This window comes from Saccostrea cucullata, unplaced genomic scaffold (assembly GCF_032062105.1).
Source record: "Saccostrea cucullata isolate Sc308-1 unplaced genomic scaffold, CSIRO_AGI_Scuc_v1 ctg99, whole genome shotgun sequence".
NCBI classification, from domain to species: Eukaryota; Metazoa; Mollusca; class Bivalvia; order Ostreida; family Ostreidae; genus Saccostrea; species Saccostrea cuccullata.
In genome coordinates this window covers 782,653-908,439 of record NW_026939269.1, presented here as the reverse complement: position 1 = coordinate 908,439, position 125,787 = coordinate 782,653, and the positions used below count along the sequence as shown (strand labels likewise).

At 33.9% G+C, this 125,787-nt stretch overlaps 5 protein-coding genes across 17 annotated transcripts; 4 read left to right on the top strand and 1 right to left on the bottom strand.

Annotated features, from left to right (window-relative positions):
• Positions 1 to 6,365: 6,365 nt before the first annotated feature.
• On the top strand, positions 6,366 to 38,028 carry LOC134252699 (uncharacterized). Of its 6 annotated transcripts, none has more exons than XM_062735199.1 (6): positions 6,366 to 6,509; positions 9,329 to 9,487; positions 10,829 to 11,940; positions 13,085 to 13,383; positions 23,684 to 23,773; positions 23,895 to 24,910. In XM_062735199.1, exons 2-6 carry the CDS (start codon positions 9,359 to 9,361, stop codon positions 24,854 to 24,856), a joined length of 2,592 nt encoding a protein of 863 aa, XP_062591183.1. In that variant the 5' UTR covers positions 6,366 to 6,509; positions 9,329 to 9,358; the 3' UTR covers positions 24,857 to 24,910. The 6 variants fall into 6 exon arrangements, with proteins under 6 accessions (XP_062591183.1, XP_062591189.1, XP_062591186.1 ...); XM_062735205.1 differs by lacking the exons at positions 23,684 to 23,773; positions 23,895 to 24,910 and adding exons at positions 15,081 to 15,606; positions 15,838 to 15,972; XM_062735202.1 differs by lacking the exons at positions 23,684 to 23,773; positions 23,895 to 24,910 and adding an exon at positions 37,131 to 38,028.
• An 11,117-nt stretch (positions 38,029 to 49,145) lies between these two features.
• LOC134252671 (PHD finger protein 21A-like) lies at positions 49,146 to 58,607 on the bottom strand. 2 transcript variants are annotated; one of them, XM_062735161.1, is made up of 14 exons: positions 58,426 to 58,607; positions 58,039 to 58,071; positions 57,366 to 57,431; positions 57,006 to 57,206; positions 54,971 to 55,102; positions 54,621 to 54,749; positions 54,251 to 54,302; positions 53,969 to 54,039; positions 53,678 to 53,744; positions 53,412 to 53,506; positions 53,091 to 53,237; positions 52,605 to 52,674; positions 51,119 to 51,222; positions 49,146 to 50,070 (listed from the first exon to the last, which is right to left on the bottom strand). In XM_062735161.1, exons 1-14 carry the CDS (start codon positions 58,489 to 58,491, stop codon positions 49,969 to 49,971), a joined length of 1,335 nt encoding a protein of 444 aa, XP_062591145.1. In that variant the 5' UTR covers positions 58,492 to 58,607; the 3' UTR covers positions 49,146 to 49,968. The 2 variants fall into 2 exon arrangements, with proteins under 2 accessions (XP_062591145.1, XP_062591146.1); XM_062735162.1 differs by lacking the exon at positions 58,426 to 58,607 and adding an exon at positions 58,311 to 58,353.
• A 636-nt stretch (positions 58,608 to 59,243) lies between these two features.
• On the top strand, positions 59,244 to 65,553 carry LOC134252674 (procathepsin L-like). The gene is made up of 5 exons (XM_062735165.1): positions 59,244 to 59,517; positions 62,881 to 63,049; positions 63,809 to 64,005; positions 64,955 to 65,186; positions 65,369 to 65,553. Exons 1-5 carry the CDS (start codon positions 59,296 to 59,298, stop codon positions 65,464 to 65,466), a joined length of 918 nt encoding a protein of 305 aa, XP_062591149.1. The 5' UTR covers positions 59,244 to 59,295; the 3' UTR covers positions 65,467 to 65,553.
• A 3,323-nt stretch (positions 65,554 to 68,876) lies between these two features.
• On the top strand, positions 68,877 to 117,393 carry LOC134252679 (liprin-beta-1-like). 7 transcript variants are annotated; one of them, XM_062735173.1, is made up of 23 exons: positions 68,877 to 69,004; positions 70,382 to 70,605; positions 78,682 to 78,864; positions 100,289 to 100,420; positions 101,228 to 101,336; positions 101,671 to 101,742; positions 103,804 to 103,865; positions 104,230 to 104,314; positions 105,704 to 105,798; positions 106,122 to 106,176; positions 106,378 to 106,496; positions 106,626 to 106,803; positions 107,947 to 108,052; positions 108,177 to 108,296; positions 109,196 to 109,340; positions 109,515 to 109,626; positions 111,430 to 111,518; positions 112,964 to 113,089; positions 113,361 to 113,492; positions 113,793 to 113,981; positions 114,608 to 114,721; positions 115,200 to 115,259; positions 115,692 to 117,393. In XM_062735173.1, exons 1-23 carry the CDS (start codon positions 68,932 to 68,934, stop codon positions 115,743 to 115,745), a joined length of 2,634 nt encoding a protein of 877 aa, XP_062591157.1. In that variant the 5' UTR covers positions 68,877 to 68,931; the 3' UTR covers positions 115,746 to 117,393. The 7 variants fall into 7 exon arrangements, with proteins under 7 accessions (XP_062591157.1, XP_062591159.1, XP_062591158.1 ...); XM_062735175.1 differs by lacking the exons at positions 68,877 to 69,004; positions 70,382 to 70,605 and adding an exon at positions 72,285 to 72,499; XM_062735174.1 differs by lacking the exons at positions 68,877 to 69,004; positions 70,382 to 70,605 and adding an exon at positions 75,277 to 75,759.
• A 5,530-nt stretch (positions 117,394 to 122,923) lies between these two features.
• Positions 122,924 to 125,358, top strand: LOC134252665 (toll-like receptor 4). The gene has a single exon (XM_062735149.1). The coding sequence runs from the start codon at positions 123,182 to 123,184 to the stop codon at positions 125,285 to 125,287; it is 2,106 nt and encodes a 701-aa protein (XP_062591133.1). The 5' UTR covers positions 122,924 to 123,181; the 3' UTR covers positions 125,288 to 125,358.
• Positions 125,359 to 125,787: the final 429 nt, after the last annotated feature.

The following is a 125,787-nucleotide window of genomic DNA, read 5'->3' as shown; positions in this document are numbered from 1 at the left end:
TTGTGTCAAAATAAGCAGCCATCGCGGCTTGTGAAGGACTAACATGACGTCGCTACCAAGTTTATGACGTCACAATGCATAGGTAAGCTCGCTGACTAGATAGTTTACAGAAAGATAAGTCCAACCTATTTTTGCACAGGGCCCCCTTACAGATGATGCAACAGGTATAAAAAAGATGATGCAACAGGTATCAAAAAGATGATGCAACAGATATAAAAAGATGATGCAACAGGTCGTAGTAGCAGCGTATATAGTATAATGTAAACACAGTGTAAACACACCCCCGTATTTAGGGGGATATATGTAATGAATTGACCCACTTATCTCCCAGGGGCTGTACTCTCTTGAACCCCCTATCCCCCTCAGCCCCAAAAGTGCACTCACTTGACCCACCTATCCCCCTCAGCCCCAAAAGTGCACTCAGTTGAACCCCCCATCCAGACGCCTTATACTACTCTTGCTAGTTTCATCCCTCAGTGCATTCCCTGTTACCCTTTACACTTGTTATGTCCATGAACAGAAAACCTCAGCATACATCTTTCCTTTAGGGCTGCTCCAAAGACATTCATGAATGTAATTTATCTGATATTGTGCAATCTTCCTTTGGTTGATTTCGTATATTTTGGGAATAAAAGGATCTCACAGTGGCTGAAATCTAGCGAATATTGCTGATGGAAAAGTTTTGTTTACTTTCTTTTCTTCAACATATTATTTCTTAAAGCTTATCTGCAGGTGCATTGTCAAGTCCAGGAAAATTTCCATGGGAACCGGAGTTTAGACTTTCTTTGCAGGAAATTTGTTTAACTTTTAATATTTCTGCATTTTGAACATAAAAGTACCATTGCTATAGTCCTTCATTTGGATGGGTGTACATGTTTTAGGGGACCTCTTGAAATATATGAAAACTAATAAAACATGTTTGGAGCCCTTGCTTCTCTTACCATAACAAGTAACAGATTTAATTAAATCAATCAATATCTGCATGAGGAGTGATAAACCTTTTGAGCAATACCCGGTACTTTTGCGGGTCTAAAATATGCCCTTACTTTATATTTTGAGAACATTGTGTAAATAAAATCTTGATTTTATTTAACTTGTAGAAGAACAAGCTCTACACTGCATACATCGTCGCAAACCACGGCCAAAATGTACGCTCCTCTCCCAGGAGAGAGCTATATATGCGGACTCCGGACCGTGGCTTGAGACGATGCACTGCATACTAAAGAGTTGTTTTTCTGTGGGGGTTTTCTGCAAGTGGAGTGATCTGCCCTTGGATCTAAATTAATTTCCAGCTACATTGTAACACCTAGTACATGTATAAAATCTGTTATCAAACATTTTAAAAGATGGATATAATTAAACACACATTTTGTTGGAGTTTGGAGTGTATTTTCTCCACTGAAGTAAACAGTAGTAATGTGTGTACATTATTTTTTTTTCTTAAAAGGGGGGGGGGGGATATTGCCACTGTCATATATTGAACATGAAATACATGTAAGTAATTGCAATATTTAGACCTTTGTGGAACGAAAAATCCAAGATTTTGCACTTGTTTCTTAATTACTGTGTGCGTCTGAACAGAGACATATAGGGTGAATTCACCATGCATCGGATACCCTTGTACTTCAACAAGTTCTAGCGATATCGCTACCGACGGAAAATTATCAAAATGGAGTTTAACATTTAGTTTGTGATTAAAATATCAATTTGGGACACAATTATATGCCCTTTATTTAGAAAATATCCTCAAAAATCGAGTTTTTAGGAATAACTCAAAATTCACCATGGATCGGACATTGTTTACCATGCATCGGACAGACGATATTTTGACTGGATAAATATCATACCTTTATTAAAGTGCTTTAAAATGCTTGATATGGATATATTTTTATCTTTTATCTAAGAATTAACCCTCAATTTAAATCTAATTGACGATATCGTTGCACAAATGTAGAACGATTCAAGAGACCTCACTCTGCCTTAAAAATGCTTTAAAATGCTTATAATGCGGTAATTCGCGCCTTTTTAGCTCACCTCAACGAAGTTGGGGGAGCTTATGTAATACCCTCGGCGTCGGCGTCGGTGTCGGCGTCGGCGTCGGCGTCCCGGGTTAAGGTTAAGTTTTTTGGAGCAGTTTTTTTTTAAGTACATCTATGTCCTATATTGATTAGACATGCATGGAAGATGGTTCTAGTGTGTTTCATTGTACCAGTCAAAGTTTCAGATGCTGCAATTTTAGCAAAGGAATGACCAGGTTAATGTTTTTGGAGCAGGTTAACATTTTTGGTGCAGTTTTTGGTGTAGGTTTCATTTCCAAGTAACTATAAGCCCTATGTTAACCAAACTTGCATGGATGATACATCTAAGGATGCATACTACCGGGCTTGCTTCGGATGCTGAATCTGACCTACTTTTTCCGGTTGAGTGAACAGGTTAAAGTTTTTTGGTGCAGGTTTCATTTCCAAGTATCTGTAAGTCCTATGTTGACCAAACTTGCATGGATGATACATCTAAGGATGGATACAACCAGGCTTGCTTCGGATGCTGAATCTGACCTACATTTTCCGGTTGAGTGAACAGGTTAAAGTTTTTGGTGCAGGTTTCATTTCCAAGTATCTTTAAGTCCTATGTTGACCAAACTTGCATGGATGATACATCTAAGGATGGATACTACCGGGTTGCTTCGGATGCTGAATCTGACCTACATTTTCCGGTTGAGTGAACAGGTTAAAGTTTTTGGTGCAGGTTTCATTTCCAAGTAACTATAAGCCCTATGTTGACCAAACTTGCATGGATGATACATCTAAGGATGGATACTACCGGGCTTGCTTCGGATGCTGAATCTGACCTACATTTTCCAGTTGAGTGAACAGGTTAAGTGTTTGGAGCAGGTTTCATTTGCAAGTATCTTTAAGCCCTATGTTGACCAAACTTGCATGGATGATAAATCTAAGGATGCACACTACCGGGCTTGCTTCGGATGCTGAATCTGACCTACATTTTCCGGTTGAGTGAACAAGTAAAAGTTTTTGGTGCAGGTTTCATTTCCAAGTAACTATGAGTTCTTTAATGACCAATCTTGCATGGATGATACATCTAAGGATGGATACTACCAGGCTTGCTTCGGATGCTGAATCTGACCTACATTTTGTGGATGAGTGAAAATGTTAGTTTTTGATGTATGTTTCATTTCCAATTAACTATGAGCCTTATAATGTGCAAACTTGCATGGACGATACATCTTAGGATGCACACTAATCGACTTGCTTCGGATGCTGAATTCGACATATATATTTTTCAGATAATAGACCAGGTTAAAGTTATGGTTGCAGGTCTATTACCAAAAAACTTTAAGGCTTTTATAACATTGTATAAACCAAACTTGCACAAATGTTGCATCAAGAGATGAAAACTCAAATTTGCTTTAGATGCTGAATTACATTTTCATGAAGAAGATTTTTATGTTGGTCTACTTCAAAGTATCAGATCAAAATTGCTTAGATATTTTCATTTTTGGAATGTACATTTTTTGTTGGTTAATTGTGTGACTTTTCCTTATTTAAAGACAACATTCGTTGAGGTGAGCTCTGTAATCTCTGATTACCTATGTTTTCATGGTTTATCATACTCTGGTTTGTAGAAATAAATTGAGTCAAATTCCAGACGTCATACATCGATAACCTGTATTTTGACTGAAAATATAGAGTTTTTATTTTCCTTTTCCGCAAAAAACAGCTATCAGCTGAGTTCTGTATGAAAATGGTAGTGCTTACCTTTGCATCGGAAAGTGTCCGATGCATGGTTAATTTGTGTCCGATGTACGGAGAAATGAACATACTAGTGAAAACCAGCTTTTAAAAGAATTATACGAACATTGAAGTGAAATTTCTTTAAAATTTATGTAAAATTATCAATCTTTGACTTTATTCACCAAAGTCTGCCTCGTTCCGTTGAAGTCGAATTTTAAGAACGATAACTCTAAAAATCGCAAAATCTTAAATTCCTGGTTGTTCCCCTTTGATGATGTAAAATATGACGTAACTTCAAGGCCATTCTCGTGGTATTTTTATCACAACATGATAATAACAATCGGTATCATTAAAAAATTTAAGTCTTCAGCTTCAAGACAGAAACAAATAAATACACGGAACTCTTAAGTTGAAAGAGAGTTTATTGTCTAAAGTTGTCCGATGCAAGGTATGTGTCCGATGCATGGTGAATTCACCCTAAATGATCATGCATCTGGGGACCCTAACTTGTTGAACTGCGTTGTTTATTATCATTGGACTACACTAGTTCATTTATGGAATAAACCAACCGCGGGATTGGGAAACAAATTAGAAAAAATAATTTCTTTAGTGTTGCATGTCCGTATACTGTATATCATACGATATGTTGTTTAAAAGAATGAGATAAAACATTAACTTGTAGATAGAATTCCTGAAACATTAAAAGTGCCCGGGGTTAAAAGGACAAACTTTATTTTAATTCCATGTATGTTAGCACACCCATTCATACAATGTAGAACAATCCAAGGAAAAGGCGCGAAATAGCAGTGACACTTGGCGCAAAAAGAGCTATTCACCCATTTCGTACAATATAAATGGACTGATCCAGTAGTATAGAAATGCAGAAAAAAGGATACACGGACATGTTTAAACGGTGAATCATATTGAATAAGCTGTTCCGTTCAAAAATAGTAAAGGAAATTAACACTGCAGTATTTTGCATCAGTAATATCATTCTTTTTTTCTGAATTTTTTTCTTTTAAATGCAGGTAAACATCTCCAATGTAAATCAGCTTGCAAAAAATCTAGCAGTCTAGGTATGATCTCATAGTTTCGAATCTTACACTCCTTGAAAATATTAATCCTCATGGCATCTTTTATTTTTTGATTCCATATTTTTATTAGGCCTATTGATCTTAATTTTTGGCTTTAAAAAATGCACCCACGTTTCAGGCAATTTTATCAAATCTATTTTGTTAAAACATTCGTGTCTTAAAAATATTTTTCAATGTAAATCTAACATTTTCAGATACCATGTGGCACACTAGCTGCAGATCAGTAGCTCGCTGGTCTGAAAAATAAATTAGGATGGATTACCAGAGACCTATACAGTGCAACCCACAGAAAAATCTGTATATTTATTGTGCACAAAAAGTTGCGCTCGAATTTGGATTATTTTCTCCTAATTTTTCAACTGTAAAAAAGGTATTTTACGAAATATCCCTTTGATCTCAATCAACTAATCTCACATTTGATGGCCCCAATGTCAGTTACACTTTTCTATGGCAATTTGAAAAACACGGCGAAATAAATCGAGAAACAAATAAATATAGTTTTTTCAATGGGTGGTACTGTAGCTCTCCGGTCTGTCAATTTAGTTTGGATTATTTAGTTAATTTTGTAGCTAGTGTTACACAATTAACATCGATATTCTGTGGTATGCCCACAGATTTGGCTGTTATATTTTGACTCCCCCTTTTTCCGTTTGAAGTATAGAATCCATCTAAAAACTTTACAGTGTTAACGATTATTTTTTCCACATATAAAGATCATTTCTTTAATATGAGTTCTTCGGCGATTTATGTTGAGAGGCACAGTTTTCACATACGTTCTCATTTTCGTCTTCTTGGCAGATATCATTTATGAACAGTTTTCAGCTCTGAGTAGCTTTTCAAGCTGTATTTGTGGGACTTGTTAATCAAATAATAATAATTTAAGAGTTATCCTTCCTTACTGAGGAACAGATATCCTTAAACAAATAATTTTCCTGCATCATGGAAAACTCTTGGAAAATTGATAGATATCATACAGACTTCTGACTGAGTCGGGAACAAAAACTCTTAAAATTATTAATTGATTTAAAAAAAAGTTACATTTGCAAGAATCTTAATCATTTTCATTTCATGCAGTCAAGCTAAATCGAAATCTCATAATCGATGAATGTGTAAATAGTTTTTATTTTTACCGCCAAAATGGATTTAGACTTTGCGTGAAATCAAATTTTCTTTAATGTAGCCTTAGATGTCAATAATTATATTATTTTGATATGAAATTTAAAAATATATAGATCTGTATAGTGATTTGTGATGTTTTTCAAGGAGATTTTTTATTTACACTACATAACTTTATTTACAGTAAAGTAAAGGTAATGCACAAAACGTTTGGCGAAATCTAAGCATAAATGAAATGTTAATAAAAATAAATAATAAAAAAGCTGTGTTGAAATATTTTTACATTCCACCAAGTTCAAACCTGTTAACCAAAATCGACAATGGACGAAATCACGTGATTATGACTTTTATCATATTTTCCCCACTGGAGCCCCAATATCCCAACTGCGCATAGGTTCTGCGCACATATCATAACAGGCCGGATTGTAGATCAATGGACGTTGAAAGATGTACAGAAACTTGGACAGTTATATGAAAAATAGCGGAAATTAACGTGACCATTGCATATCTTATATCTTAACATTGAAAGAAAAGAGACGATTTGTGAAAGGTAAACATTTATCATATCGTTTTGAAGCCACGTTTTCAGGATCAACATGAGGAGCGTACCTTGGTACGTGAACATCAGGCGGCCATTTTTATTTTCTTTGTTCACACGGAAGCCCAAGAGTGAACAAGTAGAAAGACATGCAACTCTTTTTAACCCAAATGTGTTTTGATGGGCCTTTTCTGCATACATAAGACCTAACAGAATTATCAGTAAACCACTTATGACGCAAAATTGACATCGCTTCTGATGCTTGCAAATGTGGGATAATCCGATAAAACATATTTTATGAACTGGAACAATTGTATGGTTTTAGTTTTTGATTATTACAATCAAAATTTTACATATATCTAGCTATTTTGACACGGTTTTGAGTATTTAGATTATGAGAGTAGTCGTCCACTCTTACTCCCTCGTCTATAGGTGATCTTGTGATGTTATGGTACATGATCTAGAAGATTGGGGAGGGGTTATTCCTCCTATCCATAATGTATATTCTGCCTCATGTAATTTTGCAACCACTGTTATAAGAATGTGCCTTGATCATATGAATATGGCAAAAAATATAAATTGTAAGTATCATTGCTGGTCAAAGGAAGGATATGGAGATAACGAACAGTATTCAATATCAAAGTCCATAAAAGAATACAAAATTGGAGCAGAGCAAACACAGACCTCCGAAACATCAGAGATGGGATCAGGTGCCATGGAGGAGTGAGCATCCCCTGCTGACCGGTCACACTTGCCGTGTGCTTCTTGTCATGATCGGGAAATAACAGAAAAAACCGTGGTCAATTCAGTGTATAAATAATGGACTATCAATAAGTATGAAACGTCAGTCAGTATTTGTCTCAATAATAAATTGTATTTGCTGACAAGGTCATTGTAGCGACCATAAAATTTACGAAATGATGACTTTAAACGAGACTGTTGATATTCTTGCAGTCTTCACTAAAACTCACTGGTCCGAAGACCGAGGCCAGTGAATTTTGAGGTCGGGTCAGTGAAAATCAAAATTCAAGAAGTCCGATGGGCTTGTTGATCATAAAAATCATACAGTCAAAATTTATTTCAATTGACTTACTTGCGCAAATTTCATTGATATATTAAATAAAAAGAAGCTCGTGTTGTTGAATCCTATAATTATAACCCTATATTATAACATGGATGTATTACGTAACAACCGGAAGTAGCTAGTAATTATTAACTAGTACGTAAAATGTGCAAAGTTCCTACGAACAACTTACCGAACCGCGACAAAGGCCGAAAAATGGCGGCATTTCAAAAGTTGAAGTACGTAAACATGTATAAATTTACAGTTATGGAAATGAATTTATTTTATTTTTTTATTAAAGGGACTAGTAAATATTTTGGTGGGCTAGTATATTTTGAAAGTTCACTGGTCCGACTGGCCAGTTAGTTTGAAAAGTTTTCGTGAAGACTGTTCTTGTTTCATCAACTTGTTTGTTAATAATTTAACCTCATTTTAGAAATTGTTCATACATAGAGCATGCTCTTGCGTATCGAATCAACTGAGATATATTGACTCCGTATGCAGGTGATGAAGGTATATTGCTGCATAAGTAAGGGAAGCTGACGATAGAAAAGTTAAAGTCATCACGTTTATCATATAGCTTGGTTGTTAGATTACCATTAGCGTCTTTTTTAAGTAAAATATCGAAGTATGAAACAGATGTGTCAGACTCTAGTATCTTTAATCATGTTAATCTCAAGCTCTTCAGGAAATATCGTATCGAAGTAGGAATGGAATTGACCATTGTTAAAATAACAATTATCCTGAGGAAATTAAGCCACATTTTAACGTAATCACATCTTCGCTAGCCTAGGGTTTCTGATACGCTACTCTCCTCATAATCCCTTGGCATACGGTGTTGACAGAAGTTGGGTTTTTTTTCTCGGGTTCTGATTGGGATTCGGTACACCCAGTCGACCAATCAGCAATTTTTTTTTGTAAATGATGATATTTGCGTTCGGGATACTTCTTGACTCTTTAATCTCGGGAATGAAAAACGCAAGTGAACAACGATCCGTAAGATAACATGCAATTCTATGAATAGCTATGATGTCATCCAATATATTCTAAATATGTGATTAAAAATCTATATTGAAGTTCTGATTTGTACTGTAAATAATGAATAAGCGTAACTCAATTTTTGCTTCTTAATTATTTTTGAAAAAAAAATTTGATTTAATCATGTTAATTTTTTTAAAACACGCGTCTTTATTTCCGTCAATGACGCAATCTGTGCGTACCTGTTAAATTCGAGATCACGTGACGAAAACAATCCTGTCTTTTGACTTCACCATATGCCAAGGGTTCATGAGGAGAGTAGCATATCAGAGACCTTTGGCTAGCGAAGATGACATAGTCCCAGATTCCTCTGACTCGAATCCCCTGCTTTTATATTGTGACGTACAGGGGAGAGTCAGAGAGGAAGCCATATTGAAAAATAGAATTCAGCGACACCGCTTGGTGCAGCAATTCTACCCTGTACAACTTTATTTCGCGGATCTAACTTCAAGACGCGAGAACTTGGTAAAGGGATGATTCTTTCTATAACCTTATCATCACTAATACATGTACAGTGTTGTCACCATTTAAACTGCCCTATCTCCAGCAAATAAAGCATCACTTTAATTAGGTTGCCTGTTTGACTTCTTTGAGCATCATGTCTGCACAACCAAGTCATTAAATCCAATCAGTGACAGTCTTAGTATGTGAAACATTTACATGATATATAGATTGAAATGGAAATAGATTACTCCTAGAAATAACTTTTTTTTCAATTTTTTGTATTCAGAAAGTCCTGCTACAATACAAAGAAGTCAGAATGAGTTGCTACCAGAAGTTCTACACTAACCAGATACATTCCAGTTCCTTGCTATGTCAGCTGGCCACGATGTGGAAGAGCCAGGTCCTCTGTGATGCCATAATAAGAACAGGCCCAGTCATAACAAAGGTAATAATAACAGTCACATATGTTATTCCATTAGGCGTAACAAAAAAATATGTTTGTTTACGGTTACCCGACCGACCCTAATTTTAATCGCCGACCCAAATTTTTTTTTCGTCATAAAAATCCGGAAGTTACTGGCCGGTCAGTTTAACTTTTACATTCATCTTTGAAATCGAAATTGAAAGTACAGAAACAAAACAAGTGAGTTCAATTTCTACATCAATGAGTTCGTTGCAATTTGCTTACCATTGCGTGGCAGTTGCAGGGGTGTGCAACTAGCATTGCCCAACAACCGGAGCTACCGTTTTTTGGGGGGGTAGTAAAAATAAAATTAAAATTATGCATGTATAATTATAAATACATGAGAAACACAAACGATATTTTCACTCATTGTTTTGCTATTTAATTTCCAACTAATGAAAATTTTCCAGGCAGCATGCTCCTACTGCTCTTAAATCACTTTAATCTCATCCATTTTGCAGTACTACCTGACTTATTTACTTTAAAAAACGATCGTTTTTTCCTAATCCGAATTTCCTCCATTCCTCTGTTAATGGTAAATACATGCAGATATCTCTTTCAATTATATACGATCCCCAAATCAAATGATAGCTAAGTGTTATGTGATTAAACTTTAATATATATCAATTATACTTAATGGTTTGAAATGAAAATAAAATGATTTTTGCTTCATTTTAGATAAGCTAGAGTAGTGCAATATGTTCAGAAAAGAAATTCAAAATATAATTTCTTAAAAGTTTTAAACTTCAACTTTAAAAGGAATGGCTTAGGACCCTAGCTTTCTCAACTATGAACTTTTTAAAATATTAGTATTTTTTGCCCCAATATTTGGACTGGTCACTTTTAACTTCGGACTAATAATAACTTTATTGTTGTTACAAGCCTGTGGGTTAGTACTTGATTTTCTTTTTAATTGCACACCCCTGAGTTGTAAGGCAGTTGGCAAGAAAGATTATATTGTCTACCACCCATATTACAAGCCCAAACAAAATTAAGGCATGGTACAATGGTAAAACTGTTTTGTAATTCAACCAATTCATGTGAATTTGTGTATTAAAAAAATTCAATAAAATAAAAAAAAAATCCTACCTACCGACCCTATTTTATTTCAGCATGTAACAGTAAACAAAGTTATTTTTTTGTTTGGCCTTATCACCTCCAAAACAGGATTTCATTCAGATGTGTTGAATGCAAAGACAAAGAACACTAACGAATATGTTTAATATTAGGCAGCAATACTTCACCAATACACTTAGAATGCCTGATAATCGATATTTTCTGCTATTGTGATTTTTGAATAAACAATGCTCTATCAATTTTTAGGCACACCGAGTTGTTTTAGTTGCTGCCTGCCCAATGCTACAGTCAATGGACAATGCCTCAATGGGATCACACCTGGAAGTCCGCCTGGCAGCCGACATCAAACAAGATTCCATTAATACGTTCCTACAATATTTGTATGAGGGATTCATGATGCTAACAGAAGAAAATTGCAGAGATGTTGAAAAAATTGCTCGCCTGTTGCAGGTGGACAGTGTCATTAAGTGCTGTGCTGACTTTCTAAAGTGTCTAAATGGTGCTACAGGTGCCCCAATGCCAATGGACAGCCAGTACAAGTACACGTCTTATGATATGCTCGAATTCCGCCATGTTAGGTCATCAGGTTTACAGAAAAGTGTGAACATGAAGAGAATGTCAAATTTCCCCCGTCCCACAAGTCCTGGCAGCAAGAGGCAAAGAATGGGTAGACCGTCTAGTCCACTTATTGATTCACATTCCTCTAGTCACAGAGCAGACGATACTTTATCCATGGCACATAGTTATCGTTCAAGCCAGCCAGATCCATGGGAAAGAGTTCCTCAACTAGGTGCAGGCACAAGGCTTCCTACACAACCAGGGGTCATTGATATTGTGGAAGACTGCCTAGAAATAATTCAGACTGAAGAGCCAGAAAAAGATGCTAGAGGCAACGTGAAACCTGATTCCAGACCAAAGCAGAAATCTGTCTCCATTGGGGTGTCCAGCCAAATGAATACTGCCACAGATGTTCATGTGGTGAATATTTCTGATCCAGGTGGTACGGGAGGGCCTTTAAAACAGACTACCACAAATGGATCTCGTGGTTCCATCACAGTCAATCCACTTACCATGTTCAATGATCCATCTTCTTCATCACAAGGATTACAGAGATCTGCAGATACTTCAAATGATGTCCAGTTTTCACCAAGGTCAGCAGAATCAGAAGCAACAAGGAAAGAAAACTTCCCTCATGCCATGACACCACCTCAACAGCCTGTGTTTCCAACTATGACCCCCATTTCCAGAGCAACAAATAAACCATTTGCTGCAGGAAGTGCCACGCAGGTCCACTCTTCAGAAAGTGGAGGGAAAAAACAGACTGAAAGTGAAGAAGGAGACCAAGCACAAGATCAGGTGTAAGTGTGAATAATGATCAGGAAATTCAGTTCAATTTTGAACAGATGGTTGAAAATTTGCTATAAAAAGATTTTCAGCTTCTAGGTGACATAAAATTAGTTTACTATAAGTATAACCATGAATTCACAATACTGTAAAACGAGAAAATTTGGCGCATACGTATTTTAGCGCAAACGCAAGTGGGAATGCATTGGCGCAAATAAATTTTAGCGCTTGCGCTTGTCAGTAAAATATATAAATGTGATATTTTGGTTTTTTTTTATCCACGACTTTTGTCTTTTTGGTTAGTCAAGCACGGAAACACATCAGTACTCCCGTATATCAGTAAACATTCGTTCACTTTACCGTGGTTCGTGTTGCTATCACATGGACGTGGTACAATGTTACAAAAATTTGTTATTTCTATTTTCAATTAAAAGAAATTGAGTATTTACTCATTTAAATAATATTAAAACAATGCATGCATCGACTGAAAATTACTTAGATAAAACGGTTATCCTAAACAGATTTTGTCTGCAAGCTCAATCGCCATGCTTGATTGCATTGTTTACCTCGAGGCGATTGATGAATGACACGCCGAGAAGCCAAACTTTGAAGGTGCTAATGATAATAATCAGGTAACAACTACCGGGGTAACATTAGTTTAATTAAATTATAATTTGGCAGAACTTTCTGTCTTCCGAACATGTGCAGTGCTGTATAAAATCCAATGGCCTTTGACATTACGTAATCGCGCATTCCGGTTTACATGTACTTATGTAAAAGCTTTGAAGACACACAAAAAAGAATATTTAGAAATCCTTTAGCGCACAATAAATTTTAGCGCTCAGGGGCTCTTGCGCCAAAGGCGCTAAAATTAGTAGTGCGCCAAATTTTCTCGTTTTACAGTATCTAAGTTCATTATATCCATAAAATTTTACAAAAAATTTGTTAAGAAGTTTGTTCGCAATTGCAAAAAAACTTCGTTTTATCTGTAAGCTTGCTAAGTAACTATAGGTCCTGTCAAACGGAAATTGCATAAATGTTGCATCTAGCATGTTTTGTAAGGGATTTTGTCATACTTAAAGATGACGGTCATAGAGGTGAGCTCTGTGATCTATGGTTACCTATGTTTAGTTATCTGTGTTTGCTTTGATTTTGTAGAAACAGGGTTGAATCTCAGGAACTATCTCCCAGTTCCTCCTCAGATAAAGCTCCGGATATCAGTATAGTGAAAGTGGAAGCTGCAGATGCACATACCGGAGGATTGGACATGTACGTGGACATACCTGAAGACGGAATAATGCGAATGAAAACTGGAATAGAAGACAGCATGGAAAACGAAGAGGAGAGTGACCCTGAACACGATCAATCCCAGGATGCTCTGAGAGATGACATCTCAAACGAAGCCAGTAATGTCAGCGGAGATCAGAACAATTCCTGGTACATCGGACAATTTAAGGGTTAGTACACATTGTTTATTTGTAGAACAGTAGTGTTCACAGAAAATAAATCCAAGGTTTTAGATGTGGCTATTTTGAGCACTTCATTAAAAATCTTGATTTGTTCATATTTCCTGCACTGAAATATTTGTCTTTTTTGTATAATAAATGATTTTTTTAGCAATCAATATGATCAATTATATACTTAAAAAAAGAATTTGGTGAAGAGGCTCAGATCTAGCAATGCACATTTTTTTCAGCTTGTACTACATCAAAGTTTTGAAATGTAAAATTAAAAAAAAAGTTCTAATAGCTATTGAAAAGCAAATCAATTATAATGAACTTTCAGCACATCATGAAGCATTTCTTCAAGAAGAAACATGAACATCAAGATAGCTAAATTTATAATTGTATGTACATGTAAACATTTTGGCAAAAAAAAAAAAAAAAAAAAACTGCATGGGTCAAAGCCAAGAGATGTTTCCTTTCCATCAACATATGGGGAACTTTTATCACAAAAGATGCATTAGTTAAACTTGGAAAAAAGTATTTTTAACTCCAAAGAGCTTTTCACTGAATGTTTGTGAAACATTTGAAAAAAAAAAAACTTTTGAGAAATAAATTCTATCGAATTTTAAGCCTTTCTGTGACTGATTTCCCAAGTCCATTTTGATTGGTCTCTATAGAATGATAACATAAACAAAACCAAAGCAGTATTTTCTCCAATATAATCAAAATTTTCAATTATAATGCCAAGAAACAAAGTTGTTGATGTGTTTGTCACAGGTAAGAAAACAAAAACAACCTTGGATTTATTTGTAGTAGAGTTGAGCTTTTGACTAATTCCTACGACACTTGTGTTTAGAGCACTTCAATTGAAGTATTTGTAAGATCTCCTTGTGTTAAGAGGTAAATATTTCAACTTCATCTTGTAAATTTTCATGTAGATAAAGCATTATTGAATATTAAAATCATATTAACTTCAGCTTCAACATTATAATGCCAACTGGTATAAATTAAGTTGATGGTTCTTTGAAACATAGAAATGAATTTATTGAAAAAAGTGTATCCATGTTTTTGAATTGATTTGAGTTTAAAATGAGGATATCTTACAAATAATGTGTTAGAGTTGTTTGTTTTCTTTGTGTTGTGACATATTTCCTACTAGTCTCCTGTGATGGGTATTCAATCTTAGTCAGCTTAATGCTTTTAGGCTGAAATATTTTAGATCCTCCTCCAAGGGTCTTCACCATTTTCTTGGATATGCATTTATTTGCATAGCTTGTCTAAGAAATGCTGTATTTGAAACCGTGGGAATGAAAATCTAAAGTTAATTTGAAGGAATTTTAAAGGAACACATAATGAGTTTGATTGCAGCATGAGGAATACATCTTGAAAGTTTGTGTTAAGTTGTCTATCTTGTTAGAGTTTGGATGGAATTTTTGAAGGATGGACATTTGTTTGGCAAATAAATAATGGTTCTCTTATACTGTTGAAAGTTAGTCTGGTATATCAGCTTGCTAATGCTATTGTTTTGTAGTAATTTCTCCCAGTTTTGAGACTTTTGTCTTTCCAGTAAGCCTTTTTAAAAGTCAATAATGATTATCTGGTTCTTTTCAATTTTAAAAACAAATGTAAATTTAAAGAAAATACTAATTTAAACTGAAAAAAAATAAAGATGGTCAATTTTCTGAAGCCTACTTTTCTGTATCTTTCAGGACAGGATAGTAGACCAAAGAAAATGGACCAAATGGAATTGGTAACACAGCACCAATTCCATTCAAATGTTAAAACTCAGATTCATGGAAATAACTCTGGTCATTCTGTGCAAATGTCCTACCAAACTGTGGATAGAACAAACTATGACCCTCTATCCTCTAATCCTCTTTCCATCCCCACACAATGCCGGTACAGTGAAAACAATCCTGTCTCCAACCCAGATGTTAAATCGGCTCAGTGTTTTAATATTCCAAAGCCAGCGGATAACATCCACAAACTAGTACGGCTTGGTGGAAAACAAAGACCTTGTGTTCTTTGCAAGCGCTACTGCAAGAAAACACCATGTGGGGACAATATCAGAACTTACTACAAATGTGAAAAATGTGATGTCCCATTATGTAAAGGACCCATAAGAACTTGCTACAAGGATTTCCATGAGAACTTTGGACAGAGAACTGATTATGTTGTGTTGGAAAACACAATGCAATAGTGATCTTTCACTCTATCTGTTTCTCTTAATAAGAAGTAAGAAAATGGATATAACTTATCTCCTAATTGAGAAGAGTATGATCTGTTGCTGTAGAAACAGTCACATAAAGGAAAAATATTGGCATGCATGAATTCAAACTCTTGGTTGAGATTTACTTTTTAAGCAGCTGAAGTTTTGTTCATGTATAAGATGAGTAAAAGCATGCTTTTTTCCATTCAAAAATTGTTTCCTGATGAGTGACTGAAAGCTTTTTCTTCTCTCTCCAGATGACAAACCAAACCACGAGTTAGGCTTTCAGTGCAACCACGAGTTAGGCTTTCAGTGCACCGTTTGTGGAAACTATTATAAACTCTTCTCCTCCCTGAAGAGACATATGAAGAAACATGCTGGTGAACCCCAACATGTGTGCCCCGTGTGTTATAAAACATTTTACAATAAATGGGAAATGACTCGTCACTGCAATAGAACCCATTACCACCAAGATGTTTGAACAGAACGCAGAATTTCAGGCAAATGTTTTCCGCCCTCTTGTGAAGTCTAGTTTCAAGTCATGGTTTTCTTCCCTGTGTTGTGGAGTTTTTAATGTTTTTTGGTGTTTGTTCCTTTTTTTCATGAATATTTCGTATATTTTTTGTTCCTCATTTTTGTTTCTCTAATTAATATGTAATTAAAATTCCAAATAAATGACAATGAAATTAAAAAGTATTTGGTGTTAGTGAACTTGCTGGATAAGGGAAATTTCCTGACATAGGATCAACACTTTTCCTTTTCTTTTTCGCAGAGGATTACAAGTGCACAGTGTGTGGGAAGTCATATCAGCTTAGATCATCCCTCACAAGACACTTAAAGACTCACAATCCGGTCCCAGATTTTGTGTGTCATATTTGTAAAAAAGGATATTACAATAAATGGGAGCTGGCTAGACATTTTCGACAGAGCCATGTTTGATTCACATTCTATCTTTCTAGTCTGTAGCATATAGTGGTAGATGTTTACAATCTCAGGAAATGATGTGTGAAGTTTTGCATTTGTTTTGAAGTTGAAAGTCATGTTGAACTTACTGTGCTAAAGATTGGCATTTTATATTATGAAGTTTTTGTTGAACAGTGTTCTAGTCAATCATTTTTAAAAATAAAATGTTAACAGCAGAATTTTTTGAATGTTCTTTGTGTTGATTGTGGTAATTTTGGAGTGAGATGTAACAGTTTAAGTAAACTGCATGGGAATAGACAGGAAAGGGAAACCTTGAATAACATGGGCGTCTTTCTCTTTCAGCACTCCCCTTCTGTGCCAGGACTGATAATGTGAAAACCCTTACAGCTCTGGACAGCCTAGGTGTCCCCAACTCTGCTGAACATTATCTTGTTAAGACAGAGAGGAATAGCAAAAAATTGTGTGAATTCTGCAAGCAGAATAGGAACAAATCCAAAGGGGGTTGGTGGGTCTATACACGCTACATGTGTAAGGATTGTAAAATTCCTCTGTGTAATGGAAAATCATGCTTGTTTTTCTTCCATAGAGATATTTTGTCAAAAATCTTCCAGTCATTCCCTAATGTTTCTCAAGGAGAGTTCTTGGATTTATGGAATGAGGCAATAATGAAAGCACAGAACAGTGGGAAAAGTAGAAGTGCAGTTTCTTGCTTGGATGCTAACCCATCCTTCCTTCGCATTTCATCATCTCAAATCTCAACTGATTTTTCTGTCGACCAGTTACCTCAATCAAATACAGAATCGCTGCATGGTTTGCAAGTTCCCTTGAATCGACAGTCTTTCCCAAATGTGGCACATGTATTCATTGACGATTGTGAAAGTGACAGTGACACATATTCTGAGTTTAAGTTGTCCAAAGACATTTAAAACCCTTCTAGCATCAGTATCAATATGGTAAAAATATTTTATAATTTATCAAATTTAGAGATCAAGGGTCATTAACATTGTATGTTTAATTCTATGTAGTGTTGGGTGAGGGTTCCATAACTTAGTAGTTGTCTTAGTGGGTTACTGCAGAAACTCGTGTAAGCTAGAATTCTATCTGTTAGACTCTTCAGTTATTTCTACATTCTATCATCTTCCTTTCTCCTTGCAGGACCCTCCAGACTTGCCCATCACACATCCTTCAAACTAGAAGAAAACTCAGAATCAGCCTCCACCAATACTGCTGTACATCGCATTGTTAGGAACATTGAAAATAAACCCAGAATATGTGTTCTATGCAAGTTAAATAGTATAAGGACTGTTAAGGGCTGGAAAGTTTACTCTCGATTTCACTGTGAAAAATGTGAAGTTCCACTGTGTACTGGGGAGCGAGATTGTTTTGAACAGTATCATCGTTATCTTGACCTTGACCCAGGCTTCTTGAACATGTTAAAAACAACTCCTAGAAGTACCTCTCGTCAAAAGTCTAGAGGTTCAAAACCTGATACTGACTCCGTTAATGTAGTCAATGATCAGGAACGAATTGTAGACCAGCCAGTATTTCCTTATCAGCAAATGTCATACTATTGCAGTTCTGATACAGATATTAACTGAGTTGACCTATAATCAAAATCATTTATCAGACATTAGCTATCTTTTGAAAGGAAGGTAGATAACTGAAGTTCTTTCTGCAAGGGAATGAATATTTTATCACAAGCACTTGTATTTGATGATAAATATGATCAACATGCATGTTTCATAAAGTTAATCAAATAAAAATTGCAGAAAGCATGCTTTGTACGGTATGTTGTACATTTTTGATATCATTTGAGATTTGTGTGAATGAATGGCCTGACAGTTTTAATTTTTGAGAACCCTATTATAAAATCTTTCTAAATTCAATACTGAGAAATTGACAGACAATTCTTTATGTTTTCAGGCCATTCATTTGTCATTAATTCATCAGTGACATCGCCAGCACCATTTTATAGTGTTGACGGTCATCAGCCGGTGCGAATTGATGTTGAGGAGTCATCGACTCGACGTAAAATGTGTGCTTTCTGCAATTTTCAGGGAAAAGTAACCAGGTCTGGCTTGAAAATCAGAACTCGATTTAAGTGTGCTGTCTGTGAAGTTCCTTTGTGTACAGGAGAAAATAGGTGTTTTGATAATTTTCATAAGTTGTATTATGAAGGAAAGGTTGCCATTGGTCCAGGGAAGAAACTTGCATTTTAACTTCTGTGCTTGTTGATTTTAAATAAACTGTGAATCTGGGAGAGGTGATGTATTTTGTGCATTAATGTAAATAATGAAATATATACATGTTGAATAATTGAAGCATGTAAAATACTTTGTTGAGACACTTGAAATCAAATGTTATACCAAATAAAAGTAACATAAAATTTTTTGTGGCTTCGTTTTCATATTTTGAGGATGTAACTTTAGGGATGGATATTTGCATGGAGTTGTGGTTTGATTAGTGCATTTGAGACATTCAAATGTTCTGACATTTGCATACAATGTTTGTACAAGTGAACATTACTTAAAACTGCATCTCCTCTTTGACCCCATCAGCAAATTTGTACCCTAAAAAAGCCATTGAGTGTAGTTTTGTTTCCTTTCAGACCATAACTTTGTGACACTTGAAACCAGACATCACCGCCCTATTCCTCTGACTGCTGCCGACACTCCCTCAAGGCGTAAACAATGCACAAACTGTCGTATCAGTAAAAACAAAACTAAGTCGGGATGGAAGGTCTTAACTCGAAGCAAATGCCTGGGTTGCAATTTGGCTCTTTGTGTTGACAACAGAGATTGTTTTTTAGTTCATCATCAAAATATTCTGTCAAGAAGATTTCATACCCCAAAGGAAAGCGAAACCAATCTTTGTGTGTACTGTTTATATAATGGCAACAATGTGACTACCAATCATATATGCCAGTGTTGCCAAATTCCATTATGTATTGATAAGGAATGTTTCAATGAATTTCACACCAACTTAGCCTTTGAAGTAGAAAGCATGACTAAGTATTAATTTGTAAGTGTAGAATTTTGTTTTACTGCATCCCCCATTGTTCAATCTTTTTGTTTGGATTGTACTAGTATTGGGAAAGGAATGATGGTTTGTCTTGTCTCTTTTCAGACAAACAATATATACCTACCTCACATCATCCCTATAAATATTACCAATACGCAGCCACAAAAAGCACCCTTGATTCTGTAATGCCAAATCAGGAACCTGTTGAATTCCATCCTCAGTTGGCAATGCAAATTGGTCGTCTTCGGAAGGATAACAGTGAATTGGTACGTCAGTCTATTGCGGCCAAAGGAATTCCTGTTGAGTCCACAGACCATAAGGCAGTACATACTGCAGCATATAAGCAGAAGCGATGCGTATTTTGTCAGATGAACAAAGTGAAAACAAGATCGGGTTGGAAAGTGTTGACTCAGTATATGTGTTCACTATGTCAGGTTCCACTCTGTACAGGGGAAAGAAATTGCTTCTTTAATTATCATAAACAGTTACTTAACATAGACACTGACTGCATTAAAGAACCAACATAAAGGTCTAATCCATGCTATATGGATACAGTGTATAGAGTGTGACTTTCTTTGCTAATGGATTTATTTTCTTGTACATGACTTGTTTGTAATATGTGTGTTTTTGGGTTATCACAGATTGAGGCATTGAGTTGTGGTTCTTTAAAATAATAATAGGAAGATCAGTTTAATGAGGTTAATCTGTTGATTTGCCCTTAAGTCATTATGCAGTTGAGATGTTTTTTTGAAGACTAAAATTTTCTTGCAAAACATTTGGATTAAAGTGCTTTCATGTATATATATTGAAATAAAATACTTATAGAGTACATGTATATTTGAAATTTTAAGGCACTTTTCAGTAATTAAGTCTTTCCCAACATTGCTGATGATAAGTTTGTCTTCCTTGCAGTGGTCCAATTTTGAATTTGTCCTCAACATGTCAAACAGGAAGAAAATAAAATGGCCACAAAAATTTCCCAGTATACAATAGCTTTGTAATTAATTAAAGATTTTTGGCTAATAACCTTTGAAGACTACCATCATTATCATTTCCTACATTGAAAATATTAAGTGGATTCCATTAATAATAATTTATTTCAAGTTCATAATGCCAGTGACACTGACCCTGACCCACATCTGACACTGAATAGCTAAAGGAAAGAACAAAATCTGATAGTCCTAGTTTTCAATTGATTGTTTTAATGTTTTAAACCAATAAGCTACAAAATTGTAAGGTATTTTTGTTTAAGATATTATTACTTGTAAAAATCACTATTATGTTGATTTCATCTTTATTGAAAAGACAACACAATCAAGGAAATGACCTTCATTATTTTTTTGATTTGAGATATTAGTAAGGGAAACTATGTCAGTTAGGATATTCATTACTGTAATTCAAATCTGAGATACATGTGTTTTATTTTAATTTTTTTTATGAGATACATAGACTAAAAGACAACACAATCAAGGAAATGACCTTCATTATTTTTTTGATTTGAGATATTAGTAAGGGAAACTATGTCAGTTAGGATATTCATTACTGTAATTCAAATCTGAGATACATGTGTTTTATTTTAATTTTTTTTATGAGATACATAGACTAAATAAAAAGAGTGTTAATAAAAATTTGTGAATCTTGTTATGTGTTTATTTCTGGAGAAGATAATAATTTTTGCAAAAACTGGAAAAAGGAAGTGAAACACATGCTTAATTAAATAAGCAATATTACCCAATTATCACAAAAAGAATATAACTACTCACCAAAACTGGTTCACTCTAATCAAAATCTCACAAACTAGAAAGTTAATGCTTCTTACTTCCATTTTCTGTTGAGTAACATGGTAACACAACACAAATAGGCTCTTGCTTGCTTAAAAAGTACACATCTTCTTGTAGATACATGTAGTTGCTTTGAAATCTTTGGTAACGTAGAATTTAGTAGTAAACGGTAATGGAGTAATGAAATTTTTGTTTTAAAATAATTACTATTTTAATTTTTTTTATCTGTCTGTAAAGTATGAATTATGTTTTATTTTCACATTAACTGTTCAAGACCAGACAAAAATGAAATGCTAAATCGGTTCTGAAATAATAAAGTTATGCATGTTCTATCCTTTATTATTTCAGAACCGTCTTCTTCCCGAAGAAAGAGCAAGAAAAGTGAGCCAAGACACATAATCAAGGACCAGGCACCATCCCCAGCAGAGTTACAGGCTCTCAATGATTTTTCTGATTATTCCCGCCGCCATAGCTGGCCCTACAGCCCCAGCCTCGCTTTCAATTCCTCCTCCACCACCCCTTACAATACCTCTACAAATAATGCAGATCTGGTCAAACTAGACCACAAAATTGTTCACACTGAGGGGTCCAAATATAAACCTTGTGTTTTGTGCCAAATTAATAAAGTCAAAACCAAGAGTGGCTGGTATGTGTACACGTACTACAAGTGTGATGTGTGCGATGTCCCGCTTTGTAAGGGAAGGGGCTGCTTCTACACATACCATCAAAATATAATACCTGTTAAAAATGCGCCATCTTAAAAATGACTCATGGTTGAGAGAACTTTGGGATCAGTGAAAGGAATATGGTACATAGATTTAGATGTAAAAACATATCACTTCATTGTAATTTCTCCCTGTTGACTTGGTTTACATTTAGCCTAACATCATTTGTTGGAGGGGCATTTTTCTACAAATTCTTTTTTTGATGGGTCATTAGTGTTTTGCATCAACAGCTTGACTTTACACCACATATGACTTATTAGTTGCTTCATTCACTACCCGTCCATCCTGTTTTGGTCATGTGACATTATCTTAAACTTGGTGTCTCTCAAATCTACTTATGAACTTGTTTTGTGAATTGAAGATCTATGTTATACTTAGAAAGTTATAATTTCACGTACATTCCATATAAATATTGAGGTAACAAGTAGCATTTTCTCTTCACTTCATGAAAGTGAACGTTTAACGAGTATTAAGATGTTGATGATTTATTGATTTACGTATTTAAAAGTTGTATAAAGGTTGAAGCAAACTTTAAGTCTGTATATATGTCTCACGAAAGTTCTTCAGTCTAGTTGTAGAATGTATTGTATAGAAATTTTGTTGTATTTGCCTTTATTTTGGTTGTAAACAGCAATATATGCTATGAACAAATGTAGTTTTACACATTGATTTTTTTTTTCTTTAATTTATACAAATTGAAAAGATCTGCTTTATCATATATTTACAAATACTTTTTTTGTGTTGACTAGTGTGACTTTTTACATTGTTGCTGCATTTACATTTGTGCTGGTTATACTGCTGTGGCAATTCTTCCATATGTTGAAGTACTTAGTGATATTTGTTGCATTGAAACATTACCATTTGTAACCAAAAAAAATATATGCATCATAGAACCAAATTTTTGTAGATTTTATAGTCTATTTTTATAGTGCATGTTGACTGTATATTACGCTTAATACAATGTACTAGTAAAGATTGTTTTGAAAAAATTACAAATCGTGTTTTTGCAATTGATATTTTGTAAATGTATATATGTTGGCTTTCCCACATTGTAAAAATTGTCATACCAGTATTAGAATCTAGTTGTCTAAGAGCATTGTTATATATTTTCTGTGATTTAATGCTTTTGCATGACTTTATTAGATATTTATTTGATATAATCTTTAGAGTTTACAATAGAAATGTTTGAATTTGTTTGACATGTAGATTTATTTTATATTAATAAAATATAATAGTTGAATATTGTTTTTATCCTTGAATTCCTATGTTTGGAAGATATTTGATAACTTCAACATGAAAAGTATTATATGTTTCACCTACTATTCTACATTTCTCTATTTTTTTAAGCAAAAAAATCTCAACAATTTATCTACTTATAAATCACTTTTGTTTTTTAAAAACCCTGAGCGTAAAGGCTGTAAATGCTGCATACAGGCCCAATATTTAACAAGAGGAAACCCTAAATGGACTATATAAAGCAAAATACCAGTACTTTAATACTGAGTTTAAGCATTTGTAAAAAAAAAAAAAAAAAAAATATGAAACTATAAGGACCATTTGTTTAAACCCTCCACCATTATATTATCTGTAACAACTATTACTAATGATATATAAAATAAAAAGCACATGACTGATAAATCGACCATTCACAGGACTGAGCAGTGGAACTCGGGAAGTTGAACTCGCCTCAAGGATAACGCCAGCGGCTCCTGGTGAGAACTTGGCTGTGAAACTATTTAGAGGTAAGAAATTTACAGGATATACTATTATTTCCTCATAATTTAATTGTCAGTTGATCAGAAAAATGTGGATTACTGGTAATGCCCACTGAATGTAAATAATATTTACAAAAACTTTTTTCAGAATGGCTGGCAGCATCAAATGTCTCGCAGAGTTTTGAAAACTTTCAAGGATCTGAACTAAATGATCTTCTCTATCGATTTTACATTGAATCTTGCAATAAGCACCTGGACGTTGATCGACTGAAGGAAGTACGAGATGGCATATTCTGGCATTTATCAGGATACAATTCAACATGGAACCATGCCTTTCAAGATGGATCTGCATTCCAGACGTCCAATGAGTGTTTAGAATCTTTGAATACAAACTCAACACCAAAAGTGAAACTGCCGCATAACAAAGTTCCCATGCTTCATGAAGACATTCAGATGCTTATGAACTCTGGTCTTCTTACCAACAGAAATCCGATAGGTTTATTTCGGAAAGTTTGGTTTGATCTTGCGATACATCTTGGTATTGGAGGTCAAGCAGGTATGCGTGGATTGACTGTTGATTCATTTGTTGCAGAAGTAGATGAAAAAGGACGAAAGTATTACAGATTAAATCGCAAGATAAATGTGGATAAATCCCGCTCCTGTATGGAGATGCAGTACTGGTGCTGGGAAGCCCGGATGTATGAAGTACCTGAAGACACAAACTGTCCAGTGAAAACTCTCGATCTTTACCTAGAAAAGAGAAATCCATTCAAAAAAGCATTTTTTCAAAGACCTAAATCTAATTTTAGTTCACATCATGGAGCTATTTGGTTTGATTCTCCAGTGGGTCATAGTTCATTGGCTTGTATGATGTCACGCATGAGTGAAGAAGCAGGACTGAAGAGAATTTACACCAATAGCAGTGTACGTTACACTTTGGCAGATCTGGTGGAGGAAAGCGGACGATCAGTTGAAGAAGTCTTGGGACAAAATCCACGCAACAAAACCAGTAAAAGTGTCATCATTTTCCCCCCATCTTCATCAACATCTGATGAACACAGAGTCAACAGCAATATTATTCATGAACTGTTTTATGGTAACCCAGAGTAGAAAAGAGAGAATCATTGTCCATAGTATGAGAGTTCACTTATAGTATTTCAGAAAAATTATTTATCAAAATTTTAACATGTAAATTCAAATTTTTAGATGTATGGTTTTTGAATATTTTTTGCTTGTATTATATTAAGCATAGTTTTTTTAAAAAGTGTTTTTCATGAAGATGGCCAGACTGTATCCCATTGAAAAGAGCTGAAATAGAGAAAAAGCATTGATTTTTTTGAGAGTGCTATGGATATATATGATAGGCATTTTCTTTAATACATTTATGTTAAAGTCTTTGGATCTGATTTAGTAGTATTTTCTATTTTTCAATTGACAGGGAATATTCATCCTGAGATCCCTGTAGTTTTAGTTCCAAAAGTTAAAGGTTTCAATTAAAAGCCTTATCTCAATCATCATTTCAGCTGTTAGATGTTTGCAGGTGACTCAGATGTTTTTATTTGATTTATAATTTTTGGAATAAGAATACATGTATATGTTTTGGGCATGCTTTAAATGTGTATTGCAGATATTTTTAATAGTGTTTAAATGGTTGTGAATATACGTCATTAAACTTTATACATGCAAATCATAAAAACACTTTTTTATTTTTTATTTTTTTAGGAAATAATGTTGTTATATGCTCATACTTGAAGATTTTGGGGTGTATAGTTTTGATTCTGCCTATCTCTCTGTCAAGCTGTTTGCTCTGAGAAATTGTGGCTCTGGCTTTTATATTTCATAGGTGTATTCCTAGTGACAAGATCTTTCTTTAGGTGTCTGTCAACATATTTGACCTCTTGATATTGACCTTGGAGTTCGTCCCTTTTCTTGAAAAAAAAACCTTGACCATAATTTTTTTTCAATCAGAACTAGGATTTCTATACTTCACATTTGTAATTTTGTATTCAATTTGACAAGACCTTTCAATGGGTCTAAAATTGACGTTAGAGTTTGACCTACTTTTTAAAAAATTTAACCTTGGTCTCATCTTTTTAACAGTTGATACTAGGGCTTGCATATTTCACAGATGTATTCCTTTTGACAAGATCTTCCTTTTAATACCAAGAAATTCAACCTTGGAGTTTGACCTACTTTTCAAAATTTTTGACCTTGGCCATAACTTTTGAGTTCTAGGGCTTTAATATTTCACTTATTTCTTTATACAAAATCTTCTACTGGATTCCAGAATATTTTTACTCTTTATTGACCTTGGACCTTTTAAAAAATTAATCCAGTACAGGTTGTATTTATTCCTTGACAAGTTCTTTGTTTGGGTGACAACATTTTTGATCTCCTGACCTCAACCTTGGGGTCAGACTTGCATTTGAAAAACTTCAACCTTCGCCATTAGTTTCCATACGGGGGCATTAATGTGTCGCAAACACAATTTGTTTAAAGTAAAAGGAAGTATATTGTTATTTAATATTTTTAATGTTTAACTGAGAGGTCCAAAAACTGTGAAGTTGTTCTGGGCGATAAGATGTGAAACCAGTCGATAAAAAAATGGATCGCTAATTTTGCGTCAAACATTATTCCTCAACACATGATTAGCTATATCTGAGTGAGTTGGATGCAATGACCTTCGATTGTTACAGAAATGATGGTATTTAAAACCGCAATACTGGAAAATGAAATTTACAATAAAATTTTGCCATCTTCATCACGAATAGTGAAAAGTTGAAAATCAGTACAAGATTCGATAAATTTGAAATAAAAGATGTTACGAAATGTTCATTGACTCGGTTTTAGAGCAACATGTGTGGGTTTTTTTAACCCTCAAACCAAAAACGTCTGTCCGTCTGTCTGTCTGTAAACAATTTTTCAAAATGCTACTCCTCCTACAGTTTTGGTCCGATTTCAGTATAACTTGGCACACAAGTAGACTACACTAAGATACATAATTCTGTGTATCGGTTTTCGAGCATAAACGGTGTTGCCGTGGTTACTAAAAATAGAAATTTCTGTAAAATTCTTTCAAAATGCTACTCCTCCTACAGTTTTGGTCTGATTTCAATATAACTTGGCACTCAAGTAGACTACACTAAGATACATAATTCTGTGTATCGGTTTTCGATTTCGATGAACGGTGTTGCAGTGGTTACTAAAAATGGAAATTTCTGTAAAATTCTTTCAAAATGCTACTCCTCGTACAGTTTTGGTCTGATTTCAATATAATTTGGCACACAAGTAGACTACACTAAGATACATAATTCTGTGTATCGGTTTTCGATTTCGATAAACGGTGTTGCCGTGGTTACTAAAAATAGAAATTTCTGTAAAATTCTTTCAAAATGCTACTCCTCCTACAGATTTGGTCTGATTTCAGTATAACTTGGCACACAAGTAGACTACACTAAGATACATAATTCTGTATATCGGTTTTCGATGAACGGTGTTGCCGTGGTTACTAAAAATAGAAATTTCTGTAAAATTCTTTCAAAATGCTACTCCTCCTACAGTTTTGGTGTGATTTCAGTATAACTTGGCACACAAGTAGACTGCACTAAGATACATAATTCTGTATATCGGTTTTCGATTTCGATGAACGGTGTTGCAGTGGTTACTAAAAATGGAAATTTCTGTAAAATTCTTTCAAAATGCTACTCCTCCTACAGTTTTGGTCTGATTTCAATATAATTTGGCACACAAGTAGACTACACTAAGATACATAATTCTGTGTATCGGTTTTCGATTTCGATAAACGGTGTTGCCGTGGTTACTAAAAATAGAAATTTCTGTAAAATTCTTTCAAAATGCTACTTTTCTCTTCCTTTGCTCTACTCCTCCTACAGATTTGGTCTGATTTCAGTATAACTTGGCACACAAGTAGACTACACTAAGATACATAATTCTGTATATCGGTTTTCGATGAACGGTGTTGCCGTGGTTACTAAAAATAGAAATTTCTGTAAAATTCTTTCAAAATGCTACTCCTCCTACAGTTTTGGTGTGATTTCAGTATAACTTGGCACACAAGTAGACTGCACTAAGATACATAATTCTGTATATCGGTTTTCAATATCGATGAAAGGTGTTGCAGTGGTTACTAAAAATAGAAATTTCTGTAAAATTGTTTCAAAATGCTACTCCTCCTACAGTTTTGGTGTGATTTCAGTATAACTTGGCACACAAGTAGACTACACTAAGATACATAATTCTATTTATTGGTTTTTGATTTCGATGAATGATGTTGCAGTGGTTCCTAAAAATAGAAATTTCTGTAAAATTGTTTCAAAATGCTACTCCTCCTACAGTTTTGGTGTGATTTCAGTATAACTTGGCACACAAGTAGACTACACTAAGATACATAATTCTATTTATTGGTTTTTAGCTCACCTCAACGAAGTTGGGGGAGCTTATGTAATACCCTCGGCGTCGGCGTCGGTGTCGGCGTCGGCGTCGGCGTCCGTGTCGGCGTCGGCATCCCAGGTTAAGGTTAAGTTTTTTGGAGCAGTTTTCTTTTTAAGTACTTCTATGTCCTATATTGATAAGACATGCATGGAAGATGGTTCTAGTGTGTTTCATTGTACCAGTCAAAGTTTCAGATGCTGCAGTTTCAGCAAAGGAATGAGCAAGTTAATGTTTTTGGAGCAGGTTAACATTTTTGGTGCAGTTTTTGGTGCAGGTTTCATTTCCAAGTAACTATAAGCCCTGTGTTGACCAAACTTGCATGGATGATACATCTAAGGATGCATACTACCGGGCTTGCTTCGGATGCTGAATCTGACCTACATTTTCCGGTTGAGTGAACAGGTTAAAGTTTTTGGTTCAGGTTTCATTTCCAAGTAACTACAAGTCCTATGTTGACCAAACTTGCATGGATGATACATCTAAGAATGCATACTACCGGGCTTGCTTCGGATGCTGAATCTGACCTACATTTTCTGGTTGAGTGAACAGGTTAAAGTTTTTGGTGCAGGTTTCATTTCCAAGTAACTATGAGTTCTTTAATGACCAGTCTTGCATGGATGATACATCTAAGGATGCATACTACCAGGCTTGCTTCGGATGCTGTATCTGACCTACTTTTTGTGGATGAGTGAAAATGTTAGTTTTTGATATATGTTTCATTTCCAATTAACTATGAGCCCTATAATGAGCAAACTTGCATGGACGATACATCTTAGGATGCACACTAATGGACTTGCTTCGGATGCTGAATTTGACATACATTTTTCAGATAATAGACCAGGTAAAAGTTATGGTTGCAGGTCTATTTCCAAAAAACTATAAGGCTAATATAACATAGTATAAATCAAACTTGCACAAATGTTGCATCAAGAGATGAAAACTCTCAAATTGCTTCAGATGCTGGATTTTGATTACATTTTCATTAAGAAGAACTAGTTTAAATTTTTTATGTAGGTCTATTTCAAAGTATCAGATCAAAATTGCTTAAATATTTTCATTTTTGGAATGTACACTTTTTTGTTGGTTAATTGTGTGACTTTGCCTTACTTAAAGACAACATTCGTTGAGGTGAGCTCTGTAATCTCTGATTACCTATGTTTGATTTCGATGAATGATGTTGCAGTGGTTCCTAAAAATAGAAATTTCTGTAAAATTGTTTCAAAATGCTACTCCTCCTACAGTTTTGGTGTGATTTCAGTATAACTTGGCACACAAGTAGACTACACTAAGAACATAAAGAGACTTTATCAAGGATCATTATTCTATTCATTGCTATTGTAAAGTTTCAATTCCCAACTGCTTAAGTACTTTTCTCTTCCTTTGCTCTAAGTACAAACCAGTAGAGCTTCAGTCTCGACAGAGACTTCTGGTTTCTCTTTTATCATGCCTCCATATCTGTGTCTTTGAACTCTGTTTTTCTCTCTTTTTCTGGTTATTGAAGAGAATTTTATGCCTGTATTTTTTAACATGCTTCATGGTCATTAGATGGCATGCCGTGCACCTTTCTGATTCATCTACGGTCCAGACATTTGAATGCAAAATGACCCACCTTTTATCATAAAAAAGAATGTAAAGTGTTTTCTTTTTTACCCAGTCTTTTCATAATTGGTTATTATAACCATGCTGGCGAATAATCATGAGCATGTATAATGATCCGAATTTACTTTCTCTTTTGAGACTTCTTAAATTTGTCCAGAAATTTGGCCGATGGGTGTCACCAATTAAGAGCAGATATGTGTTGCAAAACCTGCTCTACAACGTAAAAATAATTCAAAGGAGAATGTATACGTAATGTCCTTCGGAGGTGTTTTTAATTGAAAAGATGAGTATTGCAATTGAAAACAAGCACTGTTCAAATTGTTCATGATTCAATCCTTGTCCCCTTTCTTCTTAATCAGTATTTTTTGTCTTAAAAAGTAAAGGAATCATTTTCATTTCAGTTTAGGAGAGTATGTTGAAATTGTAATATTTGAGGAATTTTCTGTTGTTGCTTTATCAAGTTCATTTATAAAGTGGTTGAAACACAGGCTTTGGTATAATGATGCATCAGAAAAATTCAGTAGTCTTTAATACAAGAGGAATATAAATTGAAGGATAAAGTTAAAATAGCATATCCAAGATGTCGCTGCCCTTAGACATTTAGTACATGAATTGCATGATACTAGTAATGGATAGAATTGAATCAAGGAAATTCTAGGAAGTAAAATGTCCCTCTAAAAAGGAGAAAGACTTTTCATTGAATTTGGCAAGACAAATAGGTAGAGACCATAGATAGGCCCCACCGGACGTGTTCTTTAACAAAGAAATCTGACAGATCACCTCAATGAAACTCCTGTACTAGTAAATGGTATACTCTAGTTGTCGGCATTAGAGGTTAACGTTTGGGAATGGATCTCCCAATTAGGTATCATTCCTTTGACCAAACTTGCATGCATGGATGATCATTTAGGATTGCATCTTACCAGACATGCATTGGACACTGCAACGGTATTTCATTAGAGTTTGAAATCGGTCAATTCTACAGTAACTTTTACCCCTACCCAGACCAAACTTACATGGTTGATGCTTCTAAGGATGCAAACAGCCAGACCTGAATGAGGTTTTTCTTATGAATTGAATCGTCTTGATGAATGTACATGTCGGTGTATGCAGAAAGTCCATTCTGTAGTAACACAAGTAACTGAAACTGAAAGCGTTAACTGAGCAACACACCTGGATGATACCTTAGAAATGCACACTTCCAGAATATCCATCAGGTGCAAGGCTTTGCATTGTTATAACATTCATGTCTGTAAGCGCTTACTTGTTCATCGTCTTAAGTTCTTTTTCAGTAAAAATTTTAAACAGTGTGTCTTTTATTGAATTCGATTTGGTATTTTGTTCATTCAAACGGTTAAACGAAATAATTCATCGACCTTTCTCTCCTTGACATAGAAAGTACTAGTGAATTTTTGTTTCAGATAGTTTTCTAAGTGTTTTCCTTATTTGACTGGAATACAATCGGCTTGACAATCCCTTTCATGGAATATCCTTTCTGTCGTTTCAGAATGGCTTTTGCACAATGGTTACAATGCAGACTTTGAAATGATGGATGCATCAAAGTTAAATCGGATTCTGTGCCACTTTTACGGAGACGCCGTGTCAATTTCTACTCTTCCTTTAGCAATGTTTCCGACCATGCTGACGCTTCACCTGAGTTCAGCTCCGCTCTATCGCAATATCGATATTGAAAATGACGCAGAATTCAGGTCCTCTAATAGTATGATAACCCGTAACCCTGTATATCTTGACGATGCGGAAAGAGCAGAAGTAGGCTCAACAAACATATCCATTACTTTTACCGATTTGAAGAAAGTATATGCATCTTCAGTACTTGGACTACATGATCGTTATACATTGCAGAACAAAGTGTGGCTTGATATCAATTTATATTTTGGAGGGTTTACCCGCCAATTGCTGCGAAACATGTCCAAGAAGACATTTGTAAGCTGTAGGGACCTTAACACAGGACGAAAGTATTACAAAGTTCTTGATCCGAAGGTTTCTCTGCAGATTGCGGCTAGAATGTATGAACAACCAGGGAATCTTCACTGCCCTATTTACTCGTTTGAACTCTATCTCTCAAAACTTAATCCAGATTCTCAGGTTTTCTTCCAACAGCCAACAAGTTACGAGGAGTTTAATAAAACAGGTTGTTGGTATTCCTCCACTCCAATCGGCAAGAACAACCAGAGTCGAAAATTAACCAGTATCTGTCAAAGTGTAGGAATTAATCTGAATTTTCGCAACACCTCGATTCGTCACTTGTGTAGGGCTATCCGAGACAGATACCCCGAATACACGCCCTCCTATAGTGATAGACTTTTCCAAATCCTAACGACAGATGAATCAAACTCCGAGTATGAAAACATGATGTGATTGTAACACTCACGGACGAATAAATTCGTCCCATAGATATTTATATATTTATGTCTGCATAGCAAAGTTTATTATGACATTAAGCTCAAACAAAGTTTGAAGGTTTTTCTACTTTATATGTTCTGTATTCAGTTCGTGGTGTTGTTTCAAAGTAAAAAAAACGTTGTTTCATACCAAGATGTTTTAAGAAAACCTAGCATTGTACGTTGTATTTTTGAGCAGATTAGTCTTTCAAATAAAAGTAACATTTAAGATACATATATTTCATTTTTTAGCTCTACTGCTCAGAGACCAGAAGAGCTTATGCGATAGTAATGCGTCCGTCGTCCGTCCGTCTGTCTGTCTGTCTGTCTGTAAACAATTTTTCAAAATGCTACTCCTCCTACAGTTTTGATCCAATTTCAATATAACTTGGCACACAAGTAGACTACACTAAGATACATAATTCTGTGCATCGGTTTTTGATTTTGATGAACGGTGTTGCCGTTGTTTCTAAAAATATAAATTTCTGTGAAATTCTTTCAAAATGCTACTCCTCTTACAGTTTTGATCCAATTTCAATATAATTTGGCACACAAGTAGACTACACTAAGATACATAATTCTGTGCATCGGTTTTGGATTTCAATGAACGGTGTTGCCGTGGTTACTAAAAATAGAAATTTCTGTGAAATTCTTTCAAAATGCTACTCTTCCTACAGTTTAGTCTGATTTCAATATATCTTGACACACAAGTAGACCATACATAAGATACATAATTCTATATATCGGTTTTTGATTTCGATGAACGTTGTTGCCTTGGTTACTAAAAATAGAAATTTCTGTGAAATGCTTTCAAAATGCTAATTCTCCTACAGTTTTGATCCAATTTCAATATAACTTGGCACACAAGTAGACTACACTAAGATACATAATTCTGTGCATCGGTTTTTGATTTCGATGAACGGTGTTGCCATGGTTACTAAAAATAGAAATTTCTGAGAAATTCTTTCAAAATGCTACTCCTCCTACAGTTTTGGTCTGATTTCAATATAACTTGGCACAAGTAGACTACACTAAGATACATAATTCTGTGCATTTGTTTTTGATTTCGATGAACAGTGTTGCCGTGGTTACTAAAAATAGAAATTTCTGTAAAATTCTTTCAAAATGCTACTCCTCCTACAGTTTTGATCCAATTTCAATATAACTTGTCACACAAGTAGACTACACTAAGATACATAATTCTGTGCATCTGTTTTTCTTTTGATTAGCGGCAAGGATCATTTTCTTTTACTTATTGCTGTTTTAAAGTCTCAAGTCCCAACTGCTACTTTTCTCTTCCTTTGTTTTAAGTATAAACCAGTAGAGCTATAGTCTCGACAGAGACTTCTGGTTATCGCTAGAAATTGGGCATTGATCATTATTTTATGCTAGATATAGAAAACATAACACTTTAGTGAAATGCAACAAAAATCTTCGTGGAAAAGGTTGAATGTGGATAAATTGCACTGTTAATTTTGCAGTATTTTTTTCTGTGTATAAGATTGGTACTAAAGTATTTGGAGAGGTGCCATTACAACCTACTTAAAGTATGTTGACATAACAAGTGATCAGAACTCAAAATTGACATATACAATTGTGTGGACACTTCTACTCGAGCAGGGAGAGGATCAACATACAAATTCTATCTATAGTGTGTGAAATCTAATGTGATTTTTTAAAACTAAGATGCAAAATAATTCTAAACACTGATTTTCATTTCATTTTATGGATCGGTGACTAACTTTATGGCTTTATCCATCTTAAGGATGTACGCAAGGTACCTTACCTACTGTTCATTTTTCAAGATATTCTTAATTTAAGATTATAGTGCAAAAAATCAGCATACATTATCAGGGTTTTTGGAAGATATCAAATTAAGAAAAATTTTGCAGTATTCAAAGAAAAATGTAAAAAAAAAAAAATAATAATAAAAAAAAAATTACTAAGCATAAATTCTAGATTTTTTTCATTAAAATTTGTTTTAGAAGAGGTTTACAAATCCATATTTAGACTTTTAAGGTATTGCACATAGGTCCTTCGTTTAGTGGAACTTTTCAATTCCAGGGAAGAGCCCAAACTGCGTTGCGTATGACCTGAAAAATATTTGTTGCTTTAGATGTGTGAAAGGTATCCATTGCCAAAGCTTTTTGGAAAAGTGCATCAAATATTTTCAACAAGTGTTATGCCATACAGAGCAAGACAGTTTTATGAATAGCTTGTGCGTCCATTCTACTTTTTTAATCACGTAGGTTAGTTCTGAAATCACATGTGGTGATGAATGACATCTTTCATTTTAGTATTTTCATATTTTGTTTCAGAATGGCTTGCTCATCACGACGACAATGACGCTTTTGAAATGCTTTCTCCTAGCGGTTTAAATGAACTTTTGTGTCATTTCTACAGAGAGAAGTTGCCAAGCCATTCTTTCCCATTAGCCTTATTTCCAAATATCCTCACAAGCTACATCAACTCCCCACCTTTCAACCGAAACATAAATGTTGAAATAGATAAAGAATTTGATTCGTCCAATGAAATGTTGAAGCTGTCAATAACGTTCCTGGATTTGAAGAAGCTCTATGCCTCACCAGCCGTAGCACTGAATGATCGGTACACACTTCAGAACAAAGTCTGGCTCGATATTAACATGTACTTTGGAAGCTTTGCTCGCCATTTATTGCGAAAAATGTGTAAGAGTTCATTTGTCTCTGGCACGGATGATGAAGACGGCAGGAAATTCTACTGCATCAAAGATCCTAACATTTCACCACATTCTATTACACGAATGTATGAACAGCCAGGAAAATGGGCATGTCCCGTTCATTCTTTCGAGATATACTTGTCCAAACTGCGTCCTGACAGTAATGTATTTTTCGTGCAACCCACATCAGAGGAAGATTTTAATCGGACTGGATGTTGGTATTCAACCAGTGCAATTGGTGTCCACAATCACAGCACAAAACTTGCTCAAATATGCACCGTCATTGGATTTCAGTTGAATTTCAGAAATACGTCATTACGTCATTTATCCAAGCGGATTCAGGAAAAGTATCCAACGTACAAGTCTGCTTATAGCGACAAGATTTTTCGTATTTTGACGACCAATGAGAACGAGTGACGTAGAACTTCAGCATATTATGAATTCCTTTTCCGGTTGAACTTGGAAGAGAAATGCCCTTAATTAATTATTCCATGCTTTTTTGTGTGCAATTTTCCTTTTAAAAAATGAAGTATAAAAGGTTTTCTTTCAAGAATAAAAAAAATCAAATTCTGTAGAATAAACCATGTTTTTTTTTTTTTAATTTAATAAACTGGATTCAACATTATAGACGTGTATTTGTGCATGCATCAGGTTGTGTCGAAGGTTTTGGTTACTATTTACAATGTAAATTGTTCATTATAAACTAAACTGATTAACGGGAAATAGTAGTAGTGCCTTATTCTGATGCTAGTAGCACCGTAGGCTTCATGTGAAGAAAAAATGTCAAACAAAAAATTTAAAGAAAAAAAAAATCATGTTTGCTGGAGTTGAATTTATAAGATTCATTTGCAAACTCTTCTAATTGTTGTTACATTTATAGAGAAAAAAGGTTTTAAAAAAGTACATATATGTGACGTCAAAATAAGACGGCCATGGTCTTTAATCTTTTCTTCAGAATACTGTATATGGCGATTTGGTATCTTTTGGTATGTAATTTTAACGGAAGTTAATCATTTTGGAGAAAAAATTTAGCTTGTTTTAAATTAATGACAAAGTGTTATTATCATTAGTAATCTCTTTTTTTTCAAATGCAAATAATATAACTGACCGAAGAATAATATGAAAAATATAGATTTAGAGCTTGTGGTGTTAATTGTTAAGCAGCATTCCGAGAAAAAGCCCACCAATCCCTACCCCCACCCCCACCCCCCTTAAGGACACAATTTTAAAAAGAGGATATTTCACTCAAAATTTTAGGTCTTTTTATAGCGAGAAAGATATAGTTATGCATTTGGAAGGAAGTGGGGGCCTTATATAATTTATTTATTTAAAATTTAATTTCATTTGTATCAAGGAATTTCATTGGCTGAATCATTCAGAGGAACATATAATATTTTGTGTAACATAACTTGCCTACGTCACAATGAGTTACGTCCATCACCGTCTTCTAATTTGTTGTTTAAGCTTAGCTGGCAGAGGATAGATTCAAAGAAATTTGATAAAAAGAGGAAATCTAAGATGCATATTTCACTCAAAATTTTAGGTCTTTTTATAGCGAGAAAGATATAGTTAAGCATTTGGAAGGAAGTGGAGGCCTTATTTTTTTTATTAATTTACATTTATTACACCTTAATGTCACTACTACCATTCATAGAATATGGATTTGAAGTACGAAAAAAAATCACTTAAGATTTTTTCAGAAAAGTAGGTTGGGTTCATAGAATAAATTTGGAAGGAAAAAAAGTTGAGATTTCGTACTGTTCATTGGAATGTACAGGCATTAATTTCTTCCTTGTATGGGAGTGCAGGACATTGGCCTTGACGTTGGGGCTGTTGTATATCTGGAGAAATGAACTACATTTTCTGGGAAATATTATGTTTTGGCTTTAAATAAAGCGTAATATATTCTAATAAATACATCCTGACGAGTTTTTATATGAATATTGAGGATTGGAGAAAAATGTTTTTCTTTTCTTTTTTCTAACGGAAGCATCTAAAAATGCTAAGAAATTGTTATTGAGACCTGAAATATAATTGCATGCTTTATTGTACTCTATAAGACTTTATGACATTGAAATAAAAAAGGAAAGCTAAAAATAATATCTGTTTTGTTGTAGCTGTTGTTATTGTTTTGTTATATGTGTTTTTTCTTGTTTTTTTTGTTTTTTTTTTGTTTAATTGTAAAGAATATGAAGATTTTAAAATATGACACCTTTTCGTTGCTACATTTCAGAATGGCTTCTTCATCATGAATTCAAAATAGACTTCGAACAGTTGCCACCCACAAACATGAATGACCTTTTATGTCAGTTCTACTACGAAACGTTGCCAAGCCATACTTTCCCATTAGCCTTATTTCCAAATATCCTCTCAAGCTACCTCAATTCTCCACCCTTCAACCGAAACATCAATGTTGAAAGAGATAAAGAATTTGATTCGTCCAATGAAATGTTAAAGCTTTCAGTTACGTTTCTGGATATGAGAAAGATTTACGCGTCACGAGCTGTAGCGCTGCATGACAGGCACACTTTACAAAACAAGGTTTGGCTGGACATCAATCTATATTTCGGAAGTTTTACCCGCCAATTGCTAAGAAACATGTGCAAGAATTCATTTGTGTCCTTCGTTGACAATAAAGATGGAAGAAAGTATTACTGCATTACAGATCCGAACGTTTCACCAAATCTGAGTACACGTATGTATGAACAACCTGGAAAAATGGAATGCCCTGTCCATTCGTTCGAATTGTATTTGTCCAAACTAAATCCGAATGTCAATGTGTTTTTCGTGCAACCAACCTCGGATGAAGAATTCAATAGATCCGGATATTGGTATTCACCCAACGCTATCGGTGTTAATTCCCACAGTAAGAAACTGGCCCAAATATTCACTGTGATCGGTGTTCAACTTAATTTTAGGAACACTTCTTTACGTCATCTTTCCAAACGGATTCAAGAAGAGTTTCCGCCAGATACGCCTTCGTATAGTGATAAGATATTTCGTATCCTGACGAAGGAAAATTAAATAGTTCTGAAAACAATTAGCTGCAGCACTGAGTCTGCTGACGCAATTCCTGTTGTATGTTTCTTGACAAATAAATGGTGTTTTAGAATAAATGTGATTTACTTTTCTTTTTGCTGGGTTAAGTTGTTCTTTTTTTTCTTGGGTGTGGGGGTGGGTCTGTAAGCAATTTTTCGAACATTTACTTCTACTGATTTCAATTAAAACAAGATGTGTTTGAATTCCAAGGTCAAGGCATAAAAAATGATGTTATCCAAAAAAAGGAAGTGTTCTCAGTAGATAAAACCTTGAAATATGAAAGTCCATGCAAGCACTAACCATTAAAAAGTTACGACCAAAGTTAAGTTTTTTGACTGTGGGCCAAACTCCAAGATTTAAGTCAAAAAGTCAAATTAAAGGTACCCAGATGAAGGCATTGTCATAAAAAATACTGCAAGTAAATTGTTCAAAATTGTTGGCATCCAAAGGAAAGCCTTGTTATACGGAACACACTTTTGAAACATAAATGCCTTAATTTTTCAAAAATTAAATCCAAGGTTAAAATTTTTAAAAAGTCAAACTCAAAGGTCATAGTCAAAAATATTTATATTCCTGGAAAGATCTAACCACAATGAACAGACATGTGAAATATGAAAGCCCTAGCACCAACTTTCAAAAGTTATGGCCATGCAAGGTTAAAGTTGAAAAATTTGTCAAACTTTTCATATTTTCAACTTCTTCTCAAGAACCACTGTGCCAATTTTAACGGTATGAAATATGTGAAATTAACGAGCAGGATTGAAGCTCGAAAGTCCATTTAACATAAAATAGAAGCGGAGCAAGCATGGACCTCCAAAACATCAGAAGTGGGATCAGGTGCCATGGAGGAGTGTACACCTTTACGGACCGGTCACACCCGCTTTGTGCTCCTTGTCATCTTCGGGGGAAAACGAGAGAAAAAAAAACTGGTCAAGTCAGTGTGTAAATAATGGACTAACAACATCAGACAGCATTTGACTCAATGATAAATTGTATTTGCTGACAAGGTCATTATGTATCGACCATAGATCTAACGAAATGATGACTTTTAATCGAAACTGCAGACATCCTTGTTTCATCTACTTGTTTGTCAATAATTTACCTCGGTTTAGAAATTGTGCATCCTCGTATAGTGTAGATTCAAATTTGTTCAAACCATGATCCCCAGAGGTAGGTGTCGTTGAGGCCACAATAAGGGATCAGATTTTTACAAAGTAATACATATATATTCTCAAGAACAGCATTTGTTACATGTATATTGATATGGAGGCATCCTCAAGTATTGTAAACTTCAAGACCCCCTTTACCCATCCTCCAAGTAAACTTTCCAATACTGAACTGATCGGTGCTTTTTCCTAGCCAATGTGCTCAGATGAGCAATGTGGCCCATGGGCTGAAAGCTCAGAAAAGGGGAGATAGTCAAGAAAAGACAAAAATAGGGTATGATCATTAAAAAATCTTCATCTCAAGAACCATGAGCCAGAAAAGCTGAAACATATGTGGAAGCATCTTGGGGTATTGTAGATTCTATATTGTTCAAATCATGACCCCCGGGGATAGGGCGGGGCCATACTAGGGAATCCAAGTTTTACATTTAAATACGGAGGAAAAAATCTTTACAATATTCTCAAAAAACGACTGGGCCAGAAAAGCTGACACTTATTTGGGAGCATCCTTGGGTAATGTAGATTCTAAATTGTTAAAATCCTGACCTCCGGGGATAGGGCGGGGTCACGATAGGGAATCCAAGTTTTATATCGAAATATATAGGGAAAATCTTTAAAAATCTTCTCTTCACTAACCACTGGGCCAGAAATATGAAATTCATGTGGAAGTATCCTAGGATGTAAATTCTTATTTCTCCAAATTATGACCCCCTGGGGATAGGATGGGGTCTGTCACAATAGGCATTACAAGGATGGAGTCTGGTAAAGAGCAGCTTGGCTGAAGTTACTCAGGTTATTAAGCGACGTGGCCCATGGGCCTCTTGTTAGCTTATCTTATTTTCAAATTTTGATTGTTATCCGTCGGTCTATCCATCTATCTGTTAACTTGTTACATTTTCGACTTCTTCCCAAGAACCAATTAATAGGTCAATTTCAAACAAACTTGCAACAAAGCATCGTCGGGTGGAAGGGATTTGAAGAGCCGTTCGCTCTTTCAGAGGAAGATTCATGCGAGAGCATGCTCTACGTATGTACAATTTCTAAAAGGAGGAAAATTTTTGAAAAACTAGTAATGAAACAAGAATATCAGCAATCTTATTTTAAGTCATCATTTCGTTATAACTATGGTCGATACAATGACCTTGTCAGCAAATACAATTTTCATTGAGTTAAATGTTGTCTGACGTTTTTCGAACTACTAGTAATCATTGGGCCCATTATTTTTATACTGAGTTGTCCATGTTTTTTTTCCAGATTTCCCCCCGATCATGACAAGGAGCACGCGACGGATGCGACCCGTCGGCAGGGGATGCACACTCCTCCATGGCACCTGATCCCACCTCAAATGTTTTGGAAGTCCGTGTTTGCTCTGCTCCTATTTTGTTTTGTTTTATGGACTTTTGAGCTTGAATACTGTTCGTTCGTTATCTCCATATATTTCATGAATAATAACATTTTGGAGGCATCTTTTAAAAATCTTCTCAAGAACTTCTTAAGGAAAATAGTTCAAAATTATAGAAAACCATCTTTACATAACGTAGATACAAGTTTGTTCAAATGATGACCATGAGGGTAGGGTGTGGCCGCAATGGGTAGATAAAAGTTTTACATAGGAATTTATATTAGGGAAATATCTTTAGAAATCTTGTCTAGAACAGCAAGATCATGATAAGTCATATTGATAAGGAGGCATCCTCATGTTCTTGTAGTGTAGATTAAAAGTCGGTTCATGATGACCCAAAGGGTAGGGTGGGGGCACAGTGGGATACAAGTTTTACATACTAGGAATAAAAACGAAAATACTAAGTATCTTGAAAAAAAAAGCAAAGCAATGTTAAGTAATATTGATTTGGAAACATCCTCAGATAGTGTGGACTTAAATTTGTTCAAATGATGACCCCGAGGGTAGGTTATAGCCACAATGAACGTTTTTTTACATGGGAATACATAGGGGAAATCTTTCAAAATCTTCTTTTCAAGAACAGCAAAGCCATGATTAGACATTTTGGTATGGAAGCATCCTTAGGTAGTGTGAATTTTAATTTTGTTTTTTTAAATTTAGATAAGGGTCCCCAATGATAAAATTTGGCTTCAGTTGGGGTATCAAAGTTCTACTTAGGAAAATTATCTTTTAAAATCTTCTTTTGAAGAACAGCAAAGTCATGATTAGTCATATTGATATGGAAGCATCGTCAAGTAGTGTAGGTTCAAGTTTGTTCAAATTATGGTCCCCAGGAAAAGGGAGGGGCCAAATTTTTACGAAGGTACATATAGGGAAAAAATATTTTAAAACGTTCTGTTCAAGAACAGCGAAGCCATTAGTTATATTGATATGGGAGTATTCTCAGGTATAATTATGTTCCCCAAACGAAGTTGGGGAACATATTGTTTTTACTCTGTTTCTTATTATTAAACTTGCCACTCTGTTTCTTATTATTATTATTTTTCTTCTTCCTGGGTGAAGGTAAACTACACATCCGACTAAGGTGAAATGTTTTTAGGGTCAGTAGACATGTTATGTAGATTTGTGGAACGAAGGTCATTTTGCGCGCACGTGCTTGCAAGAGCGCGCACGTGCAACATGAGAAATGATCAATATAATGAATGTAAAATTTTTGATGAAATGCTTTCAAACTCATAACATTAGGATATATTAGTAGCAAACAATATGACATGGTCAGAATAGCAAGATCTCACGTGCATGCACGTGCGCTTCATTGGCTGAAATTAAAATCTCAATATCTTTCTTGTTTTTTGTCAAAATCCTTTGAAATTTTGAGCTTTGCAATGCATTAAGATATTTTACAACAGGATATATAGCAATTTTCATAAAAACATGTGCACGCACGTGCGCTGCGATCTGATTGGCTCAAACTTTAAATAGCTATAACTCACTTGGTTTTCAACCAAACGGGATTTTAACATAGAAATATATTCTACAAGAAGGTTTCACCATGCACATGCATACAAATGCGTTACTTGGGCTGCAATCTGATTGGGTGAAACTTAAAACAGCTATAACTTCCTTGGTTTTCAACATAATTGGGATTTAGAACATAGATATGTAATGAACTTCTACAATAAGGTATGGTCACCATGCTCATGTATGCCCGTACATGCACGTGAAATGAGTACATTAAAAAATACACTTGAATGAGCGTACTTTTAATACTTTTTGATTAAATACTTTAATATTTAGTATATTGAAATATATAGATTGTGTAGACTAGATGATATGATCATTACGCACATGCATTCACATGCGCACGCGTGCAATGTAAAAATTTGATTGAACTTGGTACACTTCTGAAATATATTAAAGTCTCAAATGCAGAGTTTGTCTTATTTAATTTCTTTAAAAAAGGGATCTTCTCGTTTGGGGAAGAACACAATTAGCACTAGTTATTATTATGTCGCCATAATTGATATTGATATTGTATGTTTTTTTATGTTTCTCGGAGATGGCTGGGACAATCTTCCTGAAACTTTCCTCAAAGGACGATCACTGGTTGTAGTTGTGCAGTGAGGTTTCAGTTCCAATATGTTTACCGTTGCCATGGAAACCTGTAAAAAGCGACAAATTTTGTCCAGGGTGTTCTCTCTGGTCCCTTAAACGTTCGTCATGAAACTTTTCTTATTTTAAGCATTAGTATCTGTAGTTCTGCAACTCGTATTTAAAATTTTCATATAATCGATTATTGCCATGGAAACCAGGTGAAAGTCTTTAATTTCGATTTTCTCAATAACTACTCAGGCAATCGTTTTGAAACTTTCAATGTTTATTCCTTGCAATATGTCAAAGTGATTTCTACTTTCAAAATAATTGTAATGAGTCGCTCACGGTTGCCATAGAAACGAAACAGAAAAAAAGATTCAGATGTACACATGTGTTCTCCAAGGTCTAGGTCAAAGGGTCAAAGTTTGTCGTATCCAATAAAAGTTCTTTTCACAAGGATTACATATTTGAAATACGAAAGCCCTAGTACTTACCGTTCAAACGTTATGGCTATTTACTATGTTCAAGACGACCCCCCCCCCTTTTTTTTGAAGCACACAGCCAAGTACAATACACAGATATAACATATACAACTTACAAGTAACTTTTTAAAATCTTCATTCATAAAATTCAGTTCCCGTCCTGTGATATTTTGCCATCATTCATTCTCCTTCTGTTTTGTCTCTTGAATTTATAAATATTTTATTTTATCTATATAAAAAAAAATAACGATTGTCAACTGCATTTATTATCATTTCGCGTTTTCTTGTATATCTATCACTTGTATATTATTCATTTCATTAGATAGTGCAAGTATAAATTAAAAAATTGGTACGTCATTTCCATAGTTTTTATTCATTCATAAATTCCGCCGAAATATGGCTGAAATATTGCCGACTCGGCGTAAAAAAGCAATAATCAATCAATCATTCATAAATTCTTTGATCCGCTCCTGATGGTTCGCAAAGCCTTGATCACCACTGTATACAAAACATTCATCTCGCCGAAAATGTTCATGATTCCGCTAAACTTTTCACACATGATTTATATATATAACACACATCAGCTCTCTGCAATGCAGAAATGCTCGAATTGATGGTGGCATGTCAGATCGTTTTTCCTCTAAAATGAAAGTGAAAGATTTCAAACTGGCGTTACAATACACAAAATAATTCGATCTTCTTCATAAATTACATTTCCCAAGCTTTTATGATAGGAAAGATACTGCCAATTAAGAAGTATGAGGCTCAGTTCAGTACATCTGCCAGATTTCGTTTATGCAAGTCTGCAAATTGAGGAACTTGTAATTTTCCTGCACTACTTTCTTCTCCTACCGATTCTAAAAATAATGAGAGGGATGAACCGAATTAAGGTCTTCCGTTTCCAATGGAAAGGACTGATATAACTCAAAGGTTTTCAAACTTAGCTTATGGACTTTTGTTTTAGTGATGATAAAAATTCTTTGTCTAATAAATATGCTATTGCTTGCAATAGCAGACTTTCTAGTTATTATTATTTTTCTTCTTCTTCTTCTTCCTGGAACTTTTTTGTCCGGGAATGATCTTGTAAACTGTTCGTCCGATGTAGGTAAAACCTTTTTAGGGTTAGTAGACATGTTATGTAGATTTGCGGAATCAAGGTCATTTTGCGCGCACATGCTTGCAAGAGCGTGCACGTGCAACACGTGAAATGACCAATATAGTAGATATAGCCACAACTGTTCTATTTTTAGATGAAATGCTTTGAAACTCATAATGTGAGGATATATTAGTAGTATAGACATGACGACATGGTGAAAATAGCAAGATCTCACGCGCATGCACTTGCACTTCGCTCTGATTGGCTGCAACTAAAGTCTCAATATCTTTCTTGTTGTTTGACGAAATCCTTTGAAATTTTGAACATAGCCATGCATTAGGATATCCTACAACATGAAATAAAGCAATTATCATGAAAACACGTGCATGCATGTGCGTTGCAATCTGATTGGCTGAAACTTTAAACAGCTATAACTCCCTTGGTTTTCAACCAAACAGGATGGGATTTGGAACATAGATAGATATAATGGACTTCTACAAGTAGGTATGGTCACCATGCACATGCATACACTTGCGTGTACATGTGCTGCAATCTGATTGGCTGAAAGTTTAAACAGCTATAACTCCCTCACCCAAACGGGAGAGAATGTATAGATAGATGTAATGGACTTCTACAAGAAGGTATGGTCACCATGCTCATGTATACACGTGCGTGCACGTGAAATGAGTAAAATCAAACATACACTTGAATGAGTGTATTTTTTAAATAATTTTGGATTAAATACTTTAATATTCAGTGTATTAAAAATATAGATTGTGTAGACAAGATGATATGGTCATGACGCAAATGCATTCACATGTGCACGCGTGCAATGCTAAAGTTTAAATGATTTTTGTACACTTCTTTGTAAATGTTGTTAAAATCTCAGATGCATAGAGTTATTTAATGAAGCTTACAGGGAATATGGCACCAAAAGGTAGTTGGGGAGCGTTTGGGGAACATCTGTAACGGTCCCCGTTACAATTAGCACTAGTTTAAAATAAAGTGTGTGTCCCCTCCTGAAAACTACATTTCCTAACCGTAAACGACGGATTTTTCCCGTTATTTCCAGTTCATGACAAGGAGCACATGGGGGTGTGACCGGTCAGCAGGGGATGCTCACTCCTCCATGGCACCTGATCCCACCTCTGATGTTTCGGAGGTCTGTGTTTGCTCTCCTCGTATTTTGTATTGTTTTATGGACTTTGATATTGGGTACTGTTCGTTATCTCCATATCATTTTTCCTAAGAATACTTCCATATACAAGTATTATATCTAATCATGGCTTTGCTGTTCTTGAAAAGAAGTCAAGATATTAATAATTTTTAGCTCACCTCAACGAAGTTGGGGGAGCTTATGTAATACCCTCGGCGTCGGTGTCGGCGTCCCAGGTTAAGGTTAAGTTTTTTGGAGCAGTTTTCTTTTTCAGTACTTCTATGTCCTATATTGATTCGACAATCATGGAAGATGCTTCTAGTGTGTTTCGTTGTACCAGTCAAAGTTTCAGATGCTGCAATTTCAGCAAAGGAATGACCAGGTTAATGTTTTTGGGGCAGGTTAACATTTTTGGTGCAGTTTTTGGTGTAGGTCTCATTTCCAAGGAATTATAAGCCCTATGTTGACCAAACTTCCACGAATGATACATTTAAGGATTCATATTACCAGGCTTGCTTCGGATGCTGAATCTGACCTACATTTTTTCGGTTGAGTGAACAGGCTAATGTTTTTGGTGCAGGTCTCATTTCCAAGTAACTATAAGCCCTATGTTGACCAAACTTGCATGGATGATACATCTAAGGATAAGGATATACACAACCAGACTTGCTTCGGATGCTGAATCTGACCTACATTTTCTGGTTGAGTGAACAGGTTAATGTTTTTGGTGCAGGTCTCATTTCTAAGTAACTATAAGATCTATGTTGACCAAACTTGCATAGATGATACATCTAAGGATGCACATTACCAACCTTGCTTCGGATGCTGAATATGACCTACATTTTCCGGTTGAGTGAACAGGTTAAAGTTTTTGGTGCAGGTTTCATTTTCAAGATACTATGAGCCCTATAATGACCAAACTTGCATGGATGGTACATCATACGATGCATACTACCAGGCTTGCTTCTGATGCTGAATCTGACCTATATTTTCCAGTTGAGTGAACAGGTTAAAGTTCTTGGTTCAGGTTTCATTTCCAAAATAATATGAGTCCTATAATGACCAAACTTGCATAGATGGTACATCATAAGATGCATACTACCAGACTTGCTTCGGATGCTGAATCTGACCTACATTTTCCGGATGAGTGAACAGGTTAAAGGTTTTGGTGCAGGTTTCATTTCCAAGTTACAATGAGCCCTATAATGACTAAACTTGCATGGATGATACATCTTAGGATGCATACTACCAGACTTGCTTCGGGTGCTGAATCTGACCTACATTTTCTGGATGAGTGAAGAGGTTAAATTTTTTATGCAGGTTTCATTTTTAAGTAACTATAAGCCCTATGTTGTGCAAACTTGCATGGATGATACATCTTAGGATGCACACTAATGGACTTGCTCCAGATGCTGAATTCGACATACATTTTCTAGATAATGGACCAGGTAAAAGTTTTTGGTGCAGGTCTATTACCAAGAAACTATAAGGCTTATATAAACCAAACTTGCACAAATGATGCATCAAGGGATGAAAACTCCCAAACTTGCTTCAGATGCTGGATTTTAATCACATTTTCGTGATGAAGAACTAGATTGAAGTTTTTATATAGGTCTATTCCAAAGTATTAGATCAAAATTGCATAAATTTTGCATTTTTGGATGTACACTATTTGTTGGTTAATTGGTGACTTTGCCTTACTTAAGGACGTTCGATCCTGATATTTTGAGCGTATTTCGCGCAGGTCCTTTATTCATAAAATTAAGCATCATTTTTAGGTTCGAACAATAAAACTGAATTCTACAATGCATATTAAACTATATCCATTGCAGAAACTGCAATTGAATTCCATTCAAATGGGATTAAGCTAGGGACTATTATTTTGTGGCGGAAGGTTTTTTAGACGAAAATGGTCAGTTTTTTCCATTTGAACTATAACAGTACTGTTAATTTTGGATGCCTATTTTTGCATGCTGGTTGCACACAAAGCTGTTTTTTGCGGTGCAATATGTTATGCAGGTTCTGAAATACCTATTAAATTATTTCTTATGAATTCTATCAGCAAAGTGTGACAAATATAGTAAGTATATTCTGAAAATCCGGGAAACAATTGAGCCAATTTTAATTCACACTTTTTTAGTAATATCTGAAAATGTACATCACATACCCCCATTTTTGATGTTCTTTTCTAAATATTCTAGATAACTTTGACCTATCTGCTTAAAATCAGAAAAAGTTTAAGACTTTAAAATAATTTTCTTGCTTATTATATTTTCAATGCCGGAAAAATAACATTTTATTAGTGCAGAAAGGTCAAATAATTGATTATGCGAAGCAATTTGAAACTTTTTCTTAGTCACAATTTTTCAGTGTTTTTTTTAAACAGACTTAGAGTTCATTTTGTTTCATGCTTTAATTGGATAAAAATATTGGAGGGAAAACGTCGAAGATGTAATTTTTAATTAAGACACAAATTTCAGTGCAGAAAGGTCATATTAAATGTACTGTAGCGCTAAAAGAAGCATATTGACCCCCATTTTCTGATGTGAATTTTAATTAAGCTATGTACATGTAAAAACTAAAAATATACTTGGCAAAAAAAGTTTAAGACTTTAAATATCAGGATCTAACGTCGTTAAAGACAACATTTGTTGAGGTGAGCTCTGTAATCTCTGATTACCTATGTTTGTCTATATAAAACTTTGATTACCCATTGCGGCCCCTCACTACCCCTTGGAGTAATCATTTGAAAAATTCTGAATCCCCACCATCTGAGAATACATATGACTAATCATGGCTTCTGTTTGTTCTGCTAAGATTTACATAGTTTTCTGTGTATTTTCATGTGAAAATTTGATCGGCCATTTTGACCCCACCCTATCCTCGGAGATCTGCATTTGAACAAATTTAAATTTACTCTACCTGGAGATGCTTCCAAATAGGTTTCATATTTATACCCCACGCTACAATATGTGGGAGGTATAATGTTTTTATACCCCACGCAACAAGTTGCAGGAGGTATAATGTTTTAACCCATTAGTCAGTCAGTCAGTACTGTTTTTCTTTTTTAGTGAGCTCAATTCCTCATAAACCGCTGCATCGAATTTCGTCAAACTTTGCAGATATTTCGGAAACAATGTGTAGATGTGCATATTACCAGGAAATTCCGATTCCTTTATTCTTTCCGGGAATTTTCGCACCTTTGAACTTAGATTTTTGGTCATACCTTGAATAAGAGATGAACAGTTTGTCAGCGCAACTCCTCTTAAACCGCTGCACAGAATTTCGTTAAACGTATCATATATTTAGTACACACTGTGAAATTCCGATTCCCTAATTTCTCTGGGAATTTCAGCACTTTTCAACGTAAGATTTTTGGCCATACCTTGAATATAGAGATAACAGTTTGTCAGCGCAGTGTATGTTACCAGGAAATTGGGATTTCTTTATTTCTCCCGGCAATTTCAGCTCTTCAAGGTTTGGGGGAGCGTGTGGTATGTGAGCTTGCTCACTTTTTCTTTCGTTTTTGGACCAGTGGTTTTTGAAAAGATTTTTAAAAGTTGTCATTAAATTTTAAATTAAATCGTAATTACTTGTCCTTGAAAGTAGGAGTGGCCCACAAGCCAAGGTAGTAACTACTAGTATTCAGAAAAAAGTTTAGTTATACTGAAATCAAAATAAATCTCTACAAGAAATAGCATTTGAAGATATGTTTTCAGATGGACAGGCAAACACCTTACTATCACATAGGCTCTTCTGATCTCTGTACATTGGACCTTATAAGAAAAGACTCTACAAAGAAGTTTTATCCTGTATATTTAGTACATTTTCATTCCTCAACATTTTTAACCTTTTCTTGAATAAATTAACATGCAACACAATATCAAATTGCACAATGGGTATAAATGTATCACATACAATGTTCTTATTCACTCAGTATTCTGCAATCATAAATATATCAGTCATAACATCAACATGATTGAATGGTGAGATAAGATATCCAATAACAGTCAAAAACGATGACTCGGGTCCATTACAAACAACACTCAAAAATGTACATCACAAAGAGTCACTGTCATAACTTAGTTATTTACTCAATAAATGCAGCATCCATATTCAGAGCCTATCTAATTGTCTTGTATATAAAATTTTACAGTGCAATAATTAGGACTGTTGCTGAATTTTTCCCGAGTTTTGCTATAGTTATACATGTAAAGAAAAGGTGTATACATACTTGTAACTGAAAAAAGTAATAAACTGTTTTTGTATAAAATTTCCAAATATAGCCCTTTTTTTCCTTGTTCAAATTATTCTAATGAAATTTAATCACATATGGTTTCAGCTTTATCAAATTAATTCCACCATATAAAAAGACAATTTTAAAAAAAATGTTCTATGAAATACAAAATACATCAAAAAAATACTCTCATACATTTTCTCCTTCCTCTAGAGTCTCACCACAAAAAAGGATTCAATTGTCAGCTCTATCCAGATTAAAGTAACTAATACATGAATTCCTCTGTATGCAGACCTGCAGCATGAGTCACAATGTATGAAATATTACAAGATACAGTATCTCAATATTACACATCAATGATCTTGTTCCAGGAACCATATAACTACCGAAAAATTCAGATTAGGAGTTCTGTAGGAGTTTGATGAAATTCTTCAGACTTTCAATTTTTTGTTGGTGTAGCTTACTCTTTTCCAAAAGAGTGTCCCGTCTCTGCATTTGAACCTATAAATTCAAAAACATCTCAATTTAAAAATTTACTGACTTGAACATTCCCCAGTAAAACATACTTATAACGAAATGCCAGGGACAGGAAATCCTGCTTCATTATAAGTGTAATTCGTTTTATCCACTGAGTGTTCCAACATATTTTTCATCAAGGGGAATGACAATTTAAACAATAAAATGCTTTCTTTGTTTTTTATTACTGGAATTAACGGAAGCATCTGTTGCAAAAAAAATACATAACCTGCGTAAGCGGGTTATGTAAATTTTTTCTGCAATAGCTGTGACCGTTAATTCCAGTAATAACAAACAAAGAAAGACATTTTATTGTTTATATTTATATCTGTTTAAATAATCATTTAAAGAAGGATTAAAAAGTTCAATTATTGTGTTAATGATGCGAACGTCTTTATACGTTTTATTGACGGAACAGCCAATGATCAAGAAATCTGTACAGGCGACATGCCTAATGTAGTTCATGCAGTGATTAACACAATGGGTTTTCTTAAGAAATAAAGGAGAAAATATTCAATGGATGTAAATATAATGTCGTTATAATCATCAATTCATGATAAGCATGTTTGCTATAAGAATGTTTTTACTGTTCCTAAAAGTTAGAATCTACATGTCATTTGTTCATATGATAAAGTCTCACAATTAATAGATTAATAATCATTTCTTCCTCAGAGTAAAAAATTCTTGCAGGAAAGGGAATTTTAATATGTATTCAGTATGAATTTTATAAAAATTTTACACAAACAGTGACCTTGTATCAAATTCTAATGAAAAATTAAATCGAAATAGAAAACTCAATTTTATACTATTTTTTGACAAGATATAACATGTACATCTGCAATAGAATTTTTTTCAAACTATTAGAAAACTGAAACTTCTGTATAAAGAAGTTACCTATGAAATTACATCCCCATGAACAAAGAAAATTCAATTAAGATTCGGCAGAAACTGCATCATTTCTTCAACAGTTCAAATTATTAAATAAGATATGATGAATTCCATGACATTTGAATTCCCCCTACTGTCCACGTACCGTTAGGTTGTCATTGAACTGTTTGTTTTTGTTCTCTAGTTGTGACTTCTCACTTAACAAGTCACTGTTCCTTCTCTGTAATCTCCTTCTCTCTTCCTCTTTGGCTGAAATTAGGAAAGGTGGTAGAGAATTATTTAATATATGCAACACATAACCCTCTTAAAAAAAAAGTATGTATACACTGATTCAAACAACTTTCACATAGCAATTTTAATTCTTTCTTTGCATTACCCAGAAAGCCTAAGCAATTTCTCACATTTCAAATTAAGATAATTATGGCATGCCAAATTCACAAAAATGTCACAGTTGATAAACAAGGTTTATCAGTTGTAAACTATAGTTTATGGACTGTAAACTACAGTTAACGACGTTAATCTATATTTTACGTCTGTAAACTATAGTTAACGCGATAATCTATGTTTCACAACCTTAAACTATACTTTACACCGAAAACAATCATTTGCTATTGCAAAACATAGATTATCTGATAAATACAGTTTCAAGATTGTAAACTATGGTTTACAACTCTTAACTGTCGTTAACGATTGTAAATTATAGTTTACAGACGTGAATCTATGTTTATCAACAAAATCTATTGTTAACATTTTATTACAGACAAATAAACTTAGATTAGCATTCGTAAACTATAGTTAACAACCGATATATATAGTTTTACAGATGAAAACTATACTTAACGAATCGTTAACTATAGTTTACGGTTTGTAAACTATAGTTTACAGTCGATAAACCTAGATTATCAATTGTGAAACTAGGTTTAGTTAATTTTTGTGAATTTGGCGTGCCATAGATAATAAATATGATACAGAATAAAAATTGATACAGGTATGTTTATGGATAAACAATAAAATACATGTACTTCTAATAAATAAAGGTGGATATACAACAAAATACATGTACTTCTAATAAATAAATAATGTTTCATTAAGTTGCATACAAATAAGATATTCAATGTTTTGAAGTTGATTAAAGAATTTATGGTGGAAATATTTTAAAGGATTTTTTTATATTTTACAAATGCAAAGCACTACTAAAAATATCTAAAAATCCTGTTTCACAAGTGAAAAAAAAAATCTATTTTTAATTAAGTACAAAAAAAATTTAATTTTCTGTTAATTATATCTTCGTTGATTTACCCCTCGCATTTGTCATTTCATAACACAGTGTCATAAGCTGTGACATCATAGCTAAACATTCACTCGTCATAGCTTTCACAATTGCAAGATTGACATTTTAAACTTAAAATTCAAAAGCATATCATGAGAAACTTAGGCAATTTTTTGTCCCTGTCAGGATGATTTATTTGCTCTTTCTCTATTTTATAATAGGCCAACAGTCTTGGTAAAGGAAAGGAAAATCTTGAGTTTTGCTGAACTTCCTTCAAACTGTGACAGGATGTCATTTTCTTCAATATCAAAATCAGTACATTACAGTATTTCACCATTGAAAATTTAATAAATGTAATTACCTGATTTATTAGTGATGAAGTTATTCACTCGGGCTATAGCATTTGATGACCATCCAGCTCTTCCACTTGCCTAAAAAGAAATTTAATTGGACATTATTTCTATTTGCCAATTGATGTTACATATATACAGTAGTAATTCTCAGTATGGTATCTAACTCTGTGGTGTCAGATATTTCACATGTACTTATCAAAAAGCAACATTCTGGTGTTAATTTTATTACATCAATGCCAATAAGCACCAAAACCCATATAATGCTGGAAAGGGATCTAACAGAGCAACATAGCAAAATTGCCTTAATCCTTTCTGAAATATATATGTAATTTATAAAATAAGTACCAACTCCATTTCTAATCACCCAGGGATCTTAATATGGTAAGGTCGGTTTTCCAAAGGATTTTTCACAGACTACTAGCAATCATTGATACCAGTAGGTCCTATGATTTCATATATTCCCTCTGAATGCCAGTATGACATTTACAATGTACCTGACATTTCTGGCAGCTCCATCTTCCATCAGGAATCTCACTGAGGGGTGGATCCAAGCACTGGAGGTGGAATACTTTACTACAGGTATCACACAAAAGTAGCTGTCCGGACTGGTTACACACTGCACAGAAATCATCATGAACATCCTGTAAAAAAAACATCCAGCTTGTAAACCATTTACTTGAAACCGGGTTTAGAGGGGAAATTGAAATTTATAAGGTTTCTTAGCATTAACATGTACTTAACTTAATAGATACATGGAACACAATGTCCATTATCAGCTGTGATATTGTATGCAGAAAGAAACTCTAGAAACTTACACAACTAGGCCTGGCTATTCCACTAGTGTTGTGACCATCGCTACTTTCAGGAGTTCCTGGAACACTGTTGGGAGACCGGGACTTTGGAGGGCGGCCTAGAATTAACAATGATAAGATTTATATCTCAATCTGGCCGAACATACAAGAATTATCTTAATTAAAAATTCAGGATTACCATAAGCTTTATATAATGAACAATCCATAACCTATGTATGACACCAATTTATTGACAAAATCTTCCAAGATCCTTCTATATCTATACATACCTCTGCCCCTTTTTCCATTGGTTGGATTTGAAATGGATGTTAACATTAAGCTCTGAGGTCTCTTTCTCTATGAAATTGAATAATAATGAAGTTAAATAATGGAGTTCAAAGGGAAAAAATCAATAAGAATATTGGTATTCAAAGCTCACTTTGTCAAAAATTATTGTTAAGTAAGACAACACCTTATCTTAAATGAATGTTCAATAAAATGTGTTGTTCAATCATAGTAAATTATAGAATAGCAAAAGCTCTCGACATTGTTAGGGTGACTAAAAATTCATAAAAAGTTACCTCGGGTTCAAAGTTGTACAGAGGGTTAGCAGTGGTCCTTCTCTTTCTCTCATATCTCCTGTTCTGCATTTCTATATGAAGATAGATAACTCTGATATATATTTGTGTAACTATGAAAAACTGCCTCTCTGCACATTCCTTTTATTTCATCAATCTTTTAAACCCTTTCCTCTGAGCACATTTCCTTTACATTATCAATCTTTTAAAATATCAAAAAATCTTTAGCAGGAGTCATACTTATCACCAAATCAATCAGAATAACACAATTAAATTCTCTTGTACCTTTTAGCGTCTCTTGTGTCACCAAATCCAATGCAGCAATAAATGACATTTTCTGTAATGTTCAACAAAACAAATATACAGGTATTAAAAATACTACAGTAAATCTCTTTTAGTACAAACACAGATATTGTGAATTCACAGATATAGCGAAGTTATCTTAAATCCCAACTATATAAATTAAACGAATTCCTTATACCGATATAGCGAAGTAATTTCATAGGTCCCAGTGACTTGGCTATAACCAATTTTTACTGTATTCAACAATTTCCACATTATACTGGTACGTTTTTTAGCATCTACTACACCTAAAATGCACTGATCATAAACACAAACTGACAATCTAAATTCTTCAAATGGTTCATGTTCTTACTTCTTTTTCCTCTTGAGACACCTGTTTTTTCTCGGCTGGTTTGGTGAACTCCTTATTGTCTGAATCTGATGGTTTTCTCACAAAGGATGATGTCATATGAGAACTTTTACTGATGGGAGACTTACTTCCCTGTGGGATTAAATTGACGTTACTTGCATTCAGCATCTCTTCAAACAAGTGTTTTGGGTATGTACAGTACGTTATCAAAAACTAAAACTTCAAATTTCAGAACATGTAAGCATGGCACGGTATTCCACTATTTACTTTTTAGTTTGAACTGTGTCATTTCATTTCCTTTGAAGTGGTGGAATGTGTGCACAGTTTTGTAAACTATACCTGTATTGACTTACCTGTAGAATTGAAGGTCTGTGATAGGTTGGTACTCGTATAGGCGGTGAGCCTGGTTTCTGCTGAGATGAGTCCGTACTCATTCGAGTTCCTGTACTTTGAGTTGGTGGAATATTTTCAATCAAGGGCTTAGGCTACAAAACAATTCACTTTCTCTTTAAGTCAAGCTGAATAAAAACACTTATGTATTATAAGAAATAAATTTAAATTTTGACAATATAGCATATTCATATTCTTCTTCAAATGGTGTCCAATCCAGATAAATGTATACACGATTCTTTTTCATAAGTTTTACAGAGTTATCGCACTTTGTCACACGGCGGCGTTGTCGTCGGCCGCCATTACAGTGGTGACAGTGTGATAAGAGTGACAGTAAGCACTACGAATAAACGGGTGATAAATACCTTGTTTTCTTTGTTTTCCACAGTCAGACATGCTGAAAACTGTGTTAGTTTAAATCTAACAATATAGTGTTTTTTTATTTTCAATTTCATTTTATTTAAAATTAGTGAACAGCCCGTAGTTATCCGAAACCTTTTTTTTTATTTGACGTTTTGTATATAATTTTAAACACCATGTGCTGGTTAAGTAAATAAAAATTAAATAAAAAATAATTAACAATGACAAAAAAATTGAGATAAAATTAAAAATATATATATTTCGTGTTTAACATTTAAAAAAACATATGTCAGGGATTAATTTACTTCATTGATATTAATTTATTTAATAATCTATATAGTATTATACTAAAAAAGTAAATAAATGCGCTCTATTGTTCTTTATCTGATTTTAATTACCATTCACATTCCCCTATATACATATGTACATGTATATGAAGCCCGCCTGCCGAGAAAATATTTACGTTATATACTTATTTCAAATATTTATAACATTTGAAAAAAAAATTAGACAAATTCTTCAAATTTCAGAGCATATACCGGTAAGCATGGCATGGTATTCCGTTATTTACTTTTTAGTTTGAACTGTGTCATTTCATTTCCTTTGAAGTGGTGGAATGTGTGCACAGTGTTGTACACTATACCTGTATTGACTTACCTGTAGAATTTTTTTTAATGAAAAAATAGGTAGGTTATATGTTTCACTTAAGTGGAGGAGGTTCGCTCCTCTTTAAATATCCTAGGCGGTGAGCCTGGTTATCTTATCACGTACAGTTTATTAAATTTCAGTCGTACATTTGTTTCATTTTGTATTTGTATGCTTATATTTATTTTTGAAACGGGTTTACAAATCACCTGTATTTTGAGTTCTCTCTCTCTCTCACTGTGTAAACGGATTTTTGCCTTTTATAATCTTGCTTAAATTTAAGGGAAAATCTTAGGCTACAAAACAATTCACTTTCTCTTTTGATTTTAAAACATTTAATTATACGAACAATGAAGCTGAAGACCCAATAAAAGAAAATCACTAAACGCGTATGTATTATAAGAAATTAATTTAAATTTTGGATGTACAGCATATAGAATTCCTTTAATGATGCTTAATAACTTTAGATAAAAAATGTGTTGGATAATTTGTAGGAAAATAGGAAAAACCATATTTTAAACTGTCATTTTCAATGAAAAATTAAGAAAATTAGTCATGAATATGGGAGTTTTTTCCATATCACACAAACAAAATATATGTTGCCTACAGTCTTTCAGATAATATGTTCTTGGTCTCTTCTTTTAAATAATAATTAAATTGACTTAGGTACATAATTATTTCAAATTGAATTCCATGAAAATACTAAAATACTAAAGTAGTTGAAAGTGATTATGAGTCAAATGGATCAGTATATATTTACTAGATATATTAAGTATGAACAAATTATGACGTTATCAGCACCTTCATGGCGTCAAGTCACGTGATCCAAACATGGCGGCGCCCATAAAAAAGGTCAGAGAATAGAGTATACTGACTTTACATAATACAATACTGATTAAAATAGTAGTATAAGTAAACAGTATATATTGGATATATTGGGAAGGGGGGGGATACATGAACCTTCCTCAATGTAGTATTTGAAAGTTAGTCTACCTGAATAGGCTGAACAGGCTGCCTGAGAACAATAGGCTGTAGGGGAGGGGCTGGTTGGATGGGACGGGGCTGAATTGGGCGGGGCATTATCTGAGTTGGCTGAGATTCCGGGGGCTTGGCTGGGGACTTCTTGGGAGCTGGAGCGGGCTGGTTTGGCTGTCTGTTTACTATGTCCGTTCTCAGCCTCTGCACTATGCCTCTCTGGAAAAAAAACAAGTGTTCTTTGAATTTCAAAGTAAAGATTTAAGAGAATTATTAAAAAAAAGTTAATTACTTAATAACTATTAGATGAACTGCTGCATTCATAACAATGATTAATTCAGCTTTATCTTATAATTGAATTGAAAATTAAATACGCACTTGTTTCTCACTAAGAATGAAAATTTCTTTCTGCAATTCATGGAGCTTTTTCTTCAGTTCTGCACTCTGTAAAATATAAAAAAAATGCTGTACTTCAGAAATCAAAGGAAAAAAAAGAGTAATTTACAAGTAGGTTGACAGAAAAGTAAATGCACTGGACCAAAGAAGAATATGCATACATACATCTAGGAAAATAAACAAATAAAGGCTTTCCACATATATTACATCTGACAATTCCTTTCCTCTTGCAATAAAGCCAGGGAAAGGGAATGTACATACATGCACAACAGCTTATTAAAAACAAAGGAAAGAAGAAAAAACATAATATAATTAAGTATACTACTTGGCATAAGTGTAAGACGCTTTACTCATTTTCAGATAATTTTTTTGAAAATTTAAATGCAAACATCACAATGTTTATAAGTGAAAATGCCAACAGTGAAAGCTAGACCTTCAAAAATGTTACTTAATTTAAAATTTAAGAAAAAAAATAACTTTAAAAGGAAACTAAGAGAACTTGAAATTTCAGCAGTTTAGTCGAAATGTGTCTGATATTGATTTTTTGCTTGATATAAGCTTTAGGAGTAGAGTGATATACCAAACCAAAAATCAATACAGGCAAGTTAACAGTTGTGCTTTGGTAGTAAACAATGGTTCCATTTGACCCTCTCACCTGTGGTTCATTTTTCATGGACGTGACCAGAGTCTGTAATAACAAAGAAAGTCACATTTATTGTAAAATTGACTCGAGAAAGAAAACATACAAATTATAAAGTTCTTAAAATTATACATGTCGCTTATTCATGGTAAGCTATATTTATTTGTGAAAATTAACCAATCAGTGTGGAGAATTTATCAACAGCTACGATTTTATTTGATTAAACAATATTTCTTACGAAATCATGATAAATTACATAAAAACTATATAAAGAAATATTTATTTACTAAGAATGCTCACCGAATGTATTAAAGTAATCTCTTAAAACATTTTTCTGATAATATTTTCCGAAGTGCGGCAAACTACCAAAATAGCCAAAAAAAGTTGACATGGCTCGCTTACCTGATGGCTCTGAATAGAAATTTTTAACTTTGCCTGTATAGCATCTAAATCATTCCTGGACACCATTGCAAAATATATATATTTCCAACAAATAATAAGATTTTTTCTAAATAATTCTACCAAACCATAATCTATTTCATTTGTTTTCCCTATTTCGGCCCATGCGCCAGTACACAAGTATCCTTCCGCCTCAGAGGGCGAAGGAATATAGTGTTAAAATGTTTATACATTCTATTGCTTTATCAGCGACTGAAAATGAATTTGAGATTTATAAAAAATGAAAGTTTTTAGAAAAATAAATAGTCATCAATTTTCAAATATGGAGCTAAAAGAAAAATAAAACTGTGCTAGGAAGAAAAAATAGTTCGTTAGGCGGATCCAAAAAATACAAGGTCTATAGCCATGCTTATAAAATTTTGCTATTACTGATTTTGTTGATATTTAGAACAAGTCTTCTTTCCAGTACACGCGTGTTTGAATCAATTATAGGAATAAAATGAGAATTAAGTAATATTCATCATAATAAACGAGGATTTAACCTTTATTATTATTTTTTTTAATGCCGTCATCCCTAAGATGACAAATAGAGGAGCGATAACTCTCGTTCAGAATTCGGTCAACTACTACGGAATGTGTGTATAACACAATATTTTAACAATATAATGTTCAATCAATTTTTTTATTCATTTATTCAATATATTTGATATAGAAAATCTAATTCAGATAAATTCATTTTGCTTTTTTTTGTTTCAAACATGATGAAACATCACATGTACATGTGGTCACGAGTGCTATTTGTAAGATATAAGGCCTACATACTAAGGGTATGTAACAATAAACACACCGTCAGTCTCATTTAAAAAGAAAACAATGAAATATTTCTTCCTGATTTTGGCATCTGTTGTGCCTTTTGCTTTAAGTATTACATATGAATTTCAAACATGGAAACAGAAATACAGGAAGCAATACAGAAGTGCGAACGAGGAAGCCTATAGGTATGAAATATGGAAGAGGTCTCTGGATTTAGTGAATCGTCACAACCAAGCCAATGTTTCGGGTTTCTCAATGGAGATGAACCAGTTTGCAGACCAGGTTAGATTTTTCCCAATGATCTTATATTACCTTATCACTGCTTATTCGATATGCAAGAGCCAACAGTTTAATAGCTGCAGATCAATATATATATTTGTCTTTGACCATAACGCTACAGATCCCCTAATGCAAAACAGGTGCAATTTACGGCGCAATACTTTTTGCGCACTTTTAGGGAGAATTTCTCCACTTTCTAGCATTGGACAATCAACTACCTTTCACTCCCTAATTGTCAAAGACAAATATATAAAACCATAACGCTACAGATCTGCAGCTAACAGTTAAATCCTCTACGTTTATGAACAATTTCTATAAAATATTGACAAATAAGTTGATGAAACAAGGATATCTACAGTCTCCTTTGAAGTCATTATATCCTCAGTTTTTTGGTCGATACAATGCAAAGAAGGGGCGTGCAGACGTCCTTTGAAAAAACAAATACCCTTTTAAAAATTAAAAAAAAAAACTAAATGCCGTGATAAGTACATGTAACTCTTGCAGCTTGTTCCAAGAATATTATAAAATTCCCTTTTCTGTTTTTAGCTGTCAGTCTGCTTACCTCGCTTAGAATAATTCTAATAGTTTTTTTTAAAAATATTGATCCACTGATTAGACGATATTCTAATTCTAATCAAACTGGTCACTGTACCCTAGTGGCACGGCGTTCGCACCGTGATCAGGGGCCACGGGTTCTGAAACGGACATGGTACATGTAGCCTAATGGTATCTTTTTCATCTTCATGACTCTTTTTGATTCGGGGTTCTGGCAACGGCCTTCCCTATGCACTCAGTGATAGGCAACTTTGATCACACTGTCTGACGACCTTCACCAGGTTGTTCTGGGACACCCGACCCGACGTTTGCCATGGTGGTTACACTCAATTACGTAGTCTCTTTTGACGCCTGTCGATTTTCTGAGGATGTGGTCACCACCACTACATCTACGGTTATTTTCTGTGTGCTCGGGTCCTGATGTTTCGCTTACCTCAGGTTCGTGTTGCTTATCTTTTCTTTCCATCCAAATGATGTTCAGTTTGTGACATGGATATCTGTTTGTGAATGTTTTAGTTTATTTGAAGGTGACGTTGGTAACAATCCATGTTTCTGATCCATACATCATGTTCTTGATTTTACAGCCACATAGTTAATTTAAAATGTTCAACTTGATACATAGAGAGGGGGAGGTCTTAACGCGGCTGTTGTAAATACAGAGCTTGCTGTGTGTGTGTGTGTTTGTTTGTTTATATGTTGTTTAAACGTCCCTCTTGAGATTTTTTTCATTGGAGACTCCACCACTAGTCTTGGCGATGGAGAGCTTAAAATTTTTGTCCTAAGCTCGGCATTGAGATAAAGAACAATATTCAAGATCAAAAGTCTATGGCACGCCAAATTCACAAAAATGAGATAATCATAGTTTCACAATCGATAAACTAGGTTTATCGGTTGTAAACTATAGTTTACAAACCGTAAACTATAGTTAACAACGTTAATCTATATTTCACATCTGTAAACCATAGTTAATGCGATAATCTGTGTTTCGCAACCGTAAACTATACTTAACACCGAAAACAATCATTTGCGATTGCAAAACATAGATTATCTGATAAATACAGTTTCACGATTTGTAAACTATAGTTTACAAACCGTTAACTATAGTTAACGATCTGATAAATATAGTTTCACGATTTGTGAAACTATGATTAACAACTCTTAACTATAGTTTATTATGGCACGCCAAATTCACAAAAATGAGCTAAACCTAGTTTCACAATTGATAAACTAGGTTTATCGACTGTAAACTATAGTTTACATACCGTAAACTATAGTTAACGATTCGTTAAGTATAGTTTTCATCTGTAAAACTATATTTAACGGTTGTTAACTATAGTTTACGAATGATAATCTAAGTTTATCTGTTTGTAAGAAGCGTTAACAATAGATTTTGTTGAATAGTTAAGAGTTGTTAATCATAGTTTTACAAATCGTGAAACTATATTTATCAGATCGTTAACTATAGTTAACGGTTTGTAAACTATAGTTTACAAATCGTGAAACTGTATTTATTAGATAATCTATGTTTTGCAATCGCAAATAATTGTTTTCGGTGTTAAGTATAGTTTACGGTTGTGAAACACAGATTATCGCGTTAACTATGGTTTACAGATGTAAAATATAGATTAACGTTGTTAACTATACTTTACAGTCCGTAAACTATAGTTTACAACCGATAAACCTAGTTTATCGACTGTGAAACTATGTTTAGCTCATTTTTGTGAATTTGGCGTGCCATAGTTTACGATTGTAAACTATAGTTTACAAATGTGAATCTATGTTTATCAACAAAATCTATTGTTAACGCTTTATTCAGACAGATAAACTTAGATTAGCATTCGTAAACTATAGTTAACGACCGTTAATTATAGTTTTACAGATGAAAACTCCATCCAAAACTGTAGCGGAGTGTTCATATTTCCTTTGGGAAATCGTAAATGTTAAATCAAAATTTTATATGAGTGTTCAAAGGAACAATGAATTATCGAATCGTTAACTATAGTTTACGGTTTGTAAACTATAGTTTAAAGACGATAAACCTAGTTTATCAATTGTGAAACTAAGTTTATCTCATTTTTGTGAATTTGGCGTGCCATAAAAGTCCATAAAACAATACCAAACATTAGTGGGAGCAGAGCAAACACGGACCTCCAAAACTTCAGAGATGGAATCAGGTGCCATGGAGAAGTGAGCATCCCCTGCCGACCAGTCATGACCGGAAAATAACGGAAATTACAATTCCATATACTGCTGAAGTAGGATCTAGATGACAACTCTGTCAGTTCTACCAAGCACCTACTCAAAGTTAGTGTTGACTTCCACTCCAAAACTGTACAATGCGGAGTAGTCTACACTTTACATTGCATATATGTTTAAGAATACATGTGTTGATAACATTAATGTTGCAGAAACAAAACAGAACCGATTTATTCATAATACACCATTCATGTAGAGTTTCTATTATTTTTATCAGATTTCCTTTGGGAAATCGTAAATGTTAAATCAAAATTTTATATGAGTGTTCAAAGGAACAATGAATCTCTTCAAAACGTGATGTAGTAATTCATGAAATATAGAATGCGGTAGTGGACATGTACGATTGCAGATACGAATACCAAACATTTTATGACGTTGTGAAGATCTCGAGTTGTAATAAAATTAGTGCAATTCCTATGGTCCACACTTTCATTTCTATGCACCAGTTTTGAATTATACGAGTAATTTAATTAAAGCTTGTACATTTATTTTGTTCATTACTGCCATGTTTGCTATCGTTTATTTATTTGATTATTTTTTTTGTTGTTGTTAAAGATTCACATTGGGCTTAGAAAAAAGCTGACTTACAAAGTGTCATCGGTTGCCACGAAAACGCCATTTATTAGAGATGTCCCCGAATCTTTTGACTGGCGTACAAAGGGCGCCGTGTCTCCAGTCAAAAACCAGGGTCAAATGGGAAGCTCTTTAGCGTACGCAACTTTAGGTTTGTAAATCAAGGCCATGTAAAATAAAAATGCTATCAATAAAACTACATAAACAACTTTTTTTCATTTTAGAATTTTTCGAAGAGAGTAATAGCAGATTTAAATCTCTGTTGATAAGTAAATATAGATAATGGAAGCAAGTCTTGACTTACAGCATCAATCTTATCTTTTATGTCTTTCGTTGTTTGAGTTGTGTACTAGTATTACAAGCAGATAGTAAAAAAACTGAATAGAATAAAGAATATGATCACTTATTACCAGTATTTAGCTTATGTTGATACCGAAAATATATGCACATGCAGACAAAATATTTGATTAATTGATTGATTGTATGTTGACGTCCCTCTTGAGATTTTTTCACTCATATGGATATGCGACCATTTGCCAGTGGAGAGCTGCAAATTTTGTCCTATACTCGGCACACAGAGCCACTGAGCATTGAGGGGTCTTTTACGTGCCTGCACCTACTACGACACGGGACCTCGGTTTATACGGTTCATCCGAAGGACCGGTCTCCACGTCCCACAGTGGGATTCAAGTCCGCGACGTAAGAATTGACCCCTTACTTCGCATCTCTAAAGCAGACACTCTAAACACAGCATTTGAGAGATAATCTAAATGATACATTTCTTTCCAATATGTTGACAAATTCGATGACTAAATATTCATACAAGAACGTATACTGCTATAATATTGAATATTTATTTTGTGTAGACGTTAACAAGATACTTGTATATTCACATTTCTTTCGTCAATAGACTCCATTGAAAGCATGCATTTCATCAAGACCGGGCAACTTATTGAACTCAGCATTCATGAACTAGTGCAGTGTTGCAATACCTCATTGGTTGGTTCAGAGTTTAAGTGTGTACAAAAACTTGGAGGCCTCTGTGACTCCGCCAGTTACCCCTTCTCCTCAACATGTCAGAGCAGCAAATGTACACCTGTCGCCAAGGTACGACTGTGTAGTTATAGTGCAATTTTCAGATTCTACGAACGTGTACAGTCGAGCTTCGTTCATCCGGACGCCTATGTTCTCAAGCGAATCTAGCTGCAGATCTGTAGCTCTCCGAAAAAATATATTGATAGACCGGAGAGCTACAGTGCCACCCATTGAAAAAACTGTATATTTATTGCGCATAAAAAAATGCGCTCGGTTCTTGATTAATTCTTCTAAATTCTTACCTCAATTGCAAAAAAAGGAAAGATTTCAAAATATTCTTTTATCCTCAATCAAGTACTCTCATAGTTGACATCTGAACGAAGCATATTGGACCGAATTATCTTTGAAACCAAAATGGCAGTATAAATAAGCGAAATGTTCGATGATTACAATATCAGGGTCAGGAGGACTATTAACAACAATTATGAGGAATGTTTGGATGTGGAAACAGCGAAAGAATATATTAGGAACACACGGTTAGTAATATTTTGAAATTACAGTTTTAAAAACATGGAGAAATAAATCGAGAACCGAGCGCACTTTTTTGTGCGCAATAAATATACAGTTTTTTCAATGGGTGGCACTGTAGCTCTCCGGTCTATCAATATATTTTTTTTCGGAGAGCTACAGATCTGCAGCTAAAGCGAATCGGGATACTGAAAAATACCTTTTATGTTGCAAACCAACCATTTTAGCGACATTTTAGATTCAACTGATTTGAATCCTTCCATGACCAAGGCATCGTTCATAAATTGTTAGGTGAATAACTGGTTGGCAACCAGAAATATTGAAACAGAATGTTTCTCATTCGCAGTTAAAAGGTGGTTTTCAGGAATTGGCAGATATAATGTTCTTTTTGTTCCTCTTAAATTTTTTATCTGGATTATAAGCATCCGAATGATCGAAGCTCAACTGTATAAAGAAGGAAATAATTACTTGATTGTTGATATTGTGTCTGAAGGTGACGGGCGTGACAGCGGTGAAGCATGGCGACGAAGAGGCGTTGAAGATGGCTGTGTTCACTCAGCCTGTTTTAGCGGTTATAGATGCTAGTCACTCCTCATTCCAGTTATACCGGAGTGGTGTTTATTACGAGAAGGCCTGTTCTTCACAGAGACTAGATCATGCCGTCCTGGTAGTAGGATATGGATCCAAAGGAGGAAAAGATTTCTGGATTGTGAAAAATTCTTGGGGTCTGTTTTATAAAACACGTTTTTTTTTTCTTTTAAGTACCTATAAGGAATATATGGCACCCATCTGATAGAAATATTTTTAGACCCATTTCCTAAGTTTAAAATTTTTCGTAACTGAAGCCTCTCAGAAGTGACAGAAGCTAAGTTGATTAAAGTTAAACTGTCAGATTTTGTTGTTGTAGGAACTGAATGGGGAATGAATGGATACATATTAATGAGCCGAAACAGGAGAAACAACTGTGGAATTGCTTCCAGTGCATTTTATCCAGTCGGGACTTAAAAATAGATATATTCACAATGAAAGAATACATGTATTCACAATAAAAGAATACATGTATTTATTATTAGATAAAATAAGAGAGAAGTACTAACTAATATTTTTTAATTAATGAATTTCCTTTTCATACAATTAAACTAATATTTGTTCGTGTTGATTTGAATTTGAACTGCGAGTGAAATAAATGTATAGAAAAAAAAAGACAAATGCAAAGCCTTACATTATTTTGCTTATTGGTACCGTATCCCCCCCCCCCTCTCAAAAAAAGGGGCATGTTTCTTTGTAACTGTTGGTCGGTCTGTAGGCCATTCAGTCGGTCGTTAGACGAAGTGCTGAGGATGTGTCCATATTTCTTTGACTATAATCATGGCTCTGGAGGATTTTTCAAGATTTTCACCCTTTACCTTCGATCGATCTTGAGGGCCTTTGCGAGGACCCTTTTTAGCTCACCTGAGCCAAAGGCTGAAGTGAGCTTTTCTGATCAAAATTTGTCCGTTGTCTGTCGTCGTCGTTGTAAACTTTTCACATTTTCATCTTCTTCTCAAGAACCGCTGGGCCAATTTTAACCAAACTTGCTACAAAGGGGGATTCAAGTTTGTTCAAATGAAGGACCACGCCCTTTTCCAAGGGGAGATAATTATCAATTAGAAAAAAAATTAATGGCATTTTGAAAAACCTTCTTCTCAAGAACCACTGGGCCAGAAAAGATGAAATTCATGTGGAATTATCTTAAAGTAGTGTAGATTCAATTTTATTTAAATCATGACCCCCGGGGCTAGGGTGGGGCCAAAATGGCCGATCAAAGTTTTACATAGGAATATATGGGAAAAATCTTTAAAAATCTTCTTCTCAAGAACCACTGGGCCAGGAAAGATGAAACTCATGTGGAATCATCCTCAGGTAGTGTAGATTTAAGTTTGTTCAAATCATGACCCCCGGGACTAGTTTGGGGCCAAAATAGCCGATCAAAGTTTTACATAGGAATATATAGGAAAAATCTTTAAAAATCTTCTTCTCAAGAACCACTGGGCCAGGAAAGATGAAATTCATGTCGAATCATCCTCAGGTAGTGTAGATTCAAGTTTGTTTAAATCATGACCCCCGGGGTGGGGTGGGGCCAAAATGGCCGATCAAAGTTTTACATAGGAATATATAGGAAAAATCTTTAAAAATCTTCTCAAGAACCACTGGGCCACGAAAGATGAAACTTATGTGGAATCATCCTCAGGTAGTGTAGATCAAGTTTGTTCAAATCATGACCCCCGGGGCTGGGGTGGGGCCAAAATGGCCGATCAAAGTTTTACATAGGAATAAATAGGGAAACCTTTTAAAATCCTCTTTTCAAGTACTTTAAATACATGCTTAGTGGTATTTATATGGAATCAGCCTCAGGTAGTGTAGATTCTAGTTTGTTCAAACCATGACCCCCTGGGAGGTTAAGATTCAAGCCCCCCCCCCCCCTTCCAAAAAAAAAAACTCTGTTATAAACGTTCAGTTCTGATCTGATACGTGCTTTTTCCTGCTCAGGTGAGCGATGTGGCCCCTGGGCCTCTTGTTTACTAGTTCATTAATATCTCCTCTTGTGAAAAGGTGTGGTTCTTTATTTAAATGAAAATGAATCCAGTTCACCAAAAGATACCTTGCAAGAAGTTTGGTTGAAATTGGCCAAATGGTTCTTGGTAAGTCGAGAATGTGAAAAGTTTTCAGACAGACACACGGACGGCGGACAAAATGTGATAAAAAAAGTCTCGAAGGATCATCGAAAGTTGATACGAAATCATTAAACTTGTACATTAAAGCATAAAATACAATTATCAAGCATAATTTTACAGCACAGTCATAATGTTATATCGTGTATGATTTGGTTGGGTTGTGTAAGATCAGGCCAACATGTAACACTTTTCATAGCCACTGAAATTAATTAGAGACCCTCTAAAATTATATGATCAAAAGCTAGAACTCCCAATTATTATTCCAAAGCAAGAGAATACAGTAACTTTTCAACTCGGAATCTGTGTTTATTTAAAGAAGCGCTAACCTGTTAAAATATGATGATGCTGATAATTAAAAGCCCCCATGGGGAGCAGCATCCGCGAGTATCTCATTGAAGTGTCCTAAAGGTGAAGCAGCCGATACACGGATTATATAAACACAGGGTGATCTGGTTCAATATCAAATTTAGGAAAAAAAGAGGCGCCTTAAGATCCAGCAACTGTTTAGTGATCATTGTCTGAAGCAGGGTGAAGTTCATTTCAGTGCGTAGTTACATTATACCCCCTAATACCCCCTCGTTTAGAATAATGGTTTCCACAACAAAACGCCTTTGACTGGTGTATATGTACTTATCTTTTTTCTTATCCTGCCAAAGATTTGTATTACCCCATCGTTGGCCCCCTTTTGCAGAGTAATCATCTATCTACGAATAAAATATTTTTTTTTATCAAAGTCGAATTTTTTTCTGATTACACCGTTTTCTAGGTCGATTTATTATTTCTTTCACGGAATATGTCCTAAGTTCTACAACGTGAGTATAAGTACTTTTGTATTTTACATTTACATATTTTTTTTGATAAAAGAACTTGAACTACTCTTTTACTTTTTCCCTGTTAAAATAGAAAATATAATTTAGTGTCTTCCCACAAATTTTCATCAAAATAGAAAATTTAGTACTTTATGACTACTGACATTTTTGTAGAGGACAATAGCTATCTAACAAATTTTAACGACTAATATAAAATTTTATTTATTGAAATCAAATTACACCAGTACCCTTATATTACAACAGGGGGCCTGCTGATTTTATTACCGCTAATGTATGTAATTCTCTTAGAAGCACGCATTATGGAGAATATATAGATTAAACATTCTGTGACATTTTGAGGATTAAAAAATCGGGGGAGAACTGCTTTCAGGAGAAAAGGGAGATATTAAAAGTTGCATGATGTGACACTAGAATTTACGCATCTTTCCAATACAATATTTTGTACCTTTTATACATGTAAGACTGAACATTGCTGCAATGTTTACTTTAAATCATATTTGTCACATAATGAAACTATAATACATTGAAACCCATCTTCATTGATTTACATACTTCTTAAAATATAGATGCTGTTTAATACTTGATTTTAGAAAAAAAACGTTTTTATTAAATGTATTCTAAGTTTTAAGAACTTCCAAATATTTGTTTGAAAAAGTTGTAATTAGCATCGTAAACATTAAAGAAATTACAGTGTATATCTTTCTTATGTTCATGCTTATTTAGTTATCAAATTGTGTTTGCTTCTATGTGATTCCTGAACATCCTACACCCCTCGAACGTGTAATATAGCTAAGGTTGCTTTTTATGTTGCTATTATATATCAATGATTTATTCACTGCAATCAATGTATCTAACATCATCTTTTCTATGTTCACTCTCTCTACATACTTTTTTTCTTGGAATTTTGTAGGTCAGGTTGAGTGACCATGGCTACTAACAACAAAGAGGCCAGTGATATATTGTCAGAAGCTTTGTCACAACTCGACCATGTTCTCAATGGTAAAGCTACATATTTTATATGAGATGCTGGATCTTGCATGAAAATGTACTTTAAATGAAGATGGGCGAACAAGGCGAGCAAAATGCATGTGGTGCGACCAATATGTTGCACGAAAACTTTTAAAAACATTTTTTGTCTCCAGCTGAAAGTGGGGGATATTAATTTCGGTTTGTCCGTCCGTCCTACTGTAGTTCTGTCTGTCTGTAACACTTTCGTTTCCACACGATATCTCGAGAAGCTTTTAATTTTTGCAATGAAATTTTACACAATAACTCCTTATGGTCTCAGGAAGATCCCTATTGATTTTGAGGTCAAAAGGTCACAAGTCAAGGTCATAAATTCAAAATTTCTGTCTGTTTTAACACTTTCGTTTCCACTATCTCAAAAAGCCTTTGGATCTTTTGCAGTAAAAATCTATACCACAGATTCCTATGGAATACCCATTTTGAGAAATGATTTTACACAATAACTCCTTATGGTCTCAGGAAGATCCCTATTCTCTCTGTATATAAAACTTTCAAAACCAAGGTCATATTCAAAATTTCTGTCTGTTTTAACACTTTCTTTCCACTATCTTTTGAAAGCCTTTGGATCTTTTGCATATATATATAGTTCTCTTACCCATTTTGATATTGTCGTCAAAAGGTCAAAGTCAAAAGTTCATACATTCTCTCTGTGTATAAAAATTTTAAAACCGGGCGATATCTCAAGGAGCTTTTGCAATGAAATTTTTCTTACAGAAGACCCTCCTTTTTTTACCCCCTCATAACTTCATATACTTTGATAATGAAAACATCCATCTATATACTAGTACTTAATATACAAATTAAAAATTATACATATTTTTAAACTTTTAAATCAATAGTCATTCTACACTCCTTGTACACCCATTTCCTTTATTCAAACGAAGCAAACATAAATGGAAGAAAAAAACTTCCACAAGTAGCAAAAACATGTTTATACCATTTACTGAAATGCTAGGATATCAAACTTTCAAATTTCTTTTGCAGAGTTCTCTGGAAGAAATGTTTTATTATTTTTTATAGATGTTAAAAATGCCATTATAAATTTCATACACGTGTTCGCAATGCATAACTACTTGCATGGTTGTTGGAACCAAAAAATGGCTTCATCGAAAAATCATACTTCAATAAAAACATCTGTTTATAGTACAAGTAATAGGCAATATTAACCACAATAATATTGTGAAATCATTGCAGCCAGTAAATGTTTAGCGGTTAAATAATTTTTTTGCCCTTTTATTCTTTTGTCGAGCGATGAAGAGTTCTTGTTGTAGTTGTTGACAGTTTTTAAACATTTGTCTTCATTTTTTTTTGTAAAAAGAATGTTTTTTCTACTCTTTTGGAATTTTTCAGCTACACGGATACACAGCTACAGCGGAAATCGCGAGATCGGCCATGTAAGGTCTCGCAGTTTACCGTCTGTTGTTCCAAAAGTCGTCAGTTTGGTAACGGACCTCCATTCTGCTCTACAGAAATGTGACGATAAAGAGGGTCTAAAGCAGACGATCCCTTGTGACGTCATCACGGGAATAATAAATTGGCTGCACACTCCCATTGAAGATTATCGAAGTTCAAAGGTTAGATGTTTGGGGAAAGTAATTTTATGTTATGATTTTTAATCAACAATAAACTAAGTTTTTGAATCTTTGATACAAGTTCTGATCGAAGTACATGTATGTAGAAATCCTTGCGTCTTTCGTCGTGTTATTTGATAAATAGAATCAGCTTCAGAACATAAAGCAGAGTCCAACAAAACTTTAGGGAAAGAATATGGAGATAACAAAGAGCATTCAAGCTCAGAAACCTAAGACAAAATACAATTCCAGAGGAGAGCAAAAACAAGGACCTCTAAAACCATCAAAGGTGGGATCGGGTGCCATGGAGGTGTAAACACCCCTGTCGACCAGTCACAACCGCTGTGTGCTCCTTGCCCGTCATGATCGGGAAAACTAAAAAGGAAATCCGTAGAAAATTCAGTGTATAAATAATGGTCTAACAATTTAGAATTAGAATGGAAAACATCAGTTAGCTATTGATTTAATGATATATTGTATTAATTTTCTGACAAGGTCATTGAAAATAACACAGTACTTGCATAATAATGACTTTAAACAAGATCGTTGATGTTCTTGTTTCATCAACTTGTTTGTCAATAGCTTACCTCGTTATAGAAATTCTTCGTACATTGGAGTTTGCTCTTAATTGCGTGTCAAATCAATTGAGAGATAAATGTAATTGAAAAGAGTAGAAATATCATTCAAAGACATTTTAGGCATTCCATAAATGACTTCAGTAGGGGAAGTTGACATTAGAAAAGTTGAATAATTCATATGTATTGTTTATTGAATTGTAAGGCCATGTACTCATGAGAAGGTAATACGGTATATTCAATACTAGTACTGTTGAAAACGGGGTCATTTTAAAATTGTTCTACAAACCTCAAAGCCAAACTTCAAAAGATAGCGTCATATAGCTTCATGATTTCATGATTTTAAATTTAACCCCATTCTTTAAGGATTGGATTTTGTTTCCAATTTTAAAAGCGCATTATCGTTTTTTTTTTTAAACTTGAATTACTGTAGTACTTATTCCCTCAACATCATGAATGGAACAATTTTCAGACATCATTGGCACTTTTCCCTGTTAATCCTGATCGTAAAATGCTGTATCTTATCTGTTGCAATACTTATTTCTTTCTATGAATGAATATTTACGTATAAAATCCATTTCATATCCTCTTGCTGCTCGTGGTGTTCGCATTAACACAGGTAAACTTGCCAAATCTGCAGTCGGTCGAGTATGAGGCTTAAATGTCAGAGCTTACTTTGTAATTAAAACGTCTTCCGGATATTTTCACTTTGATTTCTCCACTTTTCGTCTCCTTTTGGTACAATATATATATACATCACATCGTTTTCTTCTCAAATGCAATAGCTTTGATGTTACTTTTTATACGTACACACGACAGCACGTGGAAAACAACCCACTGCAATGACTAGTAATTAATATAATATTACACATTTGAAATAACTTGCACAATGGCTTTGAACTGTTGAATGGCGTAGTTTGCGTATGGTTGATTTAATGATATGGGCCACATGGCGGAAAATTTCATGAGGTCTTATTTGATGAATTAGACCTGCTTCCATTGTTTACTTACCGATAATCAAATGTCGGGGAAAGTATATTTCTGTGCCCCTCCTGACGTAAGGTAAGTTTCCCGAAATGCTGGAATAGATTGATTTGACACGTTTGCTGGTATCCCTAATGACCCTGGCCTAAATAGCTGTTGAGAAGCTTGGACAAACGTCTTGGATGCCCATAGACTTTTTTCGACTTTCGAATGAATAATATTTCAATGTAAGGCTTATTCTGAGGATATACAAAGGCAGTAACATGGAAGCAATGGATTATGACAAGTATCTAAGAGATGTATATTTCCAAACGTTACCTAGGCGACGCGTGAGACGGGTGAGTGACGTATATTTCCAAACGTTACCTAGTTTATTGCGACGCGTGAAATGATAAAACGGGTGTTTATTCGAATACCTGTAGAACAGGTTTTCCATAAATATAATAGCCAATCTCTCTTAAACACTTTCTGGTTTTTCTTGTTGCTCTTCGCCCATTGTGATAAAACGATGAAATCATATACACATGTACTTTAAATGTTCGTGTTCTAAATGCTTTCGTAATTTTAAAACCTACAGTATTTCTGCACATTTCATAGTTTATTCGTCATTCGTATTGATAAATTAATATTTTTTTCATACAATACATTCATTTGAATATTGCAGAGAAATATTTTTGCGGCGGTAAGTTACAATGATGCAGCAATTTAACAAATGCCAGTATTTATGAAAACATAGATACCTAATAAATTTTCAAACCCTAGTAAAGAATTGCTTGCTTAATTTAAACTACCGTGTTTTACAATATTCCTATAAAAAATGTGGATTTTAAGTTCTACTGGAGAACTCGAAACTTTATTATGTAGTATAAAATTTGACACGATAGAATGGGATATTAGTAGTTTTCTTACAAGCATAAAAGAGGCCTAATGTCAAAATTCTTGTGTAGTCCAGGAAGCTCTATTTTTATGCCCTTGTAATCGAAGATTCGGGGATATACATGTACAGTTCTTGCCGTGTCCGTTCGTTTGTCTGTCTGTTTATCTGTTTGTCCGCAAAAATGTTAACCTTGCTCATAACTTTTGAGTGGGTGGGGCTATGGCTTTCATATTCAGAGATGTATTCCTATACTCCTACAAGTAAGAGCCTCGGTTAACGTCCCTTCGCTCCTTATATACGCGGCGCCAAGTCAAAAGTATCTCGCCGTGAACCTCTAGCATGCTGGAGTAGTATTCCTAGTGACAAGACCTTTTTTAGGAACTACCAAATTTGACCTCTTGACCTTGGAGTTGACCTACTTTTACCATAAATTATCACACTTTAACCTTAACTTTTGATCAGTTGATGCTAGGGCTTTTTAATACTTCACTTGTGCATTCTTTGTGAGTTTGTGACAAGACCTTTCAGTAGATATAATTTTTTTTACCTTGACCTAAGAGTTTGATCCACTTTTAAAAAACTTCAACATTTGTCATAACTTTTGAACAGTTTGAACTAGGGCTTTCTGACATATTTCACAGGTGTATTTCTTGTGACAAGACCTTCCTTTGGGTACCAAAATTTTTACCTTTTGACATGCATTTGAGAAAATTCAACCCTCACCATAAGTTGCCATACGGAGGGCATCAGTGTTTCACAAACACATGTTCTTTTAGTAAATTAAATCATGCTAAACTATTCACACGATATTACTATTAAAAGCTTTCCATGAGTTTAATAAATTTCACCATTTGGGACAATTTTTAATATATGGGGTTGGTGAAGGACGTATGCTTACTAATGCTTTTGTTCATAGACAGTGGCTGCCAATTGTCCATTCAATCACAGATTTTTAGAGAAGCAAAATACTTCATATTACTAAAAAATAAAAGTATCCAGGGAATTAAATATTTGCACACCGAAATCAACCAAGAATTAGTATATTGAGGTATAGGGGATGTTTAGAAATATAACAAAATTACTTTTAATATAATAACATTTGGACATCGGTATCTCGAACGCCGATATCTCGAATATCATGGATAAGTCGGATTTACTTAAAAACATTTTTTTTTCTTTTTAACCTCGTTATCTCGGATTCTCGAACATCGAAGCTTTACATCAAGATTTCCAGCGATTGAATGGAAAGACTGGCAGCCACTCGATCCCATGCGTTGAGTTAGATATATTAAGGTTTAGCTGTTTTAGAGGAAGGGTGGAGGTGACATGTATATTTTTATTCTATATAATGTTATATCACTGCTTTCTTTTAATGTATTTGAGCTTGAAACTGCTGGAGAGAAATCAAAAGATTTTGAACTTTGTATATGACCTTTATATAACCTATAATGGATTCCCTTCGTGGTTAAGTTGCACGTGTTTTTACAATGTGATATTTGTTACAAATGTGCGTGAAACGTTATTTTTTTTCCTCAATTTCATGGTTTCAGCTTATCTGAAAAAAAAAACAAAAACAAATAAGGCGCAATTTAGTGTGATTGAAATCAGATCCCAAATCTACACATTCTTTCTCATTCCTTTAATATATTAAATTTCCTACTAACCACTATCAGCAGTACGCGTTGAAGCCCTGTACCATTTAGTAAATACCCATGTACTAGGTAAGAAAACGTCATATATGCACAGAAATAAATGTTTTTTAACTATTATTCTTTGAAGATATTTTGTGTTCAAATCACAGGATTACAAGAATATGAACAAACACTGTTTATAGTTCTAGATATACCTGCATGATGCAAGGAATTTAGCCATATGTTCTTTGGTGTTTTATATGCTGTTTCCACAAATAAATCTTAACAAAATAGCTAGAGGCATTTGAACACCATAGAAATGTTAAATGCAAATTTTAACTTCAGGGAATAAGAAGTTGAGATTTTCTTGAGGATTTTAAGCGATAAATCTGCAAATCTTGATAAGTTAATCTTGTCAAGACTAGTGGTTCCAATTCCAAGTTTCTTGATTCATAGCAGTTGAATTTTATCAATGTTTCACGTATGTTTGACCGACTTTGCTTCCTTGTACAGCTTTCCGTTTGATTTGTGTGAAATTCTAAGTTTAAAAGATACCTGATTTTGTGAAAGAACACTGGCTTTTTGGCGATATTTGTTTCTCGTGTTCGTCCCTCCAAGAGAATTGAGATAACCTTGTACTTTATGTGTTGTACCTGGAGGAACAGAAGCTAAACAGAGGGTATAGTTAATTAATGATAAAGCCTGGCGGGGATCTTTGTGTAGTGCTCACCTATGCTTTGTATCCTTGTGATTTCTGACAGATGAGCATCCGTAATAGTGGAGAATCGGCACTTGCTGCGCCGAGCTGTATTAACTGCACTGATCCTTGTAAAAAATGAAAATTAGTTTCCATGGCGTTTTATTAAAAGTGAACATTTGAAAGGCTAAAAGATTAGATAATAAATTGTGAGGAATGCAGAGTTTGGGTATACGAGAAGATGTTGTCAATATTACGATATTCTGCTGTATAGCAGAACACGTGTATGAATGGGAGAGAAGAGCGAGGAATCAAATCTTACAGGAATCTTTGTTTTCTGAGGACAGTGACCTTGAACCCCATAGCTCAATGGAATTTAGATGGAGGTCGGAGGTAAATTTAGCTGAACAATGTCTATAAGGCTCTTATTAAGAGTAATGTGCGTAATTATCCGCTTAATTTGGTACAAAATGTACCCAAAGAGTAGAGATTTTTTGTAGAGAGATGAATCGTGTAGCATATTTAGATTTCTTTTTTTAAAAATAGGACATGTAATTTTTGCACACTTTAACGTTAAATACATGTAAGCCCTACATGTATTCCACTTCTTAATTCATAAAGGCGGCACCACGGTTGCTATGTCTAAATGTAAGGACTTGTTTATAAGATGAAGAAATGCCATACTGCACGAAATTTTCCTCACTAAGTCGGTCTATCTATAAAGTTTTTAATGTGGAGATGTTAGTTTGAACAATAGTGATAATGCTGTCCATAACGTGAAGTTAATTTAATACTGTATTATTCAAACCAGTCTGTTGAGTCAATGTCATCCTTTGCAGTCGCAATTACATGTACTTTGTTTTTAAAATCATGTTTCGTTGCAGACCCTTTATCTGTTGTAAAAATCAGTTGTGTGGGATGATCTCCTCTGTAAAATCAAAATAGAACGTTAAGGTTCCATACTAATGTCTTGTAATTTTTTACACTACCTTTAAATGCATTTGTACGATCATCAGTTGCATTTTGCAATGATCAAATGCATGTTAATATTCTTTTACAAGCAGTGAATTAAAACAGTGTAAAGAAAAACAAACGATAGGGTATGATTACTCCATAATTTGTTTTTGCTGTTAAGAAATCTTCTGTTTATTAATTTTATTTATATAAATTTTCGAATAAAAAATCACTTCTAGGAGTTTCTGGGCTGAACGAAAATCATAAATCTTCTTTTTGACATTTTACGTGTTTTACGTCTTTCTCACAAGTTTCCCATCTTAGTTTGTCTTTTAATAAATCGTTCTTATCTTGGTAAGCATAGATAAAAGTGTGATTATCAAACAGTAATCTATGTGTAAAATGAACTGATTTGAAATTGATCGCCATTTTTTCGGTCAGTGAAAAGAAGATGAAGGATTTTTACAACAACCTAAGAGAACCTGTAGCTCCTCTTTATCTATACAATAGCGTAATGAACTGCAACATCTGCCATAATGTCTATAAGCCCCGATCAACCAATTCATATAAAGAGCAGCATCAAGGGTGTTAGTTTTGATATTTTTCTGATAAAAGGTACACCCTCCAAACCCTATTTCCAATTTTGTCTCTCTAAAGATAATCCCGATAATATCAATAAGATGTTCCCATGAATATATAATCTTGATATACTTAGTATATTATCAGTATATGTTTAAGCTGACAAATTACAAAATGTAAGTTTCTCACTTTCTGTTACAATATATACACTCCACTTACATCGTCTCAAGCCACGATCCGGAGTCCGCATATAGCTCTCTCCTGGAAGAGGATCGTACATTTTGGCCGTTGTTTGCGACGATGCTCCGCTCACAGTCTTTGAGAACATTTCTAGTTGTAAAATTCGCTTGAAAAATGGGAGGGTATATAGTGATCGGTATGTACGTCCGTTTGTACGTTTGTCCGTACGTCCTTCCGTCCTTCTGTTATGCTTTTTGGTACCCATATCTTATCCGCAACTCCTCTTATACCACTGAATGAACTTTAATCAGATTTTCACAGATTCTTTGTTACATAGTGCCATCTTGGCCTCCTATTTTACTCTTTGACCGGACACATATTTTGGGTATCCCGTAGCAAAACATGGACATGCACTGTCATTCTTTCTGTAATATTAGAGGGTACCAATCTCTTATCCGCAACTCCTCTCATACCACTAAATAAAATTTAATGGTACTTTCATAATTTCTTTATGACAAAATGCCGTTGTACATTTCCTATTACACTTTTTGATGACACTTATTTCGGGTTTCCCAGACTGCATTGCTTCTTGTGGGAAGAGTGAAAACAGCACCGTGTTCAATGACGAGGTTTAGTTTAACGAGGCTCTGGATATTTCGCCTTTTGCACTGCATATTGTCCGATTGTTAGTTACAGTCTATTTTGTAGAAAAAAAAATCGGTACATTGTCATAAAGAAAAGTCGCTAAAATATAAGAATTATTACATTATACATTCATATATTTTCAAAGCTGTAGGATTTGTGCAACATTAAACAAAAAAAATTCATGCAGATGATAGAATGAAAAAGAAACACACTTCATACTGACGATTGATCAATTTGTAATTATGTAATGCAGAGGAGTGGGTATCAAATCAAACCTAATGAAATTACTCTAATGCATGGTTGGTTTGTCCTCATATGTGCATGAGTGGGACTCCTTATTCCACAATATTACAGAAAGGCTGATTTTTCTTTGAATGCAATATTTTACCCTAAAAAATACTATAAATTGCAAATTATCTCAAAGGTTAATCAAATATCGTATGATTATTGATTCTTAAAACAAAACACCAACAGGCGGTCTTACTGTATCATTAAAAGGGATTTTATTGCATTACTTCAACAGCAATTTTCTTATCCATGATTTAATGTTCAAAAAACATCCTTAATAAAACGTGGGGACGATCAAATTATCTCCGGATTTTACAAAGTTTCAGTATTACTTGTAAGGAAGCAATTTGTATTCCGCGGAGGATACAACTTTACGGTACCCTGTCATACTTGTAATTTCAATGAAGGTCATTTAATTACAAGTTTAAAAATGATTTGCACCATTTGACCTAAAATTACCTCCTGGGATATCAGATAGATACTGAATAAGAATTACGCATCCAATGTTTGTTTGTTTTATCCGTGTATTCACACGATGGCTTCATTCCATACCTTGGATAAATCAGTCAATATTTACCTAGTTCTATAAAGAATAGTTTAATCGGGGAGGAATTGATTGTAATTCTTTTGAGCCCACTAATGTTGGGGGTGCGTTCTGTGTCGTTACAGGACACTGTTAGGGACAGTGGGTGCGCCATTCAGCGGCTGGAGAGGGACAAACAGAGCCTGACCCTACAGGTGTCCGTGCTGTCTGACCAGGTGGAGGCCCAGGGCGAGAAAATCCGGGAACTCGAGTACTGCAACAACGAGCGCCGCCTCCGGCTCCAGGCGGCAGAGGAAATGTTGAAATCAGTAAGTCAAAACTGTTTATCATCATTTCAATCAAGCAGTCTTGTATAGGCATGTATCGTGTATAAATGTGACAATATATTTCTTATCGAAAAAAAAAGTGCGATAATGCGATGGCGCGATAACGATGAAGCGATGACGATGGAGATAGGGCGCGATGCTACGATGGCGCGACAATGCGATAAAGATGGTACGATAGCACGATGAAGCGACAGTGAATATCGCTTCATCGTCATTACACCAACGCATCATCGTCATCGCACCATCTTGTCAATGCTATCGCTTCATCGTGCTATCGCACCTTCGCTATCGCATTGTCGCTTCATCGTCATCGCCTCATCTTTATCGCACTATCGACCTAAACCTCGATGGTGCGGTGATGCGATAGTCAATTTCATGACCCTATCCATAGTTTGGAGCTATCATATTTGTAAAATCAAATTATTTCGAATCGAAAGTTGTTTTGGGATTTATCATAAAATGGTACACACATGTCAAGTATCAATAGGCTAAGATGAAAAAGAAATATTCTTCAGGGCTCAGGGATATGCTGTCTTTGTTATAAATACATGTATATATTCATGTAAATACATGCATTCGAGGGGGGTGGGGGGGGGGGGGGTTGCGGTGTGTCTTTCCTTCAGTACTATGTGAGAGTTTAGGAGAAACATATTTGGTTTACCCTTAATTCTTATTTTGATTTTTTTTGAAATTAAAATCTGATTCGTGGAATTCTTCAGTTAAAGCTCTCAGCCTCTAAACATGACTTCCGCCACTTTATAGTGGATTAGCCGAGTATTCATATACTGGTATGTCGACTCTAGAGAGTATTCATTGCAAGTACTCAATTCATTTCTTACAATAAACCACACTCTAAAATTTGGCGATTAGATCAACAATGGTCAACAGTGTACATTGTATTATATATTCATTAGTGATTCAGGCTATGTTCTTTTCCCCATATTATGTATAAAAACATTTGAACTCATTATGATAAACTGGGCGATTCTTTGTTAGTCCAAGACATGGCTTTTTTTTCTAACATTTATTATCTATGTTGTATTGGCTAGTGTAAGGAGATACAGGTCCCTGCATGTAGGGTACATTCCTTGAAAGTGACCTCCAAGAATGTCTACAGTCTTCCCTACACCGCGAGAAATATTGAGACTGCAGCTCTCTTTGGTCTATAATATTCGCGAATCTGTCCTGTTATATCCATGCTCGGTCAGGGGTGGCAGTTGAAAAAAAAATCACTTTTTAAAAATTAAGCAGCTTTAACCCCCCCCCCCCTCTCCCCCCGCACCCCCTCTCACTTTCTCCATTTATATACACGCCCATTCAGGCTTTAAGACTCAGATGCAAGCTAAATAATAAACTTTGAAACTGAAAAAAATAAAATAAAGACAATAACTCGAATAGGCCCTGGAGTACAGAGTGTTGATGATGGGCTTTATATCCCGTTTGTAGACAATTTATTTTAAACTGTTAAACACTGAAAAAAGCAATGGTGCCTGTGGGATATATATAGAGTCCCACCAACCTTTACATACATGCCAACTTTCCCGATTTTTTCGGGAGTCTACCGATTTTTAGCCCTGTCTACCGCTTGTCTACCGATTAATTTTTTTTCTCCCATTTCTACCGATATCTCGAAAATCCGGAATTTTTACCGATTCGCTTTGAATAATACAGTATTTCCGTGTACAGAAAACATGACTGTTTCAAAAGGCGCACTTGTTTCATAAGCCGGGTCAAGCCGGTTAATATTCCGGAACCGGGCAAGTCACTTGTTTCAAATATATTTAAGCCGCCGGGCGGTCAGAAAGTAGCCCGGATAATAATCAAAAATTTCGAGCGGCCAAATGAAAAGCAATATGGCGGAAAACGGAGGTAGAAATGTTCTTGATGGTGAAACATTCGTTTTTTATCATTTGTCGTAGTTTCTGTGTCAATAAATAAACACTACTGAGATAATAAGAGACTTTTACAACATATTTGTTTACATTTGCACGACAAAATTTTTTTTTTCAATTTTAAAGCTGCTTTTCAGTTCTGTGTGTAACGAGACCCTATGTATGCTCCAAATTTACAAATTGTACATTGAATGGAACTAGTAAATATTAAAACGAAATATATCCACTAAATCGTTGTTCTCGTGCGTTCAGATAATTTTGATATTTTTTTTTTTACAGCAACAGCACCAATACCAGCCAATCCGGCTTATTTTTCACTCGTTTCAGCGACACTTACCGGGTCAATATGCCATGTGATAAAAGTGAACCGGGTCATCGCCCGGCTGTCTGAAACAAGTGCGCCCAATGTTTATCGGTATGATATCTGTTTATTGCCGCTGATAACAGGTAATCAACAAGGTGTCAACTGTGCTACCAGTCATTACAGAGGTTTTTATTGCTCCTGAACCTCATTAACAGTGTATTTTAACCGAGATAATTATGCCAGATGTGGAAATTTTAGAAATACACACGACACTGGATACAAACTGACAAACTTGTTAGAGTTCACACTTTGCAGCAAACTTTGACAATATAAGTATAAACCATTTATAAAAGGGTTCAAGTTTTGGAATACTGCATTCCTCATTAAATTATAATCTATTTTATGGAAAATACACTGCCAAAATCCAACATGGAAAAAATGTGCCTGCAAGTGAAAACCATTAGGACTTTCCCAGAGTGATCAAAATAAAATAGAAAGGAAAAGACCATGCCTTTTGCAGACTGATTGAAAAGTTAAAGTGACTTAATATTCCCTCTGATTAAGAAAAAAATTATTTAACAATATTTTGTATAACAGTAGCCTTATAAACTTTGTAATTTACCAACACACAATGAACAGTTCAGCTTATTTGTAAAGTTTAACATCCTTATTTTATGTACTAATATGTTAACTCTGTGTATCACATTCTTCAAGACAGAGGGTATATTTATCTTAATATATTAAATGATTTTGAATAAAATTGTCTCTTTTTTTTTAATTTTAAATGATTTGTATTTGTGTTTTTCTTTAAGTTGATAGAGGAGAAAACACTTTTTGAAGTAGTAATAATATATGATATAATTAAGGTAGTAGATTGATAATGTAGAAAAAACATTACAAAAAGTTATTTCTCTCTGACAAAACGCCGCGAATTATATACTTTTAAAAATGTTGTTGCGCGCAATCTCCCCCAAGAAAATTTTCAAAAGTTGGCATGTATGCCTTTAACTGTAGAAAATGCTTTCTATAAAGGTGAGCTAAAATGCATTATTGGATAGGCCTATATATGTTCACAAATAATGCAATACTGAGTGCCGGATTATTCTGTGGAAGTTTTTACACCTTTTCGCAAAGTTCCGACTCAACTAGGTACAACTTATCTAATGCGTTGAAAATGAGAATGACCTTGCCCTTCACAAGGAACCATATTCAGACAAAAAAGAAACAAAGTGGGAAGGATATTTAACAAAACAGGGGTTGTTGGTGTAAATTTCACGGTGAGTTTTAATTTCTAAATAAGTTTTAGGCTTACTTGTTTTACACTGAGAATGAAATGGGGCAGTGTCTCTGATGTTTACCTCAAAGTTCGAAGTGTTCCAATATATTTTTGCTAACATTTTCATAGTTTAAGCTTTTACAAATCTTTATTGTTGTGTCCCCCAAAATATATGAATGACACATTTAGAAACAATTTAATAAATAAAGGTGTCACACATCTTACTTTACTAACAGTAACATCACAAACTGACTATAATATATTACTCAAGGCATTATTACTCACTAAATGTACACATGGGACATTGTTGATATAAAATTGGTTTATTTCTAAAATAGTATATTGTCTGCAGACCATGATCATGTTTAAAAGTAATCCAAACAAATGCTCTGTATTAAGTGGATTTTATTACTACCTGACTACCTTTAGTTTAGATGTGAGAAATTCTGTAAACATTCATTTTGTTTAATCAGTTAACACTTTTTTTGTGGGATATGTGATTCATATCCCAGGACAACCCATCAGCCTTTAATTATTTATACATTGTGTTGTACATATAGAATGTGAATAATCAAATGATAAATTTACAATACTTATATTCTTCTCTACTTAAGATTATAAATAAGCCCACATATCTGGATCATTCATAACAATCATGTCTGCATTGACAGTTATGACACAGATTTTTTTATTCTTTGTCATTGCAGAGACATAGCATTGTGGTTTAAATGTTTGAAATATAATGAGAATTCTTGAATGCTTAATGGCAACATCAGCAGTATTAACTTCAAAGTGGTATTATTGAAATATTGTTTTTTTTTGTGTTTATGTTATTAGTTAAACAATACCACAGCTCCCCACCCCCAGAAAGATTTGATGTATGTAAAATCTTTTCAGTTGTTTTTACTGACATTGTTATTTGCAACACTGACTTGAGGATACTTGAACATGTAATGAATTTTACTTGTAGTAAGGGGTGTCCTAAGACAAGAAAACAAATTTGTCTTTTAGTTGCACATTTTAATATTACTCACAAGTCTTCAAAATCATGTCATAAACCTACCCATATTCAACTGTTTTCTGAAAAAAATCATTTAAATATAAGGCCATATAAAATTGAAATCTTGGTTCTCAGGCCCGCGCGCATCTGTTTTGAGGTATCTGCATTGCCGATTTTATTGAATTTTTGATAAATAAAAAGTTGGTATTGTGGAGACCAATCATCAGGAAAAAAATTCCTACCTCATTTGTTTCGTAGTTTAGTATTCAAATATTACTTTTATTTAGCCATTTACAATGAGATTTTGGCTACTTCATTTGAAAATACATTCGAGGACATTACCTACGATGTTTACACGCTGTTAAGCAGTTAAGCAGTAAAGCAGAAATTTTGACCAGAAATGGAAAGTATATCTGTTTTTAAAAAAATATCTTTATGTTAAAGAAAATTCGGAAATAAAAATTAAAAAAAATACCTCCCTCTGACATCTACTTTATTGCCAATAAAATGAAAAATGAAATGCCGCCCTCCCGCATCTGTTTTGGAGAAAATAGACCTGAGAACCAGGGAATTAAATTTAGATAGCCTAAAATTTACTTTTTCATATTATTATCTATAAACTTAAATATAAAATTAAATGCAAAGTTATAGTTATTTCTTAAGCCACACAATAACATTCTATTAATGAGAATTTTGCAATTCCTCCCTAAGTCTATGGAATTTCATTAATTTCTGTTACCATACCTTTAATCATCAACACAGCCAATCTGCACTCACGCCATGAAGTATAAGCACTGAGTTGTTTTATCAAAATATGAATTTGAACTGTTCCCAAGAGTTCAGTCCCATACTCTTCCTCAGACTTCAATCTGCTGTTTTGAGATCTTTGATGTAAATTGGAATGTTAAACATTGTCTGATTTTTCACGCATCATCTGCTTCACTAGACTGGGTACTGTGAGTAAAAACCATAGTGCAATATATAATGGAAATATTTTTCAGTGATAATTGCAGTATATTGTTAGAAGTTTGATTTTAATTAATAAATCTAAACAGAAACTTTAAAACGATAACAAGTTGAAGAAAAAACTTGAGTATCTTTGGTCTTACGGATAAATAACACAAACAAACTTTTTTCTCTCAGAATTCAAAGATCTATGCTGAAATGTTTGTCTCTCTCACTTAATAAGTGTAAATTGTTTAGTTTAACAGCATAATGTTTGGCCAAGCCACATAATTTGGTAAATAGTGCGAAAAATGCAACTTGACAGCTCAATACATTTTTTAAAAAGTTTTAGAGATGTATTGAGTTTTCTTACTGTAAAATTTCTTGGAATATTTTCAAGAGTGTATTTAATTAACATATTACATAATCAAAATTTATAAATTAAGCTTCCATTGAAAGAAATATTGAAAAAAATAGCAAAGTAACTCTTCTGTGTGGGAGATAACAAAATTTGTTTGTTGTATGTATCCTTAAAGATGAAAGTAAGACTTGCAAGTTATTACACTTTACTGATTAACAAATACTAATACCTGGAAATGTATTTAGAATAACAATCAAAAGAATCTTTTGAATTATCTTCACACTGAAAAAAAAAAAAATTGAGGGTTCGAATCCCACTATAGGACGTGGAGACTGGTCTTTTGGATGAGCCCCGTGTCAGTGTAGGTGTTGGCACAAAAAAGATCCCTATAACTGCTCAATGGCTATAAGTGCATAGTATAAGACAAAATTTGGAGCTTTCCACTGGGAAGTGATGAAATGAGTGAAAAATTCTTGAGAGGGGCATTAAACAGCAAACAAACAAAAACAAATGAGTAATCAGTATTTGTTATTAACAGAATGTGTATAGAAATTTCTTTTTTTTTTGCTAAAAGGTGATTGAAACTTCAATGCACTTCATCATATCCATGGTATTTGAGATATAGAAGTAAGAGTCACTGAAGTTTAGTCTTATTGTCAAGTTATTGAGAGGCATCAATATTCAATAGTGAAACATAACATAAATAATATTTTAAAGTAGATGTCAGTGTAGAAGTTAAAATTTCAGTCATCAAAAATTACACTGGACAGTTTTGTAATATGTAATAAAAACATGGTAGGAAGAAACGTGGTGTGTGTGGAAACGATAAGCAGATTTCATTTACAATATTTTGTAGCACTCTTGAGGGTAAAAACATGGAGTTATCTATCTTGGAACAAGCAGATATACAGCAAGTGCATATACTGTGATTCTTTTTAAACTCAGCCTGAAGAATTTTTTTGTGTTTTCTGACTGGCCTACTTTGATAGTGACCTACTGTTTAATTTTTTCTTTTAAGCAAAATTTCAAAAATCTGGAAAAGAAAAAAGACTTTTTTCAACATTTGCTTTAATTAATTAAGGACAATTTCAAATAATTTAATTCTCAAAGTTGTATATATTCGCAAAAAATGTATTTTGATTTTGGATAAAAAATTTACTTCATATCGTATAAAATGGGTTGCCTACGTCACAATGACTTATGTCAAAAAACATATCAATCAGCATGACGTTACATTCAAATTTTGTACAAAATTAAGTCATTTTAAATTAGAACAATTATCTTTTTCAATCAATTTTATTTTGGATATAAGTGCAGAGCACTCCAACTTCTTTAAAATAAAAAATAGATTAGATATCTTTAGCATACAGTGTATAGAGAGTTCTTTAGTTTCTGTCATAAATCACCTTATTGAACATTAATTAATTTAAGTTAAAGCATGGATATTAAAAGTTTATGTGTGATCTATAGAGCAATTTTCAGTTCTAAAAGCTATCAATTGTATGGTTTGTTCCCGTTTTGCACACATTTAATTACAGATAATTAAAAAATGTGTGAAAAACGGGAATTTGACCATGTGAGATAATTACTTAATTGCTATAGACAAAATTGGCTTAGCAAAGTTGAACTATAGTGAAAAAATAAGAGAACAAATACAAAGTTAATGTATTTGATCCGACATTTATTATAACATCTTTTCAAATTAATTTTTATTCATACTTTATTATATGTTATATCTTTATTCATTTAGAATTATATCAAGATTTAAAAGTACATATTCTTTTTTTTAAGAAATTGGACTTAATAATAAATAATATGAAACAAATATTAATTATTTATTCAATAAAACAAATATTTTCCCATAAATATATATATAATTTCTAAAATGCTTATAAAATTGTATTATTTTACGTTAAGCTAAATCAGGTATTCACAGGTAAATCCAGGTAAATCCAAATTAGAAATCAATTAATTTATTTGTTGTTCTTACATTAAATGTGTGCAAAACGAACACACCAATTGTATATATTGTATTCATTAAAAAATTGAAAATTCATAAATACATAAATAATGAAAACATGCGGCTGGACTGGGAATGAAACCTGGGACCCTGTATTTCCGGTCAGGTGCTCTAACCACTGAGCTATCCAGGCCGATGTCCTCAGTCCAGCCTCATTTCCTACATTCCCCCTTCCTTAAATAGTTTCAAATAGACACAATATCTTGTAGCTTAATATTAGTATTATACACTGCCTGAACAAGGTCGGCCACGGCACCATCTGTAGTATGGAATAAATCACCTGATTGAAAATTCATAAATACATATATATTAAAACATATACATATTAAAAGTTTTTTTAAGTGTGTGATCTAAAAGATAGCAATTATATATATACTTTTTAATTGCTTTATATATACATGTAATTATCTGTCAATTAATTCTCAGTGAATATGTTCCTCATTGCCATTGTCAGGAATATGAAGTTTGATGATGAGATAGTGACCACTGACTGGCATGTTTATTTAATGTAGTGTTTGAATGACTATAAAATGCCCCGGGTCCCTAACTTTACAGTAAGCAGGACAAAGGGAGACAATTAGATTATCACACTTTGTTTTTACACTGTCCTCAGGATTACAGTGTCAATATAGGAGAGAGTTAGTTCCCTGTACTGGTATAGTTTATACATTGTGTGAAAATCAGAATGGAAGGGTTAACTATTTCTGTAAGTATATTCTTAAGAAAGGTAACTCTTTCAGCTTTACCTCTAAACATTTACCAATTTATTTGCCTTGAAATGAAGAACAATTTGCAAATAGCTTATGAGATGCAAGTTATTTTGTAATGTGTGACATAAATAGATAATACTTAAAAGTTCAAAAGTAGTAAGCCAGCTTTTGAAATCTTGAATGAAAGTTAATTTGAAAGCTTTAGGAACAGACCTTATTGTTTTCATCATGTATAGAGACACCCAGTGAAGTCTGTTTCTGCGAGTACAATATATCTTGTGCAGCTTGGTTGAAATTATGAATTCTTTAAAAAATATATGTTATCAATACTCTTACAAATAAAATTCATCCCAGAGATAGCCTTATGATTTAGTTTTTTCCAATATTAATTAGTCCGATTTGAATGCATAAGGTTTTGCTAATGCAGCAAATGACATACCTGATAATATCCCCTTGCAATGGATTTGGAGGGCATATAGTAAGCCCTTTTGTGTGTGTGTGTTAGTTTGTATGCATGTGTGCGAAACTGAGGTGACATAGTTTGCACTGGCATCCATGTCCAATGCTGTCTTGGTTTATAGATATGCTCTTTGTATTATAATATTGTATAGGGATTCTTGCTTTGCTGTGCCCTAACTTATGAAACTGAGCATGTGTTACTCAGAAACTATTGGAAGGATTTGTCTGAAAAGTTGTACACATATTATTCACCATATGAAGTTGTGCACCTGATATTTTTCATCTTGATTGGATTATTATTTTGAATTTTACAGGTATTTTTTCATTTTTATTTTGTGGTTTTGTTTGGATCGTTTCTCAGAAACTATTGCAAGGATTAATCTGAAAATTTGTACAATTATTATTCACCATATGAAGTTGTGCACCTGGAATTTTCAACTCTTTTTGTTCATTTTTCTGCATTTTACAGATAATATTGTTCATTTTGGGCTCATGTATAAGGTTTGAGACATAGAATCTAGAATATCTGTATGAATTACAGCTTAAAACTACTCATAAAAACTTTTAAAAAAAAAGAAACATCAGGTGTTAAAAACAGTTTTTACATTGCACAGAAGATAATGTAATTTCATTTGTCTCTTGGGAATAACTTACATGCATCCAGTTAAAGATAAATTAATGAGTTTGGTGTTGGAAGTTGTTTAGGCATATCTCTTATCAAGTGTGTGTGTGTTATCAAATCTTCATTTAATAAGGCACAAGAATTAAAGATCTCTCTTCTCTTATTCTCTTAATTGTAATTTATTGTCTGTCAAAACACTTCATTACTGGATGACCAGTTCTTTATTTTCAAAATGCATTTCAAATTGATATACATTGTATCAGATAAATTTGATTTTTTATATAATGTTTTTTTTTCAACAATCTGTTTGCAGAGTGACATAAAACATAATTGCAATATATTTTTTTAATGCAGTAATAAATAAAAATTAAATGAAAAAATTTTTTAAAAAAATGTTACAATGGAATTACAATGTATTAGTATTGATGTTTCATTTGGTTGCATCTCCGTTTCATTCATTAATATAATTATATTTCACTGCAAATTTTTTAAAGTAAATTGTGAACATCTCTAGATCCATAAAGTATTTTTGAATTGGCACCTTCTCTGAAAAACCCAGCGGGGGGTATTTGTCCCTATTGGACAGTTCTAGTTTAATGTCAGCCTCTAGCCAAAAATTGACAGTCAATAGTTGGAAAATTTGTCTGAGATGTATTAATATATTTTATTACCTGTGTTTGTGTGCAAAATCTTGAACAGCTCTCTAGAAAAAAAGTGGTAAATGCTACATATTTTTGAATTAAGCTTCAAGTATTTCTTTTTCAAACTGTAGGGACTTGCAAAAGAAATATACAAAAAATTTGTGCACTCTAAAACTACATTCTAGTATTGAATTCTGTTTGATGCTTGTTAATGGTTGAATTATACAACTGCTGAGATATTCCTGAGCAAGGTTTAGAGAGAAAGTCAGATTTCTATAAATGGATCATCTTTGATGAAATTACTTTGTCTAATTTGACATTCCTCCCACAACCTTCTGTTTGCAAGCAATATCCCTAATGAGATTTTTTTAAGGGAGAAATGAGAAAAATATGGAAATCTTTCAAATTGAGAGTTGTTCATTTGAGTGATGGATGACATGGATTGGAGGTTATATTAACTTTTCTCTTTCCCTACATCCAGATATGCAAGAGATAAATGATTTATGCTGATGATGAAGGTATCTACATGTAGGTATATCTGTATCAGTACCTGATGATCTATTTGATCCCTGCTCTGACTATAGCCTGTTGTGTTATTTTTAGTGAGGGGCATTAAACACTTGCCAAGTATCTGTACAACAAAGTAACAATAATCCAAAACCAAGATGCCCGAGACAGCTCAAGCTTTGTTAATGTTTCTTGTTGACTTTGACTGGAAGCAGATTGTAGGTTACAAGGATCTATGATCCTGTTTTGTTCTGCAAGGGTTAATTAATGGCCACACATGAACAAGAAAGACCCACAGAAGAAAGATCAATTTTATATGATAACATTTTTTTTTGGAAACACATGTCATTTTAAATTTAAGATTTTTGCACTTTTAAATATTTCAAAGATTTCTTTTTTGTATTGAAACAATGACTTGATACGTGTATTTATGTATTAGATTTATAAAAGAAAGATATTGAGCTACCAGATTCTTTTACGAGTGAATTTACTTTCCTACTATCAAAGATGAAATAATGAAGCCATTTTGTATACATGTTGCAAGTACATTAAGTAGCTGCTGATAAAAAAGTGCGGGTAATTATGGTGTGCTTTTCAAGCTCAGACATAAATCCCTTTGAAGCATTGACAATATATTTACCAGAAAATGTGAGAATTTGCATATTTTTGCATCTAAAAATTCTACATGAATGTGTAATTCTAGATGTGTATCTAGAAACTACCCATTGGATGAGGCAGGAATGAGAAATGGATCGGAAACAAGATAATGATTGATAAAGCGATGTCAGATTACTATTTATTAATGGTAATTCTCTAAAAACAGGAATGGGCTCTACAAATAAACACACCACCTTGGATTAAATCCCCATCTCTCATCCTTTGCATGTTCTATTTTTGATATCAGAAGCTCATTAAACTTGTATGAAAATTGACTTTATCACATATGATGGTAGACCACAGGTCTCTATCAATGTGTAAGTGGAATATATACCCTGAAATGGAGCTTCATTTTCTATGAATGCTAAATTAAAAACTTTTTTTTATGTAAAAATACATCAGTAGGAATTTGGTTAATTGGTTCCCATGGGTTGTAGGAAACACTGAATTTACTTGTAAGATATTTATATTATTTGTGTTAATTACTGGATGAATGAACATCTCCTGAAAAATTAATGTTCCCACAGAATACAAGTTCTTTAAAAATCAGATTGTGAAGTCTAGAAGATTGATTCTTCGTTATTCTCCTGTAAATATTAATCGACGGATCCTTTGATACATGGTGTAGTGATAAAATAATTCTTACCTGGACAGAGTTATATGTGGGTTAATGAAAATTGTAATAACCATTTCGAGGTTCAGTACCTATAAACATTAGAAATATTACTTGATGGTGAACGAGATAGAAAGGAACTATAAGATGCAGCGTTACTTGTTAGTAGAACTCAATATATCGGTGCAGCTGTGATAGGCAGATCTGTAGAGGCTGATTGAGAACTGCACTTGTAACTATACCTATACCAATCTGATGATGAAGAAACAGATGTTATTGGAATACAAAGTGAATACTGCATCAGATCACATCGTGGTCTCCAACAGAGCTGAGGTCCCTGGATGTGGTGCCGTGTAGGTGTGTACTCCTGTTAGCCAATGACTTGACTGGTGCTGAAATCCCCCAGGAGGGAGTTTATCTCTCAGGCTAGTCACACTAAAAGCCTTACTTATTCCACTGTTAGCTTGCTGGTACTTATCAGTAGTGCTGCTGCTCTGGCGCTGTGATTTCCTGAACAGAGATTATTTGTGTACACCTTCTGATTCTTTTCTTGGATGCTCATCATAATGAAATGATTAAAAGGACATCTTTGAACGATTGAAGGATATATCTTTTTTTCTGTGGAAGATGAGATTTTAATGTGTGGAGGATTTTGACAGCCTTTCTTGCAGAGTTAAATTGTCTTGTGATCTTCCTAGGTAGAGGAAATGATTCTACAAATTAAGATACCAGAGTGCAAAATATTCTACGCATTGGGATTCTAGAAATGATGTTGCATACCCATGTTTTGTTTACTTTTAATTTCCAGGGAACTAAAGCCTGTGGGAATCTGTGAGAATTAGCATTTTTTTCGATGTGTTTATTAATAGTTTTTCATCTTATAAATTTTTTACATGGAACTGTCTGATTACATGCTGAAATCAATAAGTACATATTATTTTACAAGGCGAATTGATTCAACACATTTGCTTCAGTATTGAATATTGTTAAAAAATTGGATCACAACAACTGTTTTGATAAGAAAAAAGCCATTGCCTGGAGTTTTGGATGTGACACAAATTTAGTTCTTGCTTCATTCAAACAACCAGAGAATGAATAGGTTTACTGGTACAGAGGACCAAAAATTTGGAAATGGTGAAAACACTGACCACTTTCTTGGCAACCATGCTGCTTCCAGGGCAAACTCAATGTCCTCCAATCAAAATACCGGACTACCTGGACAGATTTCTCCTAGTAGGAGCTGGCATCACAGTCTCACGACATCCGAACATTCAGAGCTGAGATTTGATGTGAGTGGCTTTGACAGTCACAGAAGGTTATCGCAAGGGTCAAGGACTGCACTATTTGGTAACCATGACAGCCATCTAAGGTTGAGAGACCCCAAGTTTGTAAGTACATCCAGTAGTCCAGAAAAAAGTCCAGGGATCGAGTCCGATGATTCTCTGTCATCTGCGAGTAGTTGTGGCCCAAGACAGACTGTGAGTTATAGAAAGCGTAGTTTGAGACACAGAAGGAGTGAGGACAGAGACTTGGGTAAGCTGCTGTCTGATAGTGTAGAAGAGGCAGAATCATTGTCTTACCCAAGGTCACAGTTGGGTGGTGATGAAGGACGCAGGTTCAGGAATGGTCACCGTCCTGCTAGTGTGTGTGGATATAATGTGCTCTGGGAAAATCGAGTTCAGGAACTTGTTGTAAGTACTAAATAGGATGAGGATACATTTGTAGAAAGATAGTTTACAGATTTTATTTTTTTTAAAAAATTCATCCTCTTTGATCTTAAAAAGGTGACACAGGTGCATTCTGATCAGTAGCATGTATCAGTTCATTCAATTGGAAGGTAACTTGCTTTTACCTGTGCAGTTGCTGTATCAGCTCTTTTATGATCTGCACTTGAGAACAATGAACTTGGAGTTCATAGTACAGATGATAATCAAATAAGAGATGCAGGCACATCTTATGCAATTCTATGATATCGAACAAGTTTTTGTCATCATATGGAAAGCAATTCTCACTGCCAAGGTGTTGAGGTAGAATGAATTTTATGGCCATACATAGAGTGGTTTTGATATCGGTCACCATAAAATTCGCTGAACTTTTCCCCTTGTGATGGCCCCAGGGTAGCATCAATCAGAGAATGGTCCATTGTTTGAGGAATGTAGAACCAGAGGTGAAGTGTATTGAAATGGCATATTTATCATCTCCCATTTCATCAGCATCCCTAAACAATAACTGTCAGCAGGGGTAAACCTTTGATCAGCCATAAAACAGAACTGGCTCCTGATCAACTCTGTTGTTGTAAATGGCACTGAGCTCTGTTATATTGCTACAAATCTCCTTAATGTGTGTGAAAAAAACTAACAAACATTAAGGGGGTGTGTGTTGCTTCAGCAAAGAGATTCAGAGGGAGGGAAATGTATACAGTTTGTGTTCAGTGTCTCTGGATGTCTGGTCACTTAAATTACAGAGAGGGTCAGAGGGGGGAAAGGGTACTAATGTTGGGTGCTCAATCAAATTGTCTATAATATTTCTATATTTTACCAAAGTTGAAAAGGGATTAATTTTGGAGTCAAAAATTTAAAGTCTGCCAGTTGTTCAGTTATACTAAAAAGAAAAAAAATGGACCAATTTTTAATTTGTTAAACAAGGCAGGCACAATTTTACTCTCAATTCCTGATGAGAGAAAAAGTGCATTGCTGAAGAAAGGTTAATTAAAGAAACAGAAGTACATATACTTCTTTTAATGGTACATCGCACCCACATTGGTATGTATAGGGACTGAAGAATTCAAAATACCAAACAAAAAAATATTTACATTTATAGAATTCTCTGCATTTCACATATCACGCAGGAATTTTTTTTTTGAAAAAAAAAAGAACAAACCCCTGCAAGGCAGTAATATGCTTCAAGCATGAAAAGAATATACCAACCTGACTATTGAATTTTGAGCTGAAAACAAGCATACAATTCATTGGTGGTCTCTTTGATTGTAATTAGTAAACTTGAACTATGCAGGAATTGATTTACAATGATAGAGTTCTGTTCCTAACCTTTAACCACAAATGTCAGAAATTCCCCCTACATTGAGCATGTCATGTACTCATTAAGTTTCCTGACCTAATCAACTTAATTTACAAATACTTAATTCTCTTTTTATCAGTGCTGGCCCTAGTAAATTATTCACTCAGGTTCCATCACTATAGGGTGATGTTTAGTACACTGATACATGTGGTCTGGGACTCTTATGTTACAGAAAATTTGGTGAGTGGCTACTCTGTCAAGTTGTACATGCACCAAACAACTGATGTACACAGTAAACATGGTAAATGTAAGACTCAATTCCTCCATTTTGGTGCCATGAGAGAAAAAGTGCATTGCTGAAGAAAGGTTAAAATTTTAGCATTGCACGCGTGTGCATGTGAATGCAGTGCGTAAGACCATACATATATATATTTAAATATACTTATTAAAGTATTTAATCTTTTAATGTGTTTTTTTTTTTACATTTCACATGCACGCCACATTGGTAACCATGTAGATGTCCGTTACATCTATCTATGTTCTAAATCTCACCCCGTTTGGTTGAAAACGAAGAGTTATAGCTGTTAAAGTTTCAGCCAATCAGATTGCAAACATGCACGTGTGTGCATGTGCATGGTGACCATATTTTCTTGTAGTAGTCCAGTATAAATCCCATCCTGTTTGGTTGAAAATCCTATTTAAAGTTTAAGCAAAAAAATATTTATATATCATTTACTAGCATGGCTATTTTCAAAATTTCAAAGGATTTCTGCATTTCACATATGCGCGTGACGACCATGTCATATTGAAATATATTTTTTATAAGTTTCAAAGCAAAAAAATCATAAAAGTTACGCCTATATCAATTAAATCGGTCATTTCACATGTTGCAAGGCAGTAATATGCTTCAAGCATGCGCGCAAAATGACCTTCCTCTTACATAACATGTCTACTGACCCTAAAAACATTTCACCTTAGTCGGAATTTTGAGAAGACAAAAAAGTACCCAGGAAGAAGAAGAAAAATAATAATAATAATAATAACTGAAAACTCGTTGCGAAGCATAAAATCAATTGATTTAAAAAATCATTGGTCCATTGCGGTCTCTTTGATTGTAATTAGTAAACATACTTTACATTTATTTTAAAATGAGAACTATTTGCAGGAATTGATTTACAGTGATAGAGTTCTGTTCTTTTTATTCCACTAACCTTTTATATATTTCCACAAATTATTTCATGCCAAACGTCACAGAATTGATTGATTGTATACCCCCTACATTGAACATGTCATGTACCATCATTAAGTTTCCTGACCTAATCAACTTAATTTACAAATACTTAATTCTCTTTTTATCAATGCTGGCAAAATATACCTATATACAGTAAATTATTCACAATATATACAAATATAAAGGACACTTGCCTAGTGTATGATTAACAATATGTACAGAAACCCCTCACTATAGGCTATACCATGTTTGTAGTATACACTTGATACATGTGGTAATACTATAACCCCTTGATTATCTATATACCAATTCGGTCACTGCTACACTATTGCTTTCACAGAAAATTTGGTGAGTGGCTACTCTGTCAAGTTGTACATGCACCAAACAACTTATGTTTTTGTTGTATGTACCAGTAAATGTTAAAGCAATGACTAATTAGATCATTTGAATGGGATTCTGTAAGATTTTCCATGAAGTATTTTAGTTTATTAGGTGATGGAATCTTCTAAACTTCTGGTTTGTTGCACTATAAATATGCAGTATTGTAAATGGTAAAATCAAGGACAGGAATTATTATGTCTGCATGAAATGGGAAAATTTAGACTCATATATTTTCCTTCATTTATATGGTAAGGCTAATATCTGTAAAAAGCTGTTGAAGATATACAAAACCAAGACTGTGATGCTCAAGAAGGATACGACCTGATAGATATCGTCCTCACAATGTCAAGGGTTTGTGATTTTGGAACTCCACATAAACTAATCACAAACCGTTGTCATTGTGAGGATGGTTGGCAAAGCTTTTTGAAAAAGCTTTACATGCTGGGTAACATTGCTTTGTCTGTATGTATTACTATATATAGTACAGGTACTGGGTTTTTCCTCGGTGTCAGCTGCAAAAATCAAACTGGTGCTCAGCACTCAATCATTGGGCAATGGTAGTACGACTAATGTTTTAACTTTTTAAAGTCTTTGGTATTCCTTGTACTGAATGTGACTGCTCTGCATCCCCCAATACTAAAGTGTTGACCTATCATGTTTTTTCAGTGGACCATACAATAAAAAAATTGATCACACAACGATAAGCTTAAATGTGTTCCAGGTATAAGACAATGATAAATGAATTTTCCATGTCATCCTTTTTATGTTCTACCAGGTATATTTTAATCTAAAAATTACAGTAAAAAATGCTTGTAACGAATTGCCAGGGACCTACAATTTGGCATCGTTATAAGCATAATTCGTTATAGCTGTTAATTATTATGCCCCCCTTTGAAGAAGGGAGGGCATATTGCTTTGCTGCTGTCAGTCTGTCTGTCGGTCCACCATCAGTTTCATTTTCTTTGCAGAGGTTACACATATTGAAATGAAATTTGATATACAGATTTATCATAAGAATATCTAGTCAAGTTCTGTTTTGGGTATGATCAATTCATTTCGGGCGGAGCTATGCCCCTTGGACTTAAAGAAATTCCAATAATTTGCCGTTTCCATTCATTTTCTTTACAGAGGTTGTACAAATTGAAATGAAATTTGGTATACAGATTTATCATAAGAATGTCTATGTCAGATTCTGTTTTGGGTATGATCAAACCATATTTGACAGAATTTTGCCCCTTGGACTTGAAAAATTCCAATTAATCAGGGGAGGGGACATAAGTGTTTTACAAACATCTCTTGTTTATTATATTTTGAAGTCAAGAGGACCATAAATTGCTTTCTTACATGCGTCAAATTATTATAAGGTTGTTTAATATAATCGTGTTTTACTGTACTTATAAGTCCCTATATAAAGTACTGTAACAAACACAGTTGACACTTTCCTACCACAGTCTCAGCAGGAGCTGGACTTGATTGTCAGTTTTCTTGGATTATGCCTGTGTAATGGTTCTTAAAACCACATTTTTAAAAATAAAAATATAAATAAGCTGGTAAGTTTTCTTAAAGTGAGTAATACTCCTACAAAATAAGTGGAAAGGGGATGTGAAATTTTTAACACATTATAAGAACCAAAGCCAGAAATTGCACACAAGGACAATTCATCAGTCAAAAAAAAAAAAATCAGAAAAAAGATATTTTCTGAGTTGACTATAAATTAATTCCTGGGGAAAGGCTTTGATTTCAGCATGACTCATCTCCCAGTCTGTATACTTACATCACCTTTGGAGCAAAGATTTCTTACAAGATACCCCAGTAGTGGGGAGAGATTTCAGAGTAATCTCTGACTCCATCACGATTCTCTGCCGCACAGAATAACACCTGCCCTTCAGTTAATGATGATGCCCCAGACATGTGTACTGATTTAGTTAATTTCCAGTAATAGCTGTGTATATTATTTTGTTGTTTGATCTAACATATTTAATTAATTATGGTAATTAGATGAAGGTTATAGATGCTATTTATAGATGGACAATGCTAAAGGGGAATGGTAACAACCGTAACATTGATTTTTAGCCGGGCTCATTTCTCGTAGAGAAATGCCCGGCTATTGCGACGGTGAGCAACAGAAAATGCTGCTTCTTCACCGCCAAATTAAATTTACGAGTTAGAATATAGTACGTCTGCGCAATCACCTTTGAGGCAATACAAACACTGAATTATTTTCATAGTTATCTGAAATTGTCAAAAATAATTATCATTATAAAATACTTTGTATCGTTTTCGATGATTAATCATTTGGTTAGAATATGCGAAAGGTTTTCATCAGGTATCCCTGTCTGCGTCATATTCTATTTATAAAGGGTGTACTATCAGGCTTATACAAATGATGTACTATTTATACCTTAAATAATCTTGCTGCATCAGCGTTTATTTACTTCTGTTGGTATGTAAAACCCCGAAATGACACATGTGACAAATATTTTACGCTGTTAAATTCTAGCCACATTTTAATTAATTTTAAAGCTTTTGAATGCTACATGTATATATGAAATATATAGATATATAAACATCTTTTCAATGTCTGAATCAGCTTGTTTTTAAACTTTTTCTTTGTTCATTACCCTGTAAATGAGCCCGGCTTTCAGTACTTCTGAGTACTTTGATTTTGTATTGGAACAAAGTGACATTATTAGTAGAATTAGTTAATAGGTATCGTAAACAAATATTACAATTACATACACTGCACAAACAACGTTTTCTTATATAAGCCAATTAAGCATTATATTGCATGAAAATGATACAAGTCAATCCCTGGCAAGTTTTGAATACTGTTAGATTTTACAAGTATATGATATCAATATTGGAAATGTGATAAAATGAGTTTATCATTTGTCAGAATTAAAAGGCCTTGCATTGCGGAGGCTATTGCACTGTATAAATTTCTCTCATGTTTTGAAGAACAAGTACATTTATAAATGTATTTCCACTGTCATATATTGTATTATAATCCTTTTAAATAAGGGATACAGTATCCCCTTTTCCAATTTAAATAGTCAGTAAAATAAAGGATATTTTCACAAATATGAAGCATTTTAATATTTAAGGTGGCCTCTCTCTGAAACTGTTGTTGTTTTCCATACAGTGATGTGTGGTTTCAATAATTTCTTTGTTCAGTTTATGATGTGTTAGTTTCCAATTACTAGGATTAAATTTTAAGTATAAATATCAAACTGTTGTATGGTATGAATCATATGATAGACATATATATCAGACTTTCAGGTAATTATTAGCTCACCTGAGCCGAAGGCTCAAGTGAGCTTTTCTGATCAAAATTTGTCCGTTGTCTGTCGTTGTTGTCGTTGTAGTTGTCGTCATCGTTGATGTTGTTGTAAACTTTTCACATTTTCATCTTCTTCTCAAGAACCACAGGGCCAATTTCAACCAAACTTGCTACAAAGTATCTTTAGGTAAAGGGGATTCAAGTTTGTTCAAATGAAGGGCCACGCCCTTTTCAAAGGAGAGATAATTATGAATTAGAGAAAAATTAATGGCATTTTTAAAAAATCTTCTTCTCAAGAACCACTGGGCCAGGAAAGATGAAACTCAAGTGGAATCATGCTCAGGTAGTGTAGATTCAAATTTGTTCAATTCATGACCCCCGGGGGTAGGGTGGGTCCAAAATGGCTGATCAAAGTTTTACATAGAAATATATAGGAAAAATCTTTAAAAATCTTCTTCTCAAGTACCACTGGGCCAGGAAAGAAGAAACTCATGTTGAATCATCTTCAGGTAACTGTAAATTCACGTTTGTTCAAATCATGACCCCCAGGGCTAGGGTGGGGCCAGTATGTTCGATCAAAGTTTTACATAGGAATATATAGGAAAAATCTTTAAAAATCTTCTTCTCAAGATCCATTGGAACAGGAAAGATAAAACTCATGTGGAATCATCCTCAGGTAGTGTACATACAAATTTGTTCAAATCATGACCCCCGGGGCTAGGGTGGGGCCATAATGGCCGTTTAAAGTTTTACATAGGAATATGCAGGAAAAATCTTTAAAAATCTTCTTCTCAAGACGCATTTAGACAGGAAAGATGAAACTCATGTGAAATCATCCTCAGGTTGTGTAGATTCAAGTTTGTTCAAATCATGACCCTGGGGTAGGGTGGGGCCAGTATGGCCGATCAAAGTTTTACATAGGAATATGCTGGAAAAATCTTCCTCTCAAGAACCATTGAGACAGGAAAGCTGAAACTCATGAAAAATTTTCCTCAGGTAGTGTAGATTCAAGTTTGTTCAAATCATGACCCCCAGGGCTAGAGTGGGGCCAAAAATGGCCGACCAAAGTTTTACATAGGAATATACAGGGAAACCATTTAAAATCTTCTTTTCAAGTACTTCAAAGCCATGATTATTAATATTTTTATGGAATCATCCTCAGGTAGTGTAGATTCTAGTTAATTCGTTCAAATCATGATCCCCTGTGGTGTTAAAATTCAAGCCCCCCCCCCTCCCCTCAGTAAAGTTAAACTTTCAGTTCTGATCTGATATGTGCTTTTTCCTAGCCTATGTGCTCAGGTGAGCGCTGTGGCCCCTGGGCCTGTTGTTTAGATTTTGTATCATATATCATAAAATGTTAATTTACAGAACTTTTATTCAGAATCCTCTGAATCAACTCTATAAAGTTTTCCACCAAAGGTACTCATGAAAGAGTTAAAATCTGGATTTTTAAAAATAAAAATCACATTTTATCTGTACTGTTTTACAGGAACTGTTGACAAGAACCTCCTTGGAAACTCACAAACTTGACTTGATGGCCGAGATCTCCAGCCTCAAGATCAAACTGGCCTCGGCTGATAAGGACAGACGGGACCTGGATGACAGACTCAGGTTATCTCAGGTGAGATATCTCAGATTACATACCTGTCAGATGACAGACTCAGGTTATCTCAGGTGAGATATCTCAATTAAATACCTGTCAGATGGGCTCAGGTTATCTCAGGTGAGATATCTATCAGATTACATACCTGTCAGACAGACTCAGGTTATCTCGAGATATCTCAGATAACAAACCTATCAGATGAGTTCACTCCAAACCAAGGGGGATGTTTTAGTGTGTTGACTGGTTAAGGGAAACAGGATGAGAGATATATAAACAGTATAATGCTAAAAACTGATATTGATGACAGTTAAAATAAAAAGATTTTTTTTTGTCGGGGGATGGTACTACAGTACATTTGTAGTTGTGAAAACAGTTACAAATGTATTTGTTAAGGAGTTTTAATATAACCATGTGACTTAGAGGATGAAGACTCTTGTCTCTTATAGACTGCATGTATTTTGTGAATAAGAAACACCTTTTATTAGACAACATTTTTTTCAAAAATTTACAGCCATTTGAAGTAAATACAGTTAGAATTGACATATTACAATAATTGTTGATTTTGAAAAGTTAAAAAAATTGTTGATTATTATGCACTTTGAGATGAAGATAGTATCAGATTCTGAAATTGTGAATTAACTTCACATAGATCACAATACAGGGGAACATTGCATGCAGATTGTTTTATGTCAATTGTGCACATGCTGATGGATAGTGGAATGGCATGTTACAAATCTATGATACCCCGTCAAAGTGGAGTCATAGTGTAAAAATTATCCCTGCACAAACTAAACAATGGATTAATGCAACTGGCTTATGTTACAGAGACATGCAAAGGAACTGGAATCAAGGTTAGCTGTAAAAGACGCTGAAATCAATGAACTGCGACAGAAGCTGTTGAGGAACGGCACAATTTCAGCTCCCGATTCAAGTGGTTAGTTCAAAACAAGATCTTAATTATACAATCATCTAAATATTAACTACATGTAATCCTATACTTTATAGTTAATTATTTATTATGCATATTTAATCAACTAATCAATATGCTCAAGTTGGTTTTTTAATCATATATTGCACTCCAATCTGAATTTTAGCCAATTCTTTTATTTTTAATTTTTTTAAATTTTTTTTTTCATGCAAATACATTCCTTTATCACATTTCATTGCTTTTAATATGCACAGTACATGACGTCTTTAAAAAATTCATGAGAATAATCAAGAGTAAGCAATACAAACAAGGAAGGCTAGCTTTTGAAGTCTGTTTTCAGGAGATTCTTCAGTGAGCAGTTTAGAGAAATCGGTAGACAGAGAAAAAACTTTAGATAGACTTAAGCGCAAACGTAAGATGTCACCCGTTCCATTTGGGTTATGGTTCCTCAGTTTTTATCCAACTACAACTGCCATCTGTTTATCATTGGGCATTTTTATATTGCGTAATTATCTCTCAACTTTGACTATTAAAAAAATCATCAAAGATGAATTTGGCCTGTTTAGGTTTTTGTTGTATATGATTTTTTTCTCTTACACACAGGTGGCATTTGATTTGTTGGTTTTATTAGACTCCTTTGATATTTTTTGTCCAAACTAACTGTTTTTACAATACTAACATGCTCTGTATCCTATGGGACCACTTTTTACATATATCCTTTGGGACCACTTTTAAGTAGTAAATTTACAGACATTTGTCCAGTCGCGTTATTGGCACATGAAGTTTAAGGATTGAAATTCAAACCAAAATAAGTTACAGATGTTTATTTTAATCTTAACGTACACAATTAATAGCTCAGTTACATTTGCAACAGTAGATTTGTATTGAATGAAAAATTTTTAAATCATGAATATAAAACATGAGCTCTACTGTGTATTAACTACTTGCATCAAAGATAATTTTTTTTATATCTGTGTTTACAAATTTTGAAAGAAAATTGTTTCTATTTTAAGCCTTCCTTGGATTTATTTTGGCTCAGCAGAAAATGTGTATCTTAAAATTAATGTTGTATAAGAAGACATGTTCTTGAACCCTGAAGTTTGTGGTTAAGAATGAAGTTCTATATCTCCAGATACATTGGCTCATCACTCAGGCGGTTGTTTCTATTACATTCAGTAATAGTTCTGGTAATTTCTTATCCTTCTAGTTGTCAGCTTATCGGTAAAAATCATCTTTTTAAGCAGGAATGAAGTATATGTTATGATATCATAAATTTTCTTACATAGATCATGCAGACATTTTTTTACTGCGATAAAGTACTGCTTTTGAAGCTTGCAGAGGATGCCATCTTTGACGAACAGGAAGTCGGCGGCATCTGTTGTTATCGTTAGGATAACCTCATCACCAGTCATGTTTTATTTTATCTGCATCTTCACTAGTTGACCTGCATTTACTGTTTTGAACATCTCTTTCATTCTGAAATCCATCTTGTAGATTTGACATTGAAGGAAATCTTTTGTTTTCTTTTATCCTATTGCATTGGAGATCTCGTAACAAATCTTCCTATGTCACGTTTATCAGTATTCTTTGATTAACTTTTGATGTAACATTTTGGAATGTTTAAAGAGATAAAAACATACAAGCAAATTAAATAAGTAATTTGGTGTTTTTTTAGGTTACTTAGTAGATTCAGTTTGTTTTATCTCTGATAAAGCAATCACCATGGAAACTGATTTTAAAACAATAGCAGGGCCAACTTTCTCTTCAATATATGCATGAAAAGTCTACAGAACTGGCACATCATGATTCAGAATCTTAAAAATATTTGCCAAGTTATTCATAACAATCTGTTTTTTCTTCTCTTTTATATATTTTTTTTTTTTAGTATAAAACATTTTCAAATTGGAGGCAAAATCTTTAACGAATTGATACAGATAATGACAGATAATTTATGAAAAGGCTGTGCACTGTTTATTAATTCTGTGTTCATTTGCATGCATTGTTTATATTTTGTCTTTTTCCCTTCAGTCATTTAGTTAACTCCAATGATTGAGAATAAAATATATTGTTGATCTAAATGTCTGTTAGAGGATAAAATTATGCACAGTAGACCCAATCCACAATTTGGTGTAGTATAAATATTTATGGTTTATGATTAGTAGCAGAATTTCCTATAAGTTCTGTGTTTGTATAGATTTCCATTAAATTTTGTTCATTTCACAGCTATTTCTAATTATTCACATTAAGAGATACATTTAAAAATATATATCCTTAGATGGACTTGACAGAAACATCACATATTCATGATATCTCATTCTGAACAATGAATGCCATTCTTTTGTGTGTATTTATTTTATTTTTATTCCTCCATGACTTTATTTTCAGTAAATGATGAGGGTGAGCTTTCAGGAGAGTGAATTTTCCCGACTTTTTGATTGATTTGTGTAGCACCTTTATTCTTGCTTTGTTTCAGATCATGAAGTTGAAAAATTGAAAAAGGCGGTGGAAGCTTTGATGTTCTCTAATCAGGAAAAGGTGATTGAACTTGATTATCTAAATGAGTTAAAATAAAAAAAGAAATGTTTCTGAATATATCTGGTGAACCGAAATGAAGGCTTTCAGTACTTTCTCTGTCCAATGATGTGGAATTGGTTGTTAGACTGGTTTTAATCTTGATTAAATTTGGTAATTATTTTGATAACAAAAGGATTATTAATTTATATATTTCAAGAAAGTTTGGAATAATTATTAGATTAATATGGATTAAAATAACCAGCAGAAATTATTAAGAATTCCATTTTTTTTATTTGGTTGTAACTACCGGGTATGTAGATATTTAAAGTCTTCCTTATTAATGCTTTTGATTTAAGAAAGATTCTTTTATATCTTATTCACACAGGACAAAAGAATTGATGAACTACGTAGACTTTTACGAAGATACAAGAAAATTGAAGAAATGGTGGTTCAGGCTCAAGGTCGTAAGGGTAAGTGGTTACTTACAAAGTTATGTAAGGTTATAAGGGGAAGTAACACTCTAGTATTATAGGTCACAAGGGTAGGTAACTCCTAGACATAACACCTAAGTGATTAAGGCATCTGTCTATTGACAGCACATTCCGTGATTCTGATTGTATTTCTAGTGAGTTAAGCTGTAGATTCTTCTCCGAGGCTTATACATCATGTATATTTACCTTTGAATGAGAGATGATAAGTAACAAAACAAATGATAGAACAGACATGTTTGTGAAATGAAGACCCTCCTGGTTTGGCGTTACTGTTGGAGTTCTGTCAAATCATTAACATACCTCGGGTCTAATGCCAGGTGGTTTCTACATTAAAAGGCATTTTTTTGTACATATGCTAGAACTTGTCACATTGTAGATCTTTATGTCTTCACACACATATTGTTAAGGTTTTAATATCCACTTACCTCTTTGTGTGTTTGTTAGTCTGTCAAGCTTGCACACTGCTGTTAAAAAGACAGTTTAAGTAGGGTTGATTTTTGGGTTTGAATTTGATTCTAATTTTAAAACTTGAAGATGCATCTTGCTTGAAATAGTTGATTTTTAGCTTGATTGTTGTTTTCTGTAGAATATTTCAAAAATTCAAGCCCTTTTTTTTTTGCATGTCTCTATAAGCAAATGTAGACAGTGTAATTGTTAGGGATGTGCGATTTTATCGGTATACCGGTATATCACGATTTTTTGTTGCGTGATACGTATCGTGATACAGAGATCTAAATACCGGTCTTAAGGTACATGTTATAAAGTCCAGAAATTATTCATTTTTTAGTTCAATATTTCAAATTACAATTACAGAAAGTATAAAAAATGTTGTGAAAAGAATGGCATCTTACTGTCTAAACATAATTGATTTTATATACATAAAAATTTCAAGAAAGTAAAATTTCGTTTTTCTAGCATATTTTTTAAGAAAAATAATGACTTTTCATATAAAATAATTGTAAAAACTGCTTTTAAAAATATCATGATATTGTCGTGATGTTGTGGGAAAAAACCGTGATATATGGCGATACGAAATTTTTGGCGATACCCATCCCTAGTAATTGTTAAGAAAATAGAAGTGGGTATGATTTCTTCTCTTTCTCAGAATCAGGAAATTAAAACAAAATAATCTGATGATTTTTTGGAAAGAAAATGGATACCCACCAGGATTTGTTTATGAAATTGAAAATTTGGGTTTTGTCAGATTGAATTATTGAACATTATGTCCTAGGTTGTAGTGGGAGTTAATCAGTGACATTTAAATTGTGTGGTAGATTTATTTCATATTTAATATTATTAGACATTTTGAAAGTAATATTTCTCAGAATAGCATCAAAGAAGTTAAACCTGTCGCTGTTTTATTGACAGCTCTGGAAGAGATGATTTTAAATGCCGAGGACGATACCAGCTCCACAAGTTCCACAACTCCGTCAATAAATGACAATGTCCCCAGAGATCAACAGGTAAGAACAGGTGTTATTATGGAAGACTCCAAATCTTATACACTAATGCATTTCCATTTTGGAAATATAATCCCCAAAAAATGCAGAGGAGAATTTCTAATTCCCATCTGTTACTTTTCAATAAAACTGAGGGTATAAAAATTTTATCAAAGTTTTTATATAAGAAAAATGTTTCCCACATGATAAGGACTTGAGAATATCTGAGTGATGACTCACTCAAAGGGGGTTACACAAAATTTATGTTTATCAAATTGGATCAAGATTAAACTTTTTGTACAACAAATCTTTTTTTACTAAGACATGTAATTTTTTACTCCTCACAGTGTGAAGAAGGGAAAGAGAGACCTTATCCAAATCCAAGTGCCACTAGTACGCCAGGTATGACTGTAATAGAATATACAACAGATAGGTTTAGTTATAAAAGCATTTAAGGTCTGAAATTGATATACATATAGAATGTGTACATACTTAAGCATAATGTTAGTATCTTACTAAAATACATGTTCATACTTAAGTTTGAGTAATATTATCATTTTACCCTGAATGTGTTTATACATAGAGTAATATTTTACTTATCAGTGCACTCTTTGCCAGAGAATGGCATCGGAACAGGAAGTTCCACCGTCCTATCTGGGTCATCTCGCCGAGCCCTGCAGCGCTCCAACAGTGCCGAGGATGTTACGCCCACCAATCAGAAAGTAAGTCAACCATTTATCACAATAAAGATCAGATTTAAGCACTATTGGACAGTCTTGGCTATCTTGTATGTAAAATTGGTGATTAATGATTATTATGGTGAGTTATATCCAACGTTATTTTTATTGTAGAAAAAATCCTCAATAAACAACAATGAACCTGAGGGATATCACAATGGAGGAACGCTTAACTTTGGTACGTTTCCGGGTGAGGGTAGTGAGGTACGAAGGTCTCGGGGTTTCCTTGCCCTCGGAACAGCCCTGCTTCGTGTCAAAACGGGAAAACGGAGCACATCAGCTCCCAACTTAGGTGACGGGAACATGAGTATTATGCCTGAACTTGTGTATCACTTGGCATGCTCTGTTCTCACTAACAACAGTTATACCCAGTGTATCAAGATCTGTTCCAGATCAGAACCACAAATACAATTCCTTAAACATACATAACTGCCTGATGATAAGAACTTGAACCAAACAGAAAAGGCTTGTGACTTTTAGTTTCTGTCTTGTCCTCATGATTGCATGAAATATATTAACAATTGAAATTTTAAAAATTTAAACCTTTAATAAATGTAAAATTTAATGGAATTAATCTCTTGAATTTTTTGAAAGCTATTAAGAATATAAAGTATTCTTGCAGATGATGCATGAAAGGTACCCTGAATACAAAATATGTATTCACTTTAAAGTTTCCCAGAAAATCAGAATATAGCGATGAATAAAATTTGAGTTGTAGCATGTATGAGTCAATTTGGTGTGATCACTGTATACAACTTAACATTGCCCAGGTGTCTAACAGTTAACAACAATGTATATGCATATGCTTTGGTTTATTAAAGTCTTCATGAAAAAGGGCGATATAACCAGATCATCAGTTTATCAAGAAATTGTCTATTTTGACCAAGTTTATTTCAATGTAATTCTGACAAAATTACACAATGGAGAGATGCTTCCTCTATTAATCCAGTTATTTGTAAATTGGAAACTTAAATATTCTGCAGTATTTATATGTACATTTATCTTGTTATATATTTTTTTTTTTATTATGTTTATATGGTATATTCAGTGTGGAACATTCTGTTATATATTGAATGCATAATACATAGATTTGCATGACATATATATCACGTAGTAAATGTACACTTAGTCACTCCGTTAAATTTAAAGCAAATTAATAGTAATTTAAGCACAAACTTTAAAAATCTGTTTTCTAAAAATAAAGATTTCAAAAATTAAATATTTGAAAGAAAATGGGAAGTAAATCTTTTAAATAACTTCTTTTTTTTTTTACATATAAATGCCTTGTGTACACGAAATACAATATTGATAGGTCATTTTTAAATGAAAAAAAAAAGACAACATCTGGAAGGCAAATGCTTATGTCTTTTCCCCAAAATCATGTTAAAGTAGCTTTAGAAGTTACTGACTTGTTTGCTTGATATTTTGATAACAGCTAACACAGAAGTGGTGACAGATGATGAGGATGGATTACAACATGTGGGGACATCTCGACCCCCGGATGTCAAAAAGAAAAAGGGCATCAGGGGCCTGTTTGGGAAGTAAGATTCACTGTGATTTGTTTTTTTAAAAATAAATTTTATGAACAAAAAAGTAAAGTGTGTAAGGAAAATTAAAAATATGATGTAAAAAACCCTGGTACATAAATAAAATTAATATTTACAGATTAAAGAGGAGTGGATCACAAGATTTTCATGAACGTGAGAGAGACCAATTCAGAAGGGGAGGTGTGAGAGCTACAGCGACAGCTCGACTCGGATGGTCTCGAGATGTGCGCAGTAATGAGTATGTTGATGCTATCTTTTACCTTTGCATGTCAGATTGATCTCTTAGATTTATTAGTGTCGATTTAAAGAGCTTTTTCCAATTAAAAAAAAAAAAAACATTTATATTTCACTGGTTGAAGAGTGTGCATGTATGCAAAGTTAATATCAAAATATAAGCGTGCAGGTTTATTTCATAAAAAAGTATTATCATTCAGTTTTTCTGTACAATGAAAGTCTTCAGTTGACACCACAAATTGCAGTTTTTTGTTGTTGAGATAACCAATGATTTAACAAAGAAATATAATCCCTTACAAAAATGTCTTCTTTTAATTGTAGTTTATATAACAATAGGTAAGGTAAAACTGGGAGATTTTGCTACTGAAATGTATTATGATACAACTAACCAACTAATAACTAGTGTATATGCCAGGACTGTACTCTTTAACCTTGTATATTCATAAATAATGTATGATGTGTTATCCTAGGAATGCTATCCGAATACAAACTTCCAACATGTACCTGTAATATTCATTGTACTGCCCTAACAAAAAGTCTAGTATGCCCTGGAATCAATTATAAATGAAATCATCTAGAGTTTGCTCATGGGTCATGCAACTACATGTATAATGAATTAACATTATTTTGATTTGTGTCAAGTTGAAAAAAATGACTGGAGTATGCAACATTCTCATAAAATCTGTACTAACCGTAAATCACATCTGTATGTACATTGGGCATCCTACCTTTGTCTGTTTACTTTTCCCAGTACAACAACTTTTGTCTGACGTGTATATAGTTAGATTTTATATAATGCACTCAGTGCATGCATTATGATTTTAAAAAAAAAAATCTTGTTTGCCTTATTCATTTGTACACTTTGAGGAATAGAGATATCACCCTTTTGTCTTTGTTTTACAGTGAGATGCCATTCTCCCGCTGGGACTGTGAGAGGGTGTGTCTGTGGCTGAATGACTTAGGTCTCAACATGTACCTCATGGATTGTCGCAGATGGGTCAAAAACGGGGATCAACTCTTAAGAGCAACTCAACATGAAATAGAAAAGGTAAATTCTAAATAATGATTACAGTACAAATTCCACCATTTTTTTTTCTCTTGGCAAGTTAAAGTTATTTTTTCACAGTATAACTAAATTTTCCTATGGCATATTTTACAAACAATTGCTAAGAATTAATCTTTTATAAAGTCTTTTAGTTTATTCATGTACTTCTTTTTATAGGAGCTTGGTGTGAAACATCCCCTTCACAGAAAGAAACTCCAGTTAGCATTACAACAGATCAGCAGCACGGGCAAAGTCAAGAAACAAGACCTGGATCACCACTGGGTTACACGTAAGTAAACATGGTAACAAAAATATGACTTATATTACCACAGGGTTACACGTAAGTAAACATGATACAAGAACCTCTAGGTACATAGGTAAAACCTTGATCACTACCGAGCTATAACTCAAAAGAAAAATAATAGAACAGGGACTCTGTTACTCTTGGGTGATACATTAGTAGGTTAAACTCAGTCTTCACTGGGTTACAGAATTTGAAATGTAAGGTACAGTCAAGCTGCAGGAACTGGATCAATACTGGGTTGCATTAACTAGGTATAGGTAAAAGTAAATATGAGGACCTCAGTTATCACTGGTAAGGGTTATTTATACTTAAGTGTACACAGTCAATAGGTAGGGGCTATTTTGTAATAAGTGAATTTCTTTGGTTCTAAATGTCTTTCTCCTCTGAAGCTGTAAAGCAAGAACTATTTTTTCCATGTTTTAGTTTCATAGCCCTATAATGCATGTATCCCTATCTCAAGAAATATTTAAGGGGGGACCTATGTCCGAAAAGTCTTTGTGTGAAATTTTCAAAACTTTGACATTTCTTTCTTGACCACTTGATCTTAATTTTTAGGTATTAAAAACAATACCTTTATATGCTTTTTTTTTACACAGGAGCACGTGCAAAAACAGTGTGAAATGCTAAAAATAGATTATTTTCATACGTTATTGTTCTACTCCAAATATGCGCTAAAAAAAACCAAAAATGTCAAATCACATTCGAAATCAACATGTATTTAATTTATATGACTTGTATCTTTAAAATGAAAGCAAACTCATTGTAATTCATCTCGCATGAAAAATTATACAGGAGCACAATGTAAGTATCACCCCGTTTTTCTTGTCGTATTTTTTACAATTCCAACATGCATAACAGGTAATATCTTAAAAAGTCTTTGTGTGAAAATGTGGTAAATCATATTTTTTGAAAGAAATGACCCCTCTCTTTATTTTAACAAGGAAAAAAGTATACCTTTATGATAAAATAAACGAGAAATATAACGTTTTCTTTTATTTTCTTACTCTTTTGTCATAAATATTGACCTTTCTGCACTAAAAAAAGGTAAGTTAGCACTGACTAACATCTGAATTTAAAACTATTTGCAAGAAACGAGTATTTTGTTTTGATAAGAAATAATTTAAACAGTTAAAATCTTTTCTTCTTCATTCTAATCATTTTGCCCCCCCCTCCCCGTCAACAACCAACACCTAATAGGAATGACTTTATACAATAAAATCTTCATACACTATAAATCAATAAGTAAATATAGGTACAAGTACATTTCTTTATTTTTCTTAGTTTTATCCAGAAAATACAATTAATGGTAATTATAAAATTAAACATTTTCCCTTTTAAGCCCCTGTCTTTGCTGAATTTTATCTTATATTTTTTGCATTTTTATATCAGCATATCATAGAGGTATTTCTTCACAACTGAAATTGCTATGAATTATCAACAAAGAAGAGAATTCTGATATTTCCATAAATCAAATAAAACTGTTTTAAATGATGAAAAAAATTTCTTTTTGTAAAATGTGTACGTTTTTGATTAATACCAATGTTATGTCTATAATCACAGTTGCAGAAGTCAGCGGGAAAAAAACAAACGTCGCTATTGTGACGTCACATAACGCTGCTTTGACGTCGAACGACATAGGTCCCCCCTTAAATAATGTTAGTTGTTGGCGAGGTTACTAATTTTAGACGGGATGCATTTGCATTTATTGCTAGCTGTTCCTCAAGTTAAAATACCACTGCAGAAAGTCATGGATTAATATACAAGTTGTTACGTACAATCCCTTTTCAGGTTGGCTGGATGACATCGGATTGCCCCAGTACAAAGACAATTTCTATGATGGCAGAGTGGATGGTCAAATGTTACACTATCTTACTGTGGTAAGTTTTAGATAGATCCAAAATATTTATGTAATAATGAGTAATCATTTTCAAACAGTGTATTTCTAAAAGGAAAGATAAAAACTTTAATGTAATCAAAATTGAGAGAGTATAATATGTAGTAATTAATTTTAAAGATTAAGAAGAGTACAAAAAATCAAATCAATAATGTTTAATTAAAATATGGCAGAAACTAAGAAATCAATATGCCGCCATGAAGCGTTGTAGTTCATGTACCTCATGAATCTTCAAAAAATAAATTCATTTCTTATATTTACATTATTTTCTGATGAGTTACCACAAAATACACCATTCAACTGTCATTTTTAAAGCAAAACAGTTTGCACTACAGTTTTGACATCAAGTACGGTATTATGATGTAACAGTGGAGATATTCATGCTCATCCGTGAAGAATGTTAAAGACAAATAAATGGAAATGTAAATATTCAAAAATATATAAGGTTGGGCAATCATTTTTGATGTTAAAATGGTGTTTTCGAAAGGGAAAGTACAAAACTGTTTATAAGAAAAATTGATAGAGAAGAAAGTTGCGTAGTAATTATTTGTCAGACATAAATGTAGTGTACATTCTAACCAGAAGTGATTACTGTATGGGGGAAAATAACTCGCGGTGTTAATATTCGCTATATTCACGGTGTTAATAAATCCGTGAATTCAAGAAACAGTGAATAAATTTTCAATAATCTCCAGGTATTATTTGGAAATTTGAGAACAGACAACGATAGGGCTACATACATGTACGCGATTTGTTAAACAAGCTGTTTTAATAGCCAACGCTACATGTTTCATCAATCAAAACACGTGGGTCATGGGTTTTGATTATCCGTGCGTAACTATTGTTACCACGTCTATTTGTTACTGCATTATCATGCATGCATATGAGTTTTTATCGACATTTTGGTATTAAAAATCATTCAAATAACTGTAGAACTTACTGAAGATGTGGAAGGATATTTCGTCGACCTTTTCCAACATTAACACATTTATTACCGTTCAGTGCTTTTTCTTTGCGTTGTATAAATGTAGTGCATATAGGAAAGACATTCAAGGACTTTTGAACCAGTTTTAATTATGATTATCATTTAAAATGCTGCTTTTAGTTAATTATTGTCGGTGAATTGTACATTCGGCGAATTTCACTGTCTAGTTGTCTGGCATCATTATGGATAAACGGATATAGACAAGGGAGGTAACTATTATGTACCAATTCCGTCCTAGAATTCAAGATTTTTTGATCGTGTCAGATGAGAGAAAAACGTGAAAATTACAACCCGTGAAATTAATCCCCTATACAGTATTATTTAAAATGCTGCAGACTGTCTAATCATTAATCTCATATATGAGCACAAAATTATTTAAAAAAAAAATGGAAACCAGCAAGTTCTAGTTATTTAGATATTAACATCAAACAATTCTGTTACAGGAGGATTTACTGTCGCTGAAAGTGACCAATGAACTTCACCATGTCAGTATCAAACGAGCCATCCAAGTGTTACATGCCCATGGATTTAACCCTCAGTGCCTTCGAAGGAGACCCTCCCCTGATGAAGTAAGTAATTATTGTGGGTAATTCCAGGTAAATGTATTATGGTAAACATTGTTAATAAAGTGAGGTGAGATTTTGGTTTAGTAGTCAAGGATAGTGAAAATGTAAAATATTAAACTATTGTTAGAAGAATTAAAAACAAACTTAAAGAGAATTTAGGCTTGGATTCAATTTTTTCTGCAAATTACATGTAAAACTGTTTTTACCAAAAAAAATAATGGAAAAGAAACTTCATTTTGTAACTAAGTACAGTAAAAAAGAATTTTTTTTCTAGGGTCAGTTACAAAATATCCCAGCTGATGTCTCATTGTGGACAAACCATAGAGTGATGGAGTGGCTCCGTACCATAGATCTGTCAGAGTACGCTCCTAACCTCAGAGGCAGTGGAGTTCACGGCGCTTTAATCGTAAGTCATCCGCTAGTATCTTATATTATCAGGCTAATAAAAAGTGTACTGCGTCTGTATATCAATATGGTACAATACTCAGATGGAAGCAGTAATCAGCATTATTAGTTTATTACTAAGAACATAAGTGATGTATTTTTATTTTATAAGTACATATATTTCATTAAGATAAATGTGTACAAGAATACCGAATTGCAGTAATAATTGAAATATATACTAATATTAATGTCTTATAGAAATTGATTTAGAACAGAGAATGAAAGCTACTGATCTAAGTATTGATTAAATTTTTCCTTTCAGGTCCTGGAACCAAGATTCAATGCAGAATTATTTGCCCAGATTTTATCAATCCCTCACAACAAAACTCTGTTAAGGAGACATCTCAGCACTCATGTTGTGGCTCTCATTGGCAACGAAACTCAGCACAAAAAGCGGGAGGCCGAGTCCACTCCTGGTTACGTGCCTCTCCTACCTAGTGCTAAAGTCAAGGTAAACAGCCAGAATGTACAGTGTGTTTTGAGTGAAAAAATTAATTTGAATATTTTCACATACTTATCCACAGTGGTTAGATTTGTTTGCTGGTGTCTGGATGGCTCAAGTGGTAGAGCTCTAATTAGTGATTCAGGGGCCCCAGGTTCAAATCTTGCTCTTATTGCATTTTATCCCTCACTGGTTACTTCTGATGCCATGTCATGAAATTGACAGGTGAAATAAAGGGAGAGCTTGGGTTGGTTTATAATTCATCTAGGTGTAATGAATGTTAAGAAGGCTTGAGTTAATTATCAATGTAGCGATACACTGTAGATTTCAAATTATTTCGATCAAAGGGCAGATCACTCCTATTGCATTAAAAAATCCATAGAAAGATATGTTCCAGAAAATATTTTAAAAAGTAAACAGTGATTATTTATCTATTGTTAAACCATGTCACTGCAATTTTACTAAACCTCTTTTTATTGTTTTGTCTTGGTTTTAGGTACATGTGTTATGATTTAATTAGTGTAAAAGGACATCTGACACATTTAGTGTCCTATTCTGTAAATATGTCTTAACAGGTGGTCTAGTTTTAAAATTTTAGAATTAAGATTTGAATGAGAGAACATTATTAATTTCAGAGTAAGAAGTTTGGGATTTTTGGTCACAAGAGGAATAAATCTGACGCTGATTTGGAGGATTTTATCTGTCCAGACTTTACAAGGAGACAGAATGGGGGTCCTCAAACAAAGGAGGTAGGACAAATAAAGAAGTGTTATTGTACGTTTTTAAAGCATCACTTTGTACAAAGAAGAGTAGAAATACAACATTTTATAATATTTTTTTGGTAACTAATTTAATAAGATGCAATGTACTGTAAATACAGCTTTAAACTTGACTTTGACTGTTTGCTTATTGGAGAGCATCAGACCAGCTGTTGAAGGAGACAAAAAATAAAGTATAGGAAAATGGGGGGAAAAAATTCCCATATAGAGTTGATGTATTAAATATTATGTTGAACAATAACCAGAATTCATCAAAATTTTATCTTGCTTATAAATTTAATGTAACTATGGTTTTTGAAAATTTGGTGACTTACAATATATTCTGATTTTGAAATGATTGTTATAGCATTCATTTAAATTTAGTACTTATTGTCATGGCGAAGTTGCCAAGCTTGTTGGACACATAAATAAAATAAAAACGCATGGTCTATGTTTTACTTTATTTTAGAGAGATGAAAAGGCTGCTAAAGAAATAGGTGCTTACTCTAAAGAGATCAATACTTTAACAGTAAGTCTGGAAATATTTTCCTCATTATAATAATTCAGTTCTACTAGCAAGACTCCTCATACATTGACATATAGTTTCATTCAGATATTAATAGCAATTTGTACACATCTAGATTACACCAAGATAAATACAACTATGATACTATTAATACATGTATATCAGTTTGTTATAACTTGTCAATTTTGATGAATGTTGTCTTGGTTCTTAGAAAAATTAATTTTAAATAGTCTTTGTATCACTTTGCTCTGATTTCAAAAGAACTTGGTTCACAAGTGAATTTGCTTTGAATATCAAAAATAATCTATCCAATTCTCTTGGTAGATATGTGGTCTTCTCAAAGATAACTAGTTTGAAGATATACATGTACCGGGTATATGTTGACTATTGCTTTTTGATTTGCTTGTTTTAGTACAACTGTTGTTTTTCTTGTAGGATATGCTTGCGCGTGACAAGTTTCTGGACAATGTACCCACATCTAATGTGTGAATTTATACTGAAAACTGAATATTTACCAAATATGAAGTGGATCAAAACCCCTGCCATTGAAATCAATCATGAAAACCATGCACAGGTAGACTCTACCCACAATCCTGTGTTTTAGGGATAATTTGTTTACTTTGGTTGTGATGGTAACCAATGTGCCTTCCTGGTGGCTGGCCACTATTAAGTATCTCATAGATGACAAGTATGCCAAATTTTTATCTTGTATTTATAGTTTTTAACGTGTTTTACTGAGGTTGTAAAATTGTGAACAAATGAAATTGTATATAAATGCAATTATGTATAGAAGAAATTATGTCCATAGTTTGTATATAGGAAAATATGTAGTTAGAAGTTGTAGAAAAAATAGTATAGAATGTAAATTAAATCATTCATACTGTCATATTATCTTTCGGATTTTATTAAGTATTTGACATTTTGCATGTTCTTGGTTATTTTTTTTTTCTAAGTAAAATATCATTCAACCATTCTAATTCATAGACAACATATATTTTATTTTACATTTTAAAACAGATTTTTAAGTCAATGTAGTCATACAGTGCCTCAAGCAAGTTTTAGTGCTAAACTTTGAATACATATTTAATTAAAAAATATCTTTTTGAGTATTAGTTAAATTGTTTGTATTATTGGGATATTAATCTTTGTTATAAAAGGAAAGAAATGATTTATAATGTCAACTTTATATTTTATTTTGGAACCATCAATTTTTTTTCCATTTAATTGTTCACTTTTTTTTCATCTTATGTGTTAAAATACAAAGAGTGGAAAAGTTATGGTGTTATTTGAACAGTCTTGGAAAGGAAGTTTAAACAAATCAAGTCCTACAGATTTTGCTGGACAAAATCAAATACAAATTAAATTTTTCTCTTTGTTTTCCTTAATAGATAGCTCCTGTTCCCTGATAATACATTGACGTTTTCAGCATTTTGTTCCTATTCATAAGCATTATATCTTTTAACCAGTTTTGTGAGATCTGTTATTTTCATCTTATTAAAAGCAATTTATATTTCTTCTGTCAACACATGAATAAAGATTTCGTCAGGATTTTTCAAACGGTTAATTTATGAGTAAGGTAGAGCCCAGTATTGAAAAGATATTTAGAAATTCATGGCTAAAATGTTCTAATATTACATGTATATATATTATATGACATCACAATGTTTGTATAGGTAATATCCAACACTCCTACCGCTACATGGTATTATAGGGCTTTTTCATATTTTTTTTAAAAAAGTATTTTTATAGAATAATATCAATGGTTGGCTATTAGTTTGCCTGAATTGTTGATGCTTGAACTGAACTTTCACTGTTTATTATTAAAATAGCTCAAAATGTAATCTTTATCAAACATAAGTAATTCATAAATTTTAATTAGGTAACTGAAATGTGGGAGATTTTGTTATCAATTTTAAGCTTATTTTTAGTGGACATGTTATTTCCTCATTATTGGGACCTTATTCATTGCTTCTCATGGTATGATCATAAACTCCTTTAAAATACAGGAAATAAGTTCTGTCTGAAACTTTTTGACTTTGTATTTTTATGTTGTATTTTTTCATAGAAATTGTTTTACATTTCTTTCCATTAAACCATGTTTTAGAATGCAAAACAATAAAATCTATTTTAAATGACACCTGTCTTGTATTTTTCCCTTTAGCCCCCCCCCCCCCCCCCCCCCCCAAAGAATAATAATAAAATATCAGTAAGTTTATCATTTTCAAAATGTCAAGGCTTTTTGATATCATTTCCTCCAATATCTGACATTACAAAGATGCATATGAATACATGTACATGTATTCAAAAAATTTTACACATATTTATATTCCAAACAAGTTGCTGTCCTTTAAAAAAGGACTGCAATACGTGGACCATATGCATGTTTTATTAACTGAAATTCAATTACGAAATTTTCTAGGTATAGTGAATATTCATGTAGGTTTGTTCACATTATCCACAATGATCTGCCTACTTATCTCCGATTAGCGACCTTTAGTTTTGTCAGTTTCAAAAATTGGGCTATTTTGATACATGTAACCCATAATGACTGGGACTTGACACCTGTTCTGGATTTATGGGGAAGAAATCTATCAGGGGAGAAATAGAGATCCGATGGTTCACGTGTATCACAGCTCTGTAGCACGGAGATTTTTTCGGACCCCCCCCCCTCCTCCTCACACACACGCATTAAAAGCCGTTGATATATATGGACCGCTATAAAACGGTATTGGATTGCTGAAAGAAAAAAAAAATTGCGAGCCTTGATGCACAAAACTAATGACGATGAAAACTTGTTCTATCTTTTAAAAAACTAGAACTAGTCGTTGAATGACGTTTTTCATTCAAGTTAAGTTAAACGTATCTATATATTGCAAGTTCTTCCTACCTTTTAAAATGCTACAGGGAAATTCGGATCCGCCAATGAAAATGTTAATGCGATATGCTGATTTAAAAGTGCAATTTCCCAATGAATGGCATATTCTAATTTGAATAGGGTGAATTATTCTACGGGCAAGTTACTTAAGTAGCCTGGTCCCCTGTCTCATCCTTGCTAAATGACGCAGAGTATACGAAGCAAAATAGGGACAGGGAACCAGCTAGTTACCTCAGGTGCGAACTCTCCAGCATTCTCGCGGTTTAACCTCGCTTATATATTTACTGCGTGGACCTCAGGGTCCACGCAATTAGGTCCCATACCTCCTTTGTGCTGTAAAACTGCTTGCCAAAAAAATCATGGTTATCATTCATTTTATTATCTATAGACAGCAATTATAAGTGATGTAGAAAAAACTACGAATATGACAACTTAAAGGTCTAATTACATGCATGCAATATCTTGGTGGATATCAATAACTACAGGTAAAACCAAAGTTGTGTAGATTAAATCAACAACAAGTGACAACTTGAGGAGGTCATGTGAAAAAAAAAATCAAAAGTATTTTCATCATTATAAATGAGGACGAATATTTATTGCCATGTTTTTTTGGTCCCAAACCCCAGACATGTAAGATGTGTCTGTGAAACACTGATGCTCCTGGATTGCAGCTGGTTTCTCGAATGCAAAGTCAAAGGCCATGTGATCCAAAATGTTGTTCAAAAAGGACTTGTCTTGATGAATATACATGTACTAGTGAAGTAGGAAAGTCTTAGCATCAACTGTACAAAAGTATGGCAAGAGATAAGATTTGACAAATTTTCGTAAAAGCGGGTGAAACTCCAAATTCAAGGTCAAGAGGTCAAATATATACCCAAAGAAAGGTCTTTTCACAGGGAATGCACATATGAAATATTAAAGCTTTAAATAATCTCAAGTTATGGACAAGCTTAGTCTTTTTTGCGGACAAACAGACAGACAGACTGACCGAGATGGGAAAAAACTATGTATCCCCTAATCTTCGATTATATGGACATAAATACTTTAGGTAAAAATGCTCAAAATAATTTAATTAAGGAATGAATTTAATAGCTACCCATTTTATACGGTATAAACTGGGTTGGGGCAGTTTACGCTTTATAAACCGCGAATTTAATTTTCATTCATTTGAAGTAAGAACAAGCTAATTCAGAGAATTCGTGTCCCACGCTTAGGGAAAAAGTCGGATCCCCCTGACTGAATTTGTAGAATTATTAAATGTATACATGTATACTGAGGCAAATAAAATACATGTATGTCAATATGCATATAAAGATTTGATTGCTCATTCTTTATTATGTGTATAGAAGATTCTTTTTATATGGAATATTTATCACACTGTTATGATGATTTTATAACCTCATAAATTTTTCATTTCTTTTCACATGCTGAATACTATCATTTAGTAAAAAAAAAAAAGAAAAGTATTTAAAAAAAGAAAAAAAGAAAGGATCGACCGGGATTCGATCCCGGGACTTCTCAAATGTGAAGCGAGAGACATAACCACTAGACCACGGAATCGCTCTTTCAGTGTGAAGTATATGCAGATCTGAAGTCACATACATGTATATATTCATGTTTACACAATCCATGGTGTTTGATTTATTTAGCCTTTATTAAACAGTTCTAGTAGATGTAATAAGAACATAAAGTCCGCCGAGAACGTGTTTTATACGCAATAACTCTCCTCATGCCCCTGCGCTAAAAATAGCGACATGTAATACTATAAATACTAATAAAACAAACGGGGCGGGGCACTTTGAGAGGGGCGAGAGAGGTCCTAGGGAGTTTTGGTATAAAATTACATTGCATAAGCTCAAAATCTTCCTGAAATATCGCCCGGAAATGATAGTGTTACACACAGACAGAATGTATAAATTTACGACCTTGAACTTTGACCTTTTGACCTCAAAATCAATAGGGGTCTTCATTAGGCCACAGGGAGTTGTTATGTAAAATTTCATTGCAAAAGCTCAAATGGTTCTAGAGATATCGTGTGGAAACGAAAGTGTGTTAACAGACAGAATTTGCTTATTTATGACCTTGACCTTTGACCTCAAAATCAATAGGGGTCTTCTTTAGTCCATAGGGAGTTGCTATGCTAAATTTCATTGCAAAAGCTCAAAGGGTTCTCGAGATATCGTGTGGAAACGAAAGCGTTACAGACAGACAGAAAGACGGACGGACGGACAAACCCAAATTAATATCCCCCACTTATCAAGCGGGTGACAAAAAAGATGATTGTTCTAACAAAATGACTTCAATTTGTACAAAATTTTAATGTAACGTCAGGCGGATTGATATGTTTTTGACGCAAGTCATTTTGTTAGAACAATCATCTTTTTTTCTTACATCAAATGAATGAAAATTAAATTATAAGCAATGAATTTAATAGCTACCCATTTTATACGGTATAAACTGGGTTGGAACAGTTTACGCTATTTTATAAACCGCTTCGCGATTTATAAAGCGTAAACTGCCCCAACCCAGTTTATACCGTATAAAATGGGTAGCTATCATTCCTTAAATAAAATATTAATCGAATTAGACGCCAGTTGAAAACTTGGGCGCTATGGTGACTAAATAAGTCTCAATAAGAGCCCTAAGGCGTAGAAGGTATTCATTAAAGTAAAACCGTAATTCTATGACTGAAATTAAAGATATTGTTATAATAATACAAGTTATTTATAAATTCTAATTATCTAACTGACATTGAGGACTTTAATTTATACAATGTAAACTTCAAATACAATTGCCACTTCTTTTTTTTATTTCCCCATAACGGAACTTCAATCATTATTTTTCATAGTATGTTCATAAACCCTTGAAATACAGGATATTGGTTCTATCACAAACTTTTATCAATTCATAATACACAGTTAATTCAATGTATTTGTCGACTAGATAAATCCCAGTGAACTCGACATTAAAAACGACAGTTAGAGTCTAATTTGGGTGTTTTACTGACTATAGACTCTAAGTGTCAACAAACAAATGAATTGTATGACAAACGAAATAACTTCAGTCCAGTGTTACTCCCAACTTATTCGAAACACAATCTTGATCATGTCACGTGTCCGATAATTCTTTTAACTGACACAGACTACTGACAGATAAGTTGATGTTACATAGATTTCAATAATCTCGTCTTAAGTCAGGACTTGGAAAATCGTTCTTCTATGTCGATGTGAGACATTGTAAGCTAATATAACCTTTCCTTGAGTCGTATTTTGGCTGACGTATTTCATACCAATTGTAAGGGGTACGGGTTTTGTGTCCAAACACAATCTGATTATGGATTATTCTTTTCATCTTATCATTATATAGGGCTCATGGTGGGTGTGACCAGTGGACGGGGGGTGCTATCCCAGAAAAAAATTATCTAAAAGCGTCTTTCAAGTCTATAAAAGAAGAAATATTTGTGTGGAAAGCGCTTAATCTCATGGATTTATGAGACAGGTGCAAGTCGTTGGAGGAAGCGAGTTTCAATTACATGTACTTATATTGTGATGAACTGCCGATAGTATTTCCTGGATGTAATATCAAATCTACTTTTAGAACAAGAGTTGGTTACTTTTCTTTCCTCTTACTTCTGAGAAAGGAGTCCTTTCATCGGGGCAATAAACAAACATGAATAATCTTCAGCAATTTCAATTTACAGTTTGAATTGTAGCTTTATTCTTGCGAAAGTCCAAACTATGAGTCCTAGTATCAACTCAACTTATTCCCAAGGCTTTGATTTGCTATATCTTGAATTTATTCTACATGATGCTATATGCATGATGCATAAAGATTTTTGCGTATGAATTTATAAAACCAGACAAGGCATGTAACAGTATACTTTATTATTTTCAGTATTTGAAAAGTCCATTATTAGACCCCCGCTCGAAAAGCGGGAGGGTATATAGAAATCGGGATGTCCGTCCGTTCGTCTTTTACGTTTGGGGTACCCATCTCTTATCCGCAACTCCTTACATACCATTGAATGAAATTTGATGAGACTTTCAAAGAATCTTTATTGCATATTGCCATTATGCACCCCCTATTTTACTTTTTGATCCGACACATATTTGGGTTTCCCATACAAACCTTTCTTTGGATTGAATTCGAATTTCTTTTAACAATGATGACGTGCAACGTTTGGTTAATATTGGTCTAGTTATTACTTAGACAAGCTAAGTTATAGCCTGTCGGATTATTTATGGAAAAAAAGAAAGAAAACACACAAAATGAATGTATCTTTCATACTGACTAAACACTTGATGCCATTTTTTGCTCGTATATTCTCTTTCAAAGACTCCTTTTTCAATAAACATAAACAAAATATATACATGTATGAATTTCCAAGGCCTATGATAGCATTAATCAATCATACAAACATTCTACATTAGTCTTACCGACGAGAACTGTTGGCATAGAGTTGGCATATCCAACTAATGATAGTGTTTCGGTGATATGAAACCCAGTTTGTTTCAGTTGCAGTTTTCATGATTTTAACTGAACGCAATATTTCTTTTCCGTTTTCTTGGGCTCTCTCTCTCGCTCTCTTTTGTAAACCAATGGATAATACATGAAATGCTTTCCTACATAACACCGGGTTGCAAGTGCAAAATAACAGTAGTGTTGAGGAATGTTTTTAAGTTTTAACAGATAACATATCTGTAAATTATCTTTTTAAAACCGTGCATTTTTTCGTGCTCTAAAATCAGTTTATAAAATATTAACTTTAAAGGAACAAAATATCTATACGTTGCGTTTTTATCAAGTACATGTACAAAACTCTTGACCTTTATCACTAAAATTCCGTTTTGAACTTGATTGTCTATGTCCTCCTTTCAAAGAAAAACGGAAAAATACATTGTGGCACTTAATCTGTTTAGGTAATTAATCCCTCACCTATCAGTACGGGGAAGGAATTCTATTCTCAAAATTTCCAATATTTTGATACAAAAACAATAAGCAAACAAGTACTTTGATAGTGAGTTATGAACGGTGTACATATACGGTAACCATGTTCAAATTTATTGACCTTATTCTTTCTCTTTTCATCTGTAGGACTATATGCCAAAATTTACTTGGATCTGACAACTGTTCTCTAGAATACAATTCAACGGATGTGATGGTCACGTGTTCCTTTCTGACTGAACCACCCACATCAATCCCCCAAAACGTCACTATTCTTACCTACATAAGCTGCAAAGGAAATATCCTTTGTCACGAAAAGGGTTACGAAAAACTACGCGTAATAGACCTATCCAAGAACAAAATGGAAAGCATTGAAGAAGGATGTTTCTCTGCGTTCCCTTCTCTCGAAAATCTTTCAATCTCTAACAATGACGATTTGGGATTACACAATCTCTACAATGCGTGTTACGGACTTAACAAGACCAAAATAAAGCACATTTACTCAAATAATATCAATCAGGTAGGAGTTACATACCCTTTTCCAAGGAATATCTCTCTTCTGCTACAGGACACGTTTCTGGAGACGTTTCACTTGGAGTACAATGAAATACGAACAGCGGAATCCGGAGCGATATATTATATGCCAAGAACACTCCAAGATGTTTCTCTCCGCGGCAACCGCCTTGAAACAAGCCCAATTTTTTTGGAAATGACAAATTTAACAAGACTTAGAAAACTTGACATAAGTTTTCAATGTACAACACGAAAATATCGCTCTAGATCACGAAGGCGAGTGCATTTCCGACCATATATTGAAAACCATACGAGTTATATAGAATGTAACAAAGATATGATAGAAAGTAATGTTCTCCGTTCACTGCCATCTAGTCTTCAGAAACTGTTAGCAACGGGTATGGGTTCTGGATCCTTCTGCATTCCGCGATTGAACACCAGGAAACAGAGTATGCTGGAATACATTGACATATCGCGAGCAGGGTACTACACGTGGCTCGGTCCATTTAATGCAAATCAATCCAATAACATTCGAACTCTTATTCTATCACACAACCAATGTGGTGAAATTAAAGAAGGATTTTTTGACAGCTTAAAGAACTTGACCTATCTGGATATAAGCTTTAATTTTCTGGGTCCCTTCTTCAAACGCACAGAAAGCGCAAATGTATTCCGAGGACTGGTTTCTTTAAAGACTCTGTTGATGAGTTACAACAGAATAAGTCATGTTGACAAAAATTTACTTGAATATAATACTGAACTAGAGGAACTTAACGTTAGTAATAATGCACTAGAAAATTGGACTCTTGACATCAGTCATCTTCGAAAATTAAAACTTATCGACTGTTCTTTCAACAAGCTAGCTTTTTTACCAAAGACTGTCAGAGATAGTTTGGATGAGATTAGTCAAAACCATTTAGTGACACTTGATTTTCATCATAATAAAATTTTATGTTCCTGTGACAATTTGGACTTTATCAACTGGTTGTTCACATCCAGTGTAAACGTGAGTTTAGCGACATCCGACCAGTGCACAATGTACGATGGTAACTTAACCCAAGCACATCAATACTTGAATGAAGAATGCAGCAAAGTTCACTATAAAAGAGAATGGATTTATCCCGTTCAGTTTCTCAGTATTCTCTTCATACTCTCGGTACTGGTTGTTATTGCGTACAAGAAGCGTTGGGCTATCATTTATCGTTGGTACCTGTTTCGTCTGCGTAGGAAAGGATACACTCCAATAGGGGGATGTGAAGATGGCTACAAGTATGACGTCTTTCTGTCGTTTGCAGATGAGGATAGAGCATTCGTTGATAAAGTTGTGGAGCAATTGGAGGAAGATTCTGATAGTCGATTTAAAGTTTGCTTACATTACAGAGACTTTACTCCGGGAAAATCAATTTCCAAAAATATTGTCTCAGCTGTTCACTCCAGCAAAAAGACAATCGTGTTCATGTCACGTTCTTATCTCAAAAGCCATTGGTGTAATTACGAACTTCGCATGGCGGTAACAGAGGAAAATCACATGAACCGTAAAGTAATTATAATGACTGTCCTTGAAGAAATACCCAAAGCAGAACTCACCTTAGAAGTATTACAGTATTACAAAAAGAATAGCTACATTGCAAAACCAAACAACGAGCAAGAAATGAAACTATTCTGGAAAACTTTGAAAGGAGTAGTGAGGAATGACTAAGTTTACTTCATTGTATATACCGGTATGCTTCATATTTATTTTATATTATGATTAAAGCTGTATCTTTTGAACTCGACATTGGATATGAATTAGAATTGTAAGATAATTATAAAAATTATTTCAATTCAGATCTTAGACTTTTCTTGAAATAGTAACAATCGATGCTGTTGCTATAGAGCGACACTTCCTAAGAAAGCATAATATCCCCAGAAAGATTAGCTGAGGATATAAATTTTACATGTTTGAGGTTTTCATTAGATCCAAATGTCAATCTGCCTTTCCATTGAAAGTGGGGGCAATTAATGCACCGTTGTAAAAGCTTGGAAGCCTAATACATTCTGTACAGTGATTGTAACAATAGTAAAAGCAACAATAATTGAATGGGGAAAACCTGGTGGAGGGGGGTCAAACTTACTTTACAGCCATTGGGAGTATAGATCTCACCACATCGAAGTTAGGATCTAGAGTATGCTTTCTCAACAGGTCTCCTGCTTTCATCT

Coding starts and splice junctions, on each gene's coding strand:
- LOC134252671 (XM_062735161.1), bottom strand. CDS start 58,491: ATGGTGTCCAGGAATGATTTAGATGCTATACAGGCAAAGTTAAAAATT. Junction 57,432..58,038: donor CCATGAAAAATGAACCACAG/GTGAGAGGGTCA, acceptor TATATTTTACAG/AGTGCAGAACTGAAGAAAAA. Junction 53,745..53,968: donor TGTACAACTTTGAACCCGAG/GTAACTTTTTAT, acceptor TCAATTTCATAG/AGAAAGAGACCTCAGAGCTT.
- LOC134252699 (XM_062735199.1), top strand. CDS start 9,359: ATGAGTTGCTACCAGAAGTTCTACACTAACCAGATACATTCCAGTTCC. Junction 9,488..10,828: donor CAGGCCCAGTCATAACAAAG/GTAATAATAACA, acceptor ATCAATTTTTAG/GCACACCGAGTTGTTTTAGT. Junction 13,384..23,683: donor GTACATCGGACAATTTAAGG/GTTAGTACACAT, acceptor GACCATTCACAG/GACTGAGCAGTGGAACTCGG.
- LOC134252665 (XM_062735149.1), top strand. CDS start 123,182: ATGTTCAAATTTATTGACCTTATTCTTTCTCTTTTCATCTGTAGGACT.
- LOC134252674 (XM_062735165.1), top strand. CDS start 59,296: ATGAAATATTTCTTCCTGATTTTGGCATCTGTTGTGCCTTTTGCTTTA. Junction 59,518..62,880: donor TGAACCAGTTTGCAGACCAG/GTTAGATTTTTC, acceptor TTGTTGTTAAAG/ATTCACATTGGGCTTAGAAA. Junction 65,187..65,368: donor GATTGTGAAAAATTCTTGGG/GTCTGTTTTATA, acceptor TTGTTGTTGTAG/GAACTGAATGGGGAATGAAT.
- LOC134252679 (XM_062735170.1), top strand. CDS start 91,981: ATGAATAGGTTTACTGGTACAGAGGACCAAAAATTTGGAAATGGTGAA. Junction 100,421..101,227: donor ACAGACTCAGGTTATCTCAG/GTGAGATATCTC, acceptor CTTATGTTACAG/AGACATGCAAAGGAACTGGA. Junction 106,804..107,946: donor CACATCAGCTCCCAACTTAG/GTGACGGGAACA, acceptor TTTTGATAACAG/CTAACACAGAAGTGGTGACA.